The sequence below is a fragment of the Lepidochelys olivacea genome (genome assembly GCF_965140295.1).
Source record: "Lepidochelys olivacea isolate rLepOli2 genome assembly, chromosome: 3".
NCBI classification, from domain to species: Eukaryota; Metazoa; Chordata; order Testudines; family Cheloniidae; genus Lepidochelys; species Lepidochelys olivacea.
Window position 1 is genome coordinate 200,369,595 of NC_140413.1, and position 144,179 is coordinate 200,513,773.

Below are 144,179 nucleotides of genomic sequence, written 5' to 3' on the forward strand. Positions count from 1 at the left end.
CTATTGGATAAGTATGCTGAAGAAAGGATATATAAAAGCCTGTGTAACTTCCTGCTTTGTGTGCAGGATTTGAGATTCTATTCTCCCTGTACCTTGTTTGCAGCTGCAAATAAACTTTTCTGCTTCTCCATTCCGTTGTGATTATTGGGTGATGCACACTGGGCAACGAACCCCTTGCTGTTGCTTGCCTCTGGCACTGGGTGCCGGCAACAACTGGAATCCCAATCTTTCAGAGAGATTGTTTTTCCTTCTTCCTTTTACTCAGATTATTGCATATCACTGAGCTTGGACGCAAGAACATTTTCATTACAGTTGAAACTACCTGGGAAACACCTCTGTCATTGTGCAAGGGAACTAAAGTACATAGTTTACAATAATGTCCCTAGGAAAAGATCCAGTTACCTTGACTTAAGGCACATTTGAAATCTGGACCTTTTAGGATAGATGTTCCCTCTGAGAGAGAGAGTCTCCCAAGATAGTTGGCGAGGATAAAAAAAGTTCCATTTTTGCTATTTTAGGAGAAAGCAATGAATACTGTACATGTATATGCTTTGGATGTGTGCCTGAGTGACACATAGGAAGGCTGTCTGAAGTCCCAGCAGACAGAGAAATTAAATATGAACAGATGGACTAATTCAGTGTAATCCAAATGTGACGGAAACCTGGCTGACTAGAGATGACAAGGTTTGCCTGAATTCAGCACTGGAGCTATAAAAGGCCAGCCCTTTTTCTTTTTTATTAAACCCATCAAATTAATCTTCAGGAGATGAGCGTTGCAGTGGGTTTTGAAGCACTGACCTTTCATTTCCAGAGGCACAGGGGGTCAAGTTGGAATTCAGGGTAGCAGCTCAATACATTTGCTGGTTTCAGTCCAATTCATGATGGAAATTTGCCCCTTTCCCCCAAAACCACTCTGCAGTTCATTGTTAATCATGTGCATTGACCTTATCTGCTGGAAACGAGTCAGAACTAAAATTCTAATGCTGTTGTAGGTCAGTCCTCAGTGCGGTGCTAGTTGTGACCAGTAACAGGCACAGAGCAAGGGGGTAGGAGTCTTTGTCATAGGAGTTCAAGTCAGTCTTGCATTCACCCAGTCGTAATGTTCGGGGTAATCTCTACATGGCATCCAAGTGGGACTGAATTCAGATCCGACAGATCACAGAACACCCCGGCAAAAGGGGAAAAAGAAGACAGACAAGCCATCCAGCCCCAGGCAGAACAGCCAGAAAGCTGCTCAGAGTTAGCAGCAGAACAGCCAGAGAGGACAGGCCTGAAAACACGGAGAGCCTAGAAAGAACAGCTAAAGTGATTCCAGGTCGCAACAGGGAATGAGGACAGGAATCTGAGGGTCACCAAGGCATTCCAGAACACAGGGAGAGAGCTGAAGGGTCTGTTTGGTGGCCTGGACTGCGCAAAGAGCTACAACAGAGAGTTCAGAAATGTGTGATTTGTGCTCACATGAGAACCAACACACCAGAGCCGCTAATGACATCTGCTCTACCAGAAAGACCACGGGAGAAAGTCAAGACTGGCCTTTTCTGTCTGGATAATCCAACCTACTTTTTTGACTGATTAATTTCTCAACATCCATGGAAGTTGCCAGACTGCTCAACACCATGTCAAGTGTACCTGTGGAGGAGAGAAAACCCCTCTTAGCTTGTTTCAGGATTCCAGAGCAAGTCATCTCTGACAATGGTCCTCAGTTTTCCTCTCAGATCTCTAAGAGGTTGGCAGATACCTATGGTTTCATTCATGTCAGCCCCACAGTCCTCAGAGTAATGGTGAAGCAGAACATGCTGTATAGACAATAAACTTCTTTCTAAATCCTGAGATCCTCATCTCACACTGTTGGCATACTGATCAATACCTCCAGCAAATTAATTCAAACCTGTAGAACTGTTGAAGGGAAGGAAGTTGATGTCTGTGATCCCAACCATCCCTTCCCAGCTAAGATCCTTGTTCACCTGACTTCCTGAGACTAGAGAAAAAAGATCTGTATAAAACCAGTCAGAAGAGGGACTTTGACAGGTGCCATAGAGTCAAATCCTTGGAAGTACTGAATCCACGAGATCCCATTTGGGTAAAAGATTCTGAAGAAAAGGGGAAGCAGCCAATATGGTGCAGTATTTTATCCCTCTGGGGCCCAATGTGCAGCCCAGATAGTCACTGAGGAGAAATTTTCCCACATCACAGTTGCAGAGTGGCTGTGGAATCGCTCCAATGAGTTATTGCAGCCCAGTGATGAAATAGCCTTTGAGAGCTCCTACCTATAACTCCTCTTGGGGTGGGGGAGAGGGTCCAGGGAGCTGCACATCTTTTGGCCTCCCTCATCTCAGCAAGCTAGCTAGGACACATGCTTTCTGCCTCTTGCCTCCTTCTCACTGCCCCATATTCAGCCCCATCGTGGGCCATGGAACTACCCCAGTTCTACTGCCAAGAGCCCTTTCACCCATCCCCTATAGAAATGTAGCTGACCAAAAAAAATGGAGGGAAATGAAATATCTCTGCCTGTATTAGAATAATAACTGAGGAAAAATGCACCAAGTGAGATGAATTGGTTAAAATAAATCTCTGACATAGCTTTATAATAGCAGTAGGTGTATTTACTGTAGCCCATCACTTATTCAGATGCAGCCTTGCTTATCTCAACATTCTGTTTTTTTATTGTGTGTAAGAAAATAACTTCTATCCACAACAGGTCCTGGTTATCTTTAATGAAAAATTAGTCCTTCAAAAAGGAAAAACTAGGTCCTCCCTTTGTTGGAGCCTGGCAGTAATTATATTAGCTTATGTTAATTTTGCTTATGTAGCAATGACTATTGTCACAAGATAAATTGGCTTTGCAGTCAAGTTAGTAAATACAATTGTTTAGTTCTACAGGAAGAGGAGAGATACATCTGCCTGCAGGTTGGATGATCTCAGATGTGCTGGGGAGACAGATGTGTTTAATTCCTTAGTTGTGCTACTTCCTAGTGCAATTTCCACAAGAAGCACGTCAGCTAAGGTGGATTGCTATTCAGTAAATCTAAGTGAAAGACTATGTATTTCATATTGCTATGCAGGTTGCAGCCCTCAGTGCACCTGTCTAGAGCAGAACACTACAGAACTGGGGGTGGATACTCAAGTCAGTGTGGATGTTACTCATGACTGGCTTTTGTTTGGCGCTGCATAAAGCACTTCACTGAAGCACACAACCGTGGTGTTCATTTAAATGCTGACTCTTTCAAGAGGGACAGCTATTACAAGGGACATTCTATGTGTGTTTTGACCCACATAGCTAATGAAACAGGTCAGGACAGATATTTATAGACTAAAGCAGTTTGAGTAGAATAGGACTCTGAATTCAGATGCGTAGTTTGGTTTGTCCATGTTTTTACCATTTATTGTTCACTATTTGTCAACATTCATGTGAAAAATGATATTTGCTGTTCATTATTCACCATTCCTCATTTGCTATTCTTTGGTTTAAAATGTTTCAGGCAGCAGAATCCTTATGCTGGGCCTTAAGGGACTACTCCCACAGCACCAATAATGAAGCCCAAAGAGTCCAGGAGAACAAGTTCACTTACACCCAACAGTATGAAAACTATTAGGCCAACCTAATCAGCAAAGACAATCGCAGAATGGAATCTAGAATTATCTGTGAACAAGAGACGTGGGTAAATCTGATGGATAGTTTATTCCGAATGAATAACTGGACCAGGTCTATTATGAACTGGATGGACATAAGTCAGAGGAGGAACAGAAACAATGTAAGATGGAAAAGATCACAGGTCCACCAAGGCCCTGCCTTCCCAACAGGAACTGCCCTTACTACTTGTTAGCTCTCTCCTGTGAGGATAAGATATTTTATTAGAATAATTCGTTTCTGCTAGCACCCGCAAAAGGTGCTAGGCACTGTACAAATATAAAAGATGACATGGTGCCGATTCCCAGCCCCAAAGAGCTTACTATCTAAAAATACTCTTAAGGGCCTGATCCAAAGCTCACTAGAGTCAATGGGAGTGTTTTTCCATTGACTTCACTAGGCTTTGGATCAAGCCCTAAATATTTATCTATTTCAGATTTCACTTTGTTGAGATTCAGTTCCGCATCCCAGAGGGAGGGCTACTCCATATACTAAAAAATGTATTTGAGCATAACCCCCGAGCATGCTCAAATAAATAAATTTGTTAGTCTCTAAGGTGCCACAAGTCCTCCTTTTCTTTTTGGGGATACAGACTAACACGGCTGCTACTCTGAAACCTGTCCATATACTAATAAACCCTTGAGCTACAAAAGAAATGTATCTCTCCCCTCCCCCCATCTCAGATTGTTCTCTTCAGTGGTATCAGATACTGTAGAGAGATTGGCTTCCCTTTGTCTCCCCTATAATATTTATATATCGGCATCAGCTCAGCTTTCCTTAGTGCTGGGCCTTTCTTTGTAGAACTATCCTTCCACTCCACAAGTTAGTGTTCTCCCTCTCTTTGTGTCTTCAGCAAAATCAACCTCGAATAGGAGTGGTGCTCCTTTTGGGATGTATAACTGATGACTTACTGCTTCCTCTAGTGGTGGCTAACACTGTGTGACAGTGGAAGGCACACTACTTCACATGTATTTAATATCTCACTCAAATATAGGCTCCCATTCTGCGTGAAGGGAATGTTCGAAAATGTAATTTCTTGCCATTTTTAAACAAGGATTTTATCCCGGGTGCTCTTTTATAAACTATTCGTCCTACCCTAGAATTCAATGGGTCATAAGCAGAAGCCAGAATTGTTCCACTTGAAAAGCTGCTGAGAAAAGACCGTTTGAGCCAATGTAAAAAGAGCTATGTGGTAAACCTGTCACTGCACGAGGGAAGTAGTGCTTAAGAGAGATTTTTTTCCAACACAATTGTCTTTTTGAACTTTTATTGAGGATTACGATTGCAAGAGTTCTTCAGCGACACACAATAGAAGACATTTTTCTAGGATTTTAATGTATATTCATAGTTAGCTAAGAGCCAGAGCCCTGATCATTAATTCTTATTTCCAACACTTACGGAATGGAATTTCAGTGCATCCCCCTTTAGGTGAACCTTATTAGAGGGTAAAATTTATCTCGGTGGGGACTTGTAGCATAATCACACTGGCATTTGATGTGGTCATAAAGATGCATCTGACTGCCTTTGCCTTCTTACCTTGCAGTAGCGCATAGTCCTGCAATTCCCCATTCCTGCCTCACAACCCAATATGGGTTTGAAATTACCATAAATAGTGTGTTATGCTGATGGATTTTGGCTGTTACTTGTGCTCTTGAGGGGGATTGCTTTACTCAGCTTGGTTATGAAAAATGAACTGGATTCGAGGGAGGGAGAGAGGACCGAACGTGCAGCCTGTTGCCAATCAGCATTGGGCATTAAAAACCTGCACCCGGAATGCTTCCCTGCTCGTGAGCTGTTGTCCATTAGCAGTTTTTTCCAGAAAGCATGCACTGACCGATGACGCTCCACTGAGTAATTTACCGTTGGAAACTAGTGACTGTCTAGCAGCTGCTTGCCTCCATTTTTGATAGTCTCCTCCACTGTAGTGGTGTTTGTTTATCAGAGAAGAATCAGCTGTGGAAGAGCCCATTGCATAGGGCAAGTTGACACCCGGCGCTGTGCCACAAGGGTCATTACTGATTAGTGCCAGGTAGATGGCTCGGCAGAAAACTGAGCCGGCTCCAACTGGAGTTCAAGTCCGCTGAACCCTGCGGCTGTGTGTTCAGTTCTGCCAGCAATAGGTCAGATCCTCACATCCAGCAAGTTATGCTCAAAGCTCAGCCCAGGTGGTGGTGGTGAGGCAAAGACACCTTTATGCTTGCCCTAATCCTGGAGCAGCTGGAAGCTATTACTGGCCATTTAACTTAGGTTAGAGGTGCCACAGGTCTGTTGTGATCTATGCTGGCTCATCGTGGCCTCGTAAGAACAGTTACGTTGTCGGTGATTGCTGGGGTGCAGTACACTCTGGTTTCCACCCATTATGTGCCCTGGAAAGTCAGTTGTGGGGAGTGGATGGTATAGAACCAGCTATAACTATGCCGGTTCTATCCCCATACTGGGGGAACCCTCAACTGCCCTATTAAGGCAGCTTTCTAGCTGGATCCCTGGTGCCTTAGACGAGGATTAAAGGGACCAGAGAGAGGAATGAGGTTCTGGCCCATATTACTATGAAGATGCCTGAGAAAATGAGGCTTGGGCTAGTGGCTTACACACTGGGAACAAGATCAAGGTAGATGGGGAACAAGCTGCATGCTAGTCCTGCGTCTGTCTTTGGCTCTCTCTATGGTGCCAAGCGAGTCATTTAGGCTAAAGCTTTCAAAATTGGAATGGCTAAAGTGAGGCACCTGAAGTGGCCTGATGTTCAGAGCTCCCAGTGGCTTTACGTAATGAAACATATTTGCAGTGGGATGCCAAGGTGGTTCCAAGGTCATGCAGCTTTCTCCACGCCCACGCCTCCCCTTCTCTGCCCTGGGCGCCCTTGGGGTAGCTTGTTGCCACTCCTGGCTCAGAGTGGGAACCATTGATTTGCCCTCTCTGCTGTTTTTACCCCAGAGTTCATCCTCTCAAGTCGACATCCCCATTTTTTCATAGGGGGAAGGCCCTTAGGGGATCAGAACTGCTGTATACATGCTTGTCTCTGAGTTTGTATCTTGATGCAATGACAGTTGCATTACCCGTTGAAGCACATGTTGATGGCATCGCATCATACTGCTGACCCCAAAGAGCCCATTCATTACTTCAATACCCTAATCCCAAAGAAGACCATTTAGGTGTCTGGGTTCAGATTTGCTGAACTTGTTTTGGTAACACCCAACAATCTTTGGCTTTTCCCACTGTTCCTCTCTAGGTAAAAGATGAATGTTCCTGGCAAATTCCATGCATGAGCAACTAAATGAGGACATTATTATGGACATCAGGCTAAGAAAAGGTATAAGGAAATCTGGGGCTGACTACAGTAAATGCTGCTTTAGCCCATACCTGAGGCCAAATCCCACCCTGGCCAGCTCAGTTGAGATAGAACATGCAAAGACCCACTTGTGCTTTTTGGTTCAGGAATCCTGTTTGCCAAGATGGAAGCCTGGAGGGCATCTACTGGGACAAACTTTGGGGTACTCTCTTGAGCACTAGGGAGAGATTTTGCCCTAGTGTTACATGGAGAAAGGACACTGTACACTTATTTGTACTTCAGTGGTGGCTAGTGTCCCCTCCTGAGATCAGAGGCTCATTCTGCCAAGTGATTTACATACACATCCTACAGCATTTACTATCTAGACAAGACTGTCAAAGGGTGGGAGAAAGAGAGTATTATTTTCCCCATTCTACAGCTGGGGAAACTGAGGCACAGAGGCTTCAGTTCAGGAAGGGACTGAACCCTTAGATAACTTTGAGCATGAGAGTAGGCTCTTTGACTTCCCATGCTTAAGGCTAAGATTTTTGTCATGGGTATTTTTAGTAAAAGTCACAGACAGGACACGGGCAATAAACAATAAAATCACGGTCATATACACACAGTAATGCAGTTTTCACTACATCAGTACAGAAGCTTTTAAATTACCTATTAAACCTTATATAATTTTGACTGCTGACAAGATTAATTGTTAGAGTGGAAAATGGTCATTTAGGAACACTTAAAGCCTTCCACGATTCTGAAATAGCATGTTGTACATCGCCAGGTTGTCATCTTTGATTGAGCATCTGCCATCTCGCAAGATATTTCTTTGTGAGACGAAAATGGTCTCTCGCAATCCGCACAGTTAATGGGCACCAATCAGCACCTCAGGGCTATTACAGCCAGGCTTGGAAAGCGATCTTTTAAGTTGTACCAAAATTCCACAAGGTCAAGGCACTTCATTTTAGAAACTGCACCGCCATCACTCCAAAACTCAGCTTTTGCCAACTCATTGTCTTTAAACATGGGAATAGACTCAAATACATTTAGTGATGGAAGGTCAAGAAGTTTGGTCTGATTGGGATCAAACACTCAGCAGACAAAAAAAACAAACTGGCAGCAGGTTGACTCATAGACATTAAGGTCAGAAGGGACCATCATGATCATCTAGTCTGATCTCCTGCACAATGCAGGCCACAGAATCTCACCTACCCACTCCTGCGATAAACCTCTCACCTATGTCTGAGCTATTGAAGTCCTCAGATCATGGTTTAAAGACTTCAAGGTGCAGAGAATCCTCCAGCAAGTGACCCATGCCCCACACTGCAGGGGAAGGCGAAACCCCCCCCCAGTGCCTCTTCCAATCTTCCCTGGAGGAAAATTTCTTCCCGACCCCAAATATGGCGATTAGCTGAACCCTGAGCATGTGGGCAAGATTCACCAGCCAGATATCGTTCAGAACCAGTCATGTAGGCTTTGATTTTCAGCGCTGTTTTTGTGAAGGGCTCTCTTAGCTATCAGGTTGTCAGTCATGCCACTGAAGGACTTTGCCCCACTGGCAAGATCAGCCAAATCATTTGCCACCTTATGCAATCTGATTTCTGGTTTCCATAAGCAAGGAGAGTTGCCGTTATTCTCTGTCCAAACGCTTCGATGGACGCAATATGTGCTTTAATTTCCATTGAGTTAATTAAAGTGACCACATCTTCAGCAGATGAACTGCAGCTTTGCTCCTTCTCCTCTTTAAAAAAAAAATCCACGTAATTCTGCACGTGGCAGGTCTGAAAAGGGACAGCTTCAAACCAGCTGTTCTACCGTGTAATTACTGGGGAAGGTGGAATTTCAGGCATTTTCCCTTTTTCCTGCAACGATTGATGGACCCGTGCTTTGCGAACAGGGCAGGCAGTGAATGCACGTTTTACAGCAATGCCGAGTTCTTTTACTTTTCCAAATGGTTTTTCTCCAGGTATCACCCACTAAGCTGAGAAGAATTGCAGTGCGTGTTACATGCACCAGATTCAGAAAAAGTGCTTTGAGGCTACGTTCCCAGGTTTTGTTTGGATATGTAGCATTGTCAGTGACAAAAGAAGTGACTTTATCAAAAGCAATTCCGTATTTCTGAACTGACTGCCCAAGCCCCACCATCCCAGGCTGACGTTGTGGAGCTCACAAAAAATCACAGAATCCATCACCTCCATGGCCAACTCTTAGCCTTACCCATGCTTAAAGTTAGGCATGTGCTAAAGTACCTTCCTGAATCAGGGCCAGAAAGATTAAGTGACTTGGCTGAGGTCACACAGAAAGCCTGTGGCATAGCCAGAAACCAGATCTTCTGAATCAAAGTCCAGTGCCATAAACAGAAGACCTTCTCCCCTTCCTCTTTGTCATCTAGCCCTTGGTGCTTATCTGATTTAACACAATTCACTCTAAGTACTGTATCGAAAAGGGAACGTTACAATGGTGGTGAAGGGGGTCAGAGGCTGGGAGGGAGAGGAATTAGGGTTGACATTTTATGTCTTTTAAAAGTCTGACCTTTTGGAAATATCACTGTGTACTTTTTAAATATTAATAAAGGCACTAGCTGTTAGAAGGCGGAGTGGCTGTTGTCGGGGGGGTGACCTTTCATTGAAGTAAAAGAAAATTGACAGTTTTATTAGCTGTAGAGCACTGCAAATGAAAATTAATAAATAAATAAATAAATAAAAGCTGCCACTGTAATTTAGCTAAACTAGCTCCATTCTGTAAATGAATCTGAATATAAGGTTAAGTTGCAATGTTGCTGCAGGCTCAGTTCATACCTCAGCCCAGATTCAATTCCTGGCTAGCCTCAGGTTTGGGAAGATACAGTATTTCTATGTTCGACATTCTTTACAACAAAGGCTTTGTTTGCCAGAGGTTAGAGCAGGGAAAAAGGTACCCTAGCTGTTATGCTAGTGCTATCAGTGAGTCATTGGTAAGTCACGTCTCCTATTTGTGCCACAGTTTCCTCATTTGTACAACGGATATAACAGAGTTAAAAATTGTATTCGAGCTAATGTTAAAATTAATTAATACCTAAGTTAAGAAAAGAGTGTCTGTACATCTGGGTACAGTGCTTAAATTTTCCAAAAGTACAAAGATTGGTTTAAAAGTAATACAATACACACAGTACATAATCAGCAACCCAAATAAGATTAATAAATTTAATGATACAATTTAGATATTAGTATCCTAAATATTCGGGTACATCACTCATGGAAAAGTTATACAGAGAGTTGGTTGTGGAAAGCAAATATAGCAATGAGTGCAGATTGTCCCTTAGTAATTGAGCATTTAGGATAGGTTGTCCCTTAGTAGATATTATTCATCAGAGAAGTATTTCAGTTACTTTCCAATTTTGCTTCTCATTGGCACTCCAGCTTATCTCTCCTGGTATTGCCGATGTCCAGCAATGTGTTCTAGGTAGATATCCCTCGACCACCTGATGATGTCCGACACCATGAGTTGCCACATCAGCCAAGTGTAGCGCTGACCAATTCCACATTTTTGCAATACTTGCTCGTTACTGGGGTGCCATGTGCCCAGGGATCTGATGATCAGTGCATGAGTTTGAACCTGGTAACCCCTAGCTCTCAAGGTGTCAGCCAGAGGGGAGGTATTTCTCCGGCTTTCGAGATGGGGAGTCACAGAAGGCCGGGGTCCTGTTTTCAAAGGGAACTGTGATGTCCATCATGATGATCCTCTGGTTGGTGGTGATGACATCCAGTCGCAGTTGGCTGTCCATTCCGGGGATGGCGGAGTTCATGGCCATCTTCCCTATGAGTGGCGGGATGGCTCAGAGTAGGGGATTCTAGATGGTGTTGTGGTGCAGCTGCCAGGCTGTAGAATGGGACTTGCAATTACACAAGACATGGGGTAGCGTCTCGTTGGCATAGCCGCACTTCCTGCATTGCTTGTCCCAATTCCCAAGGCGGACGGCTCTGTTCAGCGGGACACAGTTGAGCCAGGCCCTGTGGATGAACCTCAAGTCAGCAAATCAGGTGAAGTTCTCCATGTAGCATCCTTCTGTTGAAGAGCAGATGAGATGACGTTTATCCTGGCTGTGATGTCCCAAAGGTCATCCTCGAGGTGCAAGATCTCCCTGCAGCAGCATCTCCACGGGGTTTTTTTTTTCAAGGAAAAGTCACTTTTCCCATCAGTGCTGCTCATCTACAACATCCTGGAAGCGCTGAGGGTCTTCTTAGAGGCTGTTTCCCGATGGGTGTTCCATGGAGCAGCAGTAGTCAAAGCAGCGGTTGAAGAATTCTGTGGAATTGCTCAATCTGTTGCCGTCTTGTAGGTCTGTCCTGGAGTCTCCAAAACAGCATGAAGATCTTCTTTTGAAACAGCAGTAATAGATTTCATCTTCAAACAGTAGTCTTCTTCAGGATAGCAAGTCGAGGCTTCCAGTAGGTGCAGTGTTCTGCCTCAGTAATTAAACTGGTAAGAACAGATTTACAATTTTTGTTGAAGCTAATGTTAAAATTATATAATACACAGGTTAAGGAACGAGTGTCTGTACATCTGGGTATAGTACTTAGGCTATTCACAAATACAAAGTTTGGCTTAAAAGTCATAAGATACATATAGTACATAATCTCAAATTACCAAATTTAGGTGAATAAATTTAACAATAGGTTTCAGAGTAGCAGCCGTGTTAGTCTGTATTCACAAAAAGAAAAGGAGTACTTGTGGCACCTTACAGACTAACCAATTTATTTGAGCATAAGCTTCCGATGCATCCGATGAAGTGAGCTGTAGCTCATGAAAGCTCATGCTCAAATAAATTGGTTAGTCTCTAAGCTGCCACAAGTACTCCTTATATTTGTGTGTGTGTGTTGAGAGCTACATGTCACAGGCTGAGGCAAAAATATTAACCTCAATGATACTAGTTGAAGGAGATGGTTCAGTATGTCTAATGTCATCCTCGGAGAACCTTAGTCCTGCCAAAACACAGTAGAGTCTTATTCTCCTCTGACTTCAGTTTTACACCAGTGTAACTCCAGTGATTTCAGTGGAGGTACTACTAATTTACACTGGCGTAAAGGAGAGGAGGAGCAGACCTTTTATACTTTTGAAATCTGTGCTTCCTATTTTCTCTGCTGCTCCGCCCCCTTCTCTGCAGGTCCTACTGATTCCATGCTCGCTGCTGCTGTTCAGAGCAAAATCGGCACTTCCAGTCAAGTCATTTATACGTCATCCTCTTGTGTCTTGAAAAGATTTAACTCTCATAATCCTGGATGCTAGCAGCTGAATTCCTGCCCTCCTGTGCACCTTTTTTCCTCTTTTGCTCCTTCTCAACAACCTTAACCCTCCTCTCTCCTTTTTTTTTTATATGTTTCTCTCGTACTCTTCAACTTTCTCTTGGGTCCTCTCCTCTTTATCTATGAACTTCTCATCACATCATCTACATTGCAATCAATGGATAGGGCACTGGATTGGGACACACAAGAAGTGGGTTCTGGTTTCTGGCTCTGCTATTGACCTTCTCTCTGACCTTTGGCAAATGACTTCTTATCTCTGTGCCTCTATTTCCCCTCCTAGTCTTTGTCATCTATTTTGATTGTAAGCTCTTCAGGGCAGAGAATCTCTCTCTTATTAAGCATCAGAGGGGTAGCTGTGTTAGTCTAGATCTGTAAAAGTGGCAAAGAGTCCTGTGGCACCTCATAGACTAACAGATGTATTGGAGCATGAGCTTTCGTGGGTGAATACCCACTTCATCCAACGAAGTGGGTATTCACCCACGAAAGCTCATGCTCCAATATGTCTGTTAGTCTATAAGGTGCTGTAAGGGACTGCGGAAGACTCTGTGACGGCCTAGCTAGGGAAGAACGCTTTCTCGTGCAGACAGTTACTATCGGTCAGTGTCGGACATGAGGAACTGGTCGAAACCAGTCCTCAACTGGCCCTCGTGTGGCCCCTTGCCAGTAAAGGAGCACAACCCCTTAGTAATTATACATGAGCTGATAATGTTAAGTGTATATTAATGCCTGCTTTCCACCCCTTCGTTGGACGCCGTCCCACGCATTGCTCCGGTGCGCTGGGCTCTCCGCCTCTGTGACAGCAATGCTTGGAGTCCCCGTTGCGGGTGTGTCACTTACCTTCAATAAAGCCAACAATTCGCCGCTTTGCTGCGTTTGAGCCTCGCTTTTTCGGAGCACCCCTGGCAGGCCTCCCGGGCCTAGAACAGAACAGGTGCCACAGGACTCTTTCTCTCTCACTAGGCATTTGTACAAAGCCTCGCACAACGGAAGCCATATCTCAACTGGAGTCTTTAGGTGCTACTGAAATACAAATTAAAGTAATTATTGGTTAAAGCTGTCTGCATTCCTCTGGTGTCTGAAGATACTGTGTCCTGCTTTCTCTCATTGTGTGTCCCATAATTGGGCAGGTGGAGTTAAAGAGAAGCATAAACAAGAAAGGGCATTTGAAGAAACTTTTAGTCCTTCCATCAGGCTTTCAGGGTGACTGAAATAACTAGAAGATCCTATGATATCTTAGCCAAAAATAAGTGACTGATATGTGCCTAACAGATCTATGTTTTGATATTAACCACACTGGCATGCAGTTTTTTTTTTTTTAATGTTCAAAGTCTATTTGATTAAATCTCAGAGCAGAAAGACAACTGGCACTTCAAGACAACGAACTGCAACTAAATCACACTGTTTGATTTAAGTTTTCAAAATGTTAATAATAAAATAATTACTTGATTTTCAGTTCCTGATGTTTCCTGTGGAATAATTTTCATAGACTGCTTTAGCTCATGAAAGCACATGGGCCCAGATCCTCAGAAGTATTGAGGCTTTGAATGGAAACTTCTATTGATTTCACATGCTAGTTCACATAAGACATCAATTTGAATCAAGCACAAGGGAAAAATCTGGGCACAAGAATATGAATACATAAGAGAGGGAGCAGAGTGTAGAGTGAAACCGTTTTAGGGAGACATTTAAATCCTCATTGGGGAAAGAATCTAGATGCACTTCAGTATTTTGTGTATAGCCACAAACTCCAGACATGAAGAAAAAGGCATGGGAATTAAAAAGGAATATAGAAAACTAAGGCAACATCTCAAAAAGAACACACCAGCTCTCTTGCTGTTTGGCTCTCTCTGTTTTTTAGGGGTTCACAATTTTCCTGCTATTTATGTACAGGCGTGATTACCTGCCCTTTCCTAGTTACTATAAGCAGCCAGTCCACATCGAAGTCCAGTAAAAAGAATAACTTAAAATACAATATAAATCCAGATTTATAAGTATTTATTAATGACTTAAAACCACTATCTGAAAGGACGGATAAATCAATAGCAATGGATATAAAGGTATTGATAACTGATAATCCATACATTTAAAATATGGAAAAAATAGCTTACATTTAGTAATAGTGAGATACATGGAATGGAGCTCCAAGATCTCTACTTGACACTGAACATAGTCATCATATCTGCAGTGGTATATACAACGAGTCTACAAATATTTTCCTTAAAATTTTTACCTCTCTCAATTCCTAAGATTTTTAAAAGATCATCATTTCCTTCTCTCCATTTGCCACAAGCCCCAACAATGAGACCAAAGAAGTGGACGTTTGTACCTCCCATTAGTTTCTTAATATCTTCCTCCAATTCGAGGTAATAGGTGACTTTCTCTTTGTGGACTTTCTCCAGACTATCGGCATTATCCTCCCAGCAAATTGTGACATCTACCACCACCGCAATATGTCCTTTTAAAAAAACAATATCTGGCTTTCTCAAATTTCCTTCTTTAGTTCTTAGGTGAGGTTCTACAATTGATTTCCACCCCAATTTACACACTTTATCTACTACTGTGAAAACTACCCTATTATGTCTTCTTATCCTAGCCTCTTTAGTTTTAAAACATTGTCCCGGTATGTGTGGTATTGTCTCTAACCTTACCACACCATCTACAGGAGGCCTTTAATCCTTCTCTACCTCTTTCCAACGTTTGTCTTGTAGGGTAAACATTGGCCCTAAGTTGTAATATGTCAATTAGTGAGGAGGATCTAACCATACAAGATATTTTCAAAATTGAATTACAAATTACATCGTTCTTAAAATACTTAATATCTACCCCCTGACACCTCAACCCACACCATCTAAAAATTCCTCCTCCCTCCATTTCTGCACCAAGAACCAATATTTTATCTACTAGATTTTCTCCAGCATATAGATAGGATAAATCTATCCAATTATCTTTAGATACAATATGTCTTCTCCACTTGCATTAACCATATTTAGTGCACAAATACCCAACATGCTTATCTGCAAGTCCTCCATCTCTTCCCCTTGCATAAAATAATCCATCGGCGGTACATTGTGGGAGACGTAAAATCTGTTTTACTATTTTCCTAACTAAAACATCCAACTCATGTAAAAGATAAAAAGGAGGCTCAATTAAAAGTAAATTATAAAATAGCCTTGGTAAAATATATGTTTGTAAAATCCTCGGTTTTTGGACTGGTTTAAGAGGAGCCTTGCTTAAGTTCTTGCTCCGTTCAATCAATTTGTCCTTAAGAGACAATCCTCCAATCCCTATCTAAGGATCTATCCTTGCACCCAAATACTTTTCGAATTCTCCTGGCTGTACATAATCAATAATTTCAGTACCCTGTCTCCAATTATCCTTGGGATTAATCACATCAGTTTTGTATTTTGCGAGTATGTGAAATCCCTTAGTTTTTTTCACATTAACCCAAAGATTAGTATTTCTACAGAAACATTCTAAAATTGCTAGATTTTTGGCCATCCCTTGATACAACCCACTTAAAATTGCCATGTCGTCGGCAAATGCCAACGACATGACACTATTTCCTTGAACGTAAAACCCAGAGCCCTCTGTTTCCAACCTAGTTAATAAAGGATCCATGGCAATATTGAATAAAATAGGAGATAAAGGGTCTCCTTGCTTAACCCCACTCCTAATTAAAATAGATGCAGTGCTCTTTTCACCCATCCAAACCCTTGTGGTGCAATTATCATAGAGGTCCCCTATAATTTCTATAAAGTGCTCATCTATCCCAAACCTTCTCAGGCTGGACGTAATATGTCCATGTCCCACCGAATCAAATGCCTTTGCCAAATCCACAAATACAATAGCTAATTCCTCTCCATTTCGCTTTGCCCCCTTTATTGAATTGTTTAAAATTGAGATATTCTCTTCACATCCAGGAGCGGAGATAAAACCTTTTCATCTATTGCAGATTTTGACTGCAGTCATTAATCTTTTAGCTAAAATTTTCGTATACAGTTGTATCTACATAGAACCTATTGTTAATGGCCTCCAGGAGGATACTTTCTTTAATTCTTCCTTAATTCATGTTTTAGGAATTAAAATTGTTCTATTTTCTTTAAAAACATCAGGGACCTGACTATTTAAAGACCATATATTAAAAATTCTCATGAGAATTAAGGAATCCAGATTAAAAATATCACATAAATTGTTTACTGTAATTTTATCTGGGCCAGGGGCACTATCTTTGTGAATTTCTCTCAGGGCCTCCCTAATTTCATCCACAGAAATAGGACTCATTAATAAATCATTATCTGCTCTCTCTGTGGCCGGGGGCCATCCTACAGTACTTCCATGTCCAATCTTTTCTAATATATCTACATAGTATGACTCAATATCTTTAAGGGGAATATTACATTTAGCCCTATCTGGTTCCCCCATGATAATACGTGCTAATCTTCTTTTATCCTTAACAAATAACTGTTGGTAAAATTTGTACCTAGCCTTCTTAGTGGCATATCTCCGAATAGAGTTAGACTGTCTCTTTCTATCACCCACCCCTCTATTCCCTTTTCTATTATTATTATCCATCTCCTGTTGTTCCTCACATCTACTAATATCTATCTCTATCAACGAATTACACACCTTCTCCACCATTGCCCATCCAACTGATTTAGTCTGATTTTCCTTCAATAAAATTTCAATCTCCTCTAAGCTATTCAATATTTCTCCAGCTTTCCTACTTTGTCTCCCGTGCCTACATACCTTCCCCATCTTGTCCACATATGGATGCTCCTTTAGTGGCAAAATTCTTTCTCTCGGGGGCGGAACTTCCAGTATATTCTCTTCAACCCTATCTACCTCTCCTGCTTCATCAATATCTCTATCTTTCTTGATCTTTCTCTTAGCCAATTCACAGCTTTTATCAGAAATTTGTTTGTTGGTCTTTGTTTTTAATTTGCTTTCAATGCACTTATTAATATTCCTTTTTCCTAGATATTTGGTCTCCAATCGAATAAGCAGCTCAATCTCATGATCCATTGAGATCGAGAACAAATTGACTCTCTGGCCTTACTCTTAGCTGTTATGTTCTCTTTTCTCTGTTCATTTCTAATAGCGGGGTGTCTATCTCTACAATGCTGGCTTAAGCCCGATTTAATATGAAAAGTCATTCTACAACTTGAGAAGGTATAGCCCTTCACCAGGGTATCCACCTCCTTGGGCACGCATTTGGGGTAGTGGCATGCTATATTGTGGAATTGAGAGGACTTTCCACACTTTTTGCAGACCACTCTTATGGCCTTGCTTTTATGTACAACATTAATGTGTTTTGCCCATTTTCCAAATGTTGCTAAAATCTGCGGGCAAATTGGACAATTAAAACAATCGATGGGATATTCTAGATAAAAAAACTGTCTTTCCATGAGTTACTATTTAATAAATTTGGTAAATTTGTTAAATTATCTATATCTATATTGTTAAAAACAGTAGTTAAATTAGTTAAATTAGTATTAAAATGCCCAGATTCTTTAAAATACGGATCTTCAAATGCATTTAAATACTCAAAACCAGGATTAAAATTGTCCATATCTAAATTATTAAAAGTGTTATTAGAAAAAACCATAGGTAGAAATGATAAAACATCCTCACCTATTAAATCAATTTCCTCAACTCCCTTCTCATTTTCAATAGAGAAAATTCCCTCTTCTTAGACTCATGAGAAATCCACTCATTAAAAAACATCTTATCCATAGGTCCAGCGACCCTAATTACTCCCCTAATATATTTAACACTTCTGGATGGGGCATCAAAGCCAGCAGCAGGGGCGTTGTTTACCTGGTCCAGCGTCAATCCGGTATGTAAATAAAAATTTCTTTTTTCCATAATTAAAAGATATAATGCTTACTAGGGGGAAACTAACCCTTACCAGGGGGATTCAACCCATACATGGGGGAGGCTACCCTTGCCAGGGGGAAACTACCCTTACCAGGGTAACAGATTTGTTGGGGCTGCCCACCCCAATCCCCACCTCAAAAGGGATGGGGATTCATCCTCCGCAATCCCCCCGGTTATCCAAGCCAGTTACCATCTCTCAGCACGAGGAGGTAGCAGTTGGACTTACTATCCAGAGGCTTTCCTCAATGAGGAGTCCCAGCCAGCATAATGTCGAGCCCTAATGAGAGTTTGGAAGAGGGCTCAGATCTTGGCAGAGATTGCCCCTATTGGCTGGGTTCACACCCATATCCGCCTCACTGATCACCCAATCCACCACAACCCTCAGGTATTCATAAGCATCCAGGCTCGACATCTGGAAGGGTCCAGAGACGCATGGGTAGTCATTAAGAGAGCCAACAAAAGTCATTAAGAGAGTTAAAACATGGCTTTCTACTTGTCATTGTGTGTACTGAGTTTAGGACTTCTCCCAGGGCTGTATTAGCACCATAACAGTAATATAAATGATTAATGATAATACCTCACAACTACGTGCTACTTTTCATCCCCAAGGACCGCAAAGCACTTTAAGAAGCGGCTCCAGTCCTGTCGTTGTTTGTCCTCAGATCTCCCACTGAAGGCAGTGGCAGGAGCTGAAGCCAGGTTGATGGTAGGGCCAGGTCCATCATAAGGAAAAGAATCACTGTACACACTAATGAAATGCTGCAGCTGTTTAATATGACACAGCAACACTACAACTATTTGGGGGAGAATAGTAGAAGTATCATATTCAAAACTGCAAGTTAATTTGGGGATCCCATGTCCATTGAAGTCAATGGAAAAACTCTTCATTGACCCCAGTGGGCTTTGAGTCAGGCCTAAAGTCATGTAGAATATAATTATCTATACTTGAACTATGCAGAATACTGCCTCTACCATGGCTCTAATGGAAAAATAAATGCCCTCTTGACATCTCGCCCAAGAACTTACAATTGTGACCAGAAGTTAAAATGATCCATCTCTACCAAGAGAGATTTAAAACTCAGCAAAAGTTTATAATCAGATTCCACATCCCATCTAAACACCGAATAGTGTATGTCAGAGGAGAAGAATTGCAAGGGAAAGGTTATTAGATTTGCAAAGCTTTAGTATGACCGACAGACTTATTTAGCAGAGTTGAAAGAAGACAAGAGAAAACTATTACGGTACATCTCCTAATCGCAGGAATGAACATCTCCACAAGAATAAGTTAAAACAACGAATGTCCTTTGTGTGACTGACTTATGTGTCCTGAAAAGAAGGATTCGATATTTTGTGAGCTCTTGAAGAGATTGGGAGGGCTGGCTCTGTTGTTGTTTTTGTGTGATGTCCTTTCGCCAAAGGGATTTTCTTGGGCCTTCCTCAGTGCAAGGGGGCTGGACCTGATGATTTTGAGGTTCCTTCCAGCCCGACATTTCTATGATTCTATGATCTTCAATAGTTAACTTGCTGGTGCTTATCATAGTGACTGATAATAAGAACGTAAGAGTGGCCATACTGGGTCAGACTAATGGTCCAGTGGCCAGTGCGAGACATTTCAGAGGGGATGAACAGAACAGGGCAATTATCGAGTGATCAATCCCCAGTCACCCACTCCCAGCATCTAGCAGTCAGAGGTTTAGGGACATCCAGTGGATAGGGTTGCATCCCTGACCATGCTGGCTAATAGCCATTGATGGACCTATTCTCCATGAACTTATGTAATTCTTTTTTGAATCCAGTTATACTTTAGTCCTTCACAACATCCCCTGGCAATGAGTTCCACAGATTGACTGTGCATTGTGTGAAGTAGTTCCTTTTGTTTGTTTTAAGTCTGCTGCCTATTGGTTTCCTTGGGTGACCCCAGTTGTTGTACTATGAAAAAGGGGGTAAATAACACTTCCCTATTCACTTTCTGCATACTATTCATGATTTTTTCTTTTTTTCATTTCTTTTCTAAGCTGATCAGTCCCTGCCTTTTTATTCTTCCCTCATATGGAAGCTGTTCCATACCCCTATTCATTTTTGTTGCCCTTCTCTGTATCTCTTCCAGTTCTAATGTCTTTTTGAGAACTGCATGAACTATTCAAGGTGTTGGTGTACCATGGATTTATATAGTGACATTATGATATTTTCTCTGCTATTACCTATTCCCTTTCTAATGCTGCCTAACATACTGTTAGATTTTTTGTCTGTCGCTACACATTGAGCAGATATTTTCATAGACTATCCATGATCACTCCAAGATCTCTTTCGTGAGTGGTAACAGCTAATTTAGACCCCATCACTTTGTAGGTATAGTTAGGATTATGTTTCCAGTGTGCACTACTTTGCACTTTTCAACACTGAATTTCATCTGCCAGTTTTCTGAGGTCCCTTTGTAACTCTTTGCTGTCATCTTTGGACTTAACTATCTTGAGTATTGTCTGCAAGTTTTGCCACCTCACTGTTCATCCCCTTTTCCAGATCATTTATGAATATATTGAACAGTAGACGTCCCAGGACAGATGATTGGGGAACCCAGCTATTTACCTCTCTCCATTCTGGAAACTGACCATGTATCCTACTTTTTGTTTCCTACCTTTTAAACCAGTTACTGATCCATAAGAGAACCTTCCTTATTCTCCCATGACTGCTTATGAGTCTTTGGTGTGGGACCTTGTCAAAAGCTTTCTGAAAATATTTTCTGAAATATTGTCTTATTGTTTCCTTGTATTCCACTCTGTATCCATCTGTGGTCTCTTGTTTTCTACTTAGATCGTAACTCTTTGGGGCAGGAACTGTCATTTTGTTCAATGTTTGTACAGTGTCTAACCCAGCTGGTTCCTGATCCATGACTCGGGTTCCTAGGCGGTATGGAAACACAAATAATAAATAAGGCCTATTTGGAGAGATTAAGTGGTGATGCTGGACTTCAGTGGTGCACATCAAGAAATTTCACCCTATGCACCAACCTCTGCTGGTGTAAATCAGCTGTGATACAACCATAGCGGTGTAGGACTCCAAAGGACCTCAATAGGTCATTGAGTCCAGTTCCTTGAACTCACAACAGGACTGAGTAATAACTACACCATTCCTGACACGTGTTTCTCTAATCTGTTCTTTAAAACCTCCATTGATGGAGATACCACAACTGCCATAGGCCGTTTGCTCCAGGGCTTAACTACCCTGACAGGAAGTTTTTCCTAATGTCCAGCCTAAACCACTCTTGCAGAAATTTAATCCCATTGTTTCTTGCCCTATCCTCAGAGATTAACAAGAACAATTTTCCACCCTCCTCCTTGTAATAATCTTTTATGTACTTGAAGACAGTTATGTGCCCACTCAGTCTTCTCTTCTCCAGACTAAACAAACCCAATTTTTTCAATCTTTCTTCATAGGTCACTTTTCTAGACCTTTAATCATTTTTGTTACTCTCCTCTGGACTTTCTGCAATTTCTCCACATCTTTCCTGAAATGTGGCACCCAGAACTGGACACAATACTCCAGTTGAGGCCTAATCAGCACCGAGTAGAATTACTTCTCATGTCTTGCTTAGAACACTCCTGCTAATACATCCCAGAATGCTTTTTTTGCAACAGTGTTACATTGTTGACTCAGATTTAGCTTGTGATGTACTATAACCTCCAGTGGAGGACTTTGCATTTGTCATTATTGAATATTTTCCTATTTACTTCAGATCGTTTGTCCAGATCATTTTGAATTTTAATCCTATCCTCCAAAGCACTTGCAACTCCTCCCAACTTGGTATCATCTGCAAACTTTTTAAGTGTGTACTCTCTATTCCATTATCTAAATCACTGATGAAGGTATTGAACAGAACTGGACCAAGGACTGATCTCTGCAGGACCCCACTGAATATGCCCTTCCAGCTTGACTGTGAACTACTGATCATTACTCTCTGCGAGCAGTTTTCCAACCAGTTATGCACCCACCTTATAGTAGTTTCATATAGGTTATATCTGCCTAGTTTGTTTATGAGAAGGTCATGCAAGACAGTATCAAAAGCCTTACTAAAGTCAACATGTACCATATCTACCACTTCCCCCCATCCGCAAGGCTTGTTACCTTGTCAAAGAAAGCTATTTGGTTGGTTTGACACCAATTCAATCAATGCTGACACTATTGACAATCAATGCTGACTGTTACTTATCACCTTATTATCTTCTAGGCATTTGCAAATTGATTGCTTGATTATTTGCTCCATTATCTTTCCAGGTACTGAAGTTAAGCTGATTGGTCTGTAATTCTCCAGGTTGTGCTTATTCCCCTTTTTATAGGTTGGCACTCTATTTGTCCTCTTCCAATCCTCTGGAATCTCTCCCGTCTTCCATGAGTTTTCCAAGATAAATTAGCGATTGTCATGACTAATGCATACGTAGCATCTGAAAGCTATAAATAGAGAATGGGAGGGGGGGACAGACACACACTTTAGTGCCATACAGAGGACACAGATATTTGGAGGCATACAGTGTTTAAGTCAAAGATAATTTACTCTAAAAAAACAAAATAAAACAAGGACCACCCCTTTTAAATAATGACAACTGGCATGCTTCCTCCCTCCAAATAAATGCTCCCAGGCTCTTTAACAGTCTTACTGACCTCAGGACTCAGCCAAACTGTCTTTCTCTCCAGGGCTAAGAAAAGTGATTAATTTCAGGATTCACAGATGTTTGTCATAAGAAACAGACACAAAATTAGTTTTCAAATGCACTTAAAATAAAAAGCACAACCCTTGACAACCAAGCAAGTTCACTCATAGCATCATCCCAGCAGACATTCTGCACAGTATGACATCTGGTCTCTTATTACTGAAGGAATCACTCACTGAGTGTCCCCTTTACAGGTGAACTATACAATAGGAAATAACAGCTAGGGGAGACAGAAAAAGCCAGTCAAGATGAGCAGATCAGAGAACAGAAATCTGGGACACAATAGAGAAGGAGGGAATGAGTCTTATTAATAATAAGTAGTTATGGGAGTAGCTCACATTTATAGAGCATCTTATATCCTGAGGGATCACAAGGTGCTTCTCAGTCAAATGCTGCCCTAACCCTGTTTAGTATGAGGGGATGGAGACCATATAAGTGTCTTAAATTGACAGACAGAGATACAGCAAACTCAGCTTTCCAAACATTTAGGGTTATGTGAATCCACAAGAAATTTGTGTGGTTTTGTGTTTCATTACAGCCTTGAAACAGAGAAGCTTGGCTGAAAGGTTTGGGGAACTTTGGAATGAAATCGGGCTGAATTGATTGGATTAATTTTGATCGAAAACCAATGGAAAATGTACCAGTTTTAGCCATTGGCTGGTTTCACCTGACTGAATTTTGGAGACCGTTTGATCCTGACATTCAAAGTGAAACTTGAAAGGGGTGAAACTCTTGTCAGTTGAAACCAAGGAAAACTTTCACACAAAGCTCCTCTGAAGTGAAAGGAGTTTTGTCCATGCCTAGTTTCATACGTAATTGCTCCACAGTGGGGAGAAATTCTCTGCTAGTGCACATGGATGTGGTCATTTACACCTGCAGCGAATTTGTCCTTTGCTCTCTAGAGGGGAAAAGGATTTCCACGGAATCTGGAACAAGTTTAGATATACAATACGGAGAATGCAGTGAAGCTGTGATCCCATAACTTCTTGTCACAGGCGAGGTCAGAGTGAGCATGTAAGCCTCCTATTGTGCACATAGGGGCAATAATGATTTGTTAGAGATGCCACATTCTACTGGCTTCATGCACGAAGGGACATTGGGGGGAAAAAAGGCAGATTCCTCTGTCCTCTGCCATCCACCAAACGTAGCAGCATCACGTCCCCGAACGTTCCAAAACATACATTCCTCCGTTGGGCTCGCTAGTTTACATGCTTCACCATGTGATGCACCCCCTCCAATCATAGAATCTGATGGTGCGTCAGCCTTTTGTGACATTACTTTTATACCTTTTTTACTGAAGATTGTTTTATTAGAATGGTCCAAGTGTAATTGCAAAGAAAGGACTACAAATGCAGACAATATTCCATGACTGTAGTGAGAAATCAATTATTCATAGACCGTGAGAAACAATTTCCAAAAATAATTAGAGCGGGCAGCATGCAGTTTTGGGAAGTCCCTTTCCAGTGCAAAGATAACTCGAGGGTCTCTCTCTGTTCTTATAGACCTTAACTCAGGTAGAGGCTAAATCATATAACACTGAGGCGAAAATGTCCCCCAGGACCATCTCACAAATGTTAGGGAGTTTGCTACTGACTTTTATTGAATATTTATTCCTCTTGCAGGGTCTAAAGTGGTGCTGAAAGTCCATGCCTCCTTTTGCATATGCCTGCCTATTTTTGCATGCATTTTTGTGAATGTGGAGCAGAGCTATACGTGGACAAATAGTTATAGAAGTGCCTGAGTAGCCATGAGCAGGACCTAATCCCTGATTTGTGCATGAAGAAATGGCAGATGCGTGCACAAATCAGATGTACAGACTTCACTGGCTCCCTCTCTGTTTCCTCAAACATAAACTTCTTGTCTGCACTTTCAAGGCCCTTCACTACCTAGCCCCATCCTGTCATTTCTCATTCAGTATCAAAAGGTTGACTCCTACCTCCAATCGGCCCAGGATGTCAGCCTCCATTGCCCACTGTTCAATTTTCAAACAGGCATCCCTCTTGCTTTCTCCCATGCTGCCCCTCACACTTGAGAGGAACGCCTCTAGACAGCTGCAAAACTAACTTGTGATGCTCCTTAAAACTCTCCTTTGCTGTGAGGCCTACAAAACACTTGAGAGGTGTTAGGCTGCTGGGTGTGCCCAAGCTGACCAATATCATGCTGACCAATATTGTCTCATTCTTTCCTTGTGCTTTCCCACCTGTTGTCTCTTGTCTTATATTTACAGTGTGAGGGTCGTGGTCCATGACTGGGGCTCCTTTCCTGTACAATAGAAATAATAATAGAGTAGGCATAGATGTGGGCCTCTCCTTTCTATAAACCAGAGGTTGACCCCTGCAATCTGTCACTCACACACGTAATTCTTCCTCACATCAAGCTCTCAATGCGCTGCCTTCCCTTCCCACACCCAAACAATGACTACTTCCGAAGTTTAGTGATCTGTATCAATATTTTCCCCTTGTCATGAATTTTGGGGAAGGTTCATAGCTAACAAAGGAAAACGACTGACCTGAGAGAACTGAATCTTCCGGAGGCATTGCAGAATACGGTGTGTACAAGTTCATTGTACCACTCACTAGTTACACAAACAGCAATCAACACACAGTTTAAAATATTTGCTCCAAATTATTCAGAATCGGTGGTCTCCATACACAATTGGGAGAGCGCACATCCTGAATAATACTGACTAGCACAGGATAAGAATATAATAAATGGCTGGCTTGCAGCGTGGTTTGATTAAGCAACAATGAGGCACACATTTATTTTAACGGTAAGTCGCTGACAGAAAAAAAAAAAGGTAAGAATGGGAACAAAAGGGCCCCTCAGTGAATTCAGTTATTTTCCCCTTGACCATTGTGATCAGTTCTCAACAATTAAACATGGCACAAATTTGTGGATCAAACAGCTATGGATTCTCCTGTTAGACATTTACCCACTCAGCTTTCACTTATAGACACAAATTAGCATCTACTGGAAAAGCAAACAAAAAGTATTTGGTTTTCATATAAGTAATGTGAGAGTCTGCATATTTCTGTTGAGTTTTGCTTCTTGTTCCTACTTTGCTGAGGAACAACTATAATTTTGCCTTCTTCGCCAGGAAATGTAAGAAAGTAGCTAAGCCAAGCCTAACAGCGCCATTTATTCTATAAAAAGGTTGGCTGGCTCTGTCCTCCTAGGGTACTTTATGCTTGATCTTTATAGCATTGTGCTGCAGCCACAGAACCAGCCGCTAGAAAGTGAGGGGAGTCGAAGTAAAAGGGTGGGCTGAAGCAGAGTGCATTTGGGAGTAATCTGTGCAGAGAATTTTATCTACGGATAAGTCTTTAGAATCCTTCAGTGTTCTTTGCGGAAGATGGTCTTGTGGTTAAAGACAGTGTGCCTTAGTGGATAGCGCTCTGGCCTGCAACTTAAAGTCCGTGGTTCAGTTCCCAGCTCCGCCACAGGTCTAGTGGGTGACCTTGGCCTAGTCACTCCGCCTCAGTTTACACATCTGTAAAATGGGGATAATTGTAAAGCACTTTGAGATCCACAGGTGAAGTGTGCTATGTAAGAATTAGGTGGTGTTAGATTATTATTAAAGCACTGGATTGGGATTCAGGAGATCTAGGTTCAACTCCTGGCTCTATCAGACTTTGACAAGTGACCTGATCTGTGTCTCAGTTCTCCATCTATAAAATAGTGACAGAATACTTTCTTCCAGATTTGTCTGTCTGAACTTTCTAGCCTGCAATCTCTTCATGTAGAGATTTAGTACAATGGGGTCCCGATCTCAGCCGACATTTCCAGGAGTCAGATTTCTGGAGCATTAATCCACAGCTAGTTTTCAGCATCATCTCAACTCGCATTTCCTACGAAGTGTTATAGCTGGAAATTTCTTGGCATTCACCTAACTGCTCCCACCACTGGCATCCCTGAGAGCAGTGTTTAGACCATGCCACACCCTTTGGAAAATCCCACCCTGTGTGTTTGCAAAAATTAAGTTCTACACCCACTCCGATCAGGCCATGTAACGTGCAGTGCTTTAAGATGTCACTGACTTGATCAATCATGTTGCTTATAAAACATCAGGCTCGAATAGCTAAACAGACACATGCAGGATCAAGTGTTTGCCACATAAGCAATCAAACAAATTGATAAACAAGAAGAAAATGATGATGGAACTATAACTGTTCTATCATTAACCAGCAATCTGCATATCTTCCTCCAATTAATGTCTAAGAAATGGGATGAAACCTAATTACTGGCATCACACTTTGTTGATTAGAAACACTGTAACAGTCAGTGCTTCCACTTCATTTGCATGAGGCCCATAATAATAACCCATGAGGACGTCAGTCATTGCACTGTGCTGCCAGAAGTTTCTGCTTTGTGGTAATAACTTTCAGTGCAAATGTACTTCATTCTCCCTGTCACTCAGCTTAGTAATTGCTTTGCCACTCAAAAATCCTGCTCTGATCTAGAGATGGGATTTTGCCTGAGATATAAAAGAAAATGGTATCAGTGCGTGGCTCGATGCTAGCTAAGTTACTGAGGGGTTATTTTTCCCCATGTTCTGCTCTATTAACGGAAGCAAATAGGAAAAGAAAGTCAGTGTCAGTGGATGCTGCACTGGGACCGAATCCTGAGTGCATCGGCTTAATAAATGGGCTTCAAAACATAACAAGGAGATGTCCTGATTGGATTGGAATTCCAACACTCGGGAGATATCAGGACCCACATAGAGAAGAGTTGGCTGAAGTGAAGCCTGGGCAAAATGATAGTGATTCTAGTGTGAAGAGGAAAACCCTTTGAAGAGCTTGCCACTTCTGTAACATTTCATTCCACTATGGGCGTCTTCCCTCAAATCATCAAGTAAGTCTGCAGCCCCTCAGGGTCCTTATGGATCCTTTGCAGCTGCTGAATGCCCAAAGAGCTACACATCCTAAAAAAATACCTGCTTCCGTGTCTAGTTGTCCAAAAGACTGCATCCCCTTCTGTGTGCCACCAATCTATGCATTCACAACTTACCATTGTAACCCATAGGTAACCTCTTCCTGCCCGGATTGAAGCCCAGTTGGTACAGAATGCAGCAGTCAGCTTATTTACCAGTTCCAACCCTGTAAGTCTGCAGTCTGCTGTGCCCCCATTGAATATAAAATCAAACCCAAGGTTTCAGTCTGATACCAAAGCCTCCACCCCCCAAAGAGGTTGGCCCAAGCTACTCAAGAGACCACCTCTCCTGCCACAATCGCAACTGGCTCAGGAACAATCACAAGGGTGAGACTCACAAGCGTGGAAGATAGAGCCTTCCTAGTTGGCACAAAGCACTTCCCCAGGCAACTAAAGCAACATCTAAGCTCCCTGCTTTCCCACAACAGTGAGAGAGAAAATGAGGAGGGAGGGAAAACCAAACAAAACCAGATATTTTATTTAACTTTCAAACGTATAAAAATGCTTACATCCCAAGGTGAGGAGCACAACATAAATACATAGACAGACATCTACAGGGCTTGTCTACATGGGGACATTGATCAGGAAAATTAATCTGAATTAACTAAAAGTATGGATTTGAAGTGGATTAGTTAAACTGCATTCAGTTCCTGTGCGAACACCCAGATTCAGAATTCAAGTGGCCTTAATTCAGTTTAGTTTAAATTTAATTCTGAACGTGGCTGCCTAAACCTTGGATCTGAAATTTAGTTTCCTCAGTTAGAAATAAGGCCTTCAGTTTGGGTGAGCATTTGGATAAAGCAAATGTGAAAGGCCTGATTCTTCTTTATACCCAGGCTCTTTTTTGCACAATTTAAAGGGGTACATATGTAATTTACTCCCACTTCAAGGCCCCTTTACACTGATGGAGTGGCATAAAGAGGCTTTAGCCTGATGGGAATCAGGCCTCAGACTAACGAATGCAATGCTTCATCAGCCAGAGGGAATTCCCACTCAAATAGCTGCCCCCTACTTCGGGGAGTTGGTTTTTGGAACTGCCTGGTTGCCAATATAGAAACGCAGCAAGTAGACCTCTAGCCTTGAAGATCAAAGAGTCCAAGTCTGAGTCTATGCAACAGATGTAGGTAGAGCAGCGTGAACAACTTGTGATGAATTATTTATCTGGCAAATTTCCTTTTTCCGGGAGGGTTTGCAAACTATGTACAAGCAACACAAACTGGTAGCGTTTGTGCACTGCATCACTAGAGAAGCAATGTCCCAATTTATAGCACTGACACGAAACCCCACAATTTAATGAGCAGCCGCAAAAACAGCCAATCTAGAATGATAGGAGATGGGATATTTGTTGCTATAGAAATTGGGATATTTGTTTCTAAAGCTCTTCAAACTAATTACTAGTATCTATGACACAGCCATGCACATTCCAATGAGGAATTTGCTGTAACATCTGGTAGACAAGATGCTGAATTAATGCATCCACTTCAGTTGCCTTCACTGAGGACATGGACTCATTTCACAGCCAAGCATTAAAGTGCAATATTGCCATCAGAAACTCATGTGATAGGAACGAAATGATTTCCTGCCTTCAATGTACTTTCTATTTCAGAACATACTAGTGAAAGGAATGAGTTATGAAGGTCTTAAATGCAGCAAGCTTCTTATCTATCCGCAGCACGGGCCATATCTTATCCATGCTATATCAATTTGGGAAGTAAAAGTATATTAAGTTATTGGGAAAAACCTCTTTCAGAACTACCTTAAATGGTTCTATTCTGATTGCTGTATAATTCATTGCTACGATAGACATCCTAAAACCTGCTCTTGCCTTAATCGTGCCAAGGGGCAAAAAGGTACATTTCTGCTAGGATGACACTGAACGGTGGCAATCTGTGGCCTTGGGCTGCCTCTGTGCTTTATTTGCAAAGCCTGAGAGAATTGTTGCATGTCTGGAAGAATTTAGTACAGAACAAGTCGGACTGGGCACCTGTTTACAAGCCAAGATAGTTCAGTTAAGGTCACCAGCAAAAGGGAAAAACCAAATTGGGCGTGTGCTCTCTTTTGCTTCCTTAGATATCTCTAAAGAAGGGTTTGTGGTGGTTTTTTTAGGATTGGTCTACATGGGTTTTTCGTAGTGGTATAACTATGTTGGTCAGGGATGTGAATTTTTTTACCGCTGCAATTATATCAAGACAACCCCTACTGTGTATGCAGTTCCATTATTATATATGTGGATGCTGTTATACTGGTGTATTTGTGCTCATGCCAGCATAGTTCATTTTTCTTCCCATATGGGAATAATCTGTAATGGTATAACTGCATCCACGTATAGTAAAAGCAGTACAGATTTTGTGTCTAGACAAGGCCTTAGTGTTTTTCCCCTCTGTCTGTTATCTTAGAAAGTCAAGTCCTTTCTAGCCTGCAAGGCAGCACTGACTGGAGAGCCCGTGAAATGACCACATCACAAAAGCCAAGAGAATCAAAACTGAATCTTTCAGAGAGGAAGAGACTTTTAGTCAAAGTACTGAAAACTTTTTAAAAACACTCATTTCACTTCTATGAGGAATGAACATTTCAAAGAAAGGAAGTCTTTGCCAAAGATACAAAAACTCTCCTCTTCCATTAAGGTGAGACAACTCACAGCATACGTCCTCTGAACTCTCCAGGAGGCCCTGCAGCAAAAGTAGAGAACACGATGCTAGACATTGATATTTCTATGGTAAACAAATAGAAACCAAAGTATTCAGCCCTTCTTTATACATGATGACAAAGGGGCAGTAGCCTAATATTTTAAAAAATGTTTTGCAGGGTCAGCTCTAGGCAAGCAGCAATATTTCGTAACTAGACCTAGGGGTTACACACTGGATTAAAAATAGACCTTTTTTTCAGGCTGGCACGTACAATAGAGATTTGACAAGAAATCCCGTCTATTGCGTACCCTATACAATCCTTATGGCCTGCATTTGACCTTGTTATAACTCCAGTGAGGTCAAAGGAGTTACAGTGGGGATGGATTTTCTCTGATACAGTGGGTTCACTTTGGCAATGATGCAGTAGTCCGCCACGATCAGCGAAGCACTTAAGCATATGCGGTGTCTAAACCTTGCTCAGTTAAGCACGTTCTTAAGCATTTTTCTGAATAGGGACAGACTCGTGACTCAGGTCCCGCCTTCAAACACAGCATTAGGGCAAATTTGTTCTCCTTCCCCTGCATTTTCTCTCTCACTCATGTTCCTGTTCCCAGTCTCTCCATATTCTTCCCACCTTCACCTTCCCCTCCACATATTTTCCTGTGTCCTCCATGAAAGAGTTACATTCATTTTAATTCCCTCCCCACAAAAGTCACTCACACTCTTACTGGCAACATTTGGTAGGGACACTACATAGTCATATTAACATGAGACAAAAGTAAATTAAAAACAAACATGTGCTTGCATCAGTCCTGCCAGTTTCTCACTCAACACCACCCCGTGCACCTTTCTCAAAGTGGAGGAATATTTGCAGCAGCTGATGCCAGGTCTACACTAAAGAGTTAGGTCAATTCAACTACATCGCTCAGGGATGTGAAAAATCCACCTTAAAAAAGCTCAAAAAGCCAACCTAACCCCCCGTCTAGACAGCAGTAAGTCAACAGAAGAATTCTTCCCTTGACCTAGCTACTGCCTCTCAGGGAGGTGGATCACTACAGCAATGGGAAAACACCTCCTGTAGCTACATGAGTGTCTACACTGAAATGTTTCAGATAACAGCCGTGTTAGTCTGTATCCGCAAAAAGAAAAGGAGGACTTGTGGCACCTTGGAGACTAACAATTTTATTTGAGCATAAGCTTTCGTGAGCTACAGCTCACTTCATCAGATGCATGCAGTGGAAAATACAGTGGGGAGATTTATATACACAGAGAACATGAAACAATGGGTGTTACCATACACACTGTAACGAGACTGATCAGGTAAGGTGAGCTATTACCAGCAGGAGAGAAAAAAAACCTTTTGCAGTGATAATCAAGGTGGGCCATTTCCAGCAGTTGACAAGAACGTGTGAGGAACAGTGTGTGGGGGGAATAAACATGGGGAAATAGTTTTACTTTGTGTAATGACACATCCATACAGACTAACTCCGCTGCCACTCTGAAAAATGTAATTTAGCTTTCACAAAGGCTTTATTCTAGTGTTGCCACATGTTCCACAGTCCTCAACACTGAGCCAACTTTTCATAGTAAACTTGGTAGGAGTGGGTAAGCTTTTTTAACATAAAAAGAAAAGGAGGACTTGTGGCACCTTAAAGACTAACCAATTTATTTGAGCATGAGCTTTCGTGAGCTACAGCTCACTTCATTCAAGCATCCGATGAAGTGAGCTGTAGCTCACGAAAGCTCATGCTCAAATAAATTGGTTAGTCTCTAAGGTGCCACAAGTCCTCCTGTTCTTTTTACACTGAAATGCTGCCACACTGCAGCTGTGTCACTAGTGGTTGAAGTGTAGACATTGCCCGAGTGTTCTGAATTAGTTTATCATGAAACACCAAATAACTTGTTAAGATTCACATCAGAGAGAGCAAGCATCATGCTCATCTTATAAAGAAAGTAAGTGCTCTAGACAAGAGCCTGGAAATAGAATTTTAGTCATCCTCAGCGGGGGAAAGGAACCAACCAACCAAATCACACCACAAAGAGTCTTATAAATCACAGCACAAGGATTTTAACCCCTTATAATATGACCCTCACTAACCAGTTTTAAACCAGTTCTTCCCTGGTTAACCCCCTTTCTCCTGAACTCTTTTTTTAAAATTCTCTTTCCTGTTTCGACTCCTCCTTTGCTAACTTCCTGTACCTGTGCCACCAGCATGGCATGGCAATTTTGGCTCTGCCAGTAATTAGTAGCTTGGCAATGCTCAACATTAGATTTTATAGAGGTGTGCATGCATTTGCCTATTTATCCTTTTCCTATTTCTCTGGGAAGGACAGACCATGGCAGCAGAGTTGACCAAAAAAAAGGTAATAAAACAAAAGAGGGATGTTCCATCTTTTGCATTTCATTCATATCATAGTCACTCACCCACAAACCAGAGACACCCAGACCAGGAAACAGAACTGCATCTCCAACAGAATGAGCAAAAAAACACCCCAAAACAAAAACCCACTCAGCTCTGAGCCTGCCACAGAGACACACCACCCTGTCCCAGTTTTTATTAATTAAATGAAGTGCCAAGGCATTTATGGTGTCCCAAAAGAAGCTCCTAGGACATCATATGAAAAAGATGGGACTGTCCTAGTAAAACTGAGACACATGATTACTTTATCTATACAAGGATTTTGTTGGGATGTATAGCCTAGGCTAAAAGCACATGGGACCTAAGTCTATCAGGAGAGCTGAGAAGAGGAATTTCAAAGAACATTTGTATACCACCTAATGGAAAGCTGTTCGGGTTGAACTGACAATGCTGTGGGTGTTGGTTTAAAGATGTGCATGATTGTTAGCAGATGTACCCGATTCCATGACAATTAATTCTTGAACTCCCAGAGGGTTAATATAAAAGTTCTCTACTGCTGTACTAATTTTTATCCTTGATTTTGAAAAAATATGTTAATCTCCACACACATATTCATGCTGTGCTAATACAGTCATTCGTTATGATTATAAAGCTGCTCTAAATCCCATGGAAATTCAGCAGATTTGGCAGAGTGACTTTTACAGATTTGGCCAATAGTGTGTAGGGAGGAAATATCTTAAAATCGAGCCAGGCACACCAGGAAGCAGTCTCAAACTGTATTGTGTCTCAGTCTATACTGTATCTATTGACTCCAAAGGGAGCTGCTGGACGCTCAGTACTTTGAAAGTCAGGTCCTCTGATTAGGTGCTGAATGATGGTTCTTATTTTTTAAACTCTGGGGGTGGGTTTTGAAAGGCATTTAAGAGCACAATGGGACTTGTGTTCTTAAATTTCATAGGTGCTTTGGAAATACCATTCCTTGCCCTTAACATGTTTTAAGTGAACTGTAGGAATGTTTCAGAGGGGTAGCCATGTTATTCTGTATCAGCAAAAACAACGAGGAGTCCCGGTGGCACCATAAAGACTAACAAATTTATTTGGGCATAAGCTTTCATATAGTTTGGGAACTGATGTTATATGTTTTACAGCTACTGCATAACAGTAACAAAAAATAATGTACAAATATCCACACTGATTTAAAGCAATGCACCAGATTTCCCCCCCCCCCCGCCAACCATATGACTTATGATGAAAGCCTTTCTATATTTCAGGATTTCAAAGGCACAACCCTTTCCTTTTCCTCTTTGCTTTTTAGGTCTTTTTCAATCTTTTTTCCATTGTTAGTTAATCTAAACAGAGCCATGGATAACCCACCCATTTCTGCAATGTAGCTTTATAGAATAAGCAATGTAATTTAATGTTCACCCTGGTTAGAGTGTGAATCCATTAAATGGGTTGTGTAGTTTGGCAAAACTGTACATGACTGGTTTCTGTCACATACCTGCTGTGCCGGATCCTTTGATGTGGCCTCTGTCAGTTTTGCTAGTCATTGATAAGCAAGTGGGAGAGCTGTATTATGTTGTTTATTCCTTTTATGATGTGGATGGGAATGAAACACGGTCCCCACAGCCTTGCTCCAGCCCGAACCTTTCCACCTATCAATCTGAGCCCATCTCCTCCCAACACATGCCTATGTAGGACTTCATGGAGAGCCCTCTGCTTGATCCCAGGAGGAGAAGAATGATACAGGAAGGTCACTGATCTCCACTTTTGTGCAGAGAAAGATGCATGGAGACTGAATTCTAGTAGACAGTGCACAAAGGCATTTCCCAAACACCTCGACTGAAATGCAGGCCCCACTGAAGTCAATGGGAGCTTTAATGGGGCCAGGATTTCACAGAAGAGTCCATCTTGGTTTTGACTGCACTGAAAACTTGCCAAGGGGTGGTCTACAGGTCTCTGTGTCAGGAGCTACAGTACAGAGGGTTATTCTGTGGTAAGAGCGTTGGGTCAGGGAATGTTGCATACACTTGCTAATAGCACATATTGGACATATATAACCTGCAGGAGGGCCTGCGTGTGTGTGTGTGCTGTGAAACAGGTAATACGTTAATGATTTTCAGCAGGATCCTGCAACCAACTTCATTTATTTATTAATTTATTATTATTCATTTCATTACACCCGTGCCAGGATCTAAGTGCATTACTAAATGTATAAGTACATATTAGCAGAGGGTGCCTACTGAGGCCTGCATGCAAAGGCTGTACAAGAAAACCAGGCCTCTGATTGTTCAAATGGGAGGTCTCTTTTCGTGGAAGCCTTTTACCCCTACAAATATTGCCCTCACAGTTCAGTTGTGGGTGCAGATCTGTGTGCTAAAGCTTCCACCTCCCTGATTGTGGGGGTAATTCATTTTGTACATGTAAATTGGGAGGATGGGCCTCAACCCTTTGAAAATTTACCCCACAATATCTTCCCAACCCCACACAACACGTCCCAGCCTGGCTTCTCCCCCAGTTACCCGGAGGAAAAAGTCTGGGAGAGCAGGTGGAGGTAGTAGACCGTAGCATGTCCTGAACGTTACCACGTCCAGGCTGTGGCAAATCCAGGAGGGAAGTGCATTGCAGAGCCAAGACGCTTTTCCTGCGAATACCCTTCTGCTTGCCCTCTCACACCATTTATGTCAGGAGAGGACTGTTAGCTGAAGCACCTCAATTAGCACAGTAAGCCAGGAGGAGAGAGTAATTTTTAAGGTAGCCAAGACCAAACCATTTAGGAGCATTCTGTGGGCAAGCGGTGAAGTTCTGGAATTTGGGCCTTCAGAGTCGGCGTAAAACTCCCCTGCTGTTCCTGAGGCATAAACCAATGATTGTGGATTAGCCATGTAAACTGCCGTATACGTATAGATTTGTGGTGTTTGTATTGCAACACGACCGAAGAGTCCCAGTCGTGGATCAGAGCTGCATTACGCTAGGTGCTGTGCAAACACAGAACATAAGAACTGCCTGCACCACAAACTCATCCCCAGCCCTGCCTCACCCTAGAGCCCACACCCCCAGCCTGAGCTTTCACACCCCCCACACCTTCAAACCCTCTATCCTAGCCCTGAGCCCCTCCAACACCCCAAAACCCTCATCCCCCTGCACCCCAGTCATGAGCCCCCTCCAACACCACAAACCCCTCATCTCCAGTCCCAGTCCCAGCCCTCATCCCCCTGCACTCCAACCCTCTGCCCCAGCCCTGAGCCTCTCTAACACCCCAAGCCCCCCAGCTCCAGGCAGAGCCCTCACCCCCCCGCACACTCCTACTCTCACCCTGAGCCCCTCCCACACCCCAAACCCCTCATTCCCAGCCCCAGACAGATCCCTCACCCCTACACCCCTACTCTAGCCCTGAGTCCCTCCCACACCCCTGTACCCCCTCCCATCCCCAAACTCCCTCCCAGAGCCTGCACCTTACACCCCAATCCCCTGCCCCAGCCTAGGGCCTGCACCCCAGACTTCCTCCCCCACCCAAACTCCCTCCCGGAGCCTTGGGCAGGTGGGGAGCCGAGTTTGGGCAGGGGCGGGTTCTGGGCACCACCAAAAATTATACAAACCTGCCGCCCCTGCATCTGGCCACACAAATAGTGTGATCCTGTAACCAAAAGAAAGCACATGGGTAGAACAGTTTTGTGATAGATTCACTTATGGCGGGGGGAAATATCAGCACTGTTAATACTATCCCATTACTAATACAAAGTTGTACTGCATCCTGCAATAGAATAATGGCCACATTCATTACTCTGTTGGTGATTACATTACAGGGATGCCTAAAGCTTTACAATGACTGGCATTGAGTAGAACACACATTGGATTTAGTGCATTTACTGAGTGGAAGAAAATTACCTTTAATTTAATTTATGTATGTTCTTTATTCTAATAGCCACCCATATGTTCACCAGTACAGTCTGGGCTTCAGGCTACCATGCGATTTTTCTGTATTTTTCTTACAGTCTATAGCACTTCAATCTCCAAAATGGGTTTAGTCATTAATCTACTTGCTGCTAATGGAATTTCTGCAAAGGGCCAAGTTGAAAGTCTTGGAAAACTGATATGAGTGAATTCAGCATCATAGCTAAAACGAATATTCAAAAGTACAGCTGTTTTAACATGCTTGTGTTCTACTAATCAATGAAAACACTTTAAACTACAAATAGATCAGGGAGCTGAGAGAAAAGAAGCTTCAGAATTATTACATGGATTGTAGCTTAAGTTCTAACACACTTTAAAGCAACAGATCTCAGCTGGTGTAAACTTGTGAAGTCACTGGAGATATGCTGATTTACACCATCTGAGGATTTGGCCCATTCTATTTATCTGGAGTTATGACTTTGGCGTGTTTAGATTGGCCATCTTCCAAGCACCTGCATATGAATGGTCTGGAACTTGGGGCAATCAAATTCTGACCTTGTATCAGCATCCCCTATTGGCAGATGAATCCTTCTTTAAAATGCGTGAAATCGCAGCCTCAGAGCTCAATTTCCTCCATACATGGGCTGTTCAAAAATGCTGATTTGGATCTTGAGCATCTCTTTATTTAAAAGATTTAGTCTTTGGTAACTCTTCTTATTGGAAACCTTATACAGTGCCTGTTGAGAGATCTCAGTGCCATTACATAAAGTCTAACAATGCTCACATAATGTAGTTGCTCTGCTACTTAAAACATTCTAAGGGTTGGACTACATTAGAAACATTGAACTAATGTAGCTAAATTGATTTAAAAATGAACTCCATGACCTCTATGAAAGGGAGAGCTTTTCATTGCCTGTCATTTTCTTATTCTTATCCAATGTGCAGATGTCAGTTCTCACTTTCAGAGAGGTCATGGAATTCTGAAGATCTTCATCTCTTGAAATTTTTCTATTAGCTGTTCCTTAATGGAAGGATCCTTTCCCCCTTGTAGTGTCTGTCTTATCATTCAGGGACTCTGGAGTTCTAGAAGAACTAGAAATGCAGTCCTCTGATGTGGACATTGATAATTTGCAAGGTCATTGGATTGGAAGGGCTAGTCCTTCTTACTGGAAACCTTATACCGTGCCCATTTAGAGATCTCAGTGCCATTACATAAAGTCTAACAATGCTCATATAATGTAGTTGCTCTGCTACTTAAAACATTGTAAGGGTTGGTCTATATTAGAAAAATTGAACTAATGTCACTAAATTGATTTAAAAGTGATCTAGTTGGACTGATGTGAACCCCTAAGGTAGACATGAGAGAGGGTCAGGAAGTTTCTGTGAAAATATTTTTTGACAGAAGATGCAGTTTCTTCAAAATCTAAAGTTTCAGTTTTGCCAATTTTTTTTTTCAATTTTCCACTGGGGAAGTCTAAACAAAATATTTTATTTCAGGTTGGTTTGACTCGAATCAGAATATTTTGGTTAGTCGAACTGAATCAAAATATTTCATTTAAGCTGCATCATGGGAGATGTAGTTCAGTGAGGGAGAGCAACCCACAGTGGAGGAATAGGGGGCATGAAGCACCCAAACTACAGTTACCATGAAGCATTGTGGCAGCTCAGGGAACACAGATGAATGTTGAACAAGTCAAAATGAAATGTGGTTTGACTTGCTTCAGCAAACGGACAGGAAACATTTTGATTCAGGAAAGTCAAAATGTTTTGTTTTGATCAGAAATGTTACAGCAAAACATTTCTGAATGAAATTTTTTTTGAACTTTTCATGTTGCAACAATTTTTGTTATTTCAACTTTTTGTCCCTATGTAGGATGCTTTTGTTAAAAAAAAATGGAATTTCTACAGTACAAAAATTCCAGTTTTTGTCCAGTTCCAGGAGACACTCTTAAACCCTTTTAACCTTTGCTTAAACCAGTTTAGTTTAATTTGGTAAATTACCAATGCAAGTTAAATCATTTTAAGGAAGAGTTTAATTGGTTTGAGCTGTTCTACATTATGAGATTGCCTTGGTTTAACAAGATTGATTCAAAAATCAATCATTAAACTGGGGAAACTTTTCTAGTAGAGAAGGCCTAACTCTCTATATGTATTGCTTTAGCTGGTGAAATCATTCCATTTTGGAGGAACGTTCAATTCCTCACAGGTATCTGCCTCAAATTCTGACATTTGTTTACATTCCATAATGGAAGAATGATAAAGGAAAGTCCATTTAACTAGACTTAGCTCTTATCATAGCTTTGTTACTGATATGAGACAGGATGTTTTAATCGGAGTTGGATCTTCCCTGCTCCCCTGGATAAGTCATCAGACTAATAAAAATGCCAGTTTCAAAGACACTTTTAAGACATTGAAAGGCGGGGAGCCTTTGATCAAGCATCAGAGCATTATGGCCACCTCATGTGCTATTGCCCAAGCAGAGTCCCTGCTTTACAAACTCCTGGGACGTTTAGTGGTGCGTCGAGCCTGCTATGGTGTCCTCCGCTTCATCATGGAGAGTGGTGCTAAGGGTTGTGAGGTGGTGGTGTCCGGTAAACTCAGACGCCAGTGAGTCAAGTCGATGAAGTTTGTGAATGGCCTGATGATCCTCAGTGGAGACCCTGTAAACTACAATATCAATACAGCTGTGTGCCTTGTCCTCCTCAGGCAGGGTGTGCTGGGTATTAAAGTAAAGATTATGTTGCCTTGGGACCCAAGTGGGAAAATTGGACCCAAGAAACCCCTGCCAGATCATGTCAGCATTGTAGAGCCCAAGGAAGAGATCTTACCCACCACACCCATCTCAGAGCAGAAAGGTGGCAAACCAGAACAGCCAGCCACGCCTCAGCCAGTTCCCACTGCATAATGGGATTTTTCAACACTTGGAATGAGACTGTGACCCATGAAAGTATCTTAATAAAATCATAAAAGACAGTGTAAAAACAGAGCAGAAGAGAGAGGTGCTCCAGCAGGGTGGGTGAATGGCTCAGGGTATTGGTGAGCAGCCAGAGTGTCTTTCTTCTCTAAATTACTGGTACAGTCCAGCCCAGGTCAGTACTTAATATGCAGTTGCCATCAGCTGACAGTTTTTATGTAGCGCCCTAGATGTTCTTGGTACTTTACAGGCAAAAAGAAAGACAGTCCCTTTCTCAAGGAGCTTAACAGCCAAAATAAACAAAGAACCCATTCGAATCACAACAGAGGAATGTGGCCTGAGGAAGATGGCTAGTGGAAGGAAAACACTGCTCTTAGGGTGCATCGGCACTGCTCACTTCATTGGGCAGTGGGCAGAGTGCCCAGCCCCCCCATCCCTTGGAGGTCTGAACTTGCTGCTCTTCTCTTCCAGAAGGACACCTGCATAGGGCAACGTGTGCCAAGGCAGTGGGGGCTCCAGCAGGGGGCAGGTAGGGCCTGGTATGCCCTGTCACACAGGGATGTCAATGCAGTATGTTCCATGAGCATGGCATTCACCCCACAAAGTGTTTCTTCAAGTCTGTTTTCTTTGCAGCCTCTTAACCAATGATCTTATCTGGAATCAGTGATTTGTACATGTCATAGTCATTGATATATTCATGTTTATGTGGAGGTTTGGGTTCTTTGAGAAAGCCCCAGGACTGCCTTTGCATCCCCTGCTGCCACTTCCTCCTGGGTCCTAGTGGTCCCCTTCGTCATTTTCAGGGGTGATGTGTGGCCACTCCTGTTGTGCAATGGTCTTCAAGAAGCACCAGACCCCCACTGCTCTCCCTCAGCTGAAGACTCATGAGCAGGGCAGGATAAGTCCTATCAGCTCCCACCAAACTCCTTTATAGAAGCTAGCCGGTTTAGGGGAGCATTCCTGCTGGCAAAGTGAGGATCAAACTTTTATTTTAAATGACAGTGAAATATTTACTAGCGCTAGATAGACCCTGGCACAATGAGAAAGGAGATGGGATAGAAAGGGACATTTGTCAGTAACTCACTAGTATAAGGGGCAGATTTAATTTTGAGATTGCACCATTATTAGAGATTAAAAAGCCTTAATTAATTAATTAATTAAAAAGCAGTGTGGCCTAGTGGAGCGAGCAGTGGACTGGGACATGGAAGCCCTGGGTGCTATTCTTGTGGCTTGCTGGGAGACATTGGGAAAGACCCTTCCACTCTCTGTGCTTCAGCTTCCCCCTTGTAATATGGGGACAATAATAATGACCTCTTTTGTAAAGTGCTTTGAGATCTACTGGTGAAAGTATCTAAGCAGTCTCCCTAGTAATTCAGAATTGTTCCTTCAAATAATGATAGTCTTCCGTCTCAACATCTCACAGTGCTCTATAGGCATGAATGAAATAAGCCTCACCCATTGCCTGTGAAGAATGTTGCTACATGCTTTGGTGTTTTTTTTCCTGATCAGATTGTAGTGGCATTTCCAGAACCTCTCTAGGGAGTTCATTCTGTAGTCAGATGGACTCTAATGCTCGGGAACTTTTCCCCAATATTCATCTGAATTTCCTGTTATTGACCTTTGCACCTAAGTCTGGGGTTTAGGTGCCTAGGTACCTTTGTGGATCCTACCCTTAGACCCTGATTCTGGAAGGCATTTAAGATCACATGTTACCAAAGTAGTTGAGTAGTCCCAATAAGTCAGTGCAACTGTTGACTTATTTCACATTAAACACATGTTCCTGAATGAATCGGAATATTTGGATTGGTAACGCTACAAAAATCATTCACTTTTCAGCTCCTGTGCGTTATCATCATTATATCTGTCATGTCAGACTCTATAAAACACTGCCTTTTGGGGATAATGGAGTGAGCTGGTGTATCGCCTCTGTACCCGGGAGCAAATTCTTCTCTCCCATTCAGCATCTTATTCCATTCCATGGATTTCAATGGGGCTACTTGTGGAGTAAGATGTTGCTCAGGATGAGCAAGAGTGGCAGATGTTGCCCCTTGGGAATAAAGTCCCAGATTCCTTCCTGTATCAGAGTTCCACTTGGTTTAGCAGAGCGGGGTGAAGGGTGACGTCAGGGAGCATTCTACAGCCAGCTTTGTGCAAGCCTTGCCTTGGTGTAGCTTGGGTGCTGCTCTAAACTATAACGGCAGTCAATGGTCCCCTTGAGACCATTAGCCAGCGGGTGATTGCTGGAGCACACCATTCTCCGGTCACACCCCTCCCTGCTGCTCCCCACGCATGTCAGTCCCCTTATGTTGGGACTCCTAATGGGACTCATATTGGGAGTTGGCTATAGTGAATCTGGACCCAATTCATCCATTACAGGGGATATAAAAGCTAATTTCTATTCTCTTTGCAGTGAAAAGTGATGGCGTAAAGGAGAGAACCTGGCCCAAAGTTTCCTTTGATGACCAAACCAATACTTTCCCCGAAATTCGTTTAAAGATCCCTTGCTACTTAATTTGGAATGTTTGCTCTGGCCTTCCTCTGTTCTATGGTTAGCTTTCCTGCTCTGTGTATTTGCACTGTAGATCACAAATATAAGAAGTGACCCAAAATGAATTCTAAAACTATTCCCATTTTAGTGTTTTGGTTTCTGGTGACAGTCTAGCAATTTACTCCGTACTAAAAGACAGGAAAGGTCCAGCTCCTGGATAAGCTGTCTGGCTGCTCAATATAATAACTAGTGTCACGGGTATAATAAAATGTTATACAATTTTTATTGGTGCCCTCCTGGAGAATTATAGCAGTAGCAGTGGCTTGCAGAGCAGACATACGGAGCTGCAGGCAGAATGCATCTGTTTCCTTTCTATACAAGTCATTCTGTTCTCTACATCTGTAAACAAGGACATTTCACATAATGTCATCGTCAATCATATCTATAATAAAATGGTTTTTAAATATAGCTACAGCACTTCTCTCTATTTTTTGAACTGACCTTTTTCTCCCCCATCTTTCCCCCCAGAAGGATTCTTCTGCTTCACCTCTTATTTCCTGGAGCTTTGCCAGCTCTACAAACTTGGTGTTGGCTTTTATAGTAGCACTTAGAGTAAAAAAGGAGTGTGGGGAGGCAGGGGCATGTCAACAAGAATCCACTTCCTCCCGCTGAATTGAAAAACGTTCAGGGCCGTGTTTCCTGCTGTTTTATCAGGCGACTGTTGCCTACTGGCAGAGGTAAAAACGGTGACAATCCAGATAGGAAGTTAAACAGTAGAGCCTTGTTTCCTGGTTTCAGAAAGTTGCTGGCAATCTTCCTTCCTCTTCCCCAGCTGTGCAATGCTATGTGAAGGAAAGAAATAGCAACTGTGCTAAACGGAAGAGGGAGGGACTGAGCTGCAGGGAACTTGGTTTCCACAAGCTTTGGTGGTGGTGCCTCTCGCGGAGATTTTCCATCAATGTGCTATTTAAATGTACAGTTAAATTGCTTCAATGATTTGTAGGACTCAATAGAATGGATTTAAATACATAAAATAAACTTGTCTGAATGCTGGATCACAAACATTTTGAACGCCATTCCATGCCCATTATTAGTGTCCATCTTACATTGCAAGCTCTTTGGGGCACAGCCTGTGTGTTGGCACAGTGCCTAGTAAAAATAGGTGTCATGATATGTGTTATATTATTTAGCCACTAGATGTGTGTGTGTGTGCTGCAGAGAGAGTTCCAGACAGTGTGATTACCTGGTAAACAAACAGGATAAAGCTGGAACCCAAGCTCTGTAGAAGTCTGTTTGTATGGTTTTAGTTTTGGCTGGTTTGTTTATTAAACACTTCCTGTTTAAGGACTGTGATCCATATATTACGACAATAGGCTTTAATGCTGATAGGGCAGACAACTGAGCTCTGTTGCTAGCATGGCACAAATATTAAACAACAGCTATACTCCTGGAAGACCAGCGTTTCAGACCGGGTGCATTTTTAAGTTCTGTGCTAGTGAAGGCATTTAGCATCACACCAATGATGTACTTATCCCTGGGGCTTGAAGGTGGCAAGGGTGCATTTTTAACACAATAGTGTCCTCTTCTGCCACTCTCACAGACTGACACTGACATGGCAGTGAACTATTTGGGCAGGTTAAAATGTGGCAAAGAGAAACAATAGTGAGAGGAATTCAATGAGTTTACAAGTAAATTATGGGAATAAAAAAAAATGACAGGTTATAGTCACAAATTGTTAAAGTGCTCTGTAACGTTTGAATTTTGTAGATTGTGCTGCAGACCTCATGAGGTCTAGTATTTGTCAAGAGGATAATCCACCAGTCCCAGATTCCTTCCTGTCCACTAGGGTGTATCGCTAGTTTCCTCCCATGTTAAGGTCAGTCTCCTGGTATCTCAGGGTATGTTGGACTGCAATCAAAACCCTGTGGCGGGCCTGTGCCAGCTGGCTCAGGCTAAGGGGGTGTTTAACTGCAGAGTAGATGTTTGGGCTTGGCCTGGAGCCTGTGCTCTAGGACCCTGTGAAATAGGAGGGTCCCAGAGCTCGGGCTGCAGCTGAAGCCAGAATGTCTACACTGCACTTAAATAGCCCCTTAGCCTGAGCCCTGCAAACCGGAGTCAGCTGGCATGGGCCAGCTGTGGGTTTTTAACTACAGTGTAGACTTACCCTCTGATGACCAAACCCTTCTGATGTTCCATTTTTAGGCCTCTATCTGCATTCTTCTTCACCAACTGAGCTAAAACCAGGAGCAACAGATGCTATAGTTCAACAAATAACATGCTATATTAAAAGAATTTATATAGATATTAAATTCTTAAAGGCCTAAAGTGCTGCTGCAAGACTGCTGTTGGAGCAGAAGACTGAATATGAACATTTGGAGCTGGACTAAAATATTAATACAAACTCCCTTCTAGGAAATGTAATGTATTGCTTTAATATCTTATAAACAAGCGCATGCAGAGTGGGGCTAGAGGAGTGGAAATATACTTGGGATGCTTTTGCTACATGCTGTATTGCATGAACACAATTACCAGCCAGTTCATTAGCTAGGAATTAACACTAATCAGTGTAACAGGCAAGAGTCCAATGCTAGTCCCATCGCAGGCCAGGAGGATTTTCCCATTGACCTCCATGAGACCAGGATCCATAGGTCACTTTGTGCTTACAGTGTAACTGAAAGAAGACAATGGTTTTCCTAGTCTTCTTTCTCTTCCTATCCCTTGACATCTCCCCATTTTCACAGAAGCAGGGTTGCCGAGCCTCTATAGGCTTTCTTATCATATTGTCTAGCTGAATTGAAATTGCAGCTGTACATAGACAAATTGCTAAATTCTGTGGGTCCAATCGTCAGGGCTGGAATATGGCAAACAGCCAAGCAAAAAAAGACTGCGGATTACATGGGATGAGGAGCAAAGCGATGCAAAATGCATGAAAAACACAATGCTCCTATCAGGCACTGTGAGGTTTATCCCCCTCATGAAGTGCAGGTGATGTGCATAGGTCGGTACACTGAAAGAAAGGCATGGTCCCAGTAAAAGGAGGTATGGGTAGTTACGGTCAGGGCTTTCACATGCCCGCCCTTTGCCGCTGCCGGTACCACCCTACATGTGCCTAGGAGCCCTGCGGGCCACCCAGGTGATTTAAAAGGGCCCAGGGCCGTGGACAGCAGGTATTGAAGGCAGGGCGAGGCTATGCTTCCCCAAACAGCCTTGCACGGCTCCGCCCACGCTCCACACCCAGCCCCCTTCCTGCTTCCCGAGCTGTGCTGCATGGGGCTGGGGCTGGGAGGCTAATGGGGGTGCCGGCATTCCAGGGCTGGGAGGCCCATGCCTCCCGCTCATCCTCCCAGGGCTGGAGGGGTGGGGCTGCGTCATCTGCTCACCCTCCCAGCGTTCTGGGGCTGGTGGCACTCGGATGGCCTGGTGTGTGTGTGCGGGAAAGACTGGCTGCCACACGGGGAGAGGGGGAAACTCCAGCAGGAGAGGCAGGACCTCGGGCAGAAGGGGTGGTCCAGGCTGGGGGCTAGCCTCCCCAAGCTGGGGGTTCATCCGCCGCCCATGCCTGGGGCTCCCAGCTGCCAACGCTGCTACTGTGGCAGCGGCTGCAGCCGGGGGCTCCGGGCCCTTTTAAATCACCTGGGCCCTTGGGAAATTGCCCCCTTTGCCCCCCCGGGCCTGGTCTTCATGTATCTCCATCCCTGCAGCCAGTGAGATTTGAGCTCATTAGGTCACAGTTCAGGGCAACTTCACCTGCATTTCCCATCAGTGGTCCAGCCTGGACACACTCTTTCAGGGTTCTAGCTTCCCAGCCATTGTCTGCCTTGGGTGGAGACCTCGGCCTGACTCCCTTCTCACCAGGGTATTTCCAGGCTGCATGGATCCCTGCCTTCACTGTGTTATTCCCAGCAGCGAGGTGGCCCAAGCACATCTGCTCAATTTCTTTTCAGAGATGGTTAGCAGTGTGGCTGCCCACTGTTATAGATACCACACATCTCTTTTTATGCAAGCCTGTTTTATTCTTAAGGTAAGGATCTGAGCACTCTGCAGACCATTTGCTGGATCAGGAAGAAGGCCATGAGCCTGTTTAAAACCAGGCTATTTATCCAAAAATCCTTTCTTTGTCTGTTTGGGCCCTGGAGAGTCCATTTTGAATTAGTAGAAGCATAGTTCTCCAAGGGGTGGCTTCAAAGGGGCTGATAACTGGAGGAATTACATTAGCATTCCCCTCCTCCTAGTGGAGTTACATACAATTCCCCAATAACACTTACACATTTGCATTTTTAATACAAGGGATCCCCAAGGTATTAACCCTCATTCAGAAAGATTTAACCAAATTCAATAAGCTTTATCTTAATTCCATCAGGTTTGTCCAAGATATTGTGAGTCATACAAGGAGATGGAGGGTGCTGCCATAATGTGTCTCTGGTGAGGAAATGCTGCTGTTACTGCATCCACTGGGATTTCATACTTTAGAGGATACTAGAGTACGTATCGTACTTCCATGTGAATAAGACTTTGTGTGCACCTTGCTCCTTTTTAAAAGTCTTTTTGGTATGAAACAGGATTGCCTGACATTCTTTATGCAAGATGAGGGGGTTTGTAAGTGTGGATGGGGGATAGGAGACAAAAATACTGTGGCATCCTTCCCTTACAAACTGGGAAATGGAAACTCGGAGTCGGGCCTGTAAATGAAGCTAGACTTTCCTTGCCAATTAATGTAACATTTTTACTTTACAAGTTTTCTATTCTCTGGAAAGCTGTAATCTGATTTCTCAAGGAGCTGCCAATTATTTTTGTGGAATTCCTGTGACTTTCCATGATGAAGTGTGGAATGGACCGTTTCTAAGCAATAATGTTTGCACTTTAACCATTCAATGCCAATTACCTGGTGAACAAATGGAAACTTCTATTCTGCAGGGTGTGTTTAAAAAAAAAAGAAGAGATATTTCCAAATAAATTATGTAAAATTGCATGATATTACCCATCACAACCTGTCTTGCTAATACATTGTGAAAATTAAGCCTTCAGTGTCTTATGTGAGTGCTAGTCAGTGGCAGCAGATTTTGTGTAACTATTTGTAGAGCCCTGCAGATCCACAGATATCCATTTTATATGCATGGATATCTGCATCCATGGATGCAGATGTGGTTGTTTTGTTTACCATCTTTGTGAATCACAGATCGGATGTGGATCCAGATTTTTGTATCTGCGCAGGGTTCTAGAGCAGCAGTTCTCAACCAGGAGGTCCACAGCCCCCTAGAGTTCTGTGAGCTGGTTTCAGGGGCTCTGCAGAGCAGAATTCTGGAGCCCCAAGCCCAGTGCCCCCTTCGTGGGTTGGGGAGCATCGGCGCTTGGGACTCTTGGCTTCAGTCCCGCAGGGGGTGCCAGGCTCTGGGCTTCTGCCCTGAGGAGCCCCCTGGGCCCCCTGAAACTGGCTCATGGACCCACAGGGGGCCACGGACTCCCGGTTGCAAACGGCTGCTCTACAGGGCACTCACTGGTGCACATGTGGATACGTATAAAAGGTGGATCGCAGGTTGGATACAAGTTAATTGTCCTGGATGAGAATCCAAATGTTTCAGTCCACGCAGGGCTCTGTGCAGTAGGCAGTGTTTTCAGAGGTATTGAATAACTGGTGTAAATGAATTCTGAGATAAACAGTAGGGCTCCCCCCCCCCTTGAATGTTTCATGTGAACCATATTGCTTTTATGATGCTGCACAGACAAAGTGATGTGCATGTTGCTACTTTGAAATATATATGGTCATATTTTACGTTAGGGGTACCTTTATTAGTAGCTTATAAAGGATTAGTAAACAAAGAATAGCTGTTACGCGCATATGACAGACATGAGAAATATGCAATATAGATGGCTATAAGTACATCACTACAAAGTATTATAGATGGTTATAAGATGGCTATTGATATGTTGGAGTGATAACAACTGATTAAACCTTTGCTAAAATATCAACCATTTATCAATGTACCCTTAATATAAAGCGTGCCTGATTATTTCTATCAGAATAGCTTTAATGTCATGCACATTTTTTTTATTCTTAAGTTCAGTTAACGAGTCTTCCATGAACAGAATACAGTAGATAGTGATGATTGCAAGGGATTCCAGGGCAGCGTTAAAGTGACAGGACAGAAGATACTGAGGCAGTCAAGACTTGGGTATGAAAGACACAAACATGGGCAAACCATTTTTGAAGGGAGACAAAAACTGGCTTTTCTTAAATAAGAAATTTCCACTGGGGAAAAATGTTCATTTTTAGTAACTGTTTTGTAGTAAAACAGAAAATCTCTAAGTTGAATTTTTATTTTATTTTATTTTAATTTTCCCAGTTGGAAACAAAAGTTTTGGCTGGTTGGGAAAAAGTTGTCAGTAAAACCAAAACAATTTTGCCTAACCAAGTGTTTTGGATTTTGGCTGGCATTGGTGCTAGGTAGGCATCACCTGCCCCAAGGGGGATGGGCAGGACTGGAGACTGCCAGAGATTCAAGGCACGAGCAAGGAGAACTATCAGCTACCAGCATGAAGCATCTCCATTTTTCATCGAGTCCAACTCTACCAGCCACCCACGGCCTGTGGGGAGACTCTTATTATTTTTGCTTAATTTGTGGGCTTTGAGTATGTAAGGAAGGGAATGTTTAATTACTGCTGTGTGATTGGTTAGTCAGTTGTTATCCCCAATTCCCCCACCTTTACTTTTTGTTCTTGGTTTCTGCCCTTTCTCCTTCTTTGTTTTACTGTTATCTTTTGTTGGAATACAAGATTTGTGTATCCTGATAATCTGTTGGTTCTTGATGTGACGGGTTCGGTCACAGAGACCCCCTTGGGACTGTCACCTGACATGCTGAATTTGCCTCTGAGCCCATTTTCCCTGCCAGCTTGGGACTCCAGAACCCTGCCTTGCTGAGCCAGACATGCTAGCCAGCTGAAAACACAGACCCAGGTCTGGTACATGCTCCCAAAGCTGCAGACTTTAACCAAAAACTGCTCAGCAGATCATCTGTCTCCAGGACCCAGACCTCCAGTTCCCAATGGGATCTAAACCCCAAATAAATCCATTTTACTCTGTATAAAGCTTACACAGGGTAAACTCATAAATTGTCCACCCTCTATAACACTGATAGAGAAATATGCATAGCTGTTTGCTCCCACAGATATTAATCACTTACTCTGGGTTAATTAATACAAAAAAGTGAGTTTATTAAGTATAAAAAGTAGGATTTAAGTTGTTCCAATTAATAACAGACAAAACAAAGTAAGTTACCAAGCAAAATAAAATAAAACACGCAAGTCTAAGCCTAATATATTAAGAAACTGAATATAGGTAAATCTCACCCTCAGAGATGTTCCAATAAGCTTCTTTCACAGACTAGACTCCTTCCTAGTCTGGGCCCAATCCTTTCCCCTGGTACAGCCCTTGTTAGTTCCAGTTCAGGTGGTAACTTGGGGATTTCTCATGACTGGCAGCCACCTTTGTTTTGTTCCACTCCCTTTAATAGCTTTAGCACAAGGCGGGAATCCTTTGTCTTTCTCTGGGTTCCCACCCCTTCTTCTAAATGGAAAAGCACCAGGTTTAAGATGGATTCAAGTATCATGTGACATGTTTGCGTGTCCTGTGAGACTTCATTACCCACTCACTGACACACACGTATACAGGAAGGCTCACAAGTCAACAGAACCATTTACAATCAATTGTCCTAGCTGATGGGAGCCATCAAGATTTTAAACCACTATTAACGGCCCACACTTTGCATAACTACAATAGAACCTCAGAGTTATATTTCATATTCTTAATTTCAGATACAAGAATGACACATTTATACAAAAAGGATGAATGCACTCAGTAGATTATAAGCATTATAAGCTTTGTAATGATACCTTACAAGAGACCTTTTGCATAAAGCATATTCCAGTTACATCATATTTACACTCATAGCCATATTTTTATAAAGCATATGGAGTGCAATGTCACACTTGATTTGCTGTAATTATAAATGGTAGGGTCCTAGAGATCACAGGGGCTGTGTATTAGGTTATGCACTCTGCCACTGGCTGGAGGCACAGAGCACAACATCCCACAACCTATTGGTGCTAAGGTGGGTCACTAAGCCCCTCAGAAGAAGGAACAAGGTACTCTGCCAGGCTCAAAGAGCAAGGTTATCCCAGGTATATATTTATTAAAACACGTAGTTAAAAATATTCCTGCTTCAAGAAACATAGTGGGGAAAGGACACTAATTAATTTAGTTGTTGCTCAGCTGAAGAGGCCTAAGATATACAAAGTACACATACACAACTGGATCACACAGTTGCTTTTCAATCTGTTCTGAAAACAACAACAACAACAAATGCTTAAAGGTCCTGACATCTTATTGGGCTGCGTTACTCATCACAATGGCTCTGTACAACTGACGGGTAAATGAACCACTTTGCAGTGTGATCGTTCCACAGCTGGAAGCCTTAAAAAAAGCCACCAACCAACTAAAAATTAACAGGCTAAATCAGCTTTAAAAAGGAAACCTTTGCATGCTTTGAAAGCATGCTGAGGTTCATCCGTGTCTGAAGTACAGTGTTTGAAGATGGTTCAGTGTCTCTCTGATGCACTTCAGAAATTAAGAAGGGGAGCAGAGATTTGGCCCTACATGCGGCAATAAATAATGGATGCTTTCAACATCTCATTTGCATCTGAATTAACCAGGCTAGCTAAATAAAAAAGTCATCCATTATGAAGGTGGAATTTAGTATCTGTATTTCAGAATCCCTATTGTCTTGGGCACAGGGGCAGGGACTAACAGCTCTGTTAAAAGCACCATTAATTTAATTTCCTTAGAATTAATAGACAGTTCATACTGAAGAACTGGAAATTTGTTTTTGCTGGAGGGGGTCCTCAAGCAGCCTCTCATTATCCCCATTTAGCCTCAAAATCTCTGGAGAGTGACACAAAGCACTTGTACTGTGGTCCCATGGGGCTGGGGATGTCATTCCTTTGCAGCATTCACCTGCTCCTGTGGGGAAATTTGAGCCAGCTTCAGACACTGACATTAGATCCAGTTTAGAGCAGTATGTTTTTAACTCTAAATATGGCATATACTCTACCAGGTTAGTTCTGTCCACGGAAGTGGAATGCAGGACACATGGCTATTATGAGCCGAAAGCACCAAAGGCAATCAAGTAATCTGCAGGCGAATATAAATATTGTTTCATTACAATGTAGTCTACACATATTATTCACAAAATGCATATTCTCATAGATGATTTTTTAACCTGCAACAACCCACAGTGTTACTCACAATTTAGCTTTCACAAGAGGTCATGATCCTCGTTTTTCTTTTCTTCCTTGAAAACGTTGTATAAGTTTTCGCTCAGATCCTACAAATATTTCAACCACCTCACCCCCAAATCAAAACATTCACTTGGCTCTATCTTGTGCTAGTGATCTAAGATTCATATGATTTAGTTTGTGATAGCACCTAGAGGCCCTAACCAAGATCCCATTTGTGCTAGGCAGGGCCGGATTTCCAGTTAGGCACAGTAGGCGCGCCTAGGGGTGCCAGCCTTCTAGGGGCATGGAAAAGTTGCCAAGTATGAGATTTTCTAGCCCAGTTGGGCAATTTTTAGCTGTCAATTGCTGGTTATTTTTTAGCAGTTGTGAGCTGCAGTATTTTGGGCTATTTTGCTGCCCTGCTGCCGCTGGCCACACTGCTTGGGAGTCCTAGGGAGGGAGGGAGCCTCCTGATCTGCCCCGTCCCCGACCAAGATGACCCGCATGCCGCTTGTCTCAGGATATGCCCCCTCCCTTTCGGTGACAATTGCAGCATGCGCAGAATTCTTGTCCAAGGGAAAATGTGACGTGTTTCTTCCTGTCACCCACTAGAGGCCACTGTGGTGCCAGAACAGCCTGAGCTGGCTGAGGCTGACTGGTCTGGTGGGCAGCAGGTGTATATTTTCCTCAAGTGAAAAATCACAGCAACCTTCCTGGAGCCAGGTTAGGAGGCAGAGCAGGCAACACCGGGCTATTAATAAGGGAACTAAAAAGAGGAGGAGGCAGGGTTGATGTGGTATGTAAGAACCAGAGCCTCAGCTGATATCAATCAGCATAACTCCATTAGCTTCAGCTTCAGTCCAAGTAAGTTCTGGCCGTTGTTTTTTGTTTAGTTAGAAGCATGAGGATATATTTCAAAAAACGGTCACACTGTTTTAAAGTAACTAACTACTCTCAGCTTCAATGTATATGTGCAATGCGGTTCATTAATTGCCTACATGCTGCCTCAAATATTTGATACACTAGGCAAAATACATTTCCACTGCTGCCAGATGTACCATATACAGTGGTCACCATTAAAATGTCAGTGTTTACCCAGAGTTATCACATAGTTGTCTATGAGATTCTGCAGTGAGGGCCTGACCCAGAGCCTGCTGAAGTCAATGGAAAGGCCCCTATTGTTATCAGATAGTTTGGTTTAAGGATCCATACCCCTTTACTTAGCAGAGGAAATTGATGTGGCTTCTAAAATATCATTATGTGATATCTCTGGGTAGATGTTGAATTTCTAACGGTGAACGCTGTGTGATCCCTTTGAAATGCCAATGTTCCAGTACAATATGTTTGCTCCTCTTCTCCGCTGTGCATAGAATGTGGTTGCATTCTTCAATATGCCAGTGTTACATGTTAGAATCATAGAAGATTTGGGTTGGAAGAGACCTCAGGAGGTCATCTAGTCCAACCCCCTGCTCAAAGCTGGACCAACCCCAACTAAATCATCCCAGCCAGGGCTTTGTCAAGCTGGGCCTTAAAGAACAATTGGCACTTCAAAGAACAGTACCTCAAGGAACAAGAATGTTTCCCCATTCTACAAGTCATTTTACTTTAGGATCTAATTCCATCTAAGAATTCACTAGGGTTATTTTTTCACTTAGTTCCAGGGAAGATTAAAGAATTTACATCTCACCTGAGTGAGCTTGAAAATCACCACACGAAAGGAGTTAAAAATACAGATTTTCTTACTTATGGAAGGTTATGGCAGAAAACATTCATTTCAGATAGAGCCAAGGTATATTTACACCATCTATAGCAGATGAAGCCTCAGAACCTTACAGGATATCTCTTAAAAAGTATTTGTCAGATTAAAATCGTATACATTACCTGGGTAACGCAGTTAAGCTACCTGGAGTGAGTGGCATTTTACTCCTGTTGTATTATGCTTTCAAACTAAACCTGAACACTGCCTACCACCCGGATGAAAAATGACGGGAGCAGATTGCCACTAAAGAGAATATTGCCTTCCATCCAGAGGGCGCTGACGATGAAAGAGAAGTGCAGGAATCTCATAATTTCGTAGCTGCAAGTCTGTATTTTTTAATTTTCGTGAGCTGATACAAATCAGAGAGAGAGCTGTCAGGAAGCAGTGAGAGGTACCAGGGCAATTCAACATCAAAGATACGGTAGAATAAAAGAATCTCACTGAACATCATAATTGGAGGGACTGGTTTCCTTCAGGAATCCATGAAACCATTGGGATTCTCAACACATTTATGTTATAGTCTTTTTTTAAATAAACAAATTCTGCATTTTCTAAAACCTATGCACATATGGTAATGTCCCCCCACCCCCGCCCCATAGGAAGCAATTCACTTTAAAAACTAAATTAATTCCATATCCCTGAAAAGGTCATTTACTCAGGATTACTGGCAGGTGCCATAAGCTTAAGAGATGTCACTTGCATGTCAGTTCAGCTCAGCTGAACACAAAGCAAATTAATTCAGGCTGGTCAAATATTGTCTAAGACTGCTGAGGCAGGAGTGATTTTGTATTTATGATTAACATTACAATAGGACGCAGAAAACACTAATCTGGATCAGGGCTAGGCCTTGTACAAACACCTTGTAAGAGATAGGTCTTTCCTCCAAGAGCTTACCGTCTAATTACTACGGCATGAATCATTGATTGTTGATTTGTATTTTGGTAGTGTCTAAGAGCCATGGTCAGGGACCAGAACCCCATTTTGCTAGGCATGGTACAAACATAGAACAAAAAGAGGGTCCTTGCCCGGACGAGCTTCCAATCTAAGTAACTTCTTTTTTTAGGAGTAGCATGCTGCCCTGTTTCCAATGCTGCTGCAACAGGACATGATTTGTTCTTGTTGTGCCAATGGCTGGCATTTTAGCAGTTCCCCAAAGTGAAAAACTGGGTTTACAGTCTAATTGGGCAGCACCCCTTGAAGGGTGCTGCTAGAACCACTGAAATATTATGCAACGGTCACTGTGTCTGAGAGAGTGAGCTGGACCACTGTAGCCCCACCCTCATCAACATGTCTGTGTTTGTGTTGGGAACCCAGTAGCATCTCCACCAGTGTTCTGGCTAATTCAGCCTTCAAGATCGGAATGTGAAAGGAGGGGTGAAGCCATCTGCTTTAACTCGCAATCTTGAAAGTCAATCAAAGTGCTGTCAGTGTTTGGCTGTCATATGCAAGGCTAATGCAAGTGCTAGGGCTCTCCGTATACCAGTGTACTGACCACCGTGTAGGTCAATGATTTTCATCAGGAGTTTGCTGGGTTAATTTTGACCATGATTTTGGAATTCTGATGAGTTTCCCTGACAAAGACTCATATATATTTTATGTACTTCTAGACTGGGATCTTCAAAGGAGTTAAGGGGAGTTAGTTAGGTGCCCAACTGCCACTGAATTTTAATAAGGTTTGGATACAGCTCCCTTAACCTACTTTGAAAACTCCACCCTTAGATTCCTCCAATATAATGAACTTTTTGCAGTTAGTTCCACATCTTAATGTAACTCGGCGTGTGAGCATATTCTGGATCTGGTAAACACAATGGACTCAGTCTTCCACTGTGTCAATGTCTATGCAGCAGTTTTATCTCTCTGCTTATCTAGAGCATCATTTACAGTGCTGAGTAAAGAATGTAAAAATGGTACCCCATCAGTCTATGCATTTTCTTTTTTACTCATTTAATAGGGTCTGGTTTCTACAGTTTAATTGGGGGGGGGCATCATGTGCTCTAGTTCTGCATTGTGATTTTCTGTAAATAAAAATGTGATGTTATAGAGTTTTGCCCAAAACCGCTCCTTGATCCGGTGGGATACTGAGGCCATCAGACATCTGTACATACTTAATGTGAGATGCTGCTAATAATATTCTATTGAACAGTCATAACTCCTCCCACCCTGCCTTGCAAATGGGTGCAGTCCATATATAGTATCTTATAGCCCACGGACGCTTATGCCCGAATAAATTTGTTAGTCTCTAAGGTGCCACAAGGACTCCTCGTTGTTTTTACTATCAAGACAGAATTAATATGTTTTTTGTAGTGGATGCTAAACTATGATGGAGTATTGCGTAAGAAATAAACATTATAATTTTGTCATTAAACTGATTTCCTAAATCAGATGTTATCTATATTTCCTAATAAACTGATGCATGATGCTAGAACTTCGTTAAAACAACTTTAGATTTCTCGCTTCCTTTTAGATATTATGTCCTCTGAAGAACACCAAATAATAACTTGACAGATACTGATGAAATACTGACGAGATACTGAGCAGGGGGTTGGACTAGATGACCTCCAGAGGTCCCTTCCAACCCTGATATTCTATGAGTCTATGATTCTATGAAACTACCAAACTGAAATATCATCTTCACTTGACAACTATCAAGAGTTTGCCAGCAGGAAGGAAGTTGTAAGAGGGTAATGTTGCAAAGGTGTATAGCCTTAACTTCTTCATATATATATATTTAATGGATGTGATAAGATGTGGAGGCTCAAATTCTGAAGTGAGCTGTAGCTCATGAAAGCTTATGCTCAAATAAATTGGTTAGTCTCTAAGGTGCCGCAAGTACTCCTTTTCTTTTTGCGAATACAGACTAACACGGGTGTTACTCTGAAACTTAAATTTAAACTCTACATTTGCATTAAGAAGATGCATTTTTATTTTATGCACTTACATTTATATGATGTCTTTATTTAACAAAGCAAGGGACAAAGGTTAGAAAGGAAAGGAAACAACAAAATGAATAACAATCAACAGAAAAGATAAGGCTGGTGACTAACAGCACCAATGCATACACAAAAGCATCTTACAGAATTAGGAAAAAGGGGAATGTGAACGCAGTACAGTAGATATAATTTCAATGACAAACCTTCTAATTTACTGTCCCTGGAAAGTTACAGGGTGAAGAAATTGCAGAGTGGCTTCTAATCTCCAGTTAAATGGTGTGGTTATTGTTGTATTCAGTGTTCTTGTAGCTGTGTTGGTCCCAGGGCATTAGAGACAAGGTGGGTGTGGTAATATCTTTTATTGGACCAATTTCTCTTGGTGGGAAAGACAAGCTTTAGAGCTTACACAGAGTTCTTCTTCCTATCTAGGAAATGCACTTAATGTCAGGGTGGAACAGACTGTTTAGCATAAAGTAATTAACACACATTTCAAGTGACCATTCAAGGTGAAGTGGTCAGTTGACACCTCTCCAGTCATAAGGAGCGGAAATAAGATGATGAGGGGGGTGGCGTGTTTAGTGGGCTATAGATTGTTGTCATAAGCCATAAATCCCTCTGAACTTAAATTCATAACTTGGCTAGATACTAAAAGTTGGACTGAATAGAGACACTGGATTTATGGCTTATGACAACAATCTCCCCCCACCCTTTTTTCCTTCTTATGACTGGAGAGATGTTAACTAGCCACTTCACCTTGAATGGTCCCTTGTGTTAACTACTTATGCTAAGCAATCTACTCCACCTTGTGTTTAGCTGTGACACTCAGTACCTTTCCCATCCTTGAAGAAGAGCTCTGTTTAAGCTTGAAAGCTTGTCTCTCTCTCCAACAGAATTTGGTTCAATAAAAGAGATTACCTCACCCACCTTGTCTCTCTAGTTATATTGTAAAAAGAATGAGGAGTCCTTGTGGCACCTTAGAGACTAACAAGTTTATTTGGGCATAAGTTTTCATGGGCTAAAACCCACTTCATCAGATGCATGGAGTGAAAAATACATTAAACAGTATATATATACAGCACATGAAAAGATGGGAGTTGCCTTACAAAGTGTGTGTGGGGGGTCAGTGCTAACAAGGCCAATTCAATTAAGGTGGAAGTGGCCTATTCTCAACAGTTGATAAGAAGTCAGGAACAGTATCCTCAATAATGTCATGGCAAACCTGGTGGCTGAACTTTATGACTTTCTCCTCACCCACAACTGTTTCAGATTTGGGGACAATGTATACCTTTAAGTCAGTGGCACTGCTATGGGTACCCGCATGGCCCCACAGTATGCCAACATTTTTATGGCTGACTTAGAACAACGCTTCCTCAGCTCTCGTCCCCTAGTGCCTCTACTCTACTTGCACTACATTGATGACATCTTCAGCATCTGGACCCATGGGAAGGAGGCCCTTGAGGAATTCCACCAGGATTTCAACAATTTCCACCCCACCATCAACCTCAGCCTGGACCAGTCTACACAAGAGATCCACTTCCTGGACACCACAGTGCAAATAAGCAGTGGTCACATAACCACCACCCTATACCGGAAACCTAGTGACTGCTATACTTATCTACATGCCTCCAGCTTTCATCCAGATCATATCACACGATCCATTGTCTACAGCCAAGCTCTAAAATACAACTGCATTTGCTCCAATCCCTCAGACAGAGACAAACACCTACAGGATCTCTATCAAGCATTCTTAAAACTACAGTACTCACCTGGTGAAGTGAAGAAGCAGATTGACAGAGCCTGAAGGGTACCCAGAAGTCACCTACTACAGGACTGGCCCATCAAAGAAAGTAACAGAACACCACTAGCCGTCACCTAGAGCTCCCAACTAAAACCTCTCCAGTGCATCATTAAGGATCTACAACCTGTCCTGAAGGATGATTCCTTACTCTCACAGACCTTGGGAGACAGGCCAGTCCTCGCCTATAGACAGCCTCCCAACCTGAAGCAACTACTCACCAGCAACCACACACCAAAAACTCTAATTCAGGAGCCAATTCCTGCAACAAACCCCGTTGCCAACTCTGTCTACATCAGCCACACCACCAGGGGCTCCTTCACCTGCACATATGCCAGCAATGCCCCTCTGCCATGTACATTGGCCAAACCGGACAATCTCTACACAAAAGAATAAATGGACACAAATCAGACACGAAGAATTGTAACATTCAAAAACCAGTAGGAGAGAACTTCAATCTCCCTGGACACTCAATAACAGACTTAAAAGTGGCCATTCTTCAACAAAAAAACTACAAAAACGGTCTTAAATGAGAACCTGCAGAACTGGAATTAATTTGCAAACTGGACACCATCAAATTAGGCTTGAATAAAGACTGGGAGTGGATGGGTCACTACAAAAATAATTGTCTTTCTGCTGATACTCACACCTTCTTGTTAACTGTTGGAAATGGCCGACATCCACCTTGATTGCATTGGCCTCGTTAGCACTACAAAAGTAATTTTCCTTCTCTTGATATTCATCCCTTCTTGTCAACTGTTGAGAATCGGCAACTTCTACCTTAATTGAATTGGCCTCATTAGCACTGACCCTCCACTTGGTAAGGCAATTCCTATCTTTTCACGTACTGTAATATATATACTGCTTACTGTATTTTTCACTCCATGCATCTGATGAAGTGGGTTTTAGCCCATAAAACTTGTGCCCAAATAAATACCTTAGTCTCTAAGGACTCCTCGTTGTTTTTGCTGATACAGACTAACTTGGCTACCTAGTTATATTGTGATATTCTGGGATCAGCTGGGAGCTGCTCTGCTTCTTCTGGATTGTCCATCATGTTTTTATAGACACCAGCAGAAGTGTACTGCTTTAATAAAAAGAAAGTTTAAAACAAAAAAAATTAATTACAAATAAAGATAAGTCTGGAAATCAGAAGGATTACAGTGTAATTAACAAATTAATAATACTCTTGACCTCATTATGTTCATTGTTGAACCAGACACCATGCAAATTCAATAATGCACATTAGACTGCAATTGCCCTGTTGCCCTTTCCAACAATTAGTACCTACTGGGATTCCTGAGGAGTTCCCATATCAGATAACTTGCCTGGATGTTATTCAAAGTAAGCAGTGTTTGGTTCAAAGAATATAATTCTGTAGATGGCAAAATGCAATTTATCTTACTTTGCAAGATTCATACTGAAACCCTGGCTCTCTCGGTTATATAGTCAAAATCAATTCACACCGCCATTCATTGTGCCTCAGGGATGAATGGATGCAGTGTCTGTGCAACATCCATAAGAGCTGCTTCCATTATTCTCCATTTCCACCAAAAGAAGCCTAATTCAATCGATTCTCTAGATGCCTCTGTGAAGGTGACAAGGGACAAAGCACGGCAAAAGAGAGCAACATCCTTCCTGAACAGCTTTTAGAGTGCTAGGAGAGTAGAGTCAGAGACTTCGTAGAGGAGGATGCTCCTAGCCAGGGGTTCTTGAAGTCCTTATTTTGCAGAGATTTTTCTTTCTAAGACTATGAAACAATAATGTGGAGAAGGAAAGTGATTTTGTTTTGTCGTCTTTGCCATTTTATAACAATGGTGATTGGTTGTTTTTATTTTTCTTATTTCTTTCTCCATCATTTAAAAGACAATGATGAAAGCCTTAGAAACCCCCTCTGTCACAGCAAAGAATGAATACACTATTATATTTCGCTTTTTAACAGAAGGGGCCAACCAGATCTTCAGCTGGTGTAATTCTGCATTGCTCCATTGACCCACTGTCTGAAGATCTGGCCCAAAAGCTTTATTACCTTTAAATGAAAGTTGCTAGTTAAAGTTGAAATTTAAAATATCCTGGGTCAGATTCTGAGCTTATCAAATGTATCAGGAGTTTGTTTCCACAACATTTGTGACTTTAAACTCTTCTGAATTTTTCATTGCACATAATATATCCGTGAGACTTTCCAGTCTGATTCACAAAGAGAAACCAATTTTAAAGTGTTGAATTTTCAATGGGATGAAAAATCTGTTTTCCGCCAAACTCTATTTTATGGTGTAAGTAAGAGACTCTCTGGGACACTGCACCCCATATTCTTCATAGAGATATTATGATATTATTATGGTATAATTCTGATGTATTTTATACAAGATAGTTCATGTGAGATATCATTGAAAAGGTTATGATTATCCTATTTGTATGCATGTATCACTTTTGTATCTGAACTTAGGAATATTGACTATGTATCTGTATTACAAATGTTTTTACACATGGGGAATGCCCACTAGACAAGACTCTCAGTCTAGATGGCTGGCTGGGCAGAGACCATTTAAGTTAATGAACCATTAGGGAGAACAATAGTGTGACGTTGCACCCCATAATGCTTTATAGAAATATGCTTATGAATGTAAATATGATATAACTGGAATATGTTTTATGCTAGATGTGCCATGTAACATATCTTTGCAAAGGTTATGTTGTACTGAATGTATTCATCCTATTCGTATGCATGTATCATTTTTATATCTGAAGTTATGAGCGTTGGCTCTATGCTTGTTTTTAAAGTGTTTGCTGTAGAAAGCACCTAAGGTAGATTTGGTCAACATAGTGTGAAGGGGTTATTCAAGTTGTCAGGGTGCCTTCCACACTCTGAACTCTAGGGTACAGATGTGGGGACCCGCATGAAAGACCCCCTAAGCTTATTTCTACCAACTTAGGTTAAAAACTTCCCCAAGGTACAAACTTTGCCTTGTCCTTGAACCGTATGCTGCCACCACCAAGCGTTTTAAACAAAGAACAGGGAAAGAGACCACTTGGAAATGTCTTCCCCCAAAATATCCCCCCGAAGCTCTATACCCCCTTTCCTGGGGAGGCTTGAGAATCCAACCAATTTGTTACAAAATCATCAAAGACCGAACCCCCTAGATCTTGGAACAATGGAAAAATCAGTCAGGTTCTTAAAAGAAGGATTTCATTAAAAAAAAAGAAAGGTAAAAATCATCTCTGTAAGATCAGGATGGAAAATACTTTACAGGGTATTCAGATTCAAACACAGAGGATCCCCCTCTGGACAAAACCTTAAAGTTACAGAAAACAGGAATAAACCTCCCTCTTAACACAGAGAAAATTCACATAAAACAAAAGATAAAATAATCCGCCTTGCCTGGCTTTACCTTTACTGGTTGCAATATTGGAGACTTGGATTAGGATGGGTTGGAGAAGATGGATTTCTGTCTGGCCTCTCTCAGTCCCAAGAGAGATCAACCACGTAAACAAAGAGCACAAACACAACCCCCCACCCCACAAATTTGAAAGTATCTTGTCTCCTTATTGGTCCTTTGGGTCAGGTGCCAGCCAGGTTAGCTGAGCTTCTTAACCCTTTACAGGTAACAGGATGTTGCCTCTGGCCAGGAGGGATTTTATAGTACTGTATACAGAAAGGTGGTTACCCTTCCCTTTATATTTATGACACAAGTAAATGGAAGTACTTGGCTAACAATGGACCTTGATAGACGCCAGTCCACATCTGAGCTTTCCTGGGAATGTTTGGCTCGGCCTATAGAGAACTGAGTCATACATTAGAAGAAACCTATTTCCCACCTGGGGGCCTTCCTAAGATGCTACAAACAGCCTCTGACTCATGGCTGCTGTGACACTACAAGGACATGTGACCAGGTCACCTGGTGCTGGACTCCATCTTGGGACATCAGTGTTTTTCCACTGACTGGTGTGAGAACCAAGCTTGGAGACAAACGGTTCCCGTTATATGCAAAGGCTATTTAAGGCAGGGGAGTGACATTATGGTTCTTCTCTGACTCCCCACCCAAAGAGACTCCTGGAAACACCCGAGAGACAAAGACTGAACTGGGAGAAGTGCTGGACCCAGGCTAAAGAGATTTTTAGCCTGTGAATGGAACACCTGGGGATTCCAACCTGTAAAGCAAGTGCAGCTGGCCCCTTAAGAATCTGCAGCCTGCTTGTATCATCACTTAGGGTGAGGATTTGCTATTCATATCCAATCTATGTACTTTATTACAGTTAGTGTGTGTGTTTTGTTTATTTGCTAGGTAATCTGCTTTGATCTGTGTGCTATCCCTTTATAATCACTTAAAATCTATCTTTTTTGTAATTAATAAACGTATTTTCTGTTTTAATCCAAACCAGTGTGCATTTGACTAAGGTGTCTGGGGAAAATCTCAGCTTGGTTACCACAAGTGTGCATGGTCCTCTTCACATTGAGGGAAAGGCAGACTAGGTGTTAAAACCATATACTGGCCAGATTTGACCAGGGCAGGACAGTACTGCTCTGGGGTCCTAGGCTGGGAGGCTGGTGCTTAGAGAGCTTGCATGTAACTGCAGCTGGGTGTGTCCCTACCTGTGTGAATGCTGGTGAAAGTGCAAGCTTGAAGGGCTTTGCAACTTGTCACTGCAACACAGTGTGAGAGGGAGCCCAGGCTGGTGGGTCAGAGGGCTCAGTGTTACCCCAGTTCCAGTGCCATCCCGGGGAATCTGTCACACCCCCATCTTCTGAATGGATCATAGATCCACCTGGACTTAAATCACTGTACATATGTAGGTTGCAGATTTCAGTTTATCAGATCAGGCTAGTACATTACTAAGGAGGATTGAGAGTAATAAACATATCTCCAGAATGAATTTGCACTTATTGATTTATAAAATGTCTAAAGTTGCAGTTATGGTATGAAGGTATACCCATTAGATGGGGAGCAGATTCTGGGATGTGCAGTAAGAAGTCTCATATCAAAAGGGGGGAGGTTGGCTGCAAGACACCTTAACGTACTCATTTTTCAACTTGAATTTTAGCCTTCACTGAAAGTTAGTAATAAAGTTTTTGTTAATTTTTTTTTTAATGCAGCATCACTTGCTTTGTGACCTGCTATAGAAGGACCCTTATATTCTTTCTGTGCTGCAAACAGGCCTGGGGAGGAAATAAAGCTCCTCTTCCTGTGCTAAAGTTGAGGGTCAGCTTCTTCTACTCTCTCAGCTCAGGCTTCTCCTCTCTGTTCCTACATGCAGCAACCACTCCAGCTTATTGATGTGAGGAACTTGCATCACCAGGAAGAAGCAAAAACACAAGGTACCGTGCAGCCTGACTCTCATCGGGAGCCCTCCTTCAGCGGGCTGCACTTCCTGTTCTGCATCTATGAGAGACAGTAGAACATTTGCTCATCATTCTTCCTCCTCCATTGTTCCAACCTCTAGGAACTTGGAGTGGAGAGAAGATCCCTGTGAACTTGAAGTTAATATACCAAGACCAGCCAGCTCAATGGATGGAAGAGTTTTTTTATATATATAATAAGGATCCCCTTCTAATATAAAAACACACATCCCTTGTGCTACCTACATGCTGCTCAAATGTTTCTCCTGACTGCTCCCTCATCCATCCACTCCTTTTTTTCATATAGGCCTTTATGTTTGGCCCAGCCTCTCAGTTAGTGTTTGTCCAGCACCCTTCCTTTGTGTCAGAGGACTTCAACTGTTTTGGGCTTTTCCATTACACTTTTTCATATACACTAGTACCTATATATAGGATATAGACCCTGTATTTAAGATGAGAATAGTGTTTTTGGATAAAAACTCAAAACCCAAAAGTTTTTGGTAGATAACTTTTGTTTTTTGTCTGAATTATGTCTATGAAAACACAGTTTTCCATGGGAAAAAAGAAACCTGTAGTGAAAACATTTGGTTAGTTGAAACCCCAATTTCCATTAAAAAACAGTTTTGATAAAGAACTTTCCACCAACCGTACACCACACCCCACTCTAGTCTTTATTGTATTAAACTTCCCATGCCTTTACTTAGTCAACTCTTTAGGGAAAGGACTCTTTTTCACCACATGGTATCCAGTCTATAGAACCATGTACACGTATAGCTAGAGCTGGTTGGAAAAACTTTGACAGAACCATTTTCAGTCAGAGAATACAGTTCCATCAAGACAGAAACATCACAAAATGGTGTTGATTTCACCAAACTTTTGCTCCAGAGGGGAAAAGTAGGCGGGGTGGGGACAGGAAGTGTTCGGATGTTGGTCTGAACACCCCATTTCAGCACTGACAGAATGAAACATTTTGATATTTCCTTTCAAAATGCCTTTTTGGTTTTTAATTTTGTAGTAGAAATATAAAACATTTTAAAAGTCAAAATAAAAACAAAATATTAAAAAAAAAATTATTTCAGAAGATTTTGACATTTTCAGTTTCCATTCCCGATTGGAATGAAAATGAGTTTTGAAATCCTTTGCCAATCTGAGTCAGTGCAATTTAAGTAATAAATAACAGGGGGCCAAAACCAAAATCCTATCATAGTCAAAACTTGTGCTGAAGTCAATGGGAGCTTTGACTGCGTAAGGATTTATGGATTCAACCCAATATTTTTAAAACTCATTGTCCTGGACAAAAAAAATCTGTTGTTTATAATATTCTCCCTACCACAATGTGTTGTTTCCTTCAGCTCCAGGGAACATAATTTTATCAAGAGCTAACTGTGGTAGAAATTAATTACTAAATTAAAAAAAATACAGCTCATCCAACATGCAAGATGGCAGCCCCCTGACATTTTGTTCATATATCTCTTCCTTCATATATGACTTCCTCCATGAACTTACTACCCTTCACATGCCTGAATTAAATTAGACCTGATAATCTTGACATTAAAAAAAGAGATCCCAAGTTCTGCAGGCAAAGCGTGTCCTTACTGTCAATGAAGTGACCCTAACAGAGTTTAATTAGCATGCAGTCTAGATTTTGTGTATTAAAACACAATCTTTTCAGCCTCAGTCTTGTTTTTCAACACTTTGTCATGATATATATACTTACGGGGATTTTTTCCTTCTGGGGAAAAATAAACTGATAACATTTCACTGTCGGTGACAGCATTTTGCAGACGGCATTTGAAAATTGTATCTTAAACTTTTAAAGTTATGTCACCATTTGTTTTTAATGCGCCCATTGTGTTATGTAGGCACTAATATAATTATTGCTAGGAATAGAATATTATTTATGTAATTCACTCCAGATTGGCCACTGAATAACAACCAACCATAATACTATAGTCCCATTCAGAGGCACCCATCATCAGAATTGGGGTGCTAGGATCTTGGGGCCAGGCAAACATATGGAAAACACTGTTCCTGCTCCAAAGAGCGTACAATCTAATAAGACAAGTAACATATGAAGTGGATAGGGGCAGGTTTACAATTAAATATAAGCCATATACAAATGGCAAATAATTAATTGTATATCTATTTGCATTTTAAAATGATGATGTCTAGGGAAAAGTATTCTTTTATGTAGTTTATCTTATGGGTTTCCTAAAATATGTAATTCTCCATAGTGTTATAGAAAGGCTAGGACAAAGAAGTGGGTCCTTCATTTTGCCCTGAAAAGGGTCAGATTTGTGGACATCCTCACCTCTTGTAGGAGGTTGTTCTATATGATGCTGTCATCAGGCATGGCTCCTCTCCCTCCTTCTTCCCCACTGGAATGGACTCCAATGGAAGCGCCTTCACCGTAGCCTGTTATTCTAAGTTCCCTCCACCATTTCCACAATAATTCTTCACAACGATCTATTTACAGCACCAACAACAATTTTTGTCCCTATCCCCAAGACCTGAGGGGAACAGGTTTCCTCCCTTGAGGCCTCCATGTAACTGGGCTCACCCAGCCTTAGTCCCCAGAGCCAGTGCTAGCCCATTTGGGGCCCTAAACAGGAATATTCCCACCCCCATACTAAAACAAGTTCTTACAATAAAAAGTGAATCGATTTTGGTGCGGGGGGGGGGGATCACTTTACCATGATTCCAGGATCCACTTAGGCACCCAAAAACTGTAGTTTTTTTTCAGATAATAACATAGAAATCATCTGAATGAGCAATGTTTCTAATTCATTTATAGAGAGAGAAAGGAAAAAATTATATACAAACGTTCAGTAAAGCCATATTTTAAGTTTAGAATAATCAGGAAATAATACAGCAAGATATTCCCAATCCCAAACCTTGAGGTATCAGTTTTGAAGCTTTAACATAGTTATCAGAAACACACATTTGATTTTTTGTACACTATCTTTAGTAGAGATAAATAAAAATAAATAAAACCTGCTTACTTTCTCTAACAGACACTCTGTGTTACTGCCATTATCTACTCTTTTAGTCAACTGGTTTTCACTCTACTAAAAATGTATTCATTTAATTTTAACATATGCAATTAATTTTTTTCTTCTTTAATTAAGAAGGGGATTTATTTTTTAAATTGTTTTGGCATTTATATTTACCAATCACGTACATGACTCATTAACATTTGACTCCATCATTACTGTTAGTATTAGACTTGGAATCACATTTATTTTCATATGCATTTTAAGTTATTTTAAAGATCTAACTAAAATACAATTTGAAAATAAGCAACCTTCATCTGCACAGTGTCTAAAGTTATGTGTTTGGCTAATTTTTTATTTTTTTTTAAACTGGTGCTGCTAAGGTGAGTACAAGCTAAATTTACATTCTGGAAGGATACTATTATTTGATTGTACCACTTTACATAATGAATGACAAAGCACAATAGGGTAATAAAAGTAATAAAGATAATTATTCCAGCCAGGACAGGTTAGGCATTTTAGAACTCACTACTCAAAGAATTAAATTTAAGCACAAGAGCAAAATAAAATTATGACATGCACAGACCAGTCAAAAAACTAAAATAACAGCACGGTAGTCCTTAAGGAACTTGAGAGAATAAAATTACAGAGAATATCAGTGCCTTGTGCATTTTGACAGGAAGTGCCACGTACCACCACCACCAATACAAGTGTGTGCGAGAGAATGTGTGTGTTGGTGGAGTGTGTGTGAGAGTGTGTGTATGCCTGAGACAGTGTGTCTTAAGACCAGCACTCAGGATCCTGAATGTTTGTTCAGTACCACAGTAGCCACTCCTGAGCCAGAGGCACCAGCACAGACAGGCTCCCAGGCCCCCACCCCAGCTCAGTGGAGACTGGGTACACAGGCAGGGGGAAGGGGACACCCTGACATCAGCCCTCACTCGACTCTACACAGCAGATCAGGAGGCAGGTTTTCAGTTCCAACCAGCGTGGCCAGCAGCAGCTCCATGGCAAGGGGCAGGGGCACCATAACTGCAGATGGCAGTGGAGAGGGGCAGCGGGGGGAGGTGGGGCAACATCTGCCCTCCTGCTACAAAATTCATCCAAATATGGTACAAAACTCGGGGGAGGAGGCGGGTGCCCCCTTCCCTAACAGGCACTCCTGGGGCCCTAAGCAATTGGTTAGTCTGCTTATGCCTAGTGCTGGCTTTGCCTCTCTTCCCGCTTGGAACGTCCTTCCTGCCTTGAGCTGATAGGCTCATTGGCTCCTTATCCCATCCAGCCGGCCAGCCTGATTGTCTAATTACCTCCATCAGCTTTCTCCAGGGGGAACTAATTAACATCTGAGTGATCAGGGGAACTAATTAACATCTGAGTGGTCAGACTGCAGGCCCACCCGTTTGCTCCCTGCACTGTGTTAAGGATGAAAGTTAAACATTCAAAAGTCAGGAAGTGCAAAAGTTAAGGCTGTTTTACATAGCCTTAACTGTGCCTAAACTGAAGACTGGATACGCAATTACATGATCCCATACTATTCTTTATATAATTCAGTATAACATTCAATTTCTCTTCTCCTGCCTTCAATACACATGTGGATGATTGTCATACCGGTCCAATATAGAGCATATAAAAAAAATCTATACCTAATTAAATTTTGTCTCTTCTGTGGTATGCATCTCAATAATTTTTGCCTAATCCTGCTCTCATTATAACCAGTGGCACATTTCCTATTAAATTCAATGGGAGCAGGATCATCTCCTTTGTTGTCATCAGTGTACAGGACAGATACATTTCTGTTCTTGGCTGTATTACTGTAAGTGTTTCACAAACTGTTTCTAAGAGAAATACACCTGTGGCCTTAATCCAAATCCTACTGAAGTCAATGAAAGTCTCTCCATTGACTTCAGTAGGGTTTTGATTAGGCACCTAGGATGCCCATTTATATGTATACATATATAGGGAATGAAGTATGGTTTGGTGAATGGAATTCAACCCCCAATCCATGGGTAGGTTGGAGGGTTGCAGCGATGTCCCTGTGAAACTACTGTTCTAGTCTATGAGCTAGAATGGCAGCTACTCTTCCTCCATGCTTTCTAGGCTGGGATCACAATCAGTGGGTCATGTACTCACATATTCAGTGGCCCCCTCCTCAGGTCTGCTCACAATAGTCTCTTTCATACCAGCCACACCAGAACCAGTCCTGTCCCAGTGGCATGCAGGGAACAATCTGCCTTCCACTCTGCCCACAAATGTCCCCTATTCCATCTCTACCTCAGGGCTGACATGGCGAGGTGAGTCTTGTCTGGGCCCTCCATGTCTGGGTCAATCCTACCCACACTGCACATCTATGGTGCCTGTGATCCAAGGATCTGAACATGATTTACACCTATTATTGGCTAGAACACCCACATGAGTTAGCCAGGAATTAAATCATTTTATAAAATGGGTAAATTGAGGCAAAGAAAGTTTGACTAACATGCCCATGGTCACAGTAGCAGAACTAGCAACAGGACTCAGGAATCCTGGCTCCTAATCCCCTGCTCCAAGCATTGGCCACACTAATTTCCATAGAAGGGCTACCATACTGATTTGGGGAATGGCTGGAATGTGCTGTGAGGAAAGATTTAAAGGAGAAAGTCTGAGGCTGGATAAAGATGCTTACACAGTATGTGGGGATGGGTCACAATTAACTGGAGATTGACCTTAGTTTCATTACTGCATATTAAACATAGTTATGGTCATGTACTCAGATTGAGAAAATGGTGGTTTTACTCCAAAGACCAATGAGCTTCCAAGGGACATACAGCAGCTGAAGGTATAAGAATCATAAAATAAACACTAATAAATAGTATCTGAGAATTTACATCACTAAAAAGGTGGGATGGTCATGCTAAAGATCTGGGGGTGTTGGACTAAATGGAGCAGCAGTTCTTCCTTCATCCTAATCTGTTTTGTCATCATGTTCAGAGTGGGTCTGAGCCGTGAGGTGCTAAGTGTCTTCTGACATGAACGGAGCAACCTCAATTCATTCTGAAGTCAATGGGAGTTGGGGTCACACAGCACCTCTGAGGAGATGCTCAGCACCTTGCAGGATTGAACCCATAATTAAGATGGTTTGTCAGGTTCTCTGTTGTTCACGATACCATTTGTTATTTAACTCTCCTGCAACTATTCTGCACATCTGAATTTGAAAGTCTATGGGCCAGATTCATCCTTGATAGGAACACCTGAAATCAAGGGGGTTATTCCAGAGATGAATTTGACAATATGTGCCCATGCAGTTTGTTCAGCATGTCCACAGTGATCCAGTTATTTTACGTGCATATATTGGGCCAGATCTTTGGGAGCTATGTCAGTTTACTCCAGCTGATGAGCAGATACACATTAAACATCTTGGGCTATACACAATGAACATCTACTTTGCAGGTAGCAAATAACCAAAGACCAAATTATGCATGGATAAGCTGCTGGCCTACTATGACTATTGAAAAATGTCCTCCAAACGACGCAGAAAGTCCAGCAATCATAAAGATAAGAGTATATAAACCTTCTAGATAATGTTTAATACTGCTGGAAGAGACAAAAAGATTCTGCTTATGAAGTTTATTAAGTGAGCCAAACTCCCATTACAATCGCAGCTCCATTTCAGCCGTCACTTCTTGATCATACCATGGAGAAACAGTTCTTTGGCGATTCTCTATTCATATTCGAAGCTGATTCAAGCCTCAATAATACAGCCACAAAGGAGTCATTCATTCATATTTAACAGTAGTTTGGTCTGATTATGTTTTCCCAAGTACTGGGAAATATCTGAAGTACGCTAAGCATGTGAAATCTCTGGATGAAAACTGCCATGGACACTTGTGGATTATTTATTTATAACCCACCTCTGTTCTGGCCAGGCAAGCCCCACATCACCTCTAACACTCAGTCTGGGAAATCAAAGTTGTTACCTTCATCCTGCTGTCCCAACCCTGAATTCCTGTCGGGATTTATTGTACGTTCCTGATCATTTACATAGAACAATAGTCCATCATTCAAGGGTACGAGTTAGCCAAACCTGTCATCAAAGACTGGGAAATGAAGTGTGACAAACTTGTTCTCGATTAATGCGCACAGTGGTGTGATATGACAGCAGCAACACTGATGTGACAACCCCACAGCAGAAATGGGACATTAATTTAGTGACATGTTTGTCTGTCTCTGTCCTTCAGTTTTTTTCCTCTCAAGGATGAGTGGACGCGGATTCAGTTTCCTTCCAGCCTGCAGGGTGAAAATCCCACTTCTGAGACTTACTTCAGCAGATGAACTGAAATCCCCTGACCCCAGCAGAATCTACAGTATTATTGATGATGAGCAAAAGGAACAGCACTTAAAAACAATTCATATTCTTTCCTTGGGAACTGATGGCCCAGATGAATTATGCATTACTCGGGTATTGTAATTATACACCGTACAGAAATGCTGGCTGAAACTCAGTGAGACAAATGATGACCGGTAGGATATCACAGCACATTTTGGAGTGGATGGGGAATATAATTTTCCAAATGGGGCCAATAAAACTATTCAATCCTCTTCACAATATTGTTGTTTACTGTGTGCTGCTTACAACCCTTCTCAAAGTCATAAAGAAGGAGAAAAGAGTTGAAATGCTTGAATGCAAATATCTCACTTCAACCGCAACCTTCACCCATAGTGAGTCAACCAAGACATTTCTATTCCTTAAGATAAAATGCATGTTCAAAGCTAAAAAAAGTATAATTAACAAAAGAAAGCTGTCCAGATGTACTCTGCACATGCCTCTGCTGAGTGACTGCATAGTCATATTCCCGTGATCACAAACTTTCCTCCTCCCTTTCCTGCCCCAGTGTATTGATGCCCCCTTGTGAAATTAGGGACCCAATTCCTCACAACTGTAAGTGCACATAGTAGCTTTACTTCTACAAACAACTTTACTACTGCAAATAGCCACATTCTTCTCTCTGTGGTCCTTGTCCAGCAAAGCACTTAAGCATGTGGTGAACTTTAAGCCCCATTACTTTCAGTAGAACTACTCATAAGCTTAAGAGTTCATGAGTGCTTTGTTAGGCCAGAGTGTTTCACTACTTATGTGATTGGAAGCAGTAGGCCCTTTAATTATCTGCTTTTCCAGGCAGGGATCTTATGCAATTCATACACAGAGAATCATACACAATTTTTGGCACCATATAATAAATAATAATAACCACAGTCACTTTAATACAATATTTTTACTACTCTGGGGGCTTGTCAATACAGGAAAGTTAATGTGAAAACACTATCCTAGCCACTATGGATGTAGAAGACCTCTACACCAACATTCCACACAAAGATGGACTACAAGCCATCAGGAACAGTATCCCCGATAATGTCATGGCAAATCTGGTAGCTGAACTTTGTGACTTTGTCCTCACCCATAACTATTTCACATTTGGGTACAATGTATACCTTCAAATCAGTGGCACTGCTATGGGTACCTGCATAGCCCCACAGTATGCCAACATTTTTATGGCTGACTTAGAACAACGCTTCCTCAGCTCTCGTCCCCTAATGCCCCTACTCTACTTGTGCTATATTGATGACATCTTCATCATCTGGACCCATGGGAAGGAGGCCCTTGAGGAATTCCACCAGGATTTCAACAATTTCCATCCCACCATCAACCTCAGCCTGGACCAGTCCACGCAAGAGATCCACTTCCTGGACACTATGCAGCTAATAAGCAATGGTCACATAAACATCACCCTGTACCGGAAACCTACTGACTGCTATACTTACCTACATGCCTCCAGCTTTCATCCAGACCACACCACACGATCCATTGTCTACAGCCAAGCTCTACAATACAACTGCATTTGCTCCAATCCCTCAGACAGAGACAAACACGTACAAGATCTCTATCAAGCGTTCTTACAACTACAATACCCACCTGCTGAAGTGAAGAAACAGACTGACAGAGCCAGAAGAGTACCCAGAAGTCACCTACTACAGGACAGGCCCAACAAAGAAAATAACAGAACGCCACTAGCCATCACCTTCAGCCCCCAACTAAAACCTCTCCAACGCATCATCAAGGATCTACAACCTATCCTGAAGGATGACCCATCATTCTCACAGATATTGGGAGACAGGCCAGTCATTGCTTACAGACAGCCCCCCAACCTGAAGCAAATACTCACCAGCAACCACACACCACACAACAAAAACACTAATCCAGGAACCTATCCTTGCAACAAAGCCCGTTGCCAACTGTGTCCACATATCTATTCAGGGCACACCATCATAGGGCTTAATCACATCAGCCACACTATCAGAGACTTGTTCACTTGCCCATCTACCAATGTGATATATGCCATCACGTGCCAGCAATGCCCCTCTGCCATGTACATTGGCCAAACTGGACAGTCTCTATGTAAAAGAATAAATGGACACAAATCAGACGTCAAGAATTATAACATTCAAAAACCAGTCGGAGAACACTTCAATCTCTTTGGTCACTCGATTACAGACCTAAAAGTGGCAATTCTTCAACAAAAAAACTTCAAAAACAGACTCCAATGAGAGACTGCTGAATTGGAATTAATTTGCAAACTGGATACAATTAACTTAGGCTTGAATAAAGACTGGGAGTAGATGGGTCATTACACAAAGTAAAACTATTTCCCCTTGTTTATTTCCCCTCCTACTGTTCTTGTAAAGTACTGGAAATGGCCCACCTTGATTATCACTACAAAAGGTTCCCCCCTCCCCCACCCCCGTGCTCCTGCTGGTAATAGCTCACCTTTCCTGATCACTCTTTATGGTAACACCCATTGTTTCATGTTCTCTGTGTATATAAAATCTCCCCACTACATTTTCCACTGTATGCATCCAATGAAGTGAGCTGTAGCTCACGAAAGCTTATGCTCAAATAAATTTGTTAGTCTCTAAGGTGCCACAAGTACTCCTTTTCTTTTTACAGATACAGACTAACACGGCTGCTACTCTGAAACTTAACTAAAGGTGTGAATTTAAAACACAGTAGACACCAGTGTGGACACCGTCATTCAGAATTAAATAAGGCCTCTTTAATTCTGCCAGAGTGTCCACACAGGGGTTTGAATGCAGTTTATCCCAATTAACTTTCCTGAAAGGTGTGAATTTAAAGCGCCTTAGTTAAACTGCATTTAAACTGCTCTGTGGATACTCTCAGAATTAAAGTGGTCTTATTTAATTCAGGGGTTTAATGCAGTTTAATTAGTGTACTTTAAATCCTTACCTTTCATTTCGTTGGATTAACTTTCTTAAAGCCTGGTCTACTCTAACCGTTAGATTGACCCAACCCTGTCACTCAGGGATGTGAAAAATTCACACACCCTAAACAACATAGCTTACCTACTCTGGTGGGAGAAACCCTCCCATCAGCATAGGTCACATCTGCACTGAAGTGCTGCAGCTATAGGATTTCAAGAAGAGACAAGCTCTTAAGTCTCCCCATGTAAACAATTCTCCTTTCCTTTGCAGCCTCAGGGAATATGCTAATAATCTCTCTGTAGCTTCGTACACCATGAGTACCCATGGTAACATCAAAGGTAGCATCACTGTCTTGCCCCATTCTGGATCCTGGAGCTAGATATTCAGATTAGCTGTTTGCTATTTGTAACAGTCTCGGATACCAAGGTTTAAGCAGGCATCTCAAACTGAAACAAAAGGGTATACACAAAAAATCCCTCGGTTAGCTCTTAACATTTTCCCATGGATTTCATTATTCCAAGCCTGGTCATCAGTACTTGTAGCAGAAGTACGTGTATGCTGTTAGTTGCACAAATAAACAGAACTGAAACGGCCTGCCATTTTGATCCCACCAGCCAAACTTTTAAAGACCATATGAAATGCTTGCCCACCCTACAATGGATCTGTGCTCTGAATCACATTCTTTGCTAAAATCAGATCGCATTGAGTCTTCTGCATTCCCTTCATCTATTAAGTTTTCAATTTGACGTAGGACCAGTCTAGTTTGCTAGATTTGATGTGTCCTTTGGGAGCCCATGTTGTTTATTTAGATTGGGCAGTTCACACTCTAAGTGATCAATGACTTTTTAAAAACTTAATATTTGTCGTCTGATTTTATGAAGGCTGAGCACAGATTCATTGATGAGATCAGGTTATGCTTTCCTTTCTTGAAGATGGATTCAGTATTGCTGACCTCAAGTATTCAAAACTCATGTGTCAGGCACGCCCCAAAATCACGAGGTTTTAAAATATAATCAATCTGGGATTCTTTTTATTTGTCTTTTGGTTTTTTAATCTTTAGGGTTCACTTTTTCTGGCTTTTCTCTGCAATTTTGTAGGCTAGAAACTTATGTTTTTAAATACAAAAGCTGATATTCTTACCCCATCGCATGATCACAGGAGCTAGGGCTTTAAGACAAACAATAAATATCACAAGATACACAGGGAAACGCCCCACCAAGAGTCGGCAATTCTGAGTGTTCGTTCTCCCCCTCCAATCATGTTACAATATACGTTTAGTGCCAAATTCTGCCACCTTTGCTCAAATTAATTACTAGTTTCTTACACTGCAAGCACTGAGGTGAAAGAATTACTCAGCTATATGGGTTCTATTCCCAGCTTGGGCACTGGCCTTTTGTTTGACCTTGGGCAAGTCACTTTTGCCTCCGTGCCTCAGTTTCAACATCTGTAAAATGGGGGATAATAAGGCTTGCCTCCTTCGTGAAGCAATTTAAGATTGACTGATAAGAATGCTATAAGAGAAAAGTATTATTTTTACCCATTGAACAAACCTTTGAACATTATACCCACAGTGAATAGGTGCCAAAAAGCCAGGAACCAATTATTCTCTAAGAGGAAAGCTAGTGAGTCTGATCTTACTCTCATGGAAGTGAATCATTGCTCTCACTGAAGACATGCTTTAGCTAAACACGAGTTATGCTTTAATCAAACAAATTATTGGGCTCAATACAGGGGTATCTGGGTGAAATATAGTGGCCTGTGATATATAGGCGGTGAACCTAGATGATCTAACGGTCCCTTCTGGCCTTAAGCTCTATGAATCTGATATGGCAAGGCCTACAGTCTAAATTTTCAAGTGGCTAGTGTGTTTTTGACTGCCTCCATTTTTGGGTGCTCAGCCTAAGACATCTTAAAGGGGTCTAGCCTGCAGAGAATGGGTGCTCACTACTTTCTGGCCCCTTTACGATAGCACAAGTTGGACACCCAAAAACCAAGACAGCAAAATCAGCAGTCATTTTTTGAAAATGTAGGGCTATCTGTACATGTAGGCACCCTGAGCTCATTATTGCGGCAGCCAGTCATCTACTGGGCCAGGTACATTGTCACTCCATGTGACAGAGTTCACCCACCAGAGCAGCGCCTTCTGCTGGCCATCTCGGGGATTAGCTCTCTCAGCAGGCCTGCCCTTTCCTGGTGGTGTCTCTGCTACCACCTTCTCTGCTTGCAGACCTGTCTCAGACCAAGTACTGCAGTGTCCTTTTCTTGACATGTCCCTATGGCTGTGCTACCATCCATGTCTTTCCCCTTCCAAGTGTGGGTTAGGGGAAGTATCTCCCAGTTCTATAGTCCAGCCACTTCGCGAGTTGGGAGGAACCCAGGGCCACCCTACATGCCAAGTCCCGTCCCAGATAGCGGCCTCGGGCTGCCTCTCTTAGCTTCTCCACAAGTGCTGCTTCAATTCCCTGGGCCATTTCTCCGCGGCCCCAGCATCTTCTTCACCCTCTTCTCAGGGCCTCCAGCCTTCATATCCTAACTGCCAGCCAGGAGCTCCCTCTCATTCCCCCAGCTCCCGCTCTGTCCAAGATGCTACCTTCCTACAGCCCACTAGGAACATAATCCTCTCTTCTTGGGCTCCCTGCAGCAACTGACTGTCTCTGTTCCTGCAGCTCCTTTGATGTAAGCCTGCTGGGCCCTGATTGGCTGCTCCCTATACAGCCTCCCTGGGCTGCTTTTATCCCCTTCCTTTCTGGAGATAGGTGAACACCCCATCACACTCCACCAGCCTCATTGTGCCATCTACATTTGCAACTAAGCCCTTTTTGATATTAAAAGGCAGTGTAGCTTGAAGAGAAACATGCTATCAGTGTATATAAAGGAGACGTATGTGGCCAGAAAGCCTTGAATACGTTTGGGATGTTTCTTTTCCACATTGCATCCTGGGCAGGTCAGGGTAAGTTCAGAACCACAATTTGGCAAGCAGAGTCCGAGCAATGAGAGGCTAACAAATACACTAATTACTGCAAATGCCATGAGCTCTGACGTGCTTGGAGTACAAAGCTGGGAAAAGGGCACAATTGGAAGAAAAGAGTTAGATGTCTTTCCTTTGTCACTTACTGAGTGCTCAGCTCTGCTGCACAAAGTGCATGCCTTCCAATATCCCCTCTGCAGGATGGTTGGCCCTGCAGTGCTTTCCAAAGGATTTTTCTCTCTCCTTTAATTTGGAAGCCTGCTTCTTGACAGTGGACCATAAGCACATAAGTGATAACTAGGCCCTCATCGATCTCTCCTGGTGAGGGTCTTTCCTTAGTCAAAAATTGGATGACAGCATGATGTCTAATCTTACAAGTATCCATGACAAACTACTTTTCTTATTGATCAACATTTTATCTAGAGTTCAGCAAGCAATGACCAGAGGCCAAACAATTCTCATCTATGTACCACAGATATTGAAATAAGTCTTCGTAGTACATTTAAAGATGGGCTGAGAACTCCCAGAGAACCACTCATATGCTGTGGTGTAAGATACCGCACCATGTCTTAGCTTCAAACCTACTCACAATGGAGGGGAGGTGGTAAAAAAACCAAAACAGATCTCAGGGATCAGTGCTGAAGGGTGATGAAATGACATTGCAGAGTCCTCATGGCAATACAAGGGTCATCAGCACAGTTGTCTATGAACCAGAGATTGCACCAAGATGATCCAAATTTAGATCAGAATCTGATAATTCCTAAGCCTTGGGGACGTTCAAATTTAGAGCACAGGTTTTGACCTGTTACAGAGATAGGTGAAAGCTGTTCTACATCAGAATCTGAACTCTCTCCAAGCTCAGGGCTGGGGTTCAGGTTCAGACTTCTAATTTAATCCCTGTGACATTACCCAGGGTGTAGTCTGAACTGATGGACAGCTGTGTCCCCTCAATTCTCCAACCTGGGATGCCCTTTACAGTGCTTTGCTGTGAGTGTAACCACTCCTGGTTCGCTCACACACAGCCTCCAGCATGTAAATCACTCCCAGCTATACTGTACGAGTGTTATAGCTAGTCACCCATGAATTACACTACAGGGTAACACCAGCAAACTGCTAGTTCCAGCCTTTCCCCCCAAAATATGCATCTTTTACTGCCCAGCCCTCTCCTTGACAATACAAACTCATATGAAGTCTGTCATTTCATTAATAGAAAATGATATGCACAAATCCTACTATCCCAAGTGGAATTTTCCAAGCACTTCATTCCAAGCACACTGGTTTAGATAAAACTATAAAACAAGTTTATTAACAACAGAAAGATAGATTTTAAGTGATTAGAAATAATGAGGCATAAGAGTCAGAATTGGTTACAAGAAAATAAAAAGGTAAAACACAATTAATATCTAACTTGACAAGCTAAATGAATTCAAAGCAAAAGTATCTCTAGCCACATGTTCTAGCAGTCTGACTGGCTGGATTCCTTTCAGCCAGGACCTTTCCCCAAGTTCCGTGTTAATTTCCTTGTCCTTCAGGTTTTGTTGATGCCATGGGCAGAGAGAAAAGGAGTATTTTGGGGCATTTGTTCCCCTTTCTTATAGTTCCCTTTTTCTTTGAAAATCATCTCCAGCTGAGGTTCAGGAGACAGCAAGTCTGTGGAGATGGGAAACCTCCAGCTGTTTCTTTGCCAAGATGTAAATTTCTCGCTTACACCCTTTTTCCTGCCAAAGAATGGCTGCTTTACCAGGTGATAGTCCGTTTGATTTTACTGACATCTGGCTGAGGCATTGCCTTTTGTCTTTGAGGAACAGGTTTGTTCTTGCTTTTCTAAACTTGGAACATATCTCAGTAATGTTATACAGTATATATCTTATAACTTTACATACCATGTTGCCACACATATTTTACCAAGACACTATTGATCAGCAAATTATGAGTTTTCAAATGATACCTCACAAGGCAAACTTTGTACAAAATCAATCATAGTTTTTTAAAAAGGATGAACATATGGATACAGACTGTCACAGGCCCATCTCTGCTATGAGATGCAGCAAGAAACAATGGGACAAATCCTCTATTGATGTAAATCTGTGTAACGCCACAGACTTCAAACTAGTGGAGCTATGCTGATTGACACCTGTTGAGGATCTGGCCCTATATGTTGCTGTGGAAAGACTGACTTCTGTTGCTTGACATCTGGTCTCATGAGGGGCACCTGGCCTGCACAGAACCACTGGTTCTCTTGCTGGAAGAGCTATTGAATTATTTGGTACTGATTATTTATAGCAAAAATAATTAATCAAAATGGTAAATTGGCCAGATGCTAAAACAGGAAATGGGTTTGCAGGAAGACCCCCACCCTTTCTCTGTGGCCAGGTGTGCTTCTGCTTATTGGTGGCTGGATTTGGGCTGTGTCTTTTGTCCAACAGAGCTCAGCTCCGCAGAAGTTCCCTTTTCATCCTTGCAAAGTAGCTTGAGGCCGGTTAGGGGGAAGTTGGGACAAGAATGAGGGTGAGATCAGGGGATCCCTGCTCATTTCACCTGAAAATTGGTAGTACAGCAACAGAGGATAGCTCAGACTCAGGGCTATTGCTAAGGCCATGGAGTAACTAGGCCAAAATGAGAAGATTTGGCCCAAGGTGACTGGGGAAAAAAACTATTTTAAAGTAAAAATAATGTTTTCTTCTTCTGCCTCTTAGATTCCCCCCCTCCCTGCTCTGAGAGTATATCATGATTCTGTAACCGTGTTATTAATTCAGGGGAGTGGTTAGCAATACATTTGCATGGAAGATGGCATATACATTAACGTGTATTATCTAAATTTAGGAACTGGAGAAAACAATGTTGTCTGAACAATTGCACTTTCATATAATTAGATGAAAGAATTAAATAAATATATTGGGGAGAGTTCTGGATGCCATGTAATTAGATTTACACACACTTATAATGCATCATGCCAAGAGATAACGAACTGAACATTTTAAATTCCTTTGTTTTTATTACCCTGTCTCTCTAATACAATAAAATCTGCTTTTATAAAGTTAAGAGCAGACAGAACATTGTGCTCGTCATTGAGGCACTGCCGTGCACAGAGCTGAAGGGAGAAGTTATTACTTTTTGACAGTGTGTTAGCGCCTATGGGCTCCAACCCCATTGTGCCAGGTGCTGCACAAAACACACAATAAAACAATGAAGAGCTCACAGTAAGTAGGCTGTGGTGGGGATCTTCGCCAGGATGCACAGAGGCACCTCCAGAGACCTCTGTGTGGTGCTGTCCCTCTTTTCCCTGCATAGACAAAGCTTGCACCTAAAATTTGCAAGGAGGTACAGGGGTGTGGACGGAGCGGGAGTGGCTAGAGAAGTCTTACACACATACATGGGTGTGTTCACGTATGAAAAGGAGCTGGGGCAGGAAAAATTTCTCCTTTTGCCCCCAGGCATGATATCTTGGGTTTTGAAGTACAGGACTGGGGCCTGTAGTCTGATCCTGCAAGTCACTGAGTATCTCCAAAGAGATGGTGATCCCCCTTCAACCTAAGAAAAGTTGAGAAGGGCTCAACATTTCTCAGCAAGTGCTCAGCACCGTCCAGGATCAACCCGTTCATTTGCAGGTGTTCGTAGGCATGCATGCAATTCCCTAATTCATTTCTCTATCACTAAGTAGGAAGTCAGGGGCCCCAAAACCTGCAGTCCTTGCTCGGGTTTATCTTCTACTGAAGGGCTAGACTGATCCAGTGTTCATGTTTTCAGGTATAGGTGGCTGAAGTACTATACCCAATTCCGGGAAATCTGACAGAATATCCATCCTCCAGAGGACTCTTATTGCACCCTTGCATTTTTTAAACAGTTAGTTCATTAAAAAAATACAGCACATTCTTACAGGAGAGAGGAGATTATCCTAGCCATCACCATATGCATATTACATTGATAGATCTCAACCAGCCCAATACTTGATGTTTGTGCCTGTTCCACTGCAATTTGTTTATCTTTAATCTTGGGTTTTACCCAGACCGATCATAGTAACCAAGTAATGATGAGAATGTGCGTTTTAAGGTCCTTTTTTATGACAGTAATAAAGCACATCGCCAGGCTAAGAATATCAGCAGGAAAGGCCAGTGCTTGAATTCACTGCGGTTTGAATCAGAGTCTAAGGTTCCTGCTCTGCAGTGTTGATAAAGTCACTCTTCCCATTGAAGTCAATGGACATTTTGCCTGAGTAAAGAATGAAGGAATGGACTCAAAAAGGAAAAGGATCCTCATTTTTCCAGCTTGAGGAGGGGTGTGTTGTGGGGTGGGGGAAGGGCTGGGGTGAGGAGTATATTTTAAAACTGTGCCTTCTATTGTTCTTAAATAGCAAAACTTGCTGCTTAGAGCGGTTATTATTAAAACAAACTCTCCATAAAATTTAAACAGGACAGGAAAAGACAATCTCAGGAAAAACAGGATATTCATAGTGACTGGAGATATCATTTATTTCAATCACACTCAAGGTAATCACCTACCATATGTTTTAATCTCCTCATCCGGTCTACAAAGAGAGAGTGGTTTTTTATAAGCGGGTATGAATTCACTGAATACATCTCAGAAAGCTCAGTCAGCAGTTCTATTCATAGGATCCAATTTTCAGAAGGTAGCTGCTAGATTGTGTAGCTGTCTGTGCCCTGAAATAGGTACAGAGGTACCAGAATGTACTTCTGCATCTCAGGGCTCTTTGGAGCATGCAAACAAAAGACTGGCCTGTCCAATTTAGGGTGTTGCTTCTGAAACCTGGGGTGAAGGGGCAGGGTCCTAAACTGGTACAAATCAGCATAGCTCAGCTCCATTGGGCATCTGACCCATCTAACCTGGTGGCTGCTATGCTGGGCCCACTCATCAGACATTCAGCCAGAGACCTCCAGAGCTAAAAGCATGAGCTGCTGCCGCTTCAGCTAAAGATCAAAGGCTTAACACCCAGGGTTATCACCAGCCTAGTCAGAGCTGACACTGCATCTTGGCCAATCAATGTGATTGTTGCAAATCCTCTCCCCCAAACCACACTGTCTCCCATGTAATAAAGGAGGATTCCATTGGGTCAGCCTAATGACAAGAGTCAAAAAAGCTCCGCTCAGAATGAAGATTCCAACCAGTTTAGGGGCCGAGCCGAGAGCAGCAAAGTCCACCATGCAACCAGTCTATGGGTTTATGAGCTGCAAACTCAAGCTAACAGGAGGCGAGAAAGAGGGGTTGCTTTCTCCTTTGCTCCTACTGCTAGAGGAGAAATCAGGCTGCAAGTTGCTAGGTTTGTGCCAGGATCTCCACAGGGGTATTCTGCCAGCCTCTCTCCTCTGCGGGCACAAGGTATTTGATTTATTTATTTGGATATTTCCTACTCTACAATAGAAGACACTGCTTCCTTGCTCTGGGGGCCCTCTGCAATCTTTTAAAAACACAGGTAGAAACAGAGCTGTCAATTACCCTGAGATCCAGTCCATTAACCACATAACATAAACAGGACTCATTCCTCCCAAAACCGATAATCATTTAGCTCTGTGTCTGGTGGTTTCCAGTTATGACTCCAGCTGTCTGGCCAGGTCATTATTACCCTGGAAGGGGAGAGATCATTAGAGTCCAGTGGTGTTACCCACACAAAATTATCTAAAAAGAAAAGGAGTACTTGTGGCACCTTAGAGACTAACCAATTTATTTGAGCATGAGCTTTCGTGAGCTACAGCTCACTTCATCGGATGCATCGGATGCATTCTTTTTTCTTTTTGCGAATACAGACTAACACGGCTGTTACTCTGAAACCTGACAAAATTATCTGTTACTTGCACACTTTACCCAGTCCCCATGGCTCAAGGTGTAACCCTCTTAATTTAGGCACCCACCCATACCCCATTCCTAGGGCTCAGGAGTAACCTAACATTCTGTGGGTTTGCAGGGTCTTTTACCAATGAACGAGCCTTACACAATAATATCCTACTTAACATCTATTCATTAACAATCATCAAAACAGAATGCACACTTTACGCATGCAATGCTCACCACTCCCAATAAGGCAGATGAATTATTCCCTGCTGGTCAGTCAGGATCAGGTCTTCTGGGGGACTCCAGCTTCTGCATGGGGTCATTGGTGGAGTGTTGAGGTCTGGCAGCTCTGATCTTGGGGCTGTGTCCTGGAGCTGGTTCCCAAAGAACTTCCTTTTGGACCTCAGTTTATATAGTGGAACTTGAGTCCTGCTTACTATACTTTAGCCAATCATTTTACTAAAATTTTACGAACAAATCCTAACATATTGTAACAGAATTCTCTAACCAATTATACCCCGCCACCTTAATTAATTTACACCTAGCAAAATTAATTATGTAACAGACAGAAACAACCAGACAGAGCTCATACAAACAATAGAGAAGTGGAGACCATAAAGACAAAACAATAAAGAAATGAGGATTTCACAACCACAACTGTTGAGAAGTGATTTCTTGCCAGACAGGATGCTATCAAACTATGTTTTCTTTAACCATCTTAAGACTGGTTTCTTTATCTGGTGATGGTGGGTGCTATTAGGACAGGAGCCTTCTGAACAGCACGATATTACATTGTTTTAATGTAATTTAGATGGAATGTGAGGCTGTAACTTCCTGCTTCTTTGCTAATGGCTGCTGCTCTCCTAATATGGCTGCAGAGAGAGGCCTTAGGCCTTACAATATGGCTACAGGAAAAGGCCTGTCTCTGTCCTCTCTTATCCTCACCCTTGCCACTGCCCCCCTCTATCTCTGCCCACTCAACTCCTCTGGCTCCAGTCCCTGTGCTTCTATCCTTCCCCCTTCTGCACCTATATACCCCCGAACCTCGGCTCCTATGCAATCCCCACCTTGGTTCCTGCCCACCCAGATATTTTCTCCTGCTGCTTCTTCCGTTACCCGTTACCCAGGGTTCTTTCAACCCAAAGCTCTTGGTAACTTTTACTCTGTGCGAGGTGGTGTCAGAAATAAATCAGGGGAGACACGGCCGTCCGACCGATAGATGGCTGGCACAAACAGCACAACACAAGAGTGCTTTCACTTAAAGCTAAACTTTACTTAGTCTCAAGCACTTACACACGTCTTCAACTGGTTAATAAAACACCCCCAACCCTTGATAATTACCAAAACTGAGTTTGGCTCTCGAGTGACACAGCGGCAGGCTTCCGGTGGCCAAATCTTCTGTCTGCCAGTGGGGATATCCAGAGGGAGAGTCCAACTACCTCAAACTTTCCCCCCTTATTTATACATTAGTAATAGAATGACATGTCCCTTAAAGAAAACTTGTTAAGTAAGCCATTTCAATGGTCAAGCAAGAGGTTCCTTCTGATTATCCATTAACCAGGTGTGGGTTTTTCCAGAGTTTGCAGCCTTGAGGCCCCAATAGACATTCCTGGGGCACATCCTGCTCTTCCAAAAATGCATGTATCAACAACTTCAACACAATTCTTATCAGGAAGGACGCGGGGTCAAGCTGCCCTTTCTGTGGCACCCAAACCCCCTCCCCTCCTGCCTTGGTCAAACTGAGAGTGCTGAATGGCCAATTTGCAGCCTGCTGACTTGGCTGCTTTTAGCAATAAGCTATAGTGGTTTCAGGCACTTTACTGGTCTGCCAAAGTCTCCCTGTACACCCGCATTTCCTCACCCCTCCTCCTCCTCCTCACTGCCTCAGCAAATCAAGAAAAAATTCTTATAACCTCTTTTATTAACAAGGGCAAAACACTGGGAAACAGCTGAGCCAATTTAGTTGAAATTTTCCGAAGTAATTCAGCCGGAAGCTGATACTCAGCATGGAAAATTTCCTTCTGAATGGTTAACAGTTTGGCAAAGCTGCAAGTAACAGAAAACCGGTCTTATAGCGGGGAAGTGCTGGGCAAGCTTAACTATACATGTCACCACATGTACTGCCTATAATAAGTGTCGTTAAGTGCGGCCATACATTCTAGCTGTCTGAATTTACTGAGTCTGCAAAACTGAGCTAAAATTACATTGAGAACTGCTTTTCCCATGATATTTCAGCACTTTTGTGTTTGGCTGAAACCAGGCAGTGCAGAATTGCATAAAAATGAAAAATTATTTCTGAATAAAAAGTTACCTAGATTGTTTGGAACGTCAAAAATGTTCCTGTATAGCTCAGATTTACAGGTCAAATCTATCCAGTTTTATCCAAGCCAGCTCACTCAACTTTAATAGCCCATGCAGAGCAAGGAAATAACTTATAAACATTAGATAATAAGTATATTAATGCACAAGGTTTCCTGTATTCTTGGGCATGAGAGGTGCATTATAGGGTTCAAGTCTTCAACAGGAGTCACAAAGAGTTTGGTAACAGAAACCAGTGTAAATTGCCTATTAGCCTACAAGTTACAGGTGTGCCACTCTGTTGCTATCCCTTAGGAGCTTGTGCTCCCATTAAATGATTGTAGATTCCAATATTTCAAAACAACACTTCACATAATTTATACTTATGTAAAATATCCATCCCATAATGCAGATCATCAAGCAATTAACTTGTAAAGATTCAGCAAGACTTTCCCCTCCTTTTTGCTGAACTATATCCAATGCCATTAATGAGAGCTGATTAAATCAATCCATTCTCCCTCTATTCCAACAGCCTTGCATTTACCAAACGGATATCAGATGTGAAATGTTTTCTTAGATATGAAATATCAAGATGCACATTTATCATGTTGTCCTTCCAGCGTACATCTGTTCTCACCATTGCGGATTTCATTTATCATATGCTGACACCATGTAGGTCCCCAATACATCTGCGTGTCAATTAATTCCTTTCTCATTTCCTTGTGTGAACCAAGTGCATTGCCCTGAGTAATCCCAAAGTTAATATATATATTCCTAAACGTTAACTGCTTCCCTTATAGGAACACCACAATGCTGAGCTATATCTTCCAAATTATGCAACTGTCACGGTGTCCTGTCTGCCTCCATCTTGTGAATGATTAAGTGTTACATGTTTTCATTTCAGGCTGGGGAAAGTCCTGATGGTTAGCTCAATAGATTCAGGAAAACTGGGGATATGGTGGTTACGAGGCCTTTGTATCTTCATGGTAATGACTCTGTTTCCCATAGCGATCTCCTGCCCCCCACCGGGCCAACCCACTCTCTCTGAGATTAAAGAGGCTTGTGTTTTAAGGAAAATCAGTACAAAGGATGCCATGGAATTAGGTATAAACCACTGCCCATGTAGAGTGCAAACAACACTCAGCAAACCCTAGATGTTTTAATGAGTTTTTAAAAACAGCCCTTAGATCATATGCCAATATAGAGATAAGATCCTGGTGAAAGATCCTGACGTAGGATTCATAGTCAGTTACATTTTTGGTTGCTGTATATTTTATTACAAGTTGGGGTGTGTGTGCTGTGCTTTAGAACACAGAGACCTGGGCGAGGAAAGGCAAAGGAGGTTTTTGTGCCTTCCCAGTTCTGGATGGCACCTAGAAACGCCCCCTAGTCTACCTTAGGCAGCCGCAGCACTGAGAATGCCAGGCTAATAAGAGACTTTAAGGAGACATCTAAACTGCAGTAGAGGCACTGAGTCTCAGGGCCCGGGTCAGCTGATGGGAGCTTTGGCTGCAGGGCTAAAAATTGCATTATAGATGTTCGGGCTTGGTTGGAGTCTGGGCGCGGAGACATTTCCCTCTCAGCCTGAGCCAAAATGTCTCCTGCAATGCCGTGACTGTGCTCCAGGTCTCTTGTCACAGTGTAGATGTACCCTAACTGTCCTCTGCTGTTGGATATGGACCACCAATCACCTTGTCCAAGACCAACCAGCTTTGTAGATGCTACCAGGAGTTCAGGCATGGGAGAGCTAGAATATATTATAGACAGAATGCTGGCTGATTACAATCCCAGAGGAAGGACATCACTGAACATTAGTTCGCTGGGAATTTGTGTTATCTGGAGTTGGATATATTTTAGTTGCATGGTGAATATATATATGGGCCAATAATGATTTAGGACTCGATCCAAAGGCGACTGAAGTCAACAGGAGTCTTTCTATTAAGTTCAGTAGGCTTTGAAACAGGCCCCAAAGGGGGATATATAATATTCTACAAGTATCTTGATGCTGTCGACACGAGGGAGGGAGAAGAAATGCTTTGTGTAGCCTAAGGTAGTATAACTGGGAATTGGGGGATAAAACTGAGAAAAGGAAGATGTAAACTGACTATCAGCAAAAAATCCCAGCAGTCATTTCTATCAGAGCATGGAATAATCTCAAAAGGAAAGTTACAGAAGCCCCATTGCTAACCCAGATAAAGCTTTGGAGGCTATTATAGATTCTGCATGAGGGATGGATTTCTCTATTATTAGTTTTTACAAGCACCTGGGCTTTAAACTAAGAATGCTCTATGTGTCATTATCTAAAGTAAATAGACTTAAGCAGCAGGGGCCCTTATAGATCATTTTTTATATTCATGTGTCATCAGGCACAGATAGCACAAGACAACTTGTCGGCTGCTGGATTCCTTAAAGTGCTTTGTGAAACAGAGACAGATAATTCAACCATAGTGAAGAGTGAGTGCTATTTAAAAGTTACTTTTACTGCCTGTTGTAGGTATTTGCTTCCTTCTCTAAGTATAGGAACTATTATAGTAAAGTCAAATATGTGTCAAATGTTGAGATTTTTAATGGCACCCAGTGCACCTTAATATTCCTTGCTAAAGAAGTGAGCCATCTATTGTGTGGTCAGAAAACTTTCAGCGCTCCTACAGAATGGAATGCACTAAGGATAGAGTACGTTTTATAATTCTGGATGTCCTTGCTTACGTGGGGTTTTATAGCTGAGGATCTGTTCATCGCTGAAAAGCAGCTACCCAGCATGTCAGGTGTTCTCACTGACATGCCCTGCTCAGAAGGTGGGCAGATGCATTCTGGAGTTTCTGAGTGCTTTCAGCATCAGCCCGAGATAGAGCCCATGGTGATAATCCAACCGAGCTGTTACAGAGATGACGAAGGTGGATTCAGATTATGGCCTAGTAAATATTTTCAGTTCACAAACTCCATCTGAATTCAATAGCAGGGGCATGAAGCCCTGAAAAAAGCCCTTGCCTAGCTATAACAACAGTGAGTTAGGGGTGGAATGTTATCACCTGGTATCCTGAGAGCCCTCCAGCAGAGGACAGTGGGATTGTAATGCTTTGGTACAATGGGGTAGATTTAAGGAGTACATTGGATTGGTGATAGAGGAAGCAGCTGCATCCAGGGACCAGTCACATAACTGCGTTTTTTAATCTTGACTCTGCCATGGACACATTGTTTGATTGTGAGAAAGTCACGTAATAGATGTGCTTTGATTCCCCTGAACCTGATTCTGCTTTCAGTTACCTGGGAGTAAATCAGGAGTAACCCCAGTAAAATCTATTGAGTTACACTGGTGTAAAATCAGTGTGGGTGAGAGTAGTGAAGTTTATTGCCTTCTCATTCTCATTACATTATCCATGTAAGTGTCCAATCCTTTTTTGAATCCTGGTAAGTGTGTCACTTTCATCTTGTGGCAATGAGTTCCACAGAGTAGTGGTGTGTATAGCTTTCTCTTTCTTGCTTCCATAACAGGAAGTGCAGAGCTACATGGAATTTTTTTTTTAATTGCAAAACTTGTTTGATCCTTAAGAAAGGTTAAATTTTGGGTGGAGGTTGTATTTTCTGTGATACACTGGGTTTATTCTTATTTTATCTAGCATAATTTATCCTTCCCTTATGCAAACCAAATTTCTTTAATTTATAAATATACTTCTTATATATCATATTATTTTATATGCAGTGTAGTTGTAGCCTTGTCTATCCCACTATATGTGTCTCATATTATTTTAAAGGCATTTATGGGGTGCACCTCACTGTGGCAGTTGGGAACATTATGCAAAGCTTAAATGGGTTAGATACTATTCCAGTTAAGAGGAAAACACATTCTCTCCTGTTGCCTGCAGATTTTCATCTAATTTATTAGCTAGGAACTCAGAAATTTATAGTTGGGACAAGCCTGGCACCTCACAGACCTTTCTAATGTGGTCAAATTGTACTCTGCAGAAAGTAAATTCCAGATGTGTAGAATTGCCTCTGAGAATGTCTTGCCTCCAGCACCCATGTGGGAGAGTAGCCAATGTCACTCCAAAAATGTTACCTGGTAGAACCCCAGTATGCAGAACCCCAGCCGTACTCCAAGCAGTCCTTCTTCCGTCTCAGCCCCCATCATCTGTTGTCATTGCTCTTTACCTCTTGGTCTGTGCTTTGATTGTAAATCTTTGGGACTGGCACCCATGTCTTTGTTTCCTTCTGTAGAGCTTTCTGCGTATTTATAGATGATGGACTGTACACCCAATAGCCCATTTAGAATAACACGTATCCACGGTCTAGTGCTTTCTAGTTAACACCTAAGGTAGCGCCCATCTCCACAGGACTAGACAAACCTAGTCTTACAGTCATTGACATGGCTCAGCATTTAAAACTGGGGGCGACCCGGTCAGAGATTTGTAGAACATGGGAATGAGTAGCTTATGGTAGTGGGCTATGGAGCCTTCAGCATCTCTAGGTGGCTGGTTTAAATCCAGACCAGATTGGTCGTGGTTGGAAGTTGTTCCCGTCAGAGCAGTCTGTTTGCCTGAAACACGACTGAACCACGTGAAGTCTCAGTTCACTTCTGAGCGGACAAAGGTTGGCATCACAGACCCACACCCACATTTACTGCCTTTGTTAGCAGTGTCCTTACAGAGTCAGAGGAGCCTGAGGAATGAACAACCTTCTCTTCCCTAGCAAGGGTCCCTTAAGTTCAGGGTGAGGCCCATGAGTGAGGGAGTCCGCATTGCCACTGCTGGAGATGTACCTGTCCTGCAGGTAGAGCAGTGACCCCTCCTCCGAGGGCTGTCAGTCCAGCACCTGCCAGAGCACTAAGCGCTCACAAACCAAAAGGTGCACATGAACCCCATTTAGTCAGTCATGCATTTTATCAAGGGTCCTCAGGTCATTCTGCTCTCTTGCACAGAGCTGGTTTAAACAGCAAGCTTTTCTCCTGCCCTGGCACTGGACATGGTAAAACCTGCAGAAGGGGGAAATCTCCAGGAGGGACTTCTCAGAGCATCTCTCCCCAGTTGTTCCGCTGGGGCAGGGTGAGTTCCCCCTTCCCTCCCCATGCCCCCAGTTTGGGCTTTACAACCTAACCCCTACCTTGGGGGATCCCCGCAGCCTGCGAGTGTGAGATCAAATCCATCTCCTTGCCTCTGCAGCAACCCTTCGCCCCTGGCATATAACTCCAGCTCTGCCCCTATGGACTCCCCTAGCCGCAGCGATGGCTTTCTGGGCATGGTTCTGGTTCAGGTGTGCTCAGACCCAGTGAGGTGCTAACTCTGCTGTGTCTGAACAATCCACTCTTTTAAAATCCAGCACTGTACAATTCAGGTCCTGATTCAGCAAAGGTCTTAAAATGTGCTTAACTTTAAGCAGGTGGATAATCCCATCCCACGTCCGCTAAGCATATGCTTAAATCCCATTGACTTTAATGGAACTTAATTGTAACTTTAATGGGGCTTAAGCACACACAAAAGCACACACTAATAGATAAGCATGTGCTTAAGTGCCTTGGGCCCCAATTCAGCAATGTACTAAAGAATTCAATGGGTGAATTAAGTCAGGAGCTTAAAATTAAGCACGTGTGTATGTGCTTTGCCAAACTGGGCCTAAATCACTACAGCCGGGCTGCAGAAATCCCTACTAACACAGAACGTGACCATTCCACGGCCAATGGCTGCAACAGAACAACAAGCCCAAGCAATGATGTGGGCTGTTTGAAATGCAACATGCTGATGCTAGAATTTTGAATGGGTGGGGACAGGAAATTGTACTGATGGCAAGGATTAGCATGACACGTCGCTTCTTTCTGGAATCCACTAAAATGGAGCCTTATTATTACAATAATCATAACTCCTAGCTCTTATTTAGCACTGTTCATCCATTGATCTCAAAAAGTTTTACACTGGTGGTCAGTATCATTGTCCTCATTATATAGATGGGGAAACTGAGGCACAGAGCGGTGACGTGACTTGCCAAGATCACCCAGCAGGTCACAAGCAGAGCCAGAAATAGAACCTAGCTCCTCTGAGTTCCCGTCCAGTGGTCTATCCATTAGGCAACACTACCTATTAGGCTTGCATTCTGCTTCTGTGGCATTTCTGAGGGCTTTGTGATATGTGGGGTAATTTGTCAGGAGATAGAAATACACGTGCTGATGAGAGAGTCCCTGGTACTAGGGAGAGGAGGATACACCTGCTCAGTGTTCTGGAAGTGGGTCTGGCAACTGGCACAGTATGTGGTAGTAGGGAGAGATTTTCCTGTTGTGGAAATAAAGTAAGAGATTTATGTGGTGAACCTAACAGCAAAAGCCAAGGATACTGAATATCATCTGTCCCCCGGAGATGCTGACAGACATGGGAAGTGGGAAGTCTTCAATCAATTTTCTTTTATTTGGTGTCAGGTTTGGGATTTTTTCTGAACCATCCAAAAGGTACCGCATGTAAACACTAGGAGCTGAGTCAGACCCATGTTTGAAAACCGAGCAGAGTAAAACCAAACAAAGTATTTTTAGCTATCTGCGTGGCCCAGAAACACTTTTTCTTTCTTCCTGCTACAAGATATAAACTGAGTCATTAGGGAAATATTTCCAGTGTGTTGAAATGCAAGAAATTTCCCCTTCAATAGTTATAAAGTCCTTCATGTGACATAAGAGGTTTTGAAAGTTTCTATAATAATTTGGAACTGAAATCCGCTTTGGTTTCTGTCATGCTTCCCCTGCGGTGAAACAACTTGTATTCAAGGAGGCAGCCCTTGCCCGATGCCAAAGGATCATTCTGAGACACTGGAAAGATTCTACCTTGTCTCTTCACACTTAGTGTAGAAAAACACCCTCCTACTGAAAGGCCACTGAGAGCCTGTAACGCTGAGAGCAAGGTACCCTCACTCCAGAAGGACCCACTTCATGAAACATACCTGAACTTCTGAAACTTCTAGATTCTTACTTGGTGCTTCAGTTGCATGATCCTATTTTTCTGATGCCCCCTAGCCCCTCTCACCAACCTCTCCTTCCTCCTGTTTCTTAACTCTTTCCCCAAGCAATGGAATAAAAGTGTATTCCCATGCTAGTAAGGTGGTTGATATCTCGCTTGAAATCAAGACTCTGTGAAGATCCCTGAAGATCCTCCAGGTGTATGGATGGGCCCCATGCTTGTTTCACAGGGACTCAAACCCTATCCCCTGATGGAGTATCTGGGAAGAAGCTCCAGGAAAGTTTTCCTCTCCCCCACCTACAGTAGGGGGTGCTTTGGTATTGAATGGACCTGCCCTGACTGCCTGATTGAGAACAGGATCAACACATAACTGCCTTCACTGGGGAGGCGGGAAACAGCAGATGCAGACAGGAAGACTGACAACTGCCCTGCTGGAGACACGCTTTTCTCCTCCAGGAACCCTGCAGAGTCCATGTAGCCTGTGGATGAGTAAGTTTCTGGGCAAGGAGAAGGGAAGGGGCACAGAGCTGGGCTGCTGCTGTAGCCACCAGTAGGCAGCAGAGCAGTGAAGGTGCATGAAACCCAGCCCGGTGACACGGAGAGGGCCAGGGGAGTGCCTTTGACACGTCTGTACCGGTGCTATCAGGGAGTGGGCTCTCCCTCCCCAGCACTAAGGGTGACAGAATTTCTGCCCTCTCAGCTCCTCCTCTCCTGCCACAGGAGGCTCTGGATTGGGTAAGGAGGGCTGGAGGAGGTGCTTCCACTGCCAGGACAGGGGGAAGGAGAGGAACCCACTCCTGGCTGGTGCTATCCCCTCACAGGCAGATGCTCTCTCCAGCAAACAGATGGGTTACACGGGCTTCAGCTCCCGGCACCTCCTGCACATATTCAAATGTGTGGCAGGGTGCTTGGAAGTGGGAAACGCGGATGAATGGAGGAGTGGGGCCCTTCTCCCCAGTGCAACAGTCAGGAGTCTCCCCCGACGGCAGCTGCTTCCTCCCTAGTCTGTTTTGTCGTATGCAGCACCCCAATACTCAGAATAGGAAATAAGAGGGGAGTCTCGGGCACTGAGGTCACTTCAGCATTGACCCTTGAATGGTGAGCCGTCTCCTGCACTGATAATATGGATACAGAAATAGGGCGGGATTGCTGGCCTCTGCTCTGGCTGTTCTGGCAATGACAAGCAGCTGCCTAGGGGAACCCCCAGGTTGCATAGTGCCACTCTTGTGTTTCCTAAGCAACCACCCCTCAGAGTGACTGGTGTAGGGGACATAGCCAGGGGATAGGAGTTGTGGCCATAAGATCCTGGCTGTGGGAACAATTGCATGGGGACATGGGCAGCTGGGTCCAACTTAGATCAGCTCTGAGGTTGCTCTAATTTATACTGAGAGCCAGCCCGGCCCCCAGTTGGCCTCAGGAGGGATCCAGAACTTGGAAAGTTTGCTTCTAGTTATGTTTCATTCAGATGTCTTCCGTCCCTGCCTCCCGCTGTCCCGAGTGTAGAATATTCCTTCCCCAGCATTGGCCCCATATTGCTGCTACTGAATTTTTAAAAAATACCCATGTCATGCAGCCAGCAACGTACAATGCTACGTATTTGGTCTGGAAACACAGTGGGCTTAACTCTGCTTTCAGTTATGTTGGTGCAGCTTGGGAGTGACTCCAGTGAAGCCAGTGCTGGTGTAAATGATCTCAGAATCAGGCTCTGCGTGCTCCTCTTGCCATTAGCTAATGCTGCATGCAGTTATCCAACATCACTTACAATGATATACAGAAGTTTTTAGGATGCGTGTCACTACATCCTTTATATTAAGTCCTATCTCAGTTACCGCTGTAGGTTCTTTATTGCTATTGTAATTTTGAAGTCTGTGAGCAGTACTTACATTTCGGATTTTGGAACGGGAGTTATAAATTGCTCTGTCATAGGAAATGAAACTGGAAAGCCCCATTTGTCACATTGGTGCATTTTCAGAAGTACATTTGGCAGAGGGGTTTACATATTCAGATAATTGTTGTCCAAGCCAGAAATTAAATTAGTCTCACTTCTCTCTCTCAGTGGAAGCACTTGAATTGAAGTGGTAATAAAAATGAATCTCACAAGCTAACCAATGGCCACCAAAGTCATTTATATGTTATTGACCCACAGCATAATGTAATGGTGTAGAAAAGCAGGTAGGGACAGAACCTTTTGTATTTCTCTTTGCATTAGGAAAGGCTTCTTGAACAGTTTATGAAGGCAATGTTAATGCCTTCCAGAGCTTACTGACCCCGTGATTCCTTGCAGCAGCTTGAGTGAGGTCTGCTCATGGAGCTAGCAGGGAAACAAAATCCCAGCGCCAACCCCAAACTTGGACTTGGGGATGGATTACATCCGGAGCCCCTCTAATTAGAAATGAGATGCTTCCTTGAGGCAGTGCAATGAAGTTTGAACCCTTGCTCTAGCAGGAATGGAGAGTTTGTTGTTAGAATGTATACGAAATAAGAAAAGACCAAGAGTTAGTGCAGATACTTTGTACAGATCCATTAAACACAGGGTGGACGGTGTCAAATATTCTGTGGTACTGTCAAACCAGCCAGCTCAAAGCAGAAGTGGATTGAGGGCGCTCTAACACCACCAAACATTGGATCTTCATTGAACAAGAAAAATGGATCAGTGTAAACACTGGCAGGCTACTATGGATTAATAAAAAAAATATATCATGCCCTCCACAAATTTGTATGCATCCTTTAGCAAAAACTACTGTATGGATTTGGGATAGAAATAAAGATAAAATAAATTATTTTCCCTCACTAATGATACCCATTGTAAACAAACCAGATCTTGATCCATACCTCAATCCAAATCATGAACCAGAGAGCTTTTAAAGATAGGAAGAGCCATAGAATACATGCAGTTGGCCAACTATTCAGTAAAGAAACGTTTCTAACCTATTTAGAGATCAAATTAACTTTAACTGGCCCGTTCCCCCATGGTCCCAGTACTGTCAAGTTAGGCATTATGTTCCTCTACTTTCTTGAAAAACTTTTATACAGAAAGTTAGCTTTAGAGGAAGTGGTGGCATCTGGTCAATTAGGAAATAAAAAAACACCCTACTTTGTATCAACCTTTGCAGACAACTTTCCTAACCAAAAAATTCCCATAGCTCAAAGTGAGCTAGAAAGACAAATTTCCCTAGGGGCATGCAAAAGAGGACCAGCAACCGCAGTCTGTAGAATGATAATATTTCTTTAGGATATTGTTTCAGTGGTACCTCACAACAGTCATGTTAATACACTCACACATACACAGAGTGAGAGGAGATAAATGTTGGAGCAATTGTGGTGAAAGAGGAGATTTTATACATTATTGGTGAACATATCCAGTTGTTAAAGACTATTAGGATGCAAATCATAACCAAATAGCACAAAGTGTTGGATATTTATTACCAAATGACCCACTGGTAATCCTCCTGGGGCAGAGAGAGGACAATAGATATTTGGTTACTTCTTATTCAAAATATTCCTGCAAAAACCCAGAACACCTGTCCATGTGTACATGAATGTTAATATTTACTAGATATGCCTGGCCTGTTAAATGTGTATTCAGAGATTTCATTCCATTCAGCAAAATCACTAGAAATGACATGTCAGAGGTGTTGTAATGATGTTCATTCTATAATATGGTAACACCCTGATAAATAGAGCGGTCTGATGAATATATTCCTGTATAATGTCTCTTGAAAGAAAAGTTCACTGTTGTCATGATTATTGGTTTATTTCGGATATTTACATGATACGGATGTGTAAACCCATTAATGCTTCCTAAATAAATAACTAGTAAAAAATTAATAAAAAGAAAAGTCAGCGTGGGGCAGTTTTGCCGTAATCAAATCCAGCTATAACTAAATTGTGGAGAATGCATAAAAGGAATCACACACGCACACACACAGGGTGCCATAAATTCCAGCTGCCCTGCTATCTTGGCTCAATGCTGAATGACAAGCATGCCTCAGAGTTTAAATGGCTGCCTTAGAAAAGCTCTTGCTGATTAAATACATAAATAAATAAAAACCCAATGGTCTCATCTGAGTGTCTTAAAGCAGCAAAAAGAAATGGCAGGAGCTCCCAGCCTGTCTGGAGTGACACATGTTGAGTTTTGAGTGAGGCAGCCTATTAATGGATACAATTAAGATGCAGTTTCATTTTAAAGATGAATTGGCTGGGCAGGGACAAATTGTAGGACACTTATTGCTGTCACACTGAGACAGGTAAGCAGGGAATGAAGTTGTAATTGTGGCTCCTCTTGTTTTCCTTCTCCTGGGGAGCAGCATAAGATTCAATTTAGCAAACAATTTGCCACATGGATCATTCTTTCTGGGTGGCAAAGCAAAGTTTGCAAGGATGTCTCCCCTGGAGTTCTGACACGTTTAAAACCTGTGACATGACAACTGATACTCACTGGAGCCTTCGGTCATGAAAAAGAAGAGAAGAAAAAAATCCCAACAAAATTGGCAGCAGCCTTTTGCGAGCATATTCTAGGCCTGATCCAAAGCTCATTCCAGTCAATGGAGAGACTCCCATGTTGACTCCTTCTGGACAGGCTCTGTAAGGCTTTCCTGAGCTGAGATGTGAGGCCCAGAGGAATAAAATGGAAGCAGGAACTATCCAGAGGCTCTTCAGAGAAGGAGACCCCTCCACATGGATCGGAAGAGTTGAAAGGTTTCCTTCTAACCATTCTACAGCTTCCCAAAGCCCTCCTCAGGAGGGGACAACTTATGGAAAGGAACTTGAGGGGAACTCATGGGGGAAATTGAGACATATCCTGCCCCTCTACCCCTCCTTCCACAGATGACTCAGTGGCTGCTTTAGAGCACTTAGCTGCAGATTTCAGATAAACAGATCTTTGAGAATCTGCTTTCCCTGCATAGGTGACAGTCCCACTGACCTAACTGAATTTAGGATCGATCACTCTGAGCTGCTATTCACAGATCTTAGAACAGAATTTTCCCCATATTGAGGGAGCAAATGTGAATGTCTTGATATACTGAGCTTATTATAAAGTCCTTACTCTTTAAATGCATTCTTGAGGCAAAAGCTCTGCAGAGGAAATAGTCTCGTTATAGTAAATCACTAGAAACATAACAATTTTAATGGGCATTTTACTTTTAAGAGACCAACATCTGTTCTACTCTAAATTAGAAATAGAGAAAGAATGTATTTCATTTTTACATCACTAACAAAAAAAATCCTGGAAGTATTAAATGCATGTGTATGTTCTTTGTATTATCTGGCCTCTAGCTCTGCCAGTATTTCCTGCATCTTCTCTTGCTTTCCCTACATTAACTATTTTTAAGGCAGACAGGAGTTTGGCATGCAAAGGATCTACAAGTACATTATTTCATAGGCCAGATCCCTAGCTGGCATAAATCAGTGTAGCTCTGACTTCAATGGAGCTTTGCTGATTTACACCAGCCGAAGATTGGGTCCCATATATGTTGGGCCAGACAATTAATGACTGTTCTGTGAGAGCTGGTTCCTGTTTAAGAGTTCCATTCATCAGAAAACCCAGGGGTATGGGCGCTAGCTGCCGAGCTCCCACAAGCTTCTGTCAGTCATCAGCAAGGGAGTTAAAATGATTCATAGTGGCCCCAATCTAGGAAATCATTTATGCGTGTGCTTAACTTTAAATGTGTGTTGCCCCGGTGAAGTCAATGGAGCTACTCGTGTGCTTAAAGTTAAGCATGTGTGTAAGGGGGCTTTGCTGACTCAGGCCAATGAGAATGCAGCTCGGTGACATTACTTCATCAGAACTCCGATTCTGACTTCACCTTCTCAAGGGTGCAGTGGGTAAAGTTGCCCCGCCCTGGGACCACAGGTGGAATGGACAGTTCTGATCATGTTCCACAGACCCCACTAAGCATGCTCGTAGTCTGTGTGTCCAGTGACGTTCTCCCGATCCAACAGGCAGCAACTACGGTGCTCTTACAGAACAACTCCTTGTGAAAGGTGACAGTTTCCTCACATTTTTTTAAATGTAGCAGTTTTAAAATTAAAAGCAATTGTCCTTAAAAGAGAGGAAGGAAATGGTTAAAATAATAGTCTGCAGGGGCCCAGGAATAAAAATTCTGGCCAAGCAGAAGAGGTGGAAGATAAGATTATTATCTTTATAACTGAAATGATAGGAAGCATAACAAGAGTGCCAGAGAGACAGCCTCTGAACCTGCCCAAGATCACATTCCTGGTCACATTGACCCAGGAGGACTGGAAAAGAGAGAGGATTATCGAGTAATTAGAGCACTAAACTGGCACTCAGGAGACCTCAGTTCAAGACCCTGCTGTGCCACAGACTTCCCATGTGACCTTGGGACTTAGGGTCTGTCTACACTGCAAAAAAAAAAAAAATCAAATCCCCATGGCAGTGAGTCAAAGTCCAGGTCAAGTGACTAAGGCTTGCTCTATGAGGCTATAATAGCAGTGTAGACATTGTCGCTTGGGCAGGTCTGAGACCCCACAAGGGGGGTGGGTCTCAGAGCCTGGGCTCCAGCCTGAGCAGGAATGTCTACACTGCTATTTTTAGCCTCAAAGTGTGAGACTTGCTGCCATGGGGCTTTTTTTTGTACTGTAGATAGACCCTAAGTCTCTCTATGCTTCAGGGCTTGTCTGTATAGTCCGCAGGCAGCAAGCTGGGGTGTAAATCACACCATGCACTGTCCAAGTGTCCCCCGTTAGCAGGCATAACTGTTTATCTAGACAAATCCTCTGTTCCCCATCTGTAAAGCAGGAATAATCACACTTCCCTGCCTCTCAGGGTGCTGTGCGGATAAATATATTAAACACGGAGGTGCTCGAACAGTACAGTTGTGGGGGGCACACAGGTACCTCAGAGATAGATTATGCTCTGCTGCTACCTTTGTGACAGCTTCTTCTTGAAAGCGGACTGAGTGAGGCTGCACGGATCTGGAGCCCAAAGCCACTACCTGCCTAGCAGTGGAACACGGGCCCTTACTTAGCCATTGGTCAGGTCTAAGCATATGGCGCTAGCCATCGCTGCATCAAATCTAGTGTGGTGCTTTTAGCGCCTAAGGACTTTATGGACCGGGTGCAGGGCTCCTCAGGGCGGGGAGCATCTGTACACAACGAGGCCCTGCTCTCAGTCCGTGCCTCTAAACGCCACTGTAACACAAATGATAAATTGGCTGTCAGCATTGGCGAGCTTTCCACGGGCTGAAAACACATGGGTTTGAAATAAAGGGCTTTTATCCTATTTAAAAGAGCCTAGGATATATTCTAAATGACTAGATGCGTCTAGAGCCATATACTCTCTGGAGAGGATATTTTTCTGTCTCTCTTTGCCTGTAAACATGACTGAGACTCCTTGTCTCTTTGATCCTGCCCTTGACTGCTTTCTGTAAGCCTTGGAGAAGCCCGGGGGGGTTTCCAGAGAGAATGCAGTGAAGTTTGATAGCACTTGGGAAAATGTGATTGGGAAAGTATTAAAGCTCGTCTCATTAAATGAGAGTTTACAGCACTTGAGAGGGATGTAAGCTTTAGCTGGGGAGAGCTATCCGCTCCGGCTGTGGCAATGCAAGAGAGGGAGAATGCTTTACAATTCATATGTCAGCAGCAGAGCGTGCTTGTTTTTTTAAAAGAGAACCTACACACTGAGGAATGAATGCTCCTCTTTAGTGTTGCACGGTTGCCAGACAGCCTTGCTTTGTTCCTCAGCAGCGTTCAAGAATCCTTCTCCTTTCTGGCAAACCTGAGATTGAATTACAGCCAGGCAAGGGCCTTTCATCAGCGTTTGGAGCAATAAGCAGCTGTTCACCTCGGCCTGACTGCTCTGTTCCTTGGCAGCACATGGCATTCTGTGGGGGCTGAGATGGAGCATGGTTCAAAGTGCACCTTCTTCTCAGCACCCAAGGAACAGCTAATTCACACACAGCATCCTCGCCTTGATTGAATGGCTCAAAACAGACTAAGCGCTTGGGTGAGATGCTAAATTTCAGTTCTCAGGGTATCATCTCCGAGAGAGACAAAGGCTTTTTGTAGCGAAAGAATCATGCAAAAAAATCAGGCCTATTTCATATCTCCATCTCTCTGCCAGGTTTATTATGAAGCTGGTATAAATGCCCCCACTAAAATGCGCCACTGAAGAAATAGACAAGACTTCTGGTTACAGGGCTGTCTCTCCTTCTGTCCTAATGAGATAGAGGCTGGGAGCCCAACTCCCTTAGGTTCCTTTTGCAAATCCCAGTCAGATTTACTAAAATTCAACAGATTATTTACAAATCTGTTACAAGAAACTACTATGGGGGGAAAAAAAGTGTATTTGGATGCTTTACGATCCTGATCCTAAGCCTGTCTCCTGGTTAACAGACGTGAGAATTTAGCTCAGGGGTTCTCCTATTGTGAAGATGATTGAAGAGCCACCTCTTAAGAGAGATTGTCTAGTGCACATTTCCCTCTCTTTATGCCTGCACAGGTCACTTCCCCTCCCCCTGGTGATCGGAGAACATCCTTGCAGCAACTAGAGCAATTGCTGTTATGGAAAAGCGACATTAGAAAGGGACTTTGTTTAGCTTCTATTAATGTGATTTAGCAGCTGGAAACAAAGACAAGTCCTAGCCCTGCGGGCCCAGCTAACTCAAAGTGGAACTCCAGGCAAATGCTTGATGGCTTCTTTTGGGGAATCGCTATTTCAGGTCTTGCCACATTGAGATCCATGGATGAAATCAAATGACTTAAAGTGTTCCATAAAAGGGAAAGGACATTATTAGCATCATTGTACCCATTGGCTAAACCAAGGTTGAGATAGTTTACAGCCTGGTCTTGCAAACACTTTGATGCAGGAGTAACTTCACTCATATGAGCTGTCCAGCTAAATTCAGTGGGATCTTAATACACTTCTCAAAGGGTAAGGCTCATTAGCCAGTTTAATCACCGGGCAGCGAGGGTACTCGGAACCTCTGCAAAACAGAATTGAGAGGGTGGCCTTTGGGCACCTAAAACTGAGACACCCCAAATCAGTAGCCAGGTCTAAAACTTTGGCTTAGGTGACTCGTCTGCAGTTTGGATTTGTTCAGGATGTGTCTATATGTGTCTGGCATTCTGTGCTGTCAGGAACAGAGTCCAGGTGAGATTCTGTGCTGTGCCTCTAAAGGGAAGGGGGCCTTATTGGTTTTAAATTGACCCTGGGTTGATGCAGAGGCTGGAGAGGCCCCTGGTGTAATTTAGGCAGCCCTTGGGGACTAATTTTGGCAGCTTCCTGGGTCTGCTCTATAGGCTACAGAGATGAGCCAAAGCTCTTCAGCACTGTGTGCTGTGGCCTGGCCCCTGACATTCCCCACCCATCCCCATCCCTGCCCCCAGCCAGCCCTTCTGCACCTGGGTTTGCAGCAAGGTCCTCAGAAGGTCACCTTATGGCTGTGTTCCACAGTGCCTGCACCAGGGCAGTCATCACCTGGCTCACTGACGGTGCCTTTATGCCCTTGAGGCATAGAGGGGCCAGAGTGGAGGTAAGGATCTCACGCCAGTTCTACTAAATCCAAAAGCAGCGTCCTAGCCACCAGACCACATTACCTTTAAAGATGCTTAGAATCAAAGGGGGAATCCAAGAGGCTGGGTGTGTAAATGGTGTATGAGAACTACTGGGACTAAAACCTGAGCCCAGGTGCTAACATGCATTTTGTAATGGTATGTCTACACTGCAAAAATGGTGTGTTCATAACTCAGGATACCCAGGTTAGCTAACTCTCATTAAAAGAGCAGTGAAGAAAAGTCAACTCTACTTTGAACGTAGAGTAACAGCTCAAATTCAAGTCTGTAGGGTCCCCAGGGTTGAACTCAAGCTCCTATTCTACATCAAAAGCCAGAGTTGCCATGTCTTCATGGCTATTTTAACCCCAGTTAGCTACCACTGGATAGCTATTCCGAGTTAAGAACACACCTTATTTTGCAGTCTAGACATAGACTAAGTCAGGCTACCAAAATTTCTCATGTCCTGGAAGTGCAAGTGGTATGCCAAGTTCTGAAGTTTATCAAAACTATCTGGAAGTAGCCGTCTTGCCAAAGAGAAACAAAATTGATAAAGAAACTTTAGCTAAAGAAATAGAAGAAACCTTAGAATCAATAGCAAGTATGAAAAATGGTCAAATTTCAGGAGCTGATGGCTTTCCAGCTGAATATTACCAGGCATTTAAGAAGGTATTCATGGGTCCCTTGAGAGGCACTTTCAGTGCTATTCTGTTAGGGGAGAAACTTCTACTGCCTATGAAAGAACCTACGGTTGTTCTCCCTAAAGTTGGAAAAGACTTTAGATGCCCATATCACTGCTGAATCCTTTCAAACTATAGTGGTCTTCTTTTTTTCCTTCTTGTGATAAAGTTCCTCCTCTGCCTCAGTGGGTCCTGCACTTATTGGCAGATTTGCTTGCCTCAGAGATTCACGGCAGCCCTCACTTTGGCCACTCTAGCTAGTGGCTCAAACCTGCTGTCCACTCAGTTAACCTCATCACTGGCCAGCATGGGGGAAACGGAGAACAATCCCCACAGTCTCTCTGTGTCCCACTTAGTGGGTCGGGGACAGGGCAGATCCCTTTCCAATTTAGGCCTTCCCTTCTGGTGTTTCTCACAGACCAGGTCAACTCCTCCTGTGTCTGATCAGAGGATGGGGGGGAACCCAGGCCCACCCTCTACACCGGGTTACAGCCCGGGACCCTGTGGATAGCAGCTGTCCACAATGTTCCCTGTATCAGCTGTGCGACAGCTACAACTCCCTGGGCTACTTCCCCATGGCCTTCCCTCCAGCACCTTCTTTATCCTCGCCGCAGGATCTTCCTCCTGAATCCTGATCACGCTTGAACTCTTCACTCCTCCAGCAGCACGCCTTCTCACTTCCTGCTCCTGGCACACCCCCCTACTAACTGATGGGAGGTCCTTTTTCAAACAGGTGTCCTGATTAGCCTGCCTGCCATAAATGAACCTAGAAAGTTCTTAATTGGCTCCAGGTGTCTTGATTAGCTTGCCTGACTTCATTGGTTCTGGCAGGTTCCTGATTGTTTTAGGGCAGCCCCTGCCCTGGTCACTCAGGGAACAGAAAACTGTTCATCCAGTGGCCAATATATTTGCCTTCTACCAGATTCTTCTCTCCTTCCTTCGGGAGGGGGGGTACTCTGTGATTTTCCTGCAGGAGACCCATACAGATCCGGCCGCCGAAGCTAGCTGGCGGCTGGAATGGGGGGACAGGGTCTACTTTAGCCATCTCACAATTCGTACGGCTGGAGTGGCGACCCTGTTCTCCCCCGACCTACGGCCCGAGGTGCTGGGGGTCGCCGAGGCTGTGGCGGGCCGCCTGCTGCACCTCCGGGTCCGTTTGGAGGGGCTTGTGGTCAATCTCGTCAACATCTATGCCCCGACATCGGGCCCGGAGCGGCTACGCTTCTTTCAGCGGGCGTCCGCCTTCCTCGGCACCTTGGATCCTCACGAGTGCCTGGTCCTGGGCGGGGACTTCAATACGACCCTCGAGGAGCGGGACCGCTCGGGGACCGAGCAGTGCCCGGCCGCCGCGGACGTCCTCCGGGAGATAGTCGACCATCACTCCCTGGTGGACGTCTGGCGCGACCACCACCCGGATGACACCTCGACGTTCACCTTTGTCCGGGTGGAGGCCCGTCGGGCGCGCCACTCCCGGTTGGACCGTATCTATTTGTCACGCTTCCATCTCTCCCAGGCCCACTCCTCCAGCATCCGGCCGGCCCCGTTTTCCGATCATCACCTGGCCACCGTGACGGTCTCTCTCTGTGCGGAGAAGCCGGGGCCGGCCTATTGGCATTTTAATAACAGCTTGCTGGAGGACGTGGGCTTCGTAGCGTCCTTCCGGGAGTTCTGGTTGGCCTGGCGAGGGCAGCGGCGTGCCTTTCCCTCGGCGCGGCGGTGGTGGGACCTAGGGAAGGTGCGCGCCCGGCTCTTCTGCCGCGACTACACCCGGGGCGCCAGCCGACGGAGGGATGCGGTGATGGGGCAGCTGGAACGGGAGGTCTTCGAGCTGGAGAGGCGTCTGGCCGCCAGCCCTGAGGATCCATCCCTCTGCGGAGCGTGCCGGGAGAAGCGGGAGGAGCTCCGGGCCCTCGAGGACCATCGGGCCCGGGGCGCTTTTGTTCGATCCCGCATCCGCCTCCTTCGGGAGATGGATCGCGGCTCCCGCTTCTTCTACGCCCTGGAGAAAAAGAGGGGGGCCAAGAAGCACATCACTTGCCTCCTCGCAGAGGACGGCACCCCCCTCACGGATCCGGTGGAGATGTGCGGGAGGGCCAGGGCCTTCTACGCTGACCTTTTCTCCCCGGGTCCGACCGATCCTGCCGCTTGCAGAGTGCTCTGGGACGGACTCCCGACGGTCAGCGCGGGCGACCGAGACCGGCTGGAGCTGCCTCTCACCCTGGCCGAGTTCTCGGAAGCCCTCCGCCGCATGCCCACCAATAAATCTCCGGGCATGGACGGGCTGACCGTGGAGTTCTACCGCGCGTTCTGGGACGTCCTCGGCCCGGACTTAGTTACTGTCTGGGCCGAGTCTTTGCGGGGCGGGGTCCTCCCTCTTTCGTGCAGGCGAGCTGTGCTCGCCTTATTGCCAAAGAAGGGGGACCTCCGCGATTTGCGGAATTGGCGTCCCCTCTCGCTCCTCAGCACGGACTACAAGGTCGTAGCGAAAGCCATCTCGCTGCGGCTGGGGTCCGTGCTGGCGGACGTGATCCACCCGGACCAGACCTACACCGTCCCGGGCCGCACCATTTTCGACAACCTCTATCTGGTCCGGGACCTTTTGGAACTCGGGTGTAGGGACGGTCTGTCGTTCGCCCTCCTGTCCCTGGATCAGGAGAAGGCGTTCGACAGGGTGGATCACGGGTATCTCCTGGGCACTCTGCGAGCGTTTGGCTTGGGTCCCCAGTTTGTGGGTTTTCTCCAGGTGCTGTACGCCTCCGCGGAGTGTCTGGTCAGGCTCAACTGGACCCTGACCGAACCGGTCAGCTTCGGGCGGGGAGTACGGCAGGGGTGCCCCCTCTCGGGCCAGCTGTATGCTCTGGCGATCGAGCCCTTCCTCTGTCTCCTCCGCAGGAGGTTGACGGGGTTGGCGCTACGGGAGCCGGAGCTGCGGCTGGTCCTGTCGGCATACGCCGACGATGTCCTCCTCGTGGTCCAGGACCCGGGCGACTTGGCGCGGGTGGAGGCTTGCCAGGCTGTGTACTCGGCAGCCTCCTCCGCCCGGGTCAACTGGGTCAAGAGCTCTGGCTTGGTGGTAGGGGACTGGCGGCAGGCGAGCTCCCTCCCACCCGCGCTTCAAGCCATCCGGTGGAGCGTGGGTCCGCTGCTCTATCTCGGCGTTTACCTTTCTGCCACGCATCCGTCTCCGCCGGAGAACTGGCACGGTTTAGAGGGCAGGGTGGTAGAGCGGCTCCGGAGATGGACAGGACTGCTCCGGTGTCTGTCCTTTCGAGGGCGGGCACTGGTGCTCAACCAACTGGTCCTGTCCATGCTCTGGTACCGGCTCAACACCCTGGTTCCGGCCCCGGATTTCCTGGCCAACCTCCAGAAATCGGTTCTGGAGTTCTTCTGGTCAGGACTGCACTGGGTCTCTGCAGGGGTTCTCCATCTGCCCCTGGAGGAGGGAGGGCAGGGCCTGAAGTGTCTCCGCACTCAGGTCCACGTCTTCCGCCTCCAGGCCCTGCAGAGGCTCCTGTATGGTGCAGGTAGTCCGGCGTGGAGCGCATTGGCACACACCTTCCTGCGCCGCCTCCGAGGGCTCCGATATGACCGGCAGCTCCTTTATCTCCACCCGAGGGGTCTTCCGCGAGACCTCTCCGAGCTGCCGGTCTTCTACCAGGACCTCCTCCGGACCTGGAAACTGTTCGCAGCGACCAGGTCCGTGGCGGCCTCCCTGGGGGTAGACCTCCTCGCGGAGCCCCTGCTACACAACCCCCAGCTCCGTGTGCAGGTGGCGGAGTCCCCCTCGGTGCGCCAGAGGTTGGTCCTGGCGGAAGTCACCAGAGTCGGAGACCTCCTGGACTATAACCGGGGAGACTGGCTGGATCCCCTGACGCTCGCTCAGCGCATGGGGCTCTCCAGACCGCGTACTGCCCTGCGCGTACTTCAGGAGGTGAGGGCCGCTTTACCGCCCGCTGCTCGGGTTTACCTCGACCGGGTCCTGCGAGAGGGCGCGCCCCGCCCACCCTCCACCCCAGGCCCTCCGGACCTTCTCATCGGGCCCCTGCCCCGTGGACCCGACCGCCCCCCCCGCCCCTTCACCGTGAGCCGGCTCCGCGAGCTGCAGCCGGTCCGGTTCCAGACCGCGCCAAAACGACATCTCTACATGCTCGTGCTCCACACCCTTCATGTCCTCACCCTCGCATCCCGCCCTGACACAAAGTGGCGGGACCTCCTGCCACCTCTAGAGGGTGAGGAGCCCCGGTGGGCCAGCCTCTATTCCACCTTAGTGCCGAGGCCCGCCGGGGATATCAGTTGGCGGCTCCTTCACGGGGCCGTGAGCACGGGCGTGTATTTGGCGCGGTTCACCTCCATTCCGGACACTTGCCCCTTTTGCGGCGTGAGGGAAACCCTGGCGCACGTTTATCTGGAGTGCGCCAGGTTGCAGCCCCTATTCCGGCTCCTCACCAATCTTTTGTTACGGTTTTGGTTGCACTTTTCTCCTCACCTTCTCATCTATGCACTCCCTGTCCGTGGCCCCACTAAGTCGCGGGACCTCCTGGTCAACCTCCTCCTGGCCCTGGCTAAAGCGGCCATCTATAAAACCAGGGTGAGGAGGTTGGCCGATGGAGCCTCCTGCGACTGCGGGGCCTATTTCCGCTCCTCTGTCCGTTCACGCCTCCGAGCGGAGTTCCTCTGGGCGGCGTCCACCGACTCCCTTGACGCCTTTGCGGAGCGGTGGGCGCTGTCCGGGGTTCTCTGCTCGGTGTCCCCGTCCGGTTCCCTTCGTTTGACCCTTTGACCGCACTCCCGTCCCTGTTTTTCATTAGTTGTCCCCTGTAATCAGTTGGTTCTCCAGGCCCTGTGGATCTCCCCCTTAGGCTGTGGGGGGATCCTTTTGTAGTGGACGAGCTCTGCCCGCCCACGTCCTGGATTCCCAATAGGACCAGATTCTTCTCTCCTTCCTTCGGGAGGGGGGGTACTCTGTGATTTTCCTGCAGGAGACCCATACAGATCCGGCCGCCGAAGCTAGCTGGCGGCTGGAATGGGGGGACAGGGTCTACTTTAGCCATCTCACAATTCGTACGGCTGGAGTGGCGACCCTGTTCTCCCCCGACCTACGGCCCGAGGTGCTGGGGGTCGCCGAGGCTGTGGCGGGCCGCCTGCTGCACCTCCGGGTCCGTTTGGAGGGGCTTGTGGTCAATCTCGTCAACATCTATGCCCCGACATCGGGCCCGGAGCGGCTACGCTTCTTTCAGCGGGCGTCCGCCTTCCTCGGCACCTTGGATCCTCACGAGTGCCTGGTCCTGGGCGGGGACTTCAATACGACCCTCGAGGAGCGGGACCGCTCGGGGACCGAGCAGTGCCCGGCCGCCGCGGACGTCCTCCGGGAGATAGTCGACCATCACTCCCTGGTGGACGTCTGGCGCGACCACCACCCGGATGACACCTCGACGTTCACCTTTGTCCGGGTGGAGGCCCGTCGGGCGCGCCACTCCCGGTTGGACCGTATCTATTTGTCACGCTTCCATCTCTCCCAGGCCCACTCCTCCAGCATCCGGCCGGCCCCGTTTTCCGATCATCACCTGGCCACCGTGACGGTCTCTCTCTGTGCGGAGAAGCCGGGGCCGGCCTATTGGCATTTTAATAACAGCTTGCTGGAGGACGTGGGCTTCGTAGCGTCCTTCCGGGAGTTCTGGTTGGCCTGGCGAGGGCAGCGGCGTGCCTTTCCCTCGGCGCGGCGGTGGTGGGACCTAGGGAAGGTGCGCGCCCGGCTCTTCTGCCGCGACTACACCCGGGGCGCCAGCCGACGGAGGGATGCGGTGATGGGGCAGCTGGAACGGGAGGTCTTCGAGCTGGAGAGGCGTCTGGCCGCCAGCCCTGAGGATCCATCCCTCTGCGGAGCGTGCCGGGAGAAGCGGGAGGAGCTCCGGGCCCTCGAGGACCATCGGGCCCGGGGCGCTTTTGTTCGATCCCGCATCCGCCTCCTTCGGGAGATGGATCGCGGCTCCCGCTTCTTCTACGCCCTGGAGAAAAAGAGGGGGGCCAAGAAGCACATCACTTGCCTCCTCGCAGAGGACGGCACCCCCCTCACGGATCCGGTGGAGATGTGCGGGAGGGCCAGGGCCTTCTACGCTGACCTTTTCTCCCCGGGTCCGACCGATCCTGCCGCTTGCAGAGTGCTCTGGGACGGACTCCCGACGGTCAGCGCGGGCGACCGAGACCGGCTGGAGCTGCCTCTCACCCTGGCCGAGTTCTCGGAAGCCCTCCGCCGCATGCCCACCAATAAATCTCCGGGCATGGACGGGCTGACCGTGGAGTTCTACCGCGCGTTCTGGGACGTCCTCGGCCCGGACTTAGTTACTGTCTGGGCCGAGTCTTTGCGGGGCGGGGTCCTCCCTCTTTCGTGCAGGCGAGCTGTGCTCGCCTTATTGCCAAAGAAGGGGGACCTCCGCGATTTGCGGAATTGGCGTCCCCTCTCGCTCCTCAGCACGGACTACAAGGTCGTAGCGAAAGCCATCTCGCTGCGGCTGGGGTCCGTGCTGGCGGACGTGATCCACCCGGACCAGACCTACACCGTCCCGGGCCGCACCATTTTCGACAACCTCTATCTGGTCCGGGACCTTTTGGAACTCGGGTGTAGGGACGGTCTGTCGTTCGCCCTCCTGTCCCTGGATCAGGAGAAGGCGTTCGACAGGGTGGATCACGGGTATCTCCTGGGCACTCTGCGAGCGTTTGGCTTGGGTCCCCAGTTTGTGGGTTTTCTCCAGGTGCTGTACGCCTCCGCGGAGTGTCTGGTCAGGCTCAACTGGACCCTGACCGAACCGGTCAGCTTCGGGCGGGGAGTACGGCAGGGGTGCCCCCTCTCGGGCCAGCTGTATGCTCTGGCGATCGAGCCCTTCCTCTGTCTCCTCCGCAGGAGGTTGACGGGGTTGGCGCTACGGGAGCCGGAGCTGCGGCTGGTCCTGTCGGCATACGCCGACGATGTCCTCCTCGTGGTCCAGGACCCGGGCGACTTGGCGCGGGTGGAGGCTTGCCAGGCTGTGTACTCGGCAGCCTCCTCCGCCCGGGTCAACTGGGTCAAGAGCTCTGGCTTGGTGGTAGGGGACTGGCGGCAGGCGAGCTCCCTCCCACCCGCGCTTCAAGCCATCCGGTGGAGCGTGGGTCCGCTGCTCTATCTCGGCGTTTACCTTTCTGCCACGCATCCGTCTCCGCCAGAGAACTGGCACGGTTTAGAGGGCAGGGTGGTAGAGCGGCTCCGGAGATGGACAGGACTGCTCCGGTGTCTGTCCTTTCGAGGGCGGGCACTGGTGCTCAACCAACTGGTCCTGTCCATGCTCTGGTACCGGCTCAACACCCTGGTTCCGGCCCCGGATTTCCTGGCCAACCTCCAGAAATTGGTTCTGGAGTTCTTCTGGTCAGGACTGCACTGGGTCTCTGCAGGGGTTCTCCATCTGCCCCTGGAGGAAGGAGGGCAGGGCCTGAAGTGTCTCCGCACTCAGGTCCACGTCTTCCGCCTCCAGGCCCTGCAGAAGCTCCTTTATGGTGCAGGTAGTCCGGCGTGGAGCGCATTGGCACACGCCTTCCTGCGCCGCCTCCGAGGGCTCCGATATGACCGGCAGCTCCTTTATCTCCACCCGAGGGGTCTTCCGCGAGACCTCTCCGGGCTGCCGGTCTTCTACCAGGACCTCCTCCGGACCTGGAAACTGTTCGCAGCGACCAGGTCCGTGGCGGCCTCCCTGGGGGTAGACCTCCTCGCGGAGCCCCTGCTACACAACCCCCAGCTCCGTGTGCAGGTGGCGGAGTCCCCCTCGGTGCGCCAGAGGTTGGTCCTGGCGGAAGTCACCAGAGTCGGAGACCTCCTGGACTATGACCGGGGAGACTGGCTGGATCCCCTGACGCTCGCTCAGCGCATGGGGCTCTCCAGACCGCGTACTGCCCTGCGCGTACTTCAGGAGGTGAGGGCCGCTTTACCGCCCGCTGCTCGGGTTTACCTCGACCGGGTCCTGCGAGAGGGCGCGCCCCGCCCACCCTCCACCCCAGGCCCTCCGGACCTTCTCATCGGGCCCCTGCCCCGTGGACCCGACCGCCCCCCCCGCCCCTTCACCGTGAGCCGGCTCCGCGAGCTGCAGCCGGTCCGGTTCCAGACCGCGCCAAAACGACATCTCTACACGCTCGTGCTCCACACCCTTCATGTCCTCACCCTCGCGTCCCGCCCTGACACAAAGTGGCGGGACCTTCTGCCACCTCTAGAGGGTGAGGAGCCCCGGTGGGCCAGCCTCTATTCCACCTTAGTGCCGAGGCCCGCCGGGGATATCAGTTGGCGGCTCCTTCACGGGGCCGTGAGCACGGGCGTGTATTTGGCGCGGTTCACCCCGATTCCGGACACCTGCCCCTTTTGCGGCGTGAGGGAAACCCTGGCGCACGTCTATCTGGAGTGCGCCAGGTTGCAGCCCCTATTCCGGCTCCTCACCAATCTTTTGTTACGGTTTTGGTTGCACTTTTCTCCTCACCTTCTCATCTACGCACTCCCTGTCCGTGGCCCCACTAAGTCGCGGGACCTCCTGGTCAACCTCCTCCTGGCCCTGGCTAAAGCGGCCATCTATAAAACCAGGGTGAGGAGGTTGGCCGATGGAGTCTCCTGCGACTGCGGGGCCTATTTCCGATCCTCTGTCCTTTCACGTCTCCGAGCGGAGTTCCTCTGGGCGGCGTCCACCGACTCCCTTGACGCCTTTGAGGAGCGGTGGGCGCTGTCCGGGGTTCTCTGCTCGGTGTCCCCGTCCGGTTCCCTTCGTTTGACCCTTTGACCGCACTCCCGTCCCTGTTTTTCATTAGTTGTCCCCCGTAATTAGTTGGCTCTCCAGGCCCTGTGGATCTCCCCCTTAGGCTGGGGGGGGGCTCCTTTCGTAGTGGACGAGCTCCGCCCGCCCACTTCCTGGATCCCAATAGGACCAGATTCTTCTCTCCTTCCTTCGGGAGGGGGGGTACTCTGTGATTTTCCTGCAGGAGACCCATACAGATCCGGCCGCCGAAGCTAGCTGGCGGCTGGAATGGGGGGACAGGGTCTACTTTAGCCATCTCACAATTCGTACGGCTGGAGTGGCGACCCTGTTCTCCCCCGACCTACGGCCCGAGGTGCTGGGGGTCGCCGAGGCTGTGGCGGGCCGCCTGCTGCACCTCCGGGTCCGTTTGGAGGGGCTTGTGGTCAATCTCGTCAACATCTATGCCCCGACATCGGGCACGGAGCGGCTACGCTTCTTTCAGCGGGCGTCCGCCTTCCTCGGCACCTTGGATCCTCACGAGTGCCTGGTCCTGGGCGGGGACTTCAATACGACCCTCGAGGAGCGGGACCGCTCGGGGACCGAGCAGTGCCCGGCCGCCGCGGACGTCCTCCGGGAGATAGTCGACCATCACTCCCTGGTGGACGTCTGGCGCGACCACCACCCGGATGACACCTCGACGTTCACCTTTGTCCGGGTGGAGGCCCGTCGGGCGCGCCACTCCCGGTTGGACCGTATCTATTTGTCACGCTTCCATCTCTCCCAGGCCCACTCCTCCAGCATCCGGCCGGCCCCGTTTTCCGATCATCACCTGGCCACCGTGACGGTCTCTCTCTGTGCGGAGAAGCCGGGGCCGGCCTATTGGCATTTTAATAACAGCTTGCTGGAGGACGTGGGCTTCGTAGCGTCCTTCCGGGAGTTCTGGTTGGCCTGGCGAGGGCAGCGGCGTGCCTTTCCCTCGGCGCGGCGGTGGTGGGACCTAGGGAAGGTGTGCGCCCGGCTCTTCTGCCGCGACTACACCCGGGGCGCCAGCCGACGGAGGGATGCGGTGATGGGGCAGCTGGAACGGGAGGTCTTCGAGCTGGAGAGGCGTCTGGCCGCCAGCCCTGAGGATCCATCCCTCTGCGGAGCGTGCCGGGAGAAGCGGGAGGAGCTCCGGGCCCTCGAGGACCATCGGGCCCGGGGCGCTTTTGTTCGATCCCGCATCCGCCTCCTTCGGGAGATGGATCGCGGCTCCCGCTTCTTCTACGCCCTGGAGAAAAAGAGGGGGGCCAAGAAGCACATCACTTGCCTCCTCGCAGAGGACGGCACCCCCCTCACGGATCCGGTGGAGATGTGCGGGAGGGCCAGGGCCTTCTACGCTGACCTTTTCTCCCCGGGTCCGACCGATCCTGCCGCTTGCAGAGTGCTCTGGGACGGACTCCCGACGGTCAGCGCGGGCGACCGAGACCGGCTGGAGCTGCCTCTCACCCTGGCCGAGTTCTCGGAAGCCCTCCGCCGCATGCCCACCAATAAATCTCCGGGCATGGACGGGCTGACCGTGGAGTTCTACCGCGCGTTCTGGGACGTCCTCGGCCCGGACTTAGTTACTGTCTGGGCCGAGTCTTTGCGGGGCGGGGTCCTCCCTCTTTCGTGCAGGCGAGCTGTGCTCGCCTTATTGCCAAAGAGGGGGGACCTCCGCGATTTGCGGAATTGGCGTCCCCTCTCGCTCCTCAGCACGGACTACAAGGTCGTAGCGAAAGCCATCTCGCTGCGGCTGGGGTCCGTGCTGGCGGACGTGATCCACCCGGACCAGACCTACACCGTCCCGGGCCGCACCATTTTCGACAACCTCTATCTGGTCCGGGACCTTTTGGAACTCGGGTGTAGGGACGGTCTGTCGTTCGCCCTCCTGTCCCTGGATCAGGAGAAGGCGTTCGACAGGGTGGATCACGGGTATCTCCTGGGCACTCTGCGAGCGTTTGGCTTGGGTCCCCAGTTTGTGGGTTTTCTCCAGGTGCTGTACGCCTCCGCGGAGTGTCTGGTCAAGCTCAACTGGACCCTGACCGAACCGGTCAGCTTCGGGCGGGGAGTACGGCAGGGGTGCCCTCTCTCGGGCCAGCTGTATGCTCTGGCGATCGAGCCCTTCCTCTGTCTCCTCCGCAGGAGGTTGACGGGGTTGGCGCTACGGGAGCCGGAGCTGCGGCTGGTCCTGTCGGCATACGCCGACGATGTCCTCCTCGTGGTCCAGGACCCGGGCGACTTGGCGCGGGTGGAGGCTTGCCAGGCTGTGTACTCGGCAGCCTCCTCCGCCCGGGTCAACTGGGTCAAGAGCTCTGGCTTGGTGGTAAGGGACTGGCGGCAGGCGAGCTCCCTCCCACCCGCGCTTCAAGCCATCCGGTGGAGCGTGGGTCCGCTGCTCTATCTCGGCGTTTACCTTTCTGCCACGCATCCGTCTCCGCCGGAGAACTGGCACGATTTAGAGGGCAGGGTGGTAGAGCGGCTCCGGAGATGGACAGGACTGCTCCGGTGTCTGTCCTTTCGAGGGCGGGCACTGGTGCTCAACCAACTGGTCCTGTCCATGCTCTGGTACCGGCTCAACACCCTGGTTCCGGCCCCGGATTTCCTGGCCAACCTCCAGAAATTGGTTCTGGAGTTCTTCTGGTCAGGACTGCACTGGGTCTCTGCAGGGGTTCTCCATCTGCCCCTGGAGGAGGGAGGGCAGGGCCTGAAGTGTCTCCGCACTCAGGTCCACGTCTTCCGCCTCCAGGCCCTGCAGAGGCTCCTTTATGGTGCAGGTAGTCCGGCGTGGAGCGCATTGGCACACGCCTTCCTGCGCCGCCTCCGAGGGCTCCGATATGACCGGCAGCTCCTTTATCTCCACCCGAGGGGTCTTCCGCGAGACCTCTCCGGGCTGCCGGTCTTCTACCAGGACCTCCTCCGGACCTGGAAACTGTTCGCAGCGACCAGGTCCGTGGCGGCCTCCCTGGGGGTAGACCTCCTCGCGGAGCCCCTGCTACACAACCCCCAGCTCCGTGTGCAGGTGGCGGAGTCCCCCTCGGTGCGCCAGAGGTTGGTCCTGGCGGAAGTCACCAGAGTCGGAGACCTCCTGGACTATGACCGGGGAGACTGGCTGGATCCCCTGACGCTCGCTCAGCGCATGGGGCTCTCCAGACCGCGTACTGCCCTGCGCGTACTTCAGGAGGTGAGGGCCGCTTTACCGCCCGCTGCTCGGGTTTACCTCGACCGGGTCCTGCGAGAGGGCGCGCCCCGCCCACCCTCCACCCCAGGCCCTCCGGACCTTCTCATCGGGCCCCTGCCCCGTGGACCCGACCGCCCCCCCCGCCCCTTCACCGTGAGCCGGCTCCGCGAGCTGCAGCCGGTCCGGTTCCAGACCGCGCCAAAACGACATCTCTACACGCTCGTGCTCCACACCCTTCATGTCCTCACCCTCGCGTCCCGCCCTGACACAAAGTGGCGGGACCTCCTGCCACCTCTAGAGGGTGAGGAGCCCCGGTGGGCCAGCCTCTATTCCACCTTGGTGCCGAGGCCCGCCGGGGATATCAGTTGGCGGCTCCTTCACGGGGCCGTGAGCACGGGCGTGTATTTGGCGCGGTTCACCTCCATTCCGGACACTTGCCCCTTTTGCGGCGTGAGGGAAACCCTGGCGCACGTTTATCTGGAGTGCGCCAGGTTGCAGCCCCTATTCCGGCTCCTCACCAATCTTTTGTTACGGTTTTGGTTGCACTTTTCTCCTCACCTTCTCATCTACGCACTCCCTGTCCGTGGCCCCACTAAGTCGCGGGACCTCCTGGTCAACCTCCTCCTGGCCCTGGCTAAAGCGGCCATCTATAAAACCAGGGTGAGGAGGTTGGCCGATGGAGTCTCCTGCGACTGCGGGGCCTATTTCCGCTCCTCTGTCCGTTCACGCCTCCGAGCGGAGTTCCTCTGGGCGGCGTCCACCGACTCCCTTGACGCCTTTGAGGAGCGGTGGGCGCTGTCCGGGGTTCTCTGCTCGGTGTCCCCGTCCGGTTCCCTTCGTTTGACCCTTTGACCGCACTCCCGTCCCTGTTTTTCATTAGTTGTCCCCCGTAATTAGTTGGTTCTCCAGGCCCTGTGGATCTCCCCCTTAGGCTGTGGGGGGATCCTTTTGTAGTGGACGAGCTCTGCCCGCCCACGTCCTGGATTCCCAATAGGACCAGACTCCTGCACCCCCCTAGTCTGGAGTGAGGAGGGAGACTGCTGCTCCTGCTCCTGCTGCTGCTGCGGGGCCTTGGCCCTTGCTGCTGCCCCTGCTCCAGCTGCTCCCCTGGCTGGGCTAAAGGCCATCTCCCCTACCTGGTTGCTGGCTAGCTACTGGACCCGCCCGCCCTTGGGTGCTGCCGCTACTTTCCAACTGCAGCCCCTTGGGGGGGGCTGCTGGCCCGCTCCCCAGAGGGAGGGGAGTGCGGGGCCCCTACCCCAGCCGTCGGTGCTACCGCTGCTGCGAACGATACCACCATCACCACCACCTGTGAGGGGTCCCCTCTGCCTGCCTGGCCACCGGGTTGCTGCCTGGAGCTGCTGCTGCTGCCTGCGAGCTGCCGAACCCCGAAGGAGGGAGGGACGGGGCCATCTGCTGCTGGGGGAGCGCACACGGACTCGGTAGACCACTGTGGAGGGGGCCAGGAAGCTGAGTAACTCTCGGACTGTGCTCTTGTGGTGGGGGTTTTGACTGTGTTTGTGGGAACACAGGGGTGTGGCGTGGAGCCTGCCCCCTAGTCCATCAGTGTGCCCCCCCCAACCCCCACCACCACCACTGTCAGCGCTGTCCCCTCCACCACCCCCAGCGGACACTCACCATCTGCCTCCAGCTCCTGCTTCTGGGATTCCACTGCCTGCTGGGCCTGCTGCCCCTTTCACCACCTTTGGGGCCTGCAGCAGCAGCCAGCCCGCAGTGACTTTCTTCCACGAGCGCACGTGGGCGCACGTGCCCCCCGCCCCATCCTGGACTGACCCCCCCCTTACCAGCCCCCAGCTTTGTCCCTGGCTCCCTGCCCCATTTTCCCCTTGCAGCCTTCTGCCCTCCCCTTTACCCCAGCACCTCGCTGGCTTCAGTGTGTTTGCCTGCCCCGCCCTTCCCCCTCTGCAACCTTGCTTGTTTGCCCCGCCCTTGCCTCTGAAGCCAGCCCCTAGGTTCCCTGTCCTGCCTCCAGCCTGGTTCTCCCCCCTCCCCATGTGATAGCCCTGCCCCGATTGGCCCTTTTCAGTGCGCCCACGTCCCCTCCCATGCGCTTGTGCCCTTCCCCTGTTTGAGTTTGCCCCGACCTCACCGCACCCCCCGACTGTTGTTCTAACCCCCCTTCCCCCAGTGCAACTCGAGGAGCCGGTTTTTTGTTTCACTCTGAGTCGGTGACTGTCCCCCGCAAGCCCTCCCAAGCCCCCCTGTCCAGCCCGTCCCCTTTGGCGCCCTCCTCCCCTGCCTGCAGCCTAGCGGGGAGGAGTGGTTGACCTGCCTCACCCTTCCCCTTCTCCTTCCGGTGTCCTTCCCTCCCTCCCTGCTCATTATGGCGGGGGATACGACGGGGGGGGCCCCTCCAACAGCCCTCGCTCCCCCTCCCCCGCCTGCCCCTCCGTCACCCCCCCAAGCCTCTACCTCAGCCGCCGCTGCCAAACCACCTGTTACCGCCCCCGCCGGGGCGCCGGCAGCGGCGGGCACCGGGGTGACCTCCGTTGCTGCCACGTTCCTCCCCCCCTTCGTTTCGGGGGGAGTCCCCCCAGCCGGCGGGAAGGGCCGGGGTAGGAAGAAGGGGAAGGACCCTGCGAAGAAGCCCAGGCCCTCCATGGCAGGGACTGCCCTCACTGCTGCGGCCCCGCCACCGGCCGCGGCCTCCCGCCCCGCTGCTCCTTCCACCGGCTCTGCGGGTGCCCCTCCCCCAGCCCCCAGGGCGTACGCCCAGGTGGCGGCAGCCCCCCCGCCTACTGCTACGTCATCTCTCCCGCCCGCCGCCTCCGCTACCAGCTATAGCGGCCGGGGCCCCTTTCCCAACATGACCAGGAAGCACGGTGTCCGTTGCCTCCTGGTGCCCGCCTCGCCCCACGTGGAGACGTACGTGCGGGCGTTGGCGAGGGTGGTGGGGCCCACGGCCATTGCGGCGGCCTCCAAGATGTACGGGAAGGTGGTCTTCTTCCTGGCATCGGAGGCCGCCGCCCAGGAGGCGGTGGAGAAGGGCCTGGCGGTGGGGGGCGTGTTCGTCCCCCTCGAGCCGCTGGACGACCTGGGCGTCCGCCTGGTCCTGACCTCCGTCCCTCCCTTCCTTCCTAATGCCGCCCTCCTACCTGCCCTCTCTACCCTGGGGAAGCCCATCTCCGTCCTGAGCCCTCTCCCCTTGGGCTGCAAGGACCCCGCCCTCCGTCACGTCCTCTCGTTCCGCCGGCAAGTGCAGCTGCAACTGCCGCCGGCGGCGCGTGACGGAGAGGCGCTTGAGGGGTCCTTTCTGATCCCCTACCAGGGGGCCCACTACCGGGTGCATTATTCTACGGGGGAGGCCCGGTGCTACCTCTGCCGGGCGATGGGGCACGTCCGGAGGGATTGCCCCTTGGCCCGGCACGGAGAGGCATCCGGGACCCCCGAGCCCCGGCAGGGCGCTGGCCCCGTCATCGCCGGCGCCCCTGGCTGCCCGGCGCCCGAAGCCGCCCCTCCTCCCACTCAGCCCACCACTGCTCCCGCTCGGGCCCGAGGGGCGCTCCCCCCGGCGCGCCCAGACGAGCGGGAGAGCCCCGCCTCTGCTACCTGCGCTTTGGCGGAGCCCCCAGAGGAGGGTGCAGCAGGGATGCCGCCGAGCGTGGGAGAGGGCCCGCCCCAGGGGGACTCTTCCCTCCCATCTTCCGCCCCACCGCCGCCTCCCACGGTCCCTGAGCCATCATCCTTGCCCCCTGACCCGACCCCTGGTAGCCGGCCCCCCGATGAGGCCATGGAGGGCTGGGCCCTAGTCCGGGGGAAGCAGGGCAAGCGGAAGGCTCGAGCTCCGCCCCCTTCCACCGATGCGGAAGCCCCCCGGAAGACCAGAAAGGGGGGCGCCGATGCCGAGCCCTCTGTCTTGCCCGCGGGTGCACACCATCCCCTGGTGCCGGCTGGGGACAACGTGGTAGCACGGAAGGGCAGTGCCATCCCTCCCCTCGGGACCCTTCCTTCGACGGACCCCGACGGAGCCCCACCTGCCCCCTTACCACTCACAACCCCGGTGAGCCTCGGGGCGAGTGTCGCTTCGGGCACTAGCGGGGAGGCCTCCGGGGTGGCGGCCGGAGAGCTCCCCTCCATATACGAGGAGATCGAGGCCCTGGGTCTGACCCCAGTCACCCAGGGGGAGGACGACCCACTGCTAGCGGGCCTCGATCTGAGCGACCTCGCCCCGGCCCCGCCTGTCCCGTGCCCCCTTCCCCTACCCGTCACCTTTGCTCCCGCCTCCGAGGGTCCCCAGGGCTCTTCCATCTGCCCGGCCGTGAGTGGCACCCTGCGGTTAGACGCCGAACCAACCGAGGCGACCGCTGGTGCATTATGGCTGGGACCCGAGCCCCATGGGTTGCCCCTCGAGGACGTGGGGCGACTGACCTCCTTCCCGGGCGGGGACCCCACTGCTGGTGCTGTGGCCCCCCTGCCGGTCGTGGTACCAGAGCCCGACATTCTGGAGGGCCCCCTGCCCCACCCCTACCTCCCGGAGCCTGATCGAGAGGGGCCCTTTTCCACCGGCTTGGCTCCCGGGGCCCAGGCCCCTGCCCTTGCCCCTCTCCCTGGCTCTGTACCCAACCCCTGCCTTGCCCTCCCTCGGGATCCCTGCCCTGCCCCCGATGTCAACCCTGCCCCCGCTCCCCCCACTTCCCGTGCTGTCACTGCCGCCCCTGGGGCTGTCATCTCCTCGCCTCACGAGGATAGCCCCCGGGGCGCGGCTCCTGTTTTCCCTAGTCCCGACTCGCTAGGGGCTGCTACCCTCCCTCCGCCGCCCCCACTCCAGCCAGGGGTTGAAAAGGGCTGCGTGGCGCCAGTCCATCAGGCGCCACGTCGGGGGTCTGCCCCTTGTCTGCCCGTTTCGGCGGGCCACGGGGCTGTGTCAGCAGTCCCTCCGGAGGACAGCCGGGGGCTCGTGGCCCCGGCCCCCCATGCGCTGCGGGAGGAGCTGCGGGAGTTCCTTGAGGACGTCCGGGGCTCCCGTAACAAGGTGCAGCTCGCCCTGCAGCGATGGGGGGATTTCCATCTCATCCTCCGGGCCGCAAGGGCCCTCATGGGGGAGGGTAAAAGGACCGGGAAGCAGGCTGCCACGGCTTACCAGCGGGTCCGCCTCTTCCGTGACTCCCTCATGACCTACGGGGTAGGTCACGGATTGTTGCGCGGCCCGTTGGGTACCGCGAGCGTCCCTGCCGGTGAGGATCCCCCCCAGCCCTCCTCATGGCACCTCTTACCATCATCACGTTGAACACCCGGGGCTGTAGGATGGGTCTCCGCAGGTGCCAGGTGCTCTCCTTCCTTCGGGAGGGGGGGTACTCTGTGATTTTCCTGCAGGAGACCCATACGGATCCGGCCGCCGAAGCTAGCTGGCGGCTGGAATGGGGGGACAGGGTCTACTTTAGCCATCTCACAATTCGTACGGCTGGAGTGGCGACCCTGTTCTCCCCCGACCTACAGCCCGAGGTGCTGGGGGTCGCCGAGGCTGTGCCGGGCCGCCTGCTGCACCTCCGGGTCCGTTTGGAGGGGCTTGTGGTCAATCTCGTCAACATCTACGCCCCGACATCGGGCCCGGAGCGGCTACGCTTCTTTCAGCGGGCGTCCGCCTTCCTCGGCACTTTGGATCCTCACGAGTGCCTGGTCCTGGGCGGGGACTTCAATACGACCCTCGAGGAGCGGGACCGCTCGGGGACCGAGCAGTGCCCGGCCGCCGCGGACGTCCTCCGGGAGATAGTCGACCATCACTCCCTGGTGGACGTCTGGCGCGACCACCACCCGGACGACACCTCGACGTTCACCTTTGTCCGGGTGGAGGCCCGTCGGGCGCGCCACTCCCGGTTGGACCGTATCTATTTGTCACGCTTCCATCTCTCCCAAGCCCACTCCTCCAGCATCCGGCCAGCCCCGTTTTCCGATCATCACCTGGCCACCGTGACGGTCTCTCTATGTGCGGAGAAGCCGGGGCCGGCCTATTGGCATTTTAATAACAGCTTGCTGGAGGACGTGGGCTTCGTGGCGTCCTTCCGGGAGTTCTGGTTGGCCTGGCGAGGGCAGCGGCGTGCCTTTCCCTCGGCGCGGCGGTGGTGGGACCTAGGGAAGGTGCGCGCCCGGCTCTTCTGCCGCGACTACACCCGGGGCGCCAGCCGACGGAGGGATGCGGTGATGGGGCAGCTGGAACGGGAGGTCTTCGAGCTGGAGAGGCGTCTGGCCGCCAGCCCTGAGGATCCATCCCTCTGCGGAGCGTGCCGGGAGAAGCGGGAGGAGCTCCGGGCCCTCGAGGACCATCGGGCCCGGGGTGCTTTTGTTCGATCCCGCATCCGCCTCCTTCGGGAGATGGATCGCGGCTCCCGCTTCTTCTACGCCCTGGAGAAAAAGAGGGGGGCCAAGAAGCACATCACTTGCCTCCTCGCAGAGGACGGCACCCCCCTCACGGACCCGGTGGAGATGTGCGGGAGGGCCAGGGCCTTCTACGCAGACCTTTTCTCCCCGGGTCCGACCGATCCTGCCGCTTGCAGAGTGCTCTGGGACGGACTCCCGACGGTCAGCGCGGGCGACCGAGACCGGCTGGAGCTGCCTCTCACCCTGGCCGAGTTCTCGGAAGCCCTCCGCCGCATGCCCACCAATAAATCTCCGGGCATGGACGGGCTGACCGTGGAGTTCTACCGCGCGTTCTGGGACGTCCTCGGCCCGGACTTAGTTACTGTCTGGGCCGAGTCTTTGCAGGGCGGGGTCCTCCCTCTTTCGTGCAGGCGGGCGGTGCTCGCCTTATTGCCAAAGAAGGGGGACCTCCGCGATTTACGGAATTGGCGTCCCCTCTCGCTCCTCAGCACGGACTACAAGGTCGTAGCGAAAGCCATCTCGCTGCGGCTGGGGTCCGTGCTGGCGGACGTGATCCACCCGGACCAGACCTACACCGTCCCGGGCCGCACCATTTTCGACAACCTCTATCTGGTCCGGGACCTTTTAGAACTCGGGTGTAGGGACGGTCTGTCGTTCGCCCTCCTGTCCCTGGATCAGGAGAAGGCGTTCGACAGGGTGGATCACGGGTATCTCCTGGGCACTCTGCGAGCGTTTGGCTTGGGTCCCCAGTTTGTGGGTTTTCTCCAGGTGCTGTACGCCTCCGCGGAGTGTCTGGTCAGGCTCAACTGGACCCTGACCGAACCGGTCAGCTTCGGGCGGGGAGTACGGCAGGGGTGCCCCCTCTCGGGCCAGCTGTATGCTCTGGCGATCGAGCCCTTCCTCTGTCTCCTCCGCAGGAGGTTGACGGGGTTGGCGCTACGGGAACCGGAGCTGCGGCTGGTCCTGTCGGCATACGCCGACGATGTCCTCCTCGTGGTCCAGGACCCGGGCGACTTGGCGCGGGTGGAGGCTTGCCAGGCTGTGTACTCGGCAGCCTCCTCCGCCCGGGTCAACTGGGTCAAGAGCTCTGGCTTGGTGGTAGGGGACTGGCGGCAGGCGAGCTCCCTCCCACCCGCGCTTCAAGCCATCCGGTGGAGCGTGGGTCCGCTGCTCTATCTCGGCGTTTACCTTTCTGCCACGCATCCGTCTCCGCCGGAGAACTGGCACGGTTTAGAGGGCAGGGTGGTAGAGCGGCTCCGGAGATGGACAGGACTGCTCCGGTGTCTGTCCTTTCGAGGGCGGGCACTGGTGCTCAACCAACTGGTCCTGTCCATGCTCTGGTACCGGCTCAACACCCTGGTTCCGGCCCCGGATTTCCTGGCCAACCTCCAGAAATCGGTTCTGGAGTTCTTCTGGTCAGGACTGCACTGGGTCTCTGCAGGGGTTCTCCATCTGCCCCTGGAGGAGGGAGGGCAGGGCCTGAAGTGTCTCCGCACTCAGGTCCACGTCTTCCGCCTCCAGGCCCTGCAGAGGCTCCTGTATGGTGCAGGCAGTCCGGCGTGGAGCGCATTGGCACACACCTTCCTGCGCCGCCTCCGAGGGCTCCGATATGACCGGCAGCTCCTTTATCTCCACCCGAGGGGTCTTCCGCGAGACCTCTCCGAGCTGCCGGTCTTCTACCAGGACCTCCTCCGGACCTGGAAACTGTTCGCAGCGACCAGGTCCGTGGCGGCCTCCCTGGGGGTAGACCTCCTCGCGGAGCCCCTGCTACACAACCCCCAGCTCCGTGTGCAGGTGGCGGAGTCCCCCTCGGTGCGCCAGAGGTTGGTCCTGGCGGAAGTCACCAGAGTCGGAGACCTCCTGGACTATAACCGGGGAGACTGGCTGGATCCCCTGACGCTCGCTCAGCGCATGGGGCTCTCCAGACCGCGTACTGCCCTGCGCGTACTTCAGGAGGTGAGGGCCGCTTTACCGCCCGCTGCTCGGGTTTACCTCGACCGGGTCCTGCGAGAGGGCGCGCCCCGCCCACCCTCCACCCCAGGCCCTCCGGACCTTCTCATCGGGCCCCTGCCCCGTGGACCCGACCGCCCCCCCCGCCCCTTCACCGTGAGCCGGCTCCGCGAGCTGCAGCCGGTCCGGTTCCAGACCGCGCCAAAACGACATCTCTACACGCTCGTGCTCCACACCCTTCATGTCCTCACCCTCGCGTCCCGCCCTGACACAAAGTGGCGGGACCTCCTGCCACCTCTAGAGGGTGAGGAGCCCCGGTGGGCCAGCCTCTATTCCACCTTGGTGCCGAGGCCCGCCGGGGATATCAGTTGGCGGCTCCTTCACGGGGCCGTGAGCACGGGCGTGTATTTGGCGCGGTTCACCTCCATTCCGGACACTTGCCCCTTTTGCGGCGTGAGGGAAACCCTGGCGCACGTTTATCTGGAGTGCGCCAGGTTGCAGCCCCTATTCCGGCTCCTCACCAATCTTTTGTTACGGTTTTGGTTGCACTTTTCTCCTCACCTTCTCATCTACGCACTCCCTGTCCGTGGCCCCACTAAGTCGCGGGACCTCCTGGTCAACCTCCTCCTGGCCCTGGCTAAAGCGGCCATCTATAAAACCAGGGTGAGGAGGTTGGCCGATGGAGTCTCCTGCGACTGCGGGGCCTATTTCCGCTCCTCTGTCCGTTCACGCCTCCGAGCGGAGTTCCTCTGGGCGGCGTCCACCGACTCCCTTGACGCCTTTGAGGAGCGGTGGGCGCTGTCCGGGGTTCTCTGCTCGGTGTCCCCGTCCGGTTCCCTTCGTTTGACCCTTTGACCGCACTCCCGTCCCTGTTTTTCATTAGTTGTCCCCCGTAATTAGTTGGTTCTCCAGGCCCTGTGGATCTCCCCCTTAGGCTGTGGGGGGATCCTTTTGTAGTGGACGAGCTCTGCCCGCCCACGTCCTGGATTCCCAATAGGACCAGATTCTTCTCTCCTTCCTTCGGGAGGGGGGGTACTCTGTGATTTTCCTGCAGGAGACCCATACAGATCCGGCCGCCGAAGCTAGCTGGCGGCTGGAATGGGGGGACAGGGTCTACTTTAGCCATCTCACAATTCGTACGGCTGGAGTGGCGACCCTGTTCTCCCCCGACCTACGGCCCGAGGTGCTGGGGGTCGCCGAGGCTGTGGCGGGCCGCCTGCTGCACCTCCGGGTCCGTTTGGAGGGGCTTGTGGTCAATCTCGTCAACATCTATGCCCCGACATCGGGCCCGGAGCGGCTACGCTTCTTTCAGCGGGCGTCCGCCTTCCTCGGCACCTTGGATCCTCACGAGTGCCTGGTCCTGGGCGGGGACTTCAATACGACCCTCGAGGAGCGGGACCGCTCGGGGACCGAGCAGTGCCCGGCCGCCGCGGACGTCCTCCGGGAGATAGTCGACCATCACTCCCTGGTGGACGTCTGGCGCGACCACCACCCGGATGACACCTCGACGTTCACCTTTGTCCGGGTGGAGGCCCGTCGGGCGCGCCACTCCCGGTTGGACCGTATCTATTTGTCACGCTTCCATCTCTCCCAGGCCCACTCCTCCAGCATCCGGCCGGCCCCGTTTTCCGATCATCACCTGGCCACCGTGACGGTCTCTCTCTGTGCGGAGAAGCCGGGGCCGGCCTATTGGCATTTTAATAACAGCTTGCTGGAGGACGTGGGCTTCGTAGCGTCCTTCCGGGAGTTCTGGTTGGCCTGGCGAGGGCAGCGGCGTGCCTTTCCCTCGGCGCGGCGGTGGTGGGACCTAGGGAAGGTGCGCGCCCGGCTCTTCTGCCGCGACTACACCCGGGGCGCCAGCCGACGGAGGGATGCGGTGATGGGGCAGCTGGAACGGGAGGTCTTCGAGCTGGAGAGGCGTCTGGCCGCCAGCCCTGAGGATCCATCCCTCTGCGGAGCGTGCCGGGAGAAGCGGGAGGAGCTCCGGGCCCTCGAGGACCATCGGGCCCGGGGCGCTTTTGTTCGATCCCGCATCCGCCTCCTTCGGGAGATGGATCGCGGCTCCCGCTTCTTCTACGCCCTGGAGAAAAAGAGGGGGGCCAAGAAGCACATCACTTGCCTCCTCGCAGAGGACGGCACCCCCCTCACGGATCCGGTGGAGATGTGCGGGAGGGCCAGGGCCTTCTACGCTGACCTTTTCTCCCCGGGTCCGACCGATCCTGCCGCTTGCAGAGTGCTCTGGGACGGACTCCCGACGGTCAGCGCGGGCGACCGAGACCGGCTGGAGCTGCCTCTCACCCTGGCCGAGTTCTCGGAAGCCCTCCGCCGCATGCCCACCAATAAATCTCCGGGCATGGACGGGCTGACCGTGGAGTTCTACCGCGCGTTCTGGGACGTCCTCGGCCCGGACTTAGTTACTGTCTGGGCCGAGTCTTTGCGGGGCGGGGTCCTCCCTCTTTCGTGCAGGCGAGCTGTGCTCGCCTTATTGCCAAAGAAGGGGGACCTCCGCGATTTGCGGAATTGGCGTCCCCTCTCGCTCCTCAGCACGGACTACAAGGTCGTAGCGAAAGCCATCTCGCTGCGGCTGGGGTCCGTGCTGGCGGACGTGATCCACCCGGACCAGACCTACACCGTCCCGGGCCGCACCATTTTCGACAACCTCTATCTGGTCCGGGACCTTTTGGAACTCGGGTGTAGGGACGGTCTGTCGTTCGCCCTCCTGTCCCTGGATCAGGAGAAGGCGTTCGACAGGGTGGATCACGGGTATCTCCTGGGCACTCTGCGAGCGTTTGGCTTGGGTCCCCAGTTTGTGGGTTTTCTCCAGGTGCTGTACGCCTCCGCGGAGTGTCTGGTCAGGCTCAACTGGACCCTGACCGAACCGGTCAGCTTCGGGCGGGGAGTACGGCAGGGGTGCCCCCTCTCGGGCCAGCTGTATGCTCTGGCGATCGAGCCCTTCCTCTGTCTCCTCCGCAGGAGGTTGACGGGGTTGGCGCTACGGGAGCCGGAGCTGCGGCTGGTCCTGTCGGCATACGCCGACGATGTCCTCCTCGTGGTCCAGGACCCGGGCGACTTGGCGCGGGTGGAGGCTTGCCAGGCTGTGTACTCGGCAGCCTCCTCCGCCCGGGTCAACTGGGTCAAGAGCTCTGGCTTGGTGGTAGGGGACTGGCGGCAGGCGAGCTCCCTCCCACCCGCGCTTCAAGCCATCCGGTGGAGCGTGGGTCCGCTGCTCTATCTCGGCGTTTACCTTTCTGCCACGCATCCGTCTCCGCCAGAGAACTGGCACGGTTTAGAGGGCAGGGTGGTAGAGCGGCTCCGGAGATGGACAGGACTGCTCCGGTGTCTGTCCTTTCGAGGGCGGGCACTGGTGCTCAACCAACTGGTCCTGTCCATGCTCTGGTACCGGCTCAACACCCTGGTTCCGGCCCCGGATTTCCTGGCCAACCTCCAGAAATTGGTTCTGGAGTTCTTCTGGTCAGGACTGCACTGGGTCTCTGCAGGGGTTCTCCATCTGCCCCTGGAGGAAGGAGGGCAGGGCCTGAAGTGTCTCCGCACTCAGGTCCACGTCTTCCGCCTCCAGGCCCTGCAGAAGCTCCTTTATGGTGCAGGTAGTCCGGCGTGGAGCGCATTGGCACACGCCTTCCTGCGCCGCCTCCGAGGGCTCCGATATGACCGGCAGCTCCTTTATCTCCACCCGAGGGGTCTTCCGCGAGACCTCTCCGGGCTGCCGGTCTTCTACCAGGACCTCCTCCGGACCTGGAAACTGTTCGCAGCGACCAGGTCCGTGGCGGCCTCCCTGGGGGTAGACCTCCTCGCGGAGCCCCTGCTACACAACCCCCAGCTCCGTGTGCAGGTGGCGGAGTCCCCCTCGGTGCGCCAGAGGTTGGTCCTGGCGGAAGTCACCAGAGTCGGAGACCTCCTGGACTATGACCGGGGAGACTGGCTGGATCCCCTGACGCTCGCTCAGCGCATGGGGCTCTCCAGACCGCGTACTGCCCTGCGCGTACTTCAGGAGGTGAGGGCCGCTTTACCGCCCGCTGCTCGGGTTTACCTCGACCGGGTCCTGCGAGAGGGCGCGCCCCGCCCACCCTCCACCCCAGGCCCTCCGGACCTTCTCATCGGGCCCCTGCCCCGTGGACCCGACCGCCCCCCCCGCCCCTTCACCGTGAGCCGGCTCCGCGAGCTGCAGCCGGTCCGGTTCCAGACCGCGCCAAAACGACATCTCTACACGCTCGTGCTCCACACCCTTCATGTCCTCACCCTCGCGTCCCGCCCTGACACAAAGTGGCGGGACCTTCTGCCACCTCTAGAGGGTGAGGAGCCCCGGTGGGCCAGCCTCTATTCCACCTTAGTGCCGAGGCCCGCCGGGGATATCAGTTGGCGGCTCCTTCACGGGGCCGTGAGCACGGGCGTGTATTTGGCGCGGTTCACCCCGATTCCGGACACCTGCCCCTTTTGCGGCGTGAGGGAAACCCTGGCGCACGTCTATCTGGAGTGCGCCAGGTTGCAGCCCCTATTCCGGCTCCTCACCAATCTTTTGTTACGGTTTTGGTTGCACTTTTCTCCTCACCTTCTCATCTACGCACTCCCTGTCCGTGGCCCCACTAAGTCGCGGGACCTCCTGGTCAACCTCCTCCTGGCCCTGGCTAAAGCGGCCATCTATAAAACCAGGGTGAGGAGGTTGGCCGATGGAGTCTCCTGCGACTGCGGGGCCTATTTCCGATCCTCTGTCCTTTCACGTCTCCGAGCGGAGTTCCTCTGGGCGGCGTCCACCGACTCCCTTGACGCCTTTGAGGAGCGGTGGGCGCTGTCCGGGGTTCTCTGCTCGGTGTCCCCGTCCGGTTCCCTTCGTTTGACCCTTTGACCGCACTCCCGTCCCTGTTTTTCATTAGTTGTCCCCCGTAATTAGTTGGCTCTCCAGGCCCTGTGGATCTCCCCCTTAGGCTGGGGGGGGGCTCCTTTCGTAGTGGACGAGCTCCGCCCGCCCACTTCCTGGATCCCAATAGGACCAGATTCTTCTCTCCTTCCTTCGGGAGGGGGGGTACTCTGTGATTTTCCTGCAGGAGACCCATACAGATCCGGCCGCCGAAGCTAGCTGGCGGCTGGAATGGGGGGACAGGGTCTACTTTAGCCATCTCACAATTCGTACGGCTGGAGTGGCGACCCTGTTCTCCCCCGACCTACGGCCCGAGGTGCTGGGGGTCGCCGAGGCTGTGGCGGGCCGCCTGCTGCACCTCCGGGTCCGTTTGGAGGGGCTTGTGGTCAATCTCGTCAACATCTATGCCCCGACATCGGGCCCGGAGCGGCTACGCTTCTTTCAGCGGGCGTCCGCCTTCCTCGGCACCTTGGATCCTCACGAGTGCCTGGTCCTGGGCGGGGACTTCAATACGACCCTCGAGGAGCGGGACCGCTCGGGGACCGAGCAGTGCCCGGCCGCCGCGGACGTCCTCCGGGAGATAGTCGACCATCACTCCCTGGTGGACGTCTGGCGCGACCACCACCCGGATGACACCTCGACGTTCACCTTTGTCCGGGTGGAGGCCCGTCGGGCGCGCCACTCCCGGTTGGACCGTATCTATTTGTCACGCTTCCATCTCTCCCAGGCCCACTCCTCCAGCATCCGGCCGGCCCCGTTTTCCGATCATCACCTGGCCACCGTGACGGTCTCTCTCTGTGCGGAGAAGCCGGGGCCGGCCTATTGGCATTTTAATAACAGCTTGCTGGAGGACGTGGGCTTCGTAGCGTCCTTCCGGGAGTTCTGGTTGGCCTGGCGAGGGCAGCGGCGTGCCTTTCCCTCGGCGCGGCGGTGGTGGGACCTAGGGAAGGTGTGCGCCCGGCTCTTCTGCCGCGACTACACCCGGGGCGCCAGCCGACGGAGGGATGCGGTGATGGGGCAGCTGGAACGGGAGGTCTTCGAGCTGGAGAGGCGTCTGGCCGCCAGCCCTGAGGATCCATCCCTCTGCGGAGCGTGCCGGGAGAAGCGGGAGGAGCTCCGGGCCCTCGAGGACCATCGGGCCCGGGGCGCTTTTGTTCGATCCCGCATCCGCCTCCTTCGGGAGATGGATCGCGGCTCCCGCTTCTTCTACGCCCTGGAGAAAAAGAGGGGGGCCAAGAAGCACATCACTTGCCTCCTCGCAGAGGACGGCACCCCCCTCACGGATCCGGTGGAGATGTGCGGGAGGGCCAGGGCCTTCTACGCTGACCTTTTCTCCCCGGGTCCGACCGATCCTGCCGCTTGCAGAGTGCTCTGGGACGGACTCCCGACGGTCAGCGCGGGCGACCGAGACCGGCTGGAGCTGCCTCTCACCCTGGCCGAGTTCTCGGAAGCCCTCCGCCGCATGCCCACCAATAAATCTCCGGGCATGGACGGGCTGACCGTGGAGTTCTACCGCGCGTTCTGGGACGTCCTCGGCCCGGACTTAGTTACTGTCTGGGCCGAGTCTTTGCGGGGCGGGGTCCTCCCTCTTTCGTGCAGGCGAGCTGTGCTCGCCTTATTGCCAAAGAGGGGGGACCTCCGCGATTTGCGGAATTGGCGTCCCCTCTCGCTCCTCAGCACGGACTACAAGGTCGTAGCGAAAGCCATCTCGCTGCGGCTGGGGTCCGTGCTGGCGGACGTGATCCACCCGGACCAGACCTACACCGTCCCGGGCCGCACCATTTTCGACAACCTCTATCTGGTCCGGGACCTTTTGGAACTCGGGTGTAGGGACGGTCTGTCGTTCGCCCTCCTGTCCCTGGATCAGGAGAAGGCGTTCGACAGGGTGGATCACGGGTATCTCCTGGGCACTCTGCGAGCGTTTGGCTTGGGTCCCCAGTTTGTGGGTTTTCTCCAGGTGCTGTACGCCTCCGCGGAGTGTCTGGTCAAGCTCAACTGGACCCTGACCGAACCGGTCAGCTTCGGGCGGGGAGTACGGCAGGGGTGCCCTCTCTCGGGCCAGCTGTATGCTCTGGCGATCGAGCCCTTCCTCTGTCTCCTCCGCAGGAGGTTGACGGGGTTGGCGCTACGGGAGCCGGAGCTGCGGCTGGTCCTGTCGGCATACGCCGACGATGTCCTCCTCGTGGTCCAGGACCCGGGCGACTTGGCGCGGGTGGAGGCTTGCCAGGCTGTGTACTCGGCAGCCTCCTCCGCCCGGGTCAACTGGGTCAAGAGCTCTGGCTTGGTGGTAAGGGACTGGCGGCAGGCGAGCTCCCTCCCACCCGCGCTTCAAGCCATCCGGTGGAGCGTGGGTCCGCTGCTCTATCTCGGCGTTTACCTTTCTGCCACGCATCCGTCTCCGCCGGAGAACTGGCACGATTTAGAGGGCAGGGTGGTAGAGCGGCTCCGGAGATGGACAGGACTGCTCCGGTGTCTGTCCTTTCGAGGGCGGGCACTGGTGCTCAACCAACTGGTCCTGTCCATGCTCTGGTACCGGCTCAACACCCTGGTTCCGGCCCCGGATTTCCTGGCCAACCTCCAGAAATTGGTTCTGGAGTTCTTCTGGTCAGGACTGCACTGGGTCTCTGCAGGGGTTCTCCATCTGCCCCTGGAGGAGGGAGGGCAGGGCCTGAAGTGTCTCCGCACTCAGGTCCACGTCTTCCGCCTCCAGGCCCTGCAGAGGCTCCTTTATGGTGCAGGTAGTCCGGCGTGGAGCGCATTGGCACACGCCTTCCTGCGCCGCCTCCGAGGGCTCCGATATGACCGGCAGCTCCTTTATCTCCACCCGAGGGGTCTTCCGCGAGACCTCTCCGGGCTGCCGGTCTTCTACCAGGACCTCCTCCGGACCTGGAAACTGTTCGCAGCGACCAGGTCCGTGGCGGCCTCCCTGGGGGTAGACCTCCTCGCGGAGCCCCTGCTACACAACCCCCAGCTCCGTGTGCAGGTGGCGGAGTCCCCCTCGGTGCGCCAGAGGTTGGTCCTGGCGGAAGTCACCAGAGTCGGAGACCTCCTGGACTATGACCGGGGAGACTGGCTGGATCCCCTGACGCTCGCTCAGCGCATGGGGCTCTCCAGACCGCGTACTGCCCTGCGCGTACTTCAGGAGGTGAGGGCCGCTTTACCGCCCGCTGCTCGGGTTTACCTCGACCGGGTCCTGCGAGAGGGCGCGCCCCGCCCACCCTCCACCCCAGGCCCTCCGGACCTTCTCATCGGGCCCCTGCCCCGTGGACCCGACCGCCCCCCCCGCCCCTTCACCGTGAGCCGGCTCCGCGAGCTGCAGCCGGTCCGGTTCCAGACCGCGCCAAAACGACATCTCTACACGCTCGTGCTCCACACCCTTCATGTCCTCACCCTCGCGTCCCGCCCTGACACAAAGTGGCGGGACCTTCTGCCACCTCTAGAGGGTGAGGAGCCCCGGTGGGCCAGCCTCTATTCCACCTTAGTGCCGAGGCCCGCCGGGGATATCAGTTGGCGGCTCCTTCACGGGGCCGTGAGCACGGGCGTGTATTTGGCGCGGTTCACCCCGATTCCGGACACCTGCCCCTTTTGCGGCGTGAGGGAAACCCTGGCGCACGTCTATCTGGAGTGCGCCAGGTTGCAGCCCCTATTCCGGCTCCTCACCAATCTTTTGTTACGGTTTTGGTTGCACTTTTCTCCTCACCTTCTCATCTACGCACTCCCTGTCCGTGGCCCCACTAAGTCGCGGGACCTCCTGGTCAACCTCCTCCTGGCCCTGGCTAAAGCGGCCATCTATAAAACCAGGGTGAGGAGGTTGGCCGATGGAGTCTCCTGCGACTGCGGGGCCTATTTCCGATCCTCTGTCCTTTCACGTCTCCGAGCGGAGTTCCTCTGGGCGGCGTCCACCGACTCCCTTGACGCCTTTGAGGAGCGGTGGGCGCTGTCCGGGGTTCTCTGCTCGGTGTCCCCGTCCGGTTCCCTTCTTTTGACCCTTTGACCGCACTCCCGTCCCTGTTTTTCATTAGTTGTCCCCCGTAATTAGTTGGTTCTCCAGGCCCTGTGGATCTCCCCCTTAGGCTGTGGGGGGATCCTTTTGTAGTGGACGAGCTCTGCCCGCCCACGTCCTGGATTCCCAATAGGACCAGATTCTTGCATCCCACTGGTCTGGGTCTGTCACATTCTTTTTTCCCTTTTTTGTCTTGGGACAGGGCAGACCTGTAAAGAAAATCAGATCTACAAATATTTTTATTTGGAAACAAATACATATGGTACTAAATTAACTCAGCTAAGGAGATGGAAATTAGATCATTTAAGAGCAGAAGAGTTCTCCCATATTGATACAGCGGAATGTTTTTTAAATACCCGGACAAGAGTGTCATTGTTTCAGGGGGAAAACAAACACATCTTTTATGACTATGAGAATGCAAAGCTATTTTAGGACTCTGAAGACTCAATAGCATCCTCAAATGAAGATACAATTAAAAAAAATCCTACTTGTTGGAGGTTGAGAATTGTATAATGCTCTGGGCTGCTGATGAATGATTTGTCGTTACCTTTGCCTGCTTCCTTTTTAGAAATGTTCACAAATTTGTAATTGCTGCTATTTGAACACCAGGGATCAAACACAACTTCTCCCTTTTCTCAACCATTCCCCAATGCACCAGACTTCCGAATCTGAAGATTTGTGTGAAAGATTCAAGCACTCTGTGGTTTTATTGTTTGCTTTCCTTATTAGAGAATATATGAATATATTGAAAATTTATAAATATACATATATGCATATTTACACATGTAGCTTCCTGTCTGGCCTCATGTATTTTTCATGAGTTATTGCTCCTTTTGCTTTAATTAAAAAAAAGAAAATCAACCCATTAAAATTTAAATTAAGTTTAGCATCCTGTTTGGTGTGTGTGTGTCTAAAATCCAAAGTTAGGGATGATTTTATCTCTTCTGCAGCCCTGTGTTCTCCAAAAGCAGGTCATAATGCAATGTGGATCTAAATTATGGAATTAGATGCCATGCCTGAGTCCAACAGGAATGTATTAAAACCCGGATCCTTTAATCAGATTTATATAGATGAACTCTTCTGCATGCACCGAGTTCTAGTGGCTCTACACAGATGTAGGAGTCCATCTGCCTGGGTCCAATTGCAATATTACAGTTACAGTCTAAGATTATACTAGACAGTCCTGTTACAGGTTGTCATAAATATAAAGGGAAGGGTAAACCCCTTTGAAATCCCTCCTGGCCAGGGGAAAGCTCCTCTCACCTGTAAAGGGTTAAGAAGCTAAAGGTAACCTCGCTGGCACCTGACCAAAATGACCAATGAGGAGACAAGATACTTTCAAAAGCTGGGAGGAGGGAGAGAAACAAAGGGTCTGGGTCTGTCTGTAGTCGTCTTGGCCGGGGACAGAACAGGAATGGAGTCTTAGAACTTTTAGTAAGTAATCTAGCTAGGTATGTGTTAGATTATGATTTCTTTAAATGGCTGAGAAAAGAATTGTGCTGAATAGAATAACTATTTCTGTCTGTGTATCTTTTTTGTAACTTAAGGTTTTGCCTAGAGGGGTTCTCTATGTTTTTGAATCTAATTACCCTGTAAGATATATACCATCCTGATTTTACAGGGGGGATTTCTTTATTTCTATTTACTTCTATTTTTTATTAAAAGTCTTCTTGTAAAACACTGAATGCTTTTTCATTGTTCTCAGATCCAAGGGTTTGGGTTTGTGGTCACCTATGCAAATTGGTGAGGCTTTTTATCCAACATTTCCCAGGAAAGGGGGGGGTGCAAGTGTTGGGAGGATTGTTCATTGTTCTTAAGATCCAAGGGTCTGGGTCTGTAGTCACCTAGACAAATTGGTGAGGCTTTTTACCCAAACCTTGTCCAGGAAGTGGGGTGCAAGGTTTTGGGAAGTATTTTGGGGGGAAGGACGCGTCCAAACAGCTCTTCCCCAGTAACCAGTATTAGTTTGGTGGTGGTAGCGGCCAGTCTAAGGATAACGGGGGTAATATTTTGTACCTTGGGGAAGTTTTGACCTAAGCTGGTAAAGATAAGCTTAGGAGGTTTTTCATGCAGGTCCCCACATCTGTACCCTAGAGTTCAGAGTGGGGGAGGAACCTTGACATGGTGGCACAGTGGTGGGATTAACCTGAAATCATTTTGAGATCCAGTTGAGATTTTTTGAACTAGAAATACAGATTTTAAAAAGGAATTTTTAGGAAGTCCAGAAGGCAGCTTTGAAACTGAAAGCAGCTTGGTTTCTCTCTGCTTTGTGGCCAAGCAGAGACAAAAGGGGATTATCTTGTGAATTGCAGGTTTTCTTTGCCTGGAGGCAGGGTACTTAACTCCTGCAGGGAAATTCACAGTCTTCCAACCCAGAGGTTTTTTTTTTTTCTTTTCTTCCTAAAAGTAAATAGGGGGTGTGTGCTCTACCCATTTGCCTGGAGACAAAAGTGGCAGGGTTTTTTTAGGATTTTGATTTTTTTTTTGTTTTACAAGGAGCACAGGTTTGAAAAGAAATTTTTTTTTCTTCTTTGGGCTGGGTAAGCAGGTTTCCAAGTAGTTGGAGGTTTTTTGCTTTAATTTGGGCCCAGAGCAGAGACAAGGGAATTGTCTTTTTCTGTAGGCTGACAATCACTATCAGAGAATAGGTATTCTATTCCAGCACAGCAAAAAATTACAGCCAAGTTTTGTTTGTTTATTTCTAAACCTCGGGTGTAAAGTTAGTTAAAAACAGAGAGGTTAGAATGGCCAAATCCTCAGCTCGACTACAGCTGGAATTAGCCAAATTTCAGGCTGAGGAAAAACAAAGGGAACATGAAAGACAGATAGAACTCATGCGGCTGAAGAAGGAGGAGAAGGAAAAAGAGAGGAAGCATGTGGAGGAGATGGAGAGGATAAAGGCCCAGCAGAATATACCAACAAACCCTAGCAATCCTTCTCCAGGTACCACTTCCCATCCCAGAAAGTTCCCCACCTACAAGGCAGGTGATGATACTGAGGCCTTCTTAGAAAACTTCGAAAGGGCCTGCCTTGGGTACAACATCTCTACTGACCAATACATGGTAGAGCTGAGGCTGCAGCTCAGTGGACCCTTAGCTGAGGTGGCAGCTGAAATGCCTAAAGAACACATGAACAAGTATGAACTGTTTAAATCCAAGGCGAGAGTCAGAATGGGGATAACACCCGAGCAGTCTCGTCGGAGGTTCAGAGCCCTAAGGTGGAAACCAGACATGTCATTTACCCGACATGCCTACCACATTGTAAAACATTGGGATGCCTGGATATCAGGAGCAAGTGTTGAATCTCCAGTAAATTTGCCCTTCCTAATGCAAATGGAACAATTCTTAGAGGGTGTTCCTGAGGAAATAGAAAGATACATCCTAGATGGGAAACCCAAAACTGTAATTGAGGCAGGAGAGATTGGAGCCAGATGGGTGGAGGTGGCAGAGAAGAAGAAAACTGGTCGCAGTTGGAGCGGAGACCAGAAGGGACCACCCCAGACCACACCCTATTACCGGGGGCCGCCCAAAGCCCCACCTACCTCCCAAAGAACCCTCCAGACCCCTTATCGTCCCACCACCCCGTTCTCCAGCAACCCTCCTCGCCCCAGTGACCCGTCAGCTGGACGATGTTTTAAGTGTAACGAGCTGGGGCATGTAAAGGCCAACTGCCCCAAGAACCCCAACAGATTACAGTTCATTGCACCGGAATCACACCAGAGGTCCACAGGCCCAGATACCTCCCAGATACCCTTGGAGCGGAGGGAAACTGTGAGTGTGGGTGGGAAGAAGGTCACCGCGTGGAGGGACACCGGAGCACAAGTGTCAGCTATCCATGCTTCCTTAGTGGACCCCAATTTAATCAACCCAGAGATCCAAGTGACGATTCAACCCTTCAAGTCCAACTCTTTCAATTTGCCTACAGCCAAGTTGCCTGTCCAGTACAAGGGCTGGTCAGGAATGTGGACTTTTGCAGTCTATGATGATTATCCCATCCCCATGCTGTTGGGGGAAGACTTGGCCAATCATGTGAAGCAGGCCAAGAGGGTGGGAATGGTCACCCGCAACCAGGCTAAACAAGCCGTGAGGCCTAGCTCTGTTCCGGAAACTTCTATCAGGACCCAGTCAGAGGTGATGGACCTGGACCCCAGGCCAATGTCTGCAACAGCAGTAGTGGATCCAGTCCCAGAGACCCAGACGGAACCAGTCCCAGAACCGGAACCAGCCGAACAACCAACACCAGACCCCGTGTCAGCACTGAATCCAGTACTTGCAACCTCAACACCAGAAGGCCCCACCGAACCTGAACTGGCAGCAGCCGATAACCCTACACAAGAGGCTCAGCCGGAGCCTGAATCCCAACATAGTGCACCAGCGGAGAGCGGTTCACAGTCAACAGAAACAGCTCCATCCCCTATATCGCTTCCAGAGGGACCAAGCCTAGGTCCACAATCCCATGAGGAACTGATGTCTCCAGCATCAAGGGAACAGTTCCAGACCGAACAGGAAGCAGATGAAAGCCTCCAGAGAGCTTGGACGGCGGCACGGAGCAACCCACCGCCTCTCAGCTCTTCTAATCGATCCAGGTTTGTTGTAGAAAGAGGACTTTTATACAAGGAAACTCTTTCTGGTGGACACCAGGAAGACTGGCATCCTCAGAGACAGTTGGTAGTTCCAACTAAATACCGGGCCAAGCTCTTGAGCTTAGCCCATGATCACCCTAGTGGCCATGCTGGGGTGAACAGGACCAAAGACCGTTTGGGGGGGTCATTCCACTGGGAGGGAATGGGCAAGGATGTTTCTACCTATGTCCAGTCTTGTGAGGTGTGCCAAAGAGTGGGAAAACCCCAAGACCAGGTCAAAGCTCCTCTCCAGCCACTCCCCATCATTGAAGTTCCATTTCAGCGAGTAGCTGTGGATATTCTGGGTCCTTTTCCGAAAAAGACACCCAGAGGAAAGCAGTACATACTGACTTTCATGGATTTTGCCACCCGATGGCCGGAAGCAGTAGCTCTAAGCAACACCAGGGCTAAAAGTGTGTGCCAGGCACTAGCAGACATTTTTGCCAGGGTAGGTTGGCCCTCCGACATCCTCACAGATGCAGGGACTAATTTCCTGGCAGGAACTATGAAAAACCTTTGGGAAGCTCATGGGGTAAATCACTTGGTTGCCACTCCTTACCATCATCAAACAAATGGCATGGTGGAGAAGTTTAATGGAACTTTGGGGGCCATGATACGTAAATTCGTAAATGAGCACTCCAATGATTGGGACCTAGTATTGCAGCAGTTGCTCTTTGCCTACAGAGCTGTACCACATCCCAGTTTAGGGTTTTCCCCATTTGAACTTGTATATGGCCGTGAGGTTAAGGGGCCATTGCAGTTGGTGAAGCAGCAATGGGAGGGATTTACACCTTCTCCAGGAACTAACATTCTGGACTTTGTAACCAACCTACAAAACACCCTCCGAACCTCTTTAGCCCTTGCTAGAGAAAACTTACAGGATGCTCAAAAAGAGCAAAAAGCCTGGTATGATAAACATGCCAGAGAGCGTTCCTTCAAAGTAGGAGACCAGGTCATGGTCTTAAAGGCGCTCCAGGCCCATAAAATGGAAGCATCGTGGGAAGGGCCATTCGTGGTCCAGGAGCACCTGGGAGCTGTTAATTATCTCATAGCATTCCCCACCTCCAACCGAAAGCCTAAGGTGTATCATATTAATTCTCTAAAGCCCTTTTATTCCAGAGAATTAAAGGTTTGTCAGTTTACAGCCCAGGGAGGAGACGACGCTGAGTGGCCTGAAGGTGTCTACTACGAAGGGAAATGTGCTGGTGGTGTGGAAGAGGTGAACCTCTCCATGACCCTTGGGCGTATGCAGCGACAGCAGATCCAGGAGCTGTGCACTAGCTACGCGCCAACGTTCTCAGCCACCCCAGGACTGACTGAACGGGCATACCACTCCATTGACACAGGTAATGCTCACCCAATTAGGGTCCAACCTTACCGGGTGTCTCCTCAAGCTAAAACTGCTATAGAACGGGAGATCCAGGATATGTTACAGATGGGTGTAATCCGCCCCTCTGAAAGTGCATGGGCATCTCCAGTGGTTCTAGTTCCCAAACCAGATGGGGAAATACGTTTTTGCGTGGACTACCATAAGCTAAATGCTGTAACTCGCCCAGACAACTATCCCATGCCACGCACAGATGAACTAGTAGAGAAACTGGGAAGGGCCCAGTTCATCTCTACCTTGGACTTAACCAAGGGGTACTGGCAGGTACCGCTAGATGAATCTGCCAAGGAAAGGTCAGCCTTCATCACACATCTCGGGCTGTATGAATTTAATGTACTCCCTTTCGGGCTGCGAAATGCACCCGCCACTTTCCAAAGACTTGTAGATGGTCTCCTAGCGGGATTAGGAGAATATGCAGTCGCCTACCTTGACGATGTGGCCATATTTTCGGATTCCTGGGCAGACCACCTGGAACATCTACAAAAAGTCCTTGAGCGCATAAGGGAGGCAGGACTAACTGTTAAGGCTAAGAAGTGTCAAATAGGCCTAAACAGAGTGACTTACCTTGGACACCAGGTGGGTCAAGGAACTATCAGCCCCTACAGGCCAAAGTGGATGCTATCCAAAAGTGGCCTGTCCCAAAGTCAAAGAAACAGGTTCAATCCTTCTTAGGCTTGGCCGGTTATTACAGACGATTTGTACCGCACTACAGCCAAATCGCTGCCCCACTGACAGACCTAACCAAAAAGAAACAGCCAAATGCTGTTCAGTGGACCGGAAAGTGTCAGAAGGCCTTTAACAAGCTTAAAGCGACACTCATGTCTGACCCTGTACTAAGGGCCCCAGACTTTGACAAACCGTTCCTAGTAACCACAGATGCATCCGAGCGTGGTGTGGGAGCAGTTTTAATGCAGAAAGGACCTGATCAAGAATTCCACCCTGTAGTGTTTCTCAGCAAAAAACTGTCTGAGAGGGAAAGCAACTGGTCAGTCACTGAAAAAGAATGTTATGCCATTGTCTACGCTCTGGAAAAGCTACGCCCATATGTTTGGGGACGGCGTTTCCACCTGCAAACCGACCATGCTGCACTAAAGTGGCTTCACACCGTCAAAGAAACTAACAAAAACTTCTTCGGTGGAGTTTAGCTCTCCAAGATTTTGATTTCGACATCCAACACATCTCAGGAGCTTCTAACAAAGTGGCTGATGCACTCCCGTGAAAGTTTCCCAGAATCAACTGGTTAAAATCGTCCTTGAGATGTGGAAAATATTGTTAGTCTTTATGTACTTGGTAGTATATTTAGAGATGCATGTGTCTTATTAACTCTGTTTTCCTAGAGCTCCAGGAAGAAATCCCAGCCAGTGTTTCACCCTAGCTGAGATTTGGGGGGCGTGTCATAAATATAAAGGGAAGGGTAAACCCCTTTGAAATCCCTCCTGGCCAGGGGAAAGCTCCTCTCACCTGTAAAGGGTTAAGAAGCTAAAGGTAACCTCGCTGGCACCTGACCAAAATGACCAATGAGGAGACAAGATACTTTCAAAAGCTGGGAGGAGGGAGAGAAACAAAGGGTCTGGGTCTGTCTGTAGTCGTCTTGGCCGGGGACAGAACAGGAATGGAGTCTTAGAACTTTTAGTAAGTAATCTAGCTAGGTATGTGTTAGATTATGATTTCTTTAAATGGCTGAGAAAAGAATTGTGCTGAATAGAATAACTATTTCTGTCTGTGTATCTTTTTTGTAACTTAAGGTTTTGCCTAGAGGGGTTCTCTATGTTTTTGAATCTAATTACCCTGTAAGAAATATACCATCCTGATTTTACAGGGGGGATTTCTTTATTTCTATTTACTTCTATTTTTTATTAAAAGTCTTCTTGTAAAACACTGAATGCTTTTTCATTGTTCTCAGATCCAAGGGTTTGGGTTTGTGGTCACCTATGCAAATTGGTGAGGCTTTTTATCCAACATTTCCCAGGAAAGGGGGGGGTGCAAGTGTTGGGAGGATTGTTCATTGTTCTTAAGATCCAAGGGTCTGGGTCTGTAGTCACCTAGACAAATTGGTGAGGCTTTTTACCCAAACCTTGTCCAGGAAGTGGGGTGCAAGGTTTTGGGAAGTATTTTGGGGGGAAGGACGCGTCCAAACAGCTCTTCCCCAGTAACCAGTATTAGTTTGGTGGTGGTAGCGGCCAGTCTAAGGATAACGGGGGTAATATTTTGTACCTTGGGGAAGTTTTGACCTAAGCTGGTAAAGATAAGCTTAGGAGGTTTTTCATGCAGGTCCCCACATCTGTACCCTAGAGTTCAGAGTGGGGGAGGAACCTTGACACAGGTAATCTCATGAGTTCCGTTTAGCTGAATATACGGGCAGTTAGAGCATGGAAAAAGCAGTGTGCTTGTTCTTTTTAGAAGCTGAGCTGGATCAACAGTTAAGTGTGTTCTTTGCTCCAATCTCTCTGACTAGAATCATTTTGATGGTTACCCGTACTGCCCAGATCTGACCATCCCTTCAACCCAAGCCATGACTCCTCTGCACCAGGCCTTGCCAGGCATCTGCCTGAGGCACTGTAAATGTGCTTTTTGCCAGAGCGAGGGAGATGTGAGGATATCATGGTCCCAGAACACCGCTGCAGTGGGAGTGACAGTCTTACCCAAGACAGGTTGATTTACAGAAATATCCCACTCTTTCAGTAATCACAAAAGAGCTCCCTACAGATTTTTGTATTAAGATTGGCCATGGTTCTGTGAATGGCTTAGCCACTGGTTGTTAGGCAAAGCCTTAGAAAGCATGTGCTCCAGCATGCCTTTAACAAAGTTTCACAGGGCGCCTACATCTTGCAACTTTCTGAGGAACAGGCCCTGCATCCCATGGAATAGCTGGGAATGGGAATGCTTATGTCATATGTTTGCAGAGAACATTGCTGGAAATTTAAAACAAACATCTGATTCGAGGCCCAGTTGCACACAGCACTGTCTAAAGAGCCAGAAGTATAGGGAGAGTCATGGCCTAGTAGCTTCTGATCCCATTTTTGCAAAGGCAATTTGGATAGATGGTTAGTTTGGGAAATGGTGTCCTGAGCAGCTCACATAGAGCATCTTCTATTTGTCAGTTCACATAAAGGGGAGTTGGGTGCTTTCCATATAAAGCAGCTGCTTGTTAAACAGAGCTGTTTAAAAATGGTAAGTATATTAAAAAAAACCCACCTGAAACAAATTAAAATTTTATTCAGAGTTCTGTGCCTTATTTTCATTTTCCCCAATGAAAGTTCTCACTTAGTTTTAGTGGGTGGGTGGAACCCAAACACTTTCACCATTCCCTACCCCCTCTGCTCTCCTGGAGGAACAACACGTTCATTTTTATCCCTAAACTTGGAAGGATTCAATTTTTATTGGCAAGTGTCAGTAAACATGGATCTCATACCACACACACAAACCAACAGAAAAAATATCTCCATCAAATAGTCATTGAAATGTACAGACAGGCAATGCTATTTGACAACGTAGAGTTTGATTTAGGGATATTTACTTTGCATGTTTTGACATACAGTGTTGACAATTTGTGTTGTAATGGTTATAAAGCTTTCTGAATCTCAACATCTGCTGTCAATAAATATCTATTGTCTGACACTCCCCCATAATTTCCCATAGCTGGGAACATTTTAATCAATACCTAAAAAAAAATGCTTAAAAATAAACATCAGTAGTATTCATTGAAATGAATTTTTGAATTCTGGCTACTCAAGTTATACCACTGAAAACAACAGAAGAAGCCACGTGTTTTCCAAAACAGCTTTAAAGGATATCGAGCTAAGTAGGAACACGAAGGGTTAGGGTAAAAGGGGCAATGAAATGCTTTTATATATGTCTGTAAATGGAATTCTGCAAATGTAATTGCCGGTGGGTGAATACGTGGTTGTTTTGCCCATCTCTGTAAATGAACAAGACTTGTGTACATAAAGGGCCTTTCCACTGACTTCAAAGGGCTTAGAATCAGGTCCAATGTGAATAAAATAGACTAGGAGGTTGTATATCACTTATTGCCCTTCCAATGAAACGCACCGCCCCCCCATTCTGAGGCCCCAGAATGACCAATAGAAGGGGCATCAGGAGGCTACTTTTGAGACAGTAGGCTTGATGATCTAATTTACCATTTGTAGAGGAGTGACTCACCAGCCAGCACACTCCCTTGTGCATTGATGTGGCACAGGCTCTTCTCTTCCGGTGCCCCTGCTGACAGCCACTCCAGTCCTGCAGCCGTCTGCTTCTCATAAGGCAGCCCTCTGACGAGGTAATATTCAGTCCTGCCCCTTGTCAGCATGATGAGAGTAATGGCCTTACATCAGGTCTTCAGCCCACAAGCCTGGGCTGAGTGTTCCTTACACCCTGTCTCTCTAGGCTTTCAATAACCCTTATCCCTTGTTTTGTGTGGGAGGGGGCACCTCATGCCACCTTCCTCAGTGGCTGGTAGGGGAACCCAGTCCTTCCCTCTCATCCAGATTTTAGAACTTGGTTCCCTCAGACTCCATGCTGTTTCCCTGAACTATTTCCGATCTCTACCTGTACCTAAGCCCCTTTGTCAGGCTCCACGGAGTTCTCTGCAGCTCTTGCAGTGAGCAACACCTCCCTGGGCTTTCTCTCTGGAGGTCTAGTTGCTGCCCTTTTATCAAGACTCACTCCACCTCTTCTCCCTGGTCTCTCCTAGTATTTACCGGAGTCCCCTTCTCAGCAGAGGATCAAGCTCCCAAGGCCTGCTCTCCCCACCTTCTACCCTGAAGCTTTTCCTTTATCTTAACCACCCAGCCTGGTTTTCATGTTAATTGATCCTGACACACCCTGTAATTGCCATCAAGTGCCTTAATTGACTCTCCAGCTCCCCTTAACACTTTCAGTGCCAGTGTGGGGCATACACTCTCTAACACCTTCCAATTTCATAGAATCATAGAAGATTAAGGTTGGAAGAGACCTCAGGAGGTCATCTAGTCCAACCCCCTGTTCAAAGCAGGAACAACTCCAACTAAATCATCCCAGCCTGGGCTTTGTCAAACTGGAGAAAAGGGGGTGAGATTATGCACAATTTCATAAGCCACAGGAGGATTTAGGATTCAGTTACTAAACTGAATCAACGGCATTATAATTGTTATTTATATAATAGTAGATACTAACAGCTCCAAAGGGGATTGGATCTCTATTGTGCTACACAGTATACACACACTTAGTAAGAGCCAGTCCTTGCTCTGAAGAGCCTATAATCTAAACAGACAAAAAGATGGTGTGACTCAGTGTGCTCGGTGCAGCCCACACTGGAAATGCCAAGATCAGGGCAGGCTGCAAAAGGGAGAGCAGATACTCCCAAGACTAGTGGGTAACACTGAATTTAAACTCCCCAACCAGTCACAAGCTGTGATTCTGATCCCTCACACTCGTTATCAAGAAGCAAAAAAAACAATGAAATCACACAGCCCCCTTATTACATTCCAGTTCTCTGACTCCCAATCAGCGCCTAGGTCCAGTACAGTGAGAAGTTATTTAAAAAACTCTGCTCACTATACAAAATGTTCTTCTGACCCCAAAAGGTCAGCCATCAGGTCAGTATAGGTTTAGATCTGACCTAAATACTATGCTGCCAGCCAATCCTTTAGTGTCTAAAACTAAAGGTTTATTATAAAGAAACAAGAAAAAAACAAGAAGAGAGTTGTTAAATGGTCTAACAGTCACATACATACAAAGACTTCAAAGTCCATCAGGTTCCTAGGAGTACTGGTGAGTTTGCTGGCTTGAAAGTCCCTCTGGAACACATCCACAGCTTGGATGGGTCATTCAGTCCTGTGTTTAGAGCTTCATTTGTAGAAAGGTTACTCTAGAGGTAAGAAGCAGGAATGAAGACAAAATGGAGAAGATGCAGCTGCCTTTTATAGCCTTTTGCCATGAAGCGTGTGTTTCTTTTGTTTCAAACACAAACTGTCCAGCACATGGCTTGGAAACTGTAGAGTTCTGTCCATAGGCATGCCCCTGAATGCCTTGCTGAGTCATAAGGTATAGCCCTTGCCTTCTCTCAATGGGTCAGTTGTACAGCTGATGATCCTTAGTGGGCCATCAAGCAGGCTAGGCAGTGCTGATGCCAAGCTGTCGGGGGGGAGAGGGGGGGTGTAACCCGGAAGCATAGCACAAATTTTGTAATACAGACATACATACATATCTATAACCCAAAATACAAAGGTGATACAAACACCTTCATAGCTGGCAAATTATAACATTTTTGCAGCTATCTTACATGGCATATCTGGCATAACTCACTGCAATTTTACTATATTGATATTCATAATATCCTAAAGTGTCTCCCAAATTCCACACAGAGTCACAGATGGGAGAAAGGAAGTGGATTAAAATTTTAAAAGTGACCAGTGATTTTGGTTGCCATATTTTTTGGCTCCCAAACTTGAAAGACCTTTGAGAGGCCTGATTTTCAGAAAGGGCTGAGCACCCACCTTCAGAAAAGCCAGGGCCTTTCAAGTTAGCCACCCCAAAATGGAAACAGACATAATTACTAGTCACTTTTGAAAATTTAAATACATATTTTTTTCCCAATTTTATGGATAGTAACTGAGGCACAGAGAAATTAAAAGCCAGGTTTTTAAAAGTGCTCAGCATCCAGCAGTTTGAATTGAGAGCAACTTAATTTAGGTGTCTAAAATAAGAGATGAGGTCTTTTGAAATCCAACCTTCATTGAACGTGCTGAACACGATCAACAATCAACAATCTAAGTGACTTGCCCATGGTCACACAGGAAATATGTGGCAGAGCTGGGAATTTAACCCAGACCTCCTGGGGTGCTGTTCAGTGCTCTAACCTGAAATACATTTTTTTAAAAGTCCATGTACAGGGACTGTATAATTCCAACTGAAGGATTTAGGATAGTTTATATGGAGGAGAGATCCCCTGGAGTGACAAGATTTCACACTGTTACATTATTATTTTTTGTCTGGCAAGTGAACTATATTTCACCAGAAGGTGGGAAAAGACTTGGAACAAAATTGATCTTGGCTGAGCAAACATTTGACAATGTTCTGTGGAAAAACCCATCTGTCCTGAGAGATATCAACTCCAGTAGATGTTGATGGTGCTAAAAATATCTGACTGAATTCACAGTCCCTGGGCATTTTGTTTTCAGCCACAAATATTTTTGGAGCACCCTAATTTTTTAAGGGAGGAGCAAATCTTCTTTCAGTTTAGAGAAGCTTCTTACTTATTAGGTACATGATGAAAGATTTTGATTTGCTCAGGATGTGTCTATATGTGCCTGGCACTCTCTGCCGTGTGGAAGCTAATTAATATGGAAGTAATGGAAAAAGTCTTGTGAGCTTCTAACCATAGTGCCCTGTCAGGTACAAGGGTTTTCATATCTGTTACTTCCTCCAACACATCAGTAATACAGTTTCTTCTGAGATGCATGGGAAATAAAAGTAAGCCTTGAAGGTAACTTCAAAAAGGCATCCCATATGTAAATCAGCACCTTGATTAGCAGTGAGAGAGAGACAGTAAGTAACATGCTTATTATTAAATCACCCTGACAACAAAGAGCCCGGCAGAAAGTTTCCACAA

General features: G+C 47.4%; 1 long non-coding RNA gene and 1 pseudogene across 4 annotated transcripts; one reads left to right on the plus strand and one right to left on the minus strand.

Moving 5' to 3' along the window:
* Window positions 1-10,112: 10,112 nt before the first annotated feature.
* LOC311517493 lies at window positions 10,113-83,481 on the minus strand. 3 transcript variants are annotated; one of them, XR_014710719.1, is made up of 5 exons: window positions 83,400-83,481; window positions 82,296-82,432; window positions 22,266-22,501; window positions 13,016-13,198; window positions 10,113-11,354 (listed from the first exon to the last, which is right to left on the minus strand). It is a non-coding gene; the product is annotated as an uncharacterized lncRNA (long non-coding RNA). The 3 variants fall into 3 exon arrangements; XR_014710720.1 differs by having other exon boundaries at window positions 82,296-82,460; window positions 83,400-83,480; XR_014710721.1 differs by lacking the exons at window positions 10,113-11,354; window positions 13,016-13,198; window positions 22,266-22,501 and adding exons at window positions 80,776-80,932; window positions 81,726-81,853.
* On the plus strand, window positions 39,068-39,502 carry LOC311518593 (small ribosomal subunit protein uS3 pseudogene; annotated as a pseudogene). The gene has a single exon. The product of its transcript is annotated as a small ribosomal subunit protein uS3 pseudogene (transcript).
* Window positions 83,482-144,179: the final 60,698 nt, after the last annotated feature.